Source organism: Sinohyriopsis cumingii, chromosome 8 (genome assembly GCF_028554795.1).
Source record: "Sinohyriopsis cumingii isolate HCF-2022 chromosome 8, ASM2855479v2, whole genome shotgun sequence".
NCBI classification, from domain to species: Eukaryota; Metazoa; Mollusca; class Bivalvia; order Unionida; family Unionidae; genus Sinohyriopsis; species Sinohyriopsis cumingii.
The window spans coordinates 14,249,333-14,393,511 of NC_142968.1; the positions used below are offsets into that span (position 1 = coordinate 14,249,333).

The 144,179-nt window shown below is 39.2% G+C and overlaps 3 protein-coding genes and 1 long non-coding RNA gene across 4 annotated transcripts; 2 read left to right on the forward strand and 2 right to left on the reverse strand.

Moving 5' to 3' along the window:
* Positions 1-23,507: 23,507 nt before the first annotated feature.
* Positions 23,508-31,803, reverse strand: LOC149793012 (uncharacterized). The gene is made up of 2 exons (XR_016422690.1): positions 31,651-31,803; positions 23,508-23,779 (listed from the first exon to the last, which is right to left on the reverse strand). It is a non-coding gene; the product is annotated as an uncharacterized LOC149793012 (long non-coding RNA).
* A 55-nt stretch (positions 31,804-31,858) lies between these two features.
* Positions 31,859-35,189, forward strand: LOC149793013 (uncharacterized). Its single transcript, XM_089966888.1, has one exon. The coding sequence runs from the start codon at positions 32,328-32,330 to the stop codon at positions 33,498-33,500; it is 1,173 nt and encodes a 390-aa protein (XP_089823014.1). The 5' UTR covers positions 31,859-32,327; the 3' UTR covers positions 33,501-35,189.
* A 13,450-nt stretch (positions 35,190-48,639) lies between these two features.
* On the reverse strand, positions 48,640-101,169 carry LOC149793014 (uncharacterized). Its single transcript, XM_089968938.1, has 4 exons — positions 100,210-101,169; positions 60,181-60,554; positions 55,365-55,606; positions 48,640-52,869 (listed from the first exon to the last, which is right to left on the reverse strand). Exons 1-4 carry the CDS (start codon positions 101,082-101,084, stop codon positions 51,991-51,993), a joined length of 2,370 nt encoding a protein of 789 aa, XP_089825064.1. The 5' UTR covers positions 101,085-101,169; the 3' UTR covers positions 48,640-51,990.
* A 29,987-nt stretch (positions 101,170-131,156) lies between these two features.
* LOC149793015 (uncharacterized) lies at positions 131,157-132,693 on the forward strand. The gene has a single exon (XM_089966890.1). The coding sequence runs from the start codon at positions 131,259-131,261 to the stop codon at positions 132,171-132,173; it is 915 nt and encodes a 304-aa protein (XP_089823016.1). The 5' UTR covers positions 131,157-131,258; the 3' UTR covers positions 132,174-132,693.
* Positions 132,694-144,179: the final 11,486 nt, after the last annotated feature.

The window sequence follows — 144,179 nt, forward strand, 5'->3', positions numbered from 1 at the left end:
ATATGTTTTGCTCGAGTGTTGCCTTGAATAGTCACATGACAGTAGTTACTGGAGGTGAACATTCAGGTGTTAAGTTTGTGATAAATGTTCAGTCATGGTGATAATTTGAAAGTGCACTTGAGGATACACACTGGAAAAAAACATTCAAATGCAAAGTTTGTGATACAGTCTTTAGCACAAGATATATATACTGGAGAAAAACCATTTTAATCGTGAACTTGCTGATAAAATATTTAGTCTTGGTGTTTATTTAAAGAAGCATATAATACATACTGGACAAAAACCATTCAGATAATTGGAGTTATCAATATAAGTGCTATGTATATTTAATTTGCATTGTTTGTTAGTTTATTTTAAGTATTTTTTTAAAATTGTATTATATGCTATTGTAAAATAACAATGTATATTGGACTTAACCTTGTCCAAAATCAAGTTTATTTTCTACTAGAGCTGAATTATTGATTTTTTAAAATTCTGTAAAGAGCTAATATATAGCTAAAATATTCTCTTTGTATATGGGTTTAATATTATGGTTATTATTAATAAAAGTAAACATGTTTATTTGGGTCTTGGTCTAGGTTATTAGGATTCCCCTGGTGTACCTGACATATTCCAGGTTCTATATTATAATTTTAGTAAAGATTCACTGATTATAACTTACATTTTGTTTTTGTAAACATTTTGACTGTTCCAGACAGAAATTTTCCATTAGGTTTTTAATTAGAAACTGCTAATTTTGATCTGAGGTCAAGTAGAGGACTATATAAATCTTGTCATTGGAAAAATTATTCATTTGTTCTTAAAGATCTAGCAGAATTAGTTGTATTATTGTTGGTGTCAAGTAGTTCATTTGGGCTGGAATTTATTTCTTCAAATTGTTCACTTCAGGTTATTTTTCTCTGGAAATACTGAGTGCTAAAAAAATTCTTGGACAGAGACAGTCACTGGGATTTATAGTGAATTCCAACTTGGAATTATATTACTGTAATTCAACAATAGACTATTGGTACAGAACCACGATACAGGCCACCACTGGCACATCAACACCTTCAGCATTGGATTTAATTTGGATTTCAACTAAAGTTTATTCATAACTTTTATTATTTGGACTTCTGTCTGTAATTCTATGATTTTTTGGGATTTAATTTGCAATACTGTAATTTTTTAAAATTTAGACTCACTTTATTTTCTAGGGAAATTCTGTTAAATTTTACAAACTTGTTGCTTTTCACTCTTATCTGTTACTTATTTTAAGAGCCTCAACTCGTAATGTAAGCAAAATATAAATATACATGCTGCAAGAGAGCCTCAACTCGTAATGTAAGCAACACATAAATAAACATGCTGCAGAAAAGCCTCAACTCGTAATGTAAGCAACACATAAATAAACATGCTGCAGAAAAGCCTCAACTTGTAATGTAAGCAGCACAAATACACATGCTGCAAGAGAGCCTGAACTCGTAATGTAAGCAACACAAAAATATACATGCTGCAGGAGAAAACATTTAAATGCTGTTGCTAGTAATTCTAAAACTACATATTTGTCATGTTTGCAATGTTGAATATAAATAATGATTTAAAGTTTAATTTGATATAATGTGCAGTTGTACTAAATTTGATTTCTTTATGATGCGAAGTAAGGAAAAGAACTGACAAGAATTTTTAAAAAATACAATCAAAGAAAGTTGATGAATCAACTTTGACAGGAAGCATATAGTCTTGTCACAGACAACAAATACAGGAACTGCATGCAGCTTTAGGCAATGTTTGTCATTAAAATAATTTATTTTGTTGATTTATTTATTATTATTATGAAATACAGCTTTTCCTTCCTACACTTGAAATGTGTTGACTATATTGCAGGCTGAACTAGATAATGCCACTGAAGCACGGAACACGCATGGCATCTGAAATAATCTGAGTACAGGATTATCTTGCCATAATTCCATATTGTATTATACATTGCCCCACCTGTATGAATTCAAAAATTAAATATGACAGGTAAACAATTTAGATTTTTTTAGAAATTTGCAGAAATATAAAGCCAAAAGTTTGTCTAAGTAAATCACTTTTGCTTGTTACCTTATTTAATAACGATCTATGTACGGCTTGTAAAGTTATATTAAATATCCATGTGACCGTACTAACTTAGAAATCGAATTAAATACATCAGTTAACCAGATTCTCTGAGGATAAAATGTTGGTCACGGTGACCTGATATTAAAGTTATAATTAATGACACAATTATAAATTCACTAGGCAAATAACACTAATGTAAACAATGCAGGAGAAACTAAGTTTCACAGCAGTTTTAGCTGTTCTAAAACTTGTCCTAATAGTTTTAACATGCATCCCATCACATGTTATGTAATTACATATTATGGCTCAATAGCTTGATTGATGGTGACACGTGTGTTTGTGTGTGTGTATGATTTGGATTTTTAACATAGCTTTAACAATTTTTCAGTCATATAGCTACGATGTCTGCATTGTCCGCAGACATGTAGCATGATGTCCCACCCAGTCACATTATCCTGACACCAGGCCGACCAGTCATAACACTAACCTCTTAAATTTAATGCTGAGCGCCAAGTGAGGCAGCTGTTTGTACCATTTTTATTAGTATTTGGTATGACTCGACCGGGGATCGAACCCACAACCTCCCTCATCCGAGTCAGACGCTCTCACCGGAGCGGTCGACACTGTCTTAAAATGGGCCATCATATTTTAGTTTCAAACAAAATAGTTGGTGGGGGTTGCATACATATAGGTTGGGCTACCCATGTTCCATAAATACGTTTTCAAATTTTGAATTTTTTCTTGCAGTCGAGCAGCAGAGAGACTGAGCCCACCAACTATTTCGTCAAACAGAACCTTCTATCGAAAACACTCCTGATAGAAGTATTGTCTTCACAAAATAAACCCTTCTAGTCAGAAAACACTGATAAATAGGCTTTCTCCGCTGACCAGAAGGGTTATCTCATGAAAAATATCTACCTATATAACTACTTCTCGATACAAGGGTCTACTAGACGAAACATTCGGTGTTGTTTCAGTCTCTCTGCTGCTCAAAATTCTAGTATTTTTAATGCTTGCATTTCTAACTAAAAATTGTATCTAATCCTATTCAATACCATGTCCGAGGATCATGTAAATTTATCGTTACAAATCCGTGTGGTTTTGCCTGAGCACGACTAAAGAAATTTCTGAATTTATTTATGTCCATGTCACCGCTGCACCAAGTCTGATGTATATTTCGTAACGTGTGTACGTCAACGCCATTAAATACCGCAAGAATGTTACAGTTATCTCTGATCACTTTCGGAATTTGTGTATATCGTTGAGTTACATAAATCACATCAACGTTTTTGTGTCATCCACGTGAAAATATCCTGGCAGGGTTTGATTGTTTGTCCAACATGATATCGTCGTACACAACTAAATTATTAATACTCCCATCAATATCATCGATACTCGGTGCTTCATCAATATCAGTTATAAAATCAACAACATCTTCTTCACTTATCGATTTTGCACTTTCGTTGTAATCCTTCAGTACGCTATAACACCGTTGAACATCCACAGATGGAGCTATCAAATATAATTTATCCCACTTCATCCACTTCATTATTAAATTAAGTAACAACTGCGTCTTATCAGACCCAGATGGGCCTATAATAATCATTTGGACAGAATTTGGTAGCACTGAGTTATGTTTGATTGGCTCTCATCGTTTTGGAGCAGAAAAGTCAGTAATCTCCATTAGATATATCATAAAAATAGTATGGATTTATATTGTGTGAAATGCCGAGCACGTACCCCAACTGCGGATATGACAACAATTACAACAAAAAATAATCGACAAGCGCTTACAGGCAAGTGTGAACGATGTGGCACAAAAAAGTTTAAATTTATTTTAAAAAAACAGGTGGCACAAAAAAGTTTAAATTTATTTTTAAAAAAAAGGTGGTGATATTGCAGTCAAGTTAGCCAAGTTACCAGGAACACCGTGGGCTAAATACCCAGGAGAAAAACATCTTCCAGGATATAATTACTGTGGTCCTGGAACCCGACTTGATATCAGACTTGATGCTCAGGATCAGCCAAATCCAGGTGAGTATCCGATAAACGCTATTGATAAGGCGTGTCATTCGCATGATGTAGCTTACCGAAGTAAGGATTTGCAACAGCGCCATCTCGCGGACGTGAAATTAATTCATGCGTTAAATGCCATCACTGATAAATCTTTCAAAGAAAGTTAGCTAGTTGGCTAATAAAATCTGCGATGAAAGGTAAATTAGCGCTAGGTACTGGTATATAATGGAGTCGATTTATTATTCCCCAAGAGGATATTGGAGAGGTAGTGCAGCAATTAGTAAACTCGCTGAAGCAGCAAAAGTTACAAAAGTTACTGCTAAAAATTGGTTATCCCGGCAGGCAATATGGCAAATTTATCTGCCGCATCCTAAACAAATTCACTTTGCACATTTTGATGTTAGTGTGCCAAATGAGGTTCATCAGGCTGATATATTATTTCTGCCACATGATACTATCTGAAGACGTACATACAAGTACGCGTTAACTGTAGTTGATGTTGCAAGTAAATACAAAGATGCGGAACTGTTAACGACTAAAACAGCATCTGAGGTTGCTTCTGCGTTTAAACGAATTTATCAACGTGGTCTACGTTGGCCAAATCTATTACAAGTTGATCCTGGCAAAGAATTTGAGGGTGCAGTATCATCACTGATGAAGCAACATAACGTTACCATCAGACGAGGGCATACTGAAATTCATCGCGATCAGGCAATTGTTGAGCAATTCAATCGAACACTTGCTGAGCGGTTATTTGGATATCAATACGCGAAGGAATTTATTCAAGATATGACATCTCGTGAATGGGTTGCAAGATTACCAAGCGTGATAGCTGCGCTAAATAATGAGATTACACGAACAACCAACATTAAACCTGCCATCGCGATCACAAAAAACATATACCCGTTTGACGTGATTCTTCAGCGCAGCCAATACTGGGTAATGTTACAGTTAGATATTTATATGAACCAGGTGAACTTGAAGGTGGTAAAAAAAAGAGCAACTGATCCTATTTGGAGTGTTACCACACACAAGATAACCACCGTGACAAGATCCACTGGTAGACCAGCAATCTACAGGTTGGATTCAACTGCTCCTCAACGTGGATTCACACGTGAGCAACTACAGGTAATTCCCGAGGACACACAATTACCACCGCAATCACTTAACTAGCACCTCTATGTCGATTGCACTCAAGACAGGTCAACATGATATTATCACGTGTATGACCGCGATTGTTATCTTTTCTGTCTACGGTAAATTGTCTTGGATTATTACTCGAATACTGCCATAGCATTATACAATTACAGCTCGCGCAGTGATTATTCTGCTGTTGTTTTAACTCAATAATAAATTCAACATCAAAATCAAAGTCGCGATTATTTTTTTTGTCACTCTGTTTGCAACCAGAGAGTTTTCTTTTTATTACATCACCATTGGTGATGCTGTTGTTTTCATTATTAATTTTATCAGCTATTGAATCTTCCAAGACAATTCTTCTTCGCAGTTGAGATATTCTTCTGACTCTGGACACCGCTAGGTAGACTAAGTTTGACCATTCGATTCGATCATCAACAATCCAGACAGTTGTATCACTGATAGTTAGTCCTTGAGATGAATGAATTGTCATTGCGTATCCTAGCGTCCACAGGGTTTTATTCATTTTTAGTGCATCTTTGACAGCATTAATATCAACTAACACAATATCATTCAGTACTAAATTCTGTTTCCTTGACTCTGACGCAGTCAGGCGCCCTGGTATATGAACATCTATATTCTGTAACCGCGTATCAGCTGGTCTATAACATAACGGCACTGGCAGCATTGGAAACTTTTCTGTTGTAATTGAAATAGCTGTTGTTGAAGTGTGTCTCTGACTATCTTTCTATTTGCCACTATCAAATCGTCTGGTTTCCACGAGCTCCAAAAGTCGCTCATCGAAGTTTCAGGAATCATCTCGCGCATAATTTCACATTGAATTTTATTCGGTTGTAATCTGATTAATGTTTTAAATTCTTTCAATCTTGCATCAAGTACTCTATGATCATCAGACACTTCTTCGTAATAACCAACAAAATCTTTTAACCAATCATGTGGAGATGCGCCGACAAACGGAGGTGGTTGACCGTGATCGCCGCACATAATCACTGCAGTATTTTTTGTTAGCAGCCAATCAAGAAATGTTTTTAATGTTTCAAAGGGCACCGTACATATCTCATCCCAAATTATTTTCTCGGGAATATATTTTGTTCCCATTCGATCTGACGTCCACACACCGCCGCTGTATTTGAAAAAGCTGTGATAAGTACAAGAATTGACTCCTCGTTGTTTCATCTCCCTGGCAAGCCTGTGTGTAGGTGTTAGCACAATCATATCCAATTTTCCAAATAATTCAATTGCTCGAGTTGTCTTATCAGACCCACCCAGCCCTTTTAAATAAACGGTTTTGTGTCTAGTGATTGGATCATACACAGATGGTGCGTTCGACATTTCTGACATTTCTGATTTACAATAATCATCCTTAATTGCAACATCAGCGGATTCACAATATTCGTGTAACATCTCCGCTTTTATTCTCCACGAACTCCATGATTCATAGTAAAAGTCTTCGACTTTCTTTGTAAAACGAGCCAGTAATTCTGAATATTTTTTACTGATATAAAATGAATCCGTTGCAACTCTAACTGCGGTGTCAGGAAATCGATTTATCATTGATAGCAAATTTATAGAAACATAACCCAGCATTGAAGATCTTAGATGTGTGTATTGAGACGATTCTCCGTCGATATAACTTACAATTGTGCCCAACTTTTTCCCGTCGGACAAGAACACATCCTCCCGATTACAAAATATATTTCTCGCAACAGCGTCAGCAATTATAAAATCCAATTCAGCATCATCAATAATCAGTCGCGAGTGATGTAGTTTGTGATCATATGCAGCACCTTGAGTAAATTTATCAATTATTCTTCGTCCGAGATCTTTTGCTATTATTTCACTATTGCTATGTTTGATCTTGAGAACTTTAGGAGCTTCTTTAATAATGACATCCATCGGGGTATTTGGACTCTCTCGTGCATACTCGCTAATAACTTCATCTACACTGACACGCTCCGGTGTTGGCAACCAAACTGAGGTCTGCGGTCGATATGATATGATTGCTTCACTGACAGTCAACGATACCAGTATTCGGCTGTCAAGCATATATCGCACTAACACTATTGGTGCCCAGCGCTTTTCACTGAAGTGTCTGCCAAACCAAACATAACAGCACGGATGAAGTCCCACGGCGAATTCAAACGAAGTCACACGAGCAAATCCTGTCAGGTCAAAGTCGGGTAAAGGACCGTTTATAGCAACTCGTGTCATCGAGTTCGTGGGATGTCCAAATCGCTGAAAATATTCGTTACACTCGCCCATCCCGAGAAAGCTTCCTGGGTAGCAAGCAATCATATCCACAGAAATCATATCCCAGTAGTCATACCGGGTATTCCATAACCCGCCATGCCCATACTCGACACAACTTAATTGTATATCCGAAAGAAACTGACTTCGGGTTGGTCTCCACGAATTTCTTTCTCTTGCGGCGTGAGCGGCAACACTTGGAACTGTAAAACAATTAACCAATAACTGCTCAATGTTTTCTTTCACATATTTCTCTGCGAGTTTTTTCATTTGTTGTTGCAACGACTCCGTCCGGTATAATTCACCGTTGGGTTTTACAAATTGATCATATTCGCCATCTTCGGAACTCTTAAATAACCACACTGACACAGGGTCGGTTTTACTCAGCGTGTAAATAACATCAAATATGTTTTCCGAGTAAAGTTTTACAACACGATCTCGTGGAAATATTGTAACTGCATCAGTCCAGGCATGATAGTTATGATCAATAATTTCAATCGGTGATCCTGACTTTTTATAATGCTTCGAATTATATAATATTTCCCTGGTTAGTGTTTTTACTGCTATTGAAAATTTTAATTTACTTGATAGCACAGCAACATCATTTATTGATGCCCCAGTATCCTTGACTTGCTCAGCCCATGCTGTTATTTTTTCACGTCGCAGATCGGTTAAACCGTTTCCTCGTTTTGCGTTTTTAAAATGTTCCATTACTCTCTCGGCTACACAATTTAACGCCGACATTGACTTTGTCAATGTTGACGAAGTCATTTTCATCGGGGCGAGTTTATCAATTTTTGGTTTTTTTACCAGATAGATTCCATAAACGACTGCGGTCACAGGATACGCTCGAGCGTAATATGGTTTATCAATCCCGTGTCTTCGATGTGGCATTGGGGTCAAGAGTAAAACAGAGTTATGTGCGGGATGCGGAGGTAAGCGATACCGTGAACTCAAGCGATACTACAATAAAAAAAATAATGGAGATGCGCTGAAATCCGAGAGTGATTATATAACTAAGTTCTCAGACAAATTATAAATTAAACAAATATATTATTGTATAAATGAGCCAAGAATTTGTCCCACATCCAACCATTAAGAATTATGAAGCATCTCGCGAGGGAATAGTGAGACATCGTAAATTGAAAAAACCAGTTGGTGTTGTTAATAATACTGGTTACTGTTGGGAAAAAGAGGTATCTTAATCATAGGTTCGCGTTCGAGTGTTTCTTTGGGATAATCAAAGACGGTCTTGTAATTGATCACATTGATGGACAAAGACTTAATAATAATTTATCTAATTTAAGAGTTGTGACACAACGCCAAAATTGTAGGGCTGGGAATGCTGGGGGGAAGAGAGAGAGTCTAGGGCAGTTGTATCCATAAATTTAAATACAAAAGAACAAAAAACATTTCATTCGATATATGCAGCTGGCAAGTATTTCGGTATTTGTACACCCTCAGTACAAAAAGTCGCAGAAAATATAAATATAACCAAATCTACTCTGTCAAAAACATATAATAAGCAGAAAATTGTTTTTCATTATTGTTAGGTAATTTACTATAATCCGAGGATTTTCCAAATGGAGATAACTCTACAGCGACTGCGTAAAAGTCAATGATACAATTATTTCCCCTTGTCAGGAAGTGTTGCGCAACACTCCTTGACAGGTAAATTTATCCAGTGTGGTATTTTTTTTTTTTACATCCTGACACCAGGCTGTATACACACTGTGTCACAGTCTCGCGTTTGTCAGTATTTTCATAAATCAGAGCTTAAAATTCAGTGTTTAAAATTCAATTCAGAATTTCTTAACTGTCTGTTACCACTACAGATGTATATTATTTTACAGGTAACAGCAGACGATTTTCTGCACAAGGAAGTAAATAACTTCCCTTCATTGTATCACCCTTCATTTTATCAAGGTGACAGCGTCAAGAATGACAAAGTCCTTGATGAAATCAAGGGACAAACACATATTTATCTTTTTTCTTTTAAAGACAATATCACTATTTTATTACACTTGTTCGGGTTTATGGTTCATCTGTATTTTCCACACGATCATGTTTAAGAAAAAGCGTTTTAAACAAATCACGCTGAGCTATTTCTGAACTTCCAGGTATCAGTCGGTTTATATACAATATCGTCCGAATAGTATACGGGGTTTCGAAACCCAACGAAGTTGCACAACTTTCTCCGTTATTGCCCCGTCAGGGGTGGTCTTTTACCACCCAACGGGATTGATTTTGGGGAAGGGGGTGCAACTTTGTTGGACATAGAATATAACCCCGCATCTATATGTTTGTACCGTCCTAGGATAAGTTAGAATTAAGTTATATGTTTGTACCGTCCTAGGATAAGTTATATATGCAATTGTAAATATTGTAAATACAACTGCTGTAAATATGCTTCTACTGTAAATATTGTAAATACTATGTGTTTGTGCCGTCTTAAGATAAGTTAGAATTAAGTTATATGTTTGTACCGTCCCTAGGATAAGTTAGAATTAAGTACTAGGATAAGTTATATGTTATGTGTTGTCCCTATATGAACCTTGCTAGCATATCAAATGGTAAGCTAGGGGTTCACAAATGGGGAATGTCTCGTCGTTCGCAAACACACCCTCTGGGCTTTCTAGACTGTTATTTGACAGGTTAGGAGCTCATTGGGGGTCGTGTTTCCGCTCCTGAGTTTGGTAGCCTATCATATGATAAGCTAGAATCTCAAGGAGATGTGATGTTTTTTTATTTTAAATATATAAAAATATATATAAATATGAATCACGAAAATATCAATAATGTGATTGATGCTATTAAAAAATTAGAAAAACAAGAATTTAATTTATCACTAAATCCTGAAACAATTCTGTCTGATTTTGAATCATTATATGAATCTAAATGCGCAGGGCGTTATAGTCTTCCTGTTCAATATCGTTTCATAAAGATGATTCAAAATAATTTGTATAAATCACTGGCCAGCGTAGAAGAAGCACAAATAAATGAATTTGTTCCATTGTCTCGTGCAATTGAAAAGATCAGGCTGGCATTGGCAGCCGAGTATGAAACTAAAAAGATAATAAATAATCGGGTTAGAAAATTAAAGCATTGTATGTCCCTTGATAAAATTAAGGACAAAGTCAGTGACGAGGAAGTAAATACCTCACCTTGATTTCGTCATTGACGAAGTCAAATACCTTGATAAAATCAAGGAAGTGAAATCGAAAGTAAAAAAAATATTACTTTTTTTTACCGTCCGATTTACTAGTAAATACCCCAGAATAAAGCGTTTTTACTGCAATATCTTATTAAGATGATCCCGTGAAATACACGAGTGAACATAATTCATGATTTGGTCTGGAAAACACATGATCATTGTGATATGATTCTCTTGTAGTTGTTTCAACTGTGATTCTGTCAGTAAAAAATTATCATTACCGTATTTATCAATAACTATTTTAACTTCACCTATCAACGACGTTCCGCTGAATACTTTTTTGTTATATTCTTCAAGTACTTGTTTGTCGTGTATGAAACATTTCACGTGCTGATACATGCTATATTTTTTTTATCATTTAATATAATTTATTGTGACAGTGACGTTGTCACTGACGGTGATGGCACTGTTATTGTTGCCGACATCACTGTCGGTGTCGTCACTGTCAGTGGAAATGTCAGAGACATTTTCATCACTGTCACTAACAATAAAATCACTGTCAGTGCAAATGTCAGAGACATTTTCATCACTGTCACTAACAATAAAATCACTGTCAGTGCAAATGTCAGAGACATTTTCATCACTGTCACTAACAATAAAATCACTGTCAGAGAGATCACTGTCGGTGCAAATGTCAGAGACATTTTCATCATCATCATTATATTTTTTCGGAAATGCTTTGCATTTCTGGGAAGTCTTTGGAAAATGCCTTGCATTTTCATTGAAAATCGAAGATTTTTTGGACATTATTATAATATGATATTATTAATTGAAAATCGTTTCACGATTTGAAAGTCCTCGGAGTGTAAAACACTCTAGGATTTTACCAGCAAATTAATACTAACAGTTTCATTTCTCAGGTCCAAAAGTCTACCCTGTTGGTCAGTGACTTTAAAATTCATCCTTGTCAGCGTTGGGTTTAAACACTGTAGAAATACTGGATTAATTGGCTCTTGTACAATCAAAAACCCAGGTGGTTCTTTAGGAGTAAATGAGTTTAGTATAAACCCTTGCTGGGTTCGATTTGATACTGTTGTGTCTATGTTGTAACTGCCATCAATTGCGTCACACACAAGATTGACCGCGACCACTTCAGTGATATTTACGATTCCCGGAGAAATATGTCTGCCATCACTGGCTGTGGAATTGTCATGTCTGAGGGTAGTTGGCGGTGGCAGTATTTTTTTGTGCTGGTCAAGTATGTCATCGAAGTATTCATCGACGATATCAGTAACAAATTTTCTCAAGATGACCGGGGAAACGTATCCTGGAAATTTATAATCCGGCAACGTGGCTTCGGTCAGTGAATATGCAGCTAGAAATCTTCGTTTATCGGTCTGGCCGACGGTATCAGTGTAATCAATTATTGCCTAAACGAATCGCTGGTTAATATATTCAATATCTGCGGCAAGTTGATTTAATATCTCAGTTTGTTTAATAATTTCGCTGCGTGAACTTATATCAAAAAGATGTTCTTGGAAGCGTTGCCGTAGATGCGCTAGTTGTGTTTTATGTAATTGATTAATTTCTTCAAAATATTTAATCATAATGCTTAGTGTCATAGAAGTAAAAGGATGAGAACCTACTGCTCCAGAATTCCACGAAATGTTGTTCTTGTTGATGAAGATAAAACTCACATTCACCGGTGCACCTTTTATAATATCCAGATGATATTTGTATGACGGTGTAATTCCGTGATATGACTGCGCGTCAGTGATATAATCAGACTTTTTAGGCTCAGGTGGTACCGGTGGTGTCGGTGGTGGATTTTCAGGCCATCCTAATACTGTTCTGATTGAACTGTTATAAATGCTTACGGCGTAACCCGGTGATGCGACTTCGATGATCGTTGACAACGTTGGCTCGTGAGCAATTATTGATATTTTTGCTTCTTTTCCGGTGATACGCTTCATTTGACGCTGTATTTCTTTGTTGATTTCTTCTATCTGATAAGATCCTGTTAGTAAATGAATGACGTCCCAATCTGGAGTACCGTCGGGTTTAGTCTTATACGAAAATACAAATGAATTATCTGGCAACTGTTCGTGAATGATGTCGACCTGATGTTGGGCCAACTGTGATATACTCGTAATTGTACCAGTGTGATTTCTTTTGCTGGAATTGCAGTTGGAAAATTAATATTAAACTCTGGTTACGTCGAAGATATTGTTATCATTGATGTTTTTACCGGAGCTGTATTTGTGGCTATCTCTTGAAGTATCTCCGTCATTATTTATCTTCATCGTTTTCAAATCAAAGTTCTTTGTGTTTTCGTAATCGTTGTATGCACTGGACATCAACGTGAATTCGGAATCGGATATAACTGTATCGTCAAGGCTGGATGATATCAACGACGACAATTTCGAGTAGGTGCTTGTGGCCGCGCTGTTTAACTTTTCATATTCGTGCAATTTTGTTAGCGCACACGAGGATATTTTTTTCGCAATTATATTAGCAACTCCTGCAATTGTCGTTGATGTTGAAACTGTAATTGTAATCACAACTGCAGTTGTAATTGCAGTTGTCACTGGTGTCAGCGCAGACAAATAGGACACCCGTGGATGCAACTACCGCGGATACCGAATACACTATTGTGTCTAATGCAGTTACACGCCGTTTGTATTTTTTTTATCTTTGTTGCGCATTTGTCAATAGTGTTTTTTTAACTCTGACTGCCATTCGCGTACTTGATCATATCTATATTGCTGCGCACTTAATGACTCTGTCATTAGAGTTGTCGTTGATGACATTTTATTATTTTACGCGGTAACCAATTGAGGCGTTTCAGCTACAAATTCCAAACACCACCAGTAAGATGTTGCGGTTAATTTCTTGTCTGCGGCTTCCAGTATAAATGTTTCTTCGGTTTCCTTGTTTAATATGATAGTCACAACCCCGGAATACTTATCGGTGGAATGTCTCCAGGGATATGTTGTGAAGATCTCAAATTTAGCGGCACTGAACACAGACAGTCTATACACGCCAGTGGCTGTTGCTGCATATTTGATAGTATTATTTTGTCGGGACCATGTTGCGAATCCCGATGATACCGTGTATACGATGTTGGTGATATGCCCAGAAGTAACTCCAGTGGCGACTTTAATCAAACTGGTTTTGTTAACGATCTCAGGAATTCCCGATACGATATCTTGCTGTGTTTGTTTGATCGTATCAATGCTATTTTGTATCAACGCGATTTGATCTGAAAAACTTCTATCTGTTCTGACTACACCTAACCGGGTATTAATCTTGTTGATATCGTTGGCGTTATTAGTAAGATTTGGTATGATTTCAGAAAGTTTCATATCGATGACTGGAGGAATCCCAAAGAACTTATCCACGGTCTCATCAGTTTTTGCGAAGTTTCTTCGAAGTCTTGTAAACGCACCCACGTGAACATCATACTCTGCCCGCAACGTGGTTAGTTTACTGTCAACGGCGCTAGTGCTTGTGTGGACACTCGTGTCTACATATTGTTTGTTTGCGGCATCTTCCGGGGATGTTGGATCTCTTAAAACGGTTATTTTGTTGCCGTTCATGCTGAGTTCACCTGTCATTGTATCACCGGTCTTCGCTACACGTTCCCCTGCGACTTTTCGTGCATCATCTCGAAGCGCCGTGATTGATATCGACGAATCTCTGATTCTGCCGCTGTAAGTGAATACAACGATGTTGTCCGTGGTAGCTCCAATAACCCTGCGAATTATGTCATTCCACTTAATGTTACTGGTTTTTAGCTTGCCATGTCGATCTTGAAAAATTACAATCTCATCTGGGTCTATCCCAGTCAGATTTAAAAGATTATCAATTTCATCTTTGGTCGCATACTTCGATAAATCGATATCTTTTTTTTCTTCCTTTGTTCTGCTTGATCTTCCGTAAATATCAACCATTATTAGTTATTAAGTTGTTTAAATTTGGAAATCACATCTGTGATTTCAACGTGTATTCATGCACGACTTTGTGAGGAGAAATCTTTGATTTCGAGATTGCATCAAGAACATTTAATACTTCACGGCCACATATCGGAGGATCGGTCAGTGTTTGTGTTGGTAACGTTGAATACCAAACTTTCCCTGTCAGGGGGATGTTTTTTTGTATATCGAAGAAACTCAATTGGCGGTGCTAGCCCGTACGAATCAAAATAGATAATTCCACGTGGATCGATCGCGTAAGCAACCCAGTGAGTTCCTGGACCATCACTGTTATCAAGATTAATAATTCCGGTTTCTGGATTATTCGGTCGTGCTGGTAATTGATCTCGCATAAAGACGCCTCTGAAGTTCTTTATATTTAATTGTTTAACAGCATCAAGCAAATCAAAATTAAAAGCTGGAAGCTTCAACATCGGTGTGAAAACACTTTGTGTTTTTAGAACCGTTTTGGGTACCATGAGGGTGGAGTTCCTGGAAGTCTTAACCCGCGTCCCTTTTTTTGTATCCATTTCCTGTTGCTTTCTTTAGTGCCATTCCAGCAGCGGTTCCAACAGCTCCTAACGCGGCTGCTTTTGCGACTGCGGGAGCAGCAGCAGCTATCAGTGCTGGTATGGCTGCGAGAAGAGGAAATATACCGCCGGTTTTAACCATATCTTGGACAGCTGCAGGAGAGAAATCAAGTTGAGTTCCAGTCGTTGCTTGCTTTGCTTTATTGAAATGTTTTAGTTGGGTTTTAGTTAATGACAGTTTGTTTGGACCGCCCATTAGCTGATCGTGTTTTAGTGTTATTTTTGAGTGACATTAACATGACTGTATGACATTTTATTTAATACGAGATTGATCTAATTGTTTACATACTGCTGCTAGCAATGTTACATATTTTCCACTGGGGCATCAAGGATTCTCATTCGTCCACCAGCACCTTCAAGTAGCATTGTTTTATCAGAGAGTATGACCGCGATTCCTGTGTACGGGTTACCTGAGTTTACGTTAGCTCTGAGGTGTAAATCAACAACAGATTGTTTAGCTAAATCAAGATGCTCCAGCGAAAAGTAATAAATCGGATACATACTCATAAAATCCAACTGTGATATTTGCAAACTAGTATCAATATTTTGATCACGTCCCATAAATGTCATCAAACGGTGATATACACGTGCTACATTATTAGTGCCAAAATTCAATATTATATCCTCGGATGGTTCTTGATGTCCGTTTATTCGCAAGGATACTGCAGTGATACCAAGTTGATCAAATATCATATGAGAACGTTCTTGATTGTTTAATCGTAAATTAAGTTGAAACGCAACAAAGACATGTCTTGGTGCCGCAACACCTTGCTGTGATGATATATGCCACGACAGTATTGATTTACCACCTTGATCCATGAAAGAAATTAACCGCTGTTCTTCAGCGAGTGACGGAGTCATCACCGGCATCCACAGAGCAAGTCTTTTTATATTTACTTTACCGTCAGCAACGCCAGCTGCTCGCCAGATAGCATCATTGTCATCACCTTTTCTCACAAGTACAACTGTGTGTTTGGCTCCAAAAATGGCCTTTCTGACATTTCTACAAAATCCAAAGATGTGAGACAGTGGAATCGCACATGAAAATTCTCTATTATTACATTTCAACATTGATTTTCGTATTCCAAACCCTAAGTTGTAGTCTGGGCTGGGTCTTAATATCGAAAATGCATCACCTGGTTTAGGCGGCATTCCAGCGGGTTGTGGATCAACCGCAGTATTTCGTGCTGTTTGTACCTCCAAATACGGTCTTCCATCAGGAAAGTTAGAATTGTCTTTGGCGAACATCATTGTTGGGCCAGCTGATCTAGTGTAATCATCTGAATATCTTGCCAGCCCAATAATTGTCGTAGCAACATCAACATTATCTTGAATTGTCTCAATTTCTTTGCCGTCTATGAGATATCTGGCGCTGGAAAATTGTTCCATGATGCCATTATTTACAAAGCCAACTTGGACTTCAGCTGCATATGGTGTATTAGCGATAACATTTGTTACGATTTCACCTGTAACTTCAATAAATGCTTCCGCGGGCAAGAAATATCTACTTGTATCCTGCACTTGTAATTCAATTCTGCCCCACTGATTTGGTTCTCGTGCTTCATAAGAATAGTACTGATAATCGCTCACAGACTCATCCTTGAGTATTGGTGCATCCATATCGAAAGCTGGATCAGACACGCGTTTAAACATTTTATAGTAAATCATAGTCATCTAAAACGAAAACCACTTCCTGATATCATACTTGTATTTATTGGTTGATCCATTATCTCTGCTAGTTTTTTATTTGCAGCTCGATTTATTACTTTACTGACATCTGCAGGTATCTCTGCGGTGGCTGGTAATTTGACTGGTCTGCGTAATCGCGCTAATCTTTCCTTGATTGCAGTAAATGCCTTGCTGGCAATATTACCGATAGCACCAGGAACTTTATCTTTAATAACATCAATAGCTTTCATTGATAGTTGTTTTGCAATCGGCGCTGCCTTGGGTGCTAGTCTTCTGAATAAACCTTGAATAACATCACCTAGTCCATCTCCGTAAATTGCTCTATAAACAGGTAGTCGTGAATTTATTACCCTGACCACGACGGATCCACGGTGAGCGTTATGTATTATGATCATTATTATTTTTTTTTATCTAACTTGATGATTTCAGTCAATGATTTCATCGATAAGTTCTCCATACGCGTGAACATCTATGATACCACCCTGAAATAATCGCTGACAGATATCAGCTGCTTCATTAATTATTTCTGGTGAGTTATTTCCAGCCCGTCTGCCTCCGACGAGAACTTCTAATCGTGATACATCATTGAGAACAACTATCAGGACAAGTAATGTGACCACCAAGACTACTGCCATTAGTACCGGGAGGTCCCCCTTTTTCAAATTCCTTAGCTAACTCCCGCCGTCGTTTTTCTGATGGTGGCCGAGGTGTAGTAAGTTGATATGAAGACGGTAGAGGTGTATCAAGCTGATGTAAAGGCTGCAGGGATGGAATACGTTGAAGTGAAGGCGGTAGCTGTCTTTCTACTGATGGCGGAGGCGACTGAGTGGATAGTTGTTGTTCTGCTTGTTTCACTTTCTCATTATAAAGTCTCCCTACTTCTTTAAAAAAAAAACTCTGAATTCTAAATCATCATCTCTGGCTTGCTTTTTATTTTTATATATACCATATATCCATTTGATAAGACTATCATCGTTTATTTTTTCAAAGCCAGGCTTTAAGATACTGGATTTATGAAATATACTAATGTTTTTTTCAGGTATTTCCTCACTTTTAGTATTTCTAATATCTTCGACAAACCCTTTTTTAAATTTTTTAATCATTGCAACATTTTCTTTTATTGGTTTAGGTTTAAGTTTTTCTTTTACTCCATGTACTTCAGTACGAATTTCACTGACCCCTTTAAGGTATTTCTTCACCAACAGGAGGATGAGCTGCAGCTATATCAGTTGGAAGTTTTTGTAAAATCTTTTTTGTTTGTTTAGTTCTCCTTGCAATTTTTTCAGTTTGCTCAGCGGTTTGTTTTAGCGTTGGAAGAATACCTTTTTTTCTTTCCTCTTCCGTAATATCTCCCAATAAAGCTCTTTCAGTGACCGCCGCAGCCTTTTCAGTAGCTGTTGTAACGGGTTTAAATAACTGTTCTGTACCCGTAGCAAATTCAACCTGTGCTTGCTGTCGTTGTTGAAGTTTTTCTCTAAAACGATCGCGGACAGGAAGAAATTTTTTAATTTCTTCTAATCGCTCTCGCGCTAATCTAACACTATATGCTTCTCCGATATTTGCCATTATTATTGATTTTATAATTTTTTAATTCACAGAAATCCTAGGATTTTCCAGAAATGCAAGCATTAAAAATACTAGAATTTTGAGCAGCAGAGAGACTGAAACAACACAGAATGTTTCATCTAGTAGACCCTTGTATCGAGAAGTAGTTATATAGGTAGATATTTTTCATGAGATAACCCTTCTGGTCAGCGAAGAAAGCCTATTTATCAGTGTTTTCTGACTAGAAGGGTTTATTTTGTGAAGACAATACTTCTATCAGGAGTGTTTTCGATAGAAGGTTCTGTTTGACGAAATAGTTGGTGGGCTCAGTCTCTCTGCTGCTAGTCGCGTAAGGTTTACTTAGATATAATAAAGTTACGAACTTTGTTCAGTAAGATATCTGTCAAGTTTATGATAACAAGATTAGGTATTGAGTTAAAGTTTGGACCGGAAAGTAAGTTACATTTCTTTCGACTTTAAATTAATGTAAATGTTGATGCATGTGCATTAGCTCCGTAAATAATGGAAAAGAAATTTACCATATAGCGGCACGTGCAGGTTTTGGAACGACTGGGTTCAAGATCTGCCTGCGATCTGTGTATTATCTTCACTACAAGGAAGTAATGAAGTACATGATGATTATTTCAGCCTTATAAATCAGCTACCAAACCTTTAATAGTACGTTGGTGGTTTAGGGTCTGATTGTACCTATTTATAAAGCATTGCCAATATTGCAGACACATATGTCCACAACACATCAGTGAACATACTGGCCCTCTTTTTTATACTACACTTATCTGTGTTTTTCACAGCTCTCAAGTTACAGTAGCTTAATGTATGACATATATCAAATTTGATGTTTGACAACTTCTACATCCACGTCGAATCATATAAACCATGCATCTGTCACTATTTCGAATTTCATGCACCCGGTTTTATTGGCGGATAATTGGCTGTTCAATCGATATTGAGTGATCAATAACCTGCAACTTTTGTCCATTCGAAATCATATTTTGCCTCTTTTGATCATGTTATTCAACAGTCCGTGCATCTGCTATGACTGTCACGTGATGAATATATCATCAGGTGATATCATGGTTCAAACAAGGCTCCAAATTACAAAACGTATCCCGCCTCTAATGCGGGAGGTCACACGTTCGAACCCTGGACGAGTCATACCAAAGACTTGTAAAAATGGTACAAACAGCTGCCTCGCTAGGCTCTCAGCATTAAGAGGTTAGTGTTGGGACTGGTCGGCCTGGTGTCAGTCAGGATAATGTGACAGGGTGGGACATGATGCTGCTTGTCTGTGGCATGATGCCCCATTGCTAGACATCACTATAAAATGTCACACTGCTGACATTGTAGCGATATGACTGAAAAAGTGTTAAAGCTACGTTAAAAATCTGAATCACACACACACACACACTGGATCACACGAGCAATTGTGATATTACGCACAAATTTAAGACGTATGTAATAAACAAACCGGATAAGCAGTGTCACCATATTCAGTCCATACGGTACTGACAAGATCATTTCATGAGGTCTTAAGATGGCGGATTAGAAAATCCTTTATGCACATGCAATGCATATTGAATCATGACTTCAACGTGACGAGTCCCTACTGTGCAACTTATAATTATGCGTACTATTTTTCTCATATATGGGGCCAGGATATTTTCAATAGTAGAGTGTAGGACACGTAACCGAAGAGTCTCAAATTCGAGCCTGGATTGACTGCTGCACAACCTTTAAACAAAAGATTTTAATGGGGCCAGCCTGGATCGGCTTTTGTTGAGTGTTCTTACCAAGACACTTCACTATTGTCTATATTCTATAATTAGATCTAAAATGAGTTAAATGAGTCAACATTTGGTAGAATTGTTTCTAATATGTTAAATCTAGAGCAGTTAAAATCAATGTTTTGATAGGGACACACTGCAGAAACAGGGAAACAAGATAGGCTCGCTTCTTGCCGCAGTATATATATACCTTCGTTGACGCCGTGTTGGCCACAAAACTGTCCCTGGTCTTCGGTTAATAATATGTTCCAAAGTTACTAAAATATTTCATTCAGTTCTACAATACTATTTAAAAGATACTAAATTACTAAATACTAGTAAGAGACATAGAACAGGGAACAATGTTGGGAACTATAATAAGCTGGTGTAAACCACTTTATTGCCACACTATCAATTGGTTATTAAAACTATTGCACCAGAACGTTAATTTTCATACTACCTAAAGGTATAGTAAATATGGCAAAGCCAAATTACTAAAATCAAAATTTAATATATCTACATTCAGAATTGTAAGTTTAAGTGGCACTGGTTTCATTTTTCTGTAATTTTCATCTATTCGAATTTGTGTAGAAAGATAAGCATGTGTTAAGCGAAAAAATAATAACGATTTGTGATAAATGTTAATGCGATGGCGCGAGATGTCTCCGTTTGCGTTGACAAGGATCAAATGAAGGCTAGTACGAGCTGTATTTATTTTAAATTATTTAGAACGCTAATTTTTGTAGTTTCTTAATATCTATGAAAGTTTAAAATATTCTGATATTAAATGAATAATCCAATTTAAATTATTCATCTAGAGTTGTCATAATTTACATCTTCCGCCTCATGCAGATTTTCTGTAATCGTCTCAACACGCTTATTAAACTAAGAAACCCAATTACAAGTGGGAAGAAGTACGTACAAATCTGCAGTAAATTTATACTCGTAAAAGTTTAAAACCCTAATTGCTATAGAGGAGTTTGGTTTTAATGTTTTCAACATACACGTTCATTGCAACGTTTGTCAAAATATATTTCATAAGTATTACTGCTCATCGCATAAATTGTGGATACTGAAATTATCGTTCAAGTTTCTCATAGTTCTCTCCTTTCTGCCTCTTATAACGGTACCTCAGTTGATAGAGTGTAGGACTCGTAACCCATGGCCTGCAGGTTCGATACACGCCAGAGTCAGCCCAGTCCTGTAACTTGGGAGTATCCTTCTTCCGACTGACTTGTTATGATTTAATGTTAACGTATTCATGTGCCGTAAAAGACGCATGACACATGGACGTACACAACAGACACAAATTCGTGTCTCTCTGCCAAAGGTCGTGGTCTATGCCATTTCGATGTCATCATTATTAAGAGCACTATTTCAAAGCTCATTTATACAACTGGATCACGAAGCCCTCATGGATAAGGACACGAAACCATGCAAACTGCATGGTCCATAAATAAGGCTATCTTCTACAAAAATCATGCAGCTTACAAGCATCCAGTATCTCAAGCACATTTACAGGGACTTATACGTGAATTAGTATCATGCTTCAAATATACTTGTGGAAAGGGAGTGGGTGGTTGGTTCAAATAGTTATGGGAGGAGTGGTTGTGTCTTGTATTAGGGCCACATATCCGCTACGAAAGGGACTTGTAAATGCATAAGTTACTAATACCACGCACCCTTATTTCCCTGGGATTTATACTTTGACAATGTTCCAGTTCAGAAGGGCTTTGACTTTTGAAACATGGACTTTGTATTGAAAGCATTTTACCAATTATGAGCTTTAGCTTTGTTAACGGTGACCTTCGTAAACCCAAACTTACTCCAAGGGCACAGAGCTTCGGTCTGAACACGAGTAAATGGTCTTCTAAGCGCTGCATCAGTAAAGCGAATCTGCGCCGTCTTTCCCGCACATCGTGGAACTTGGAAATGACCAAATATACACGACCAAGGCAATAAGATCGTCCTCGCGCGCGCGCATGTGTGTGTGTATGAGAGAGAGAGAGAGAGAGAGAGAGAGAGAGAGAGAGAGAACAAGTACTATATGTTTGGCACTGTTTGTTTGAAATATAAAAGACATTTTCTACAGTAAGTCTGTTTTGAAAGAAATGCAGCACAGTTTATACTGTCAGAATATACAACATTTGCAGGATGGCGTTCAGACATAAGGGTGAATATAACTATCTCCAGAATGATTGCTTTATTTTGTGCACAAAGCCAGACACAACTATAAAAGAGAGTATGTATTGGACTCTTTAAAGCTCCTGTGCCACCGTTTTTCATAGATTTTGTCATTCTTCCAACCTATGTTTGGAAGGAAGGAAATGATTTGCTAAATGGCTATCAGACATAAAGCGTTCTTTAAAATAATCGAGATGTTAGGTTTAAACGACGTTGACCTATTCCGTTTAGAATTAGAGGTGCCGCCCCTTACTTCAGTCACCGTAGTCGCTCTTAATTGTGTTCTTTTTTGAGAGCATACAAAAGTAAAAACATGATGCATTCGACAAATTCCGTTAGTGACTAATCTAACAATAACAGCTGAAAAAGTCACAATATAGCGTTAAGAAATTTGACAGGGGTCTATTGACAAAACTATCCTCTACCACTTTAGTCGGGTTCCGTGTTTCCTGTGCTCCCTGCGCTGCACTGTACTTGCTCTACGGATATTATGAACTTCTGGGAGAGTGACGGGTGTAATGTGAAGTCATTTACAATTACAACATATACAATGAAGATAGGGTTGGTATTCCTCTACGTTACTTTCATATTATATGGCTGACATGTCTTTGGATATTGTACTTGTGGAAATCGTACATGATTTAAGCACACAGCTAACTAAAATGACTGCCGCCTTGTTTTCAGACAATCAGCATGAATCAATCAAAAGTACACTATTTTAAGCAGTTATTAAAATATGGAAAACGATTTTTTCCAGACGTGACAATACCATCTTCTAAAAGTGCAATGAATGAATTGCCAAATACATAAGATGTAAAAAACAAAATAATAATAATAATAATAATAATAATAAAGACAAATTATATGCTTTCTTTTTCATTTACATCTGTAACGTCGCCCCCTTAGTAAGAGGGGTGGTTAACTGGATTTGGCTGGTGTTATCTAGAGGATGACCTCCCTCGATATTATAGTCCGGCAGGAGTGAAAGAAGAATGAAATTATAACAGAGAACTGAGCGAGAATACTGGGAAGAAATAAAGTAATACGATCCCTCTTTTGACAAAAAAATTAATAACGGCAGTTCCAGTTCAAGTTAGATTATATCAACATCATTTATCAGGTGTATCCAATTTGGATTTATCCCATCAACATAACGAGAGGTGAAATGAGCGCAATGTCCACGATTTATGTGCATCACCTTCCTTCTCTTTGACCGTATATCAACGTCTCCTAGTTCATCCTTCCTAAGTTCTATGTTATGTCCCTTCATGGACTTCCTGGTCCTTTTTTTCTGACCTCGTCCTTCTTTTCCTCGGTCTTCTGTCTCCACACTGTCTCGTCTCTCTCAGAAAGCTGTTCCTTAAAGAACAAAATTACCCCATAATTCTGTATACCCCACTCTTTAGAGGTACGTAAAATTCACATGCGTTATTCAGAGCATGTTGCTATCCACAAACTGCGTAAATTCTGACAGTACGGTAGGACATTGACCTCGCTTCCAGAGGCAAGTCTTAAAATATCACGTGAGCATCTACTGACTACTGTCGTATTCTTTTCCATGCTACTTCATGTTCGATTACTACTGCATGAAATTCACAAATTGTAACTCGAAGCAATCCTTAACCTACAAGATTATTCAAACATTACAAAATCAGATATAATTATCAAAGTATCATTAACTGACGATATCTGTATCGTCCTAACAAACAAAAGAAGTTATTTCATCTAACCCTATGAAATCGTACACATACGAACATTTAGATTGCATGCAATCAATTCTACCAATGAACTAATAACTGTAAAATTAAACGGTAAATTGCATAAAAATTCTAGCATCAACAGTTTCCATGAAATTGAATAAAATAAATTGCATAATAACTCTTGCATCAACACTTTCCATGAAATTGAATAAAATAAATTGTATAACAACTCTAGCATCAACACATTTCCATGAATTGAATAAACGATACATAATATGGAAACCTAGACATAGCAAACACATTTGGGTAAAACAAACAATCAAATAATAGAACATTACCTGGAACTAAAACTGCGTACCTTATTGCTGTTCTCTTTCAGAACTTGTGCTTACTAGCACTAAACCTTTCTTTTTACAAGACGACCACCTGGTCCCTTTCTTGTTTCACGAGGAAAGCACTAATCTCTTTATGCTTTCCACGGAGTCGAGACTCTTTTCTCTTCCAGGAGATTTTCAGACTAAAGAATTTCGACTAAGGTCGTCACTTTAAAGTCTGATTGCTCTGAAGTGTACGCCCAAATTTATTGTGCCCAATCGTAGGCAGCGGTCCCTAATTTTTCCCAAAGAAATAATTCCTTTCATCAAGTTTAGACAACTCAGAATCTGTGAACGACCGTGCGTGACAATTTCCCTTTGAAAAAATGATAAGGGGACATATGTTCCTAACAAGCGGTTAGGGTTGGTAGCTCAAATATTTACTTTCTAATGACCGTGCTCAGATACCCTGGTTAATTTCACTGAGTTGGAATTCTGCCCCTTTGAAGTTTACACTGACATGGGGGAAGGTGAACGAAGAAAGGTCGAAGTGACCCTTCACAAAGACTTTTCTGGCTTAAATGTGATGAAAATTTAATGCTCAATGCCTTCAACTCTAACGTTCACTGCAATTCAAAATTCGATTCTTCACAACATCTATTTCTGAAGTATATGAAGTGAAAATAACCAGGCGGAGCTAGCGGGATTCGGGAGATGCACATCTAAAGTAAGGCGAAGCTATATACTCTACAATTCATATTACACTCATCGATTGTACACCAATATAAAGTGAATCAGACGTTCTTCGAACAGTACCTGAGATATGTAAGGTATTTTTTAATAGCCAGCGTGTGTGTGTGTGTGTATATATATATATATATATATATATATATACACACACAGGGGCGTATTAACCATTAAGCAGACTAAGCATGTGCTTAGGGCACCTGGGCCAAAGGGGGCACCACAAAGTTGAGAAAAGGGTGAAAAGAAAAAAATGAATGAAGATTTGTAAAAAAAAATTGATAAAACTAGTGCAAATTGATCATAATGTTCTGTTTCATGATCATGGTGCACCCTAGGGTTATTTTCCCAGGTGTACCACAAGGAGCACTGCTGGCGCAGTGCACTCTGACCTCTGTCGGTCAGTAAGATCATTAACACTGTCACATGTTTCCTGTTGTGGAATATTCTCAACTGACCTCTGTGCCTCAGACATAATGTGTGCGATATCCTTGGAAATCTAAGACCACTGCATTGGTAAGTTGTCATACAACTTCAATGATCCTTTATTTAATTAGTATAAATAGTTGTCTCTTATCTGTCGATCTTTTTTGAGACTTTTTATGGAGCCAAATTCAGTTGTCATGAAGCGTGTTCAGTTGAGTGGTGCGCAAAAGAGAACACGTGCAAAAGAGAATGAGCAAAAGAATCTGTCTGTTGTAGCCAAGACAGTAAAGCTGACAGATTTCTTCTTACAAACTGCAGAGAAAGATGATCCAGATCAAAACCAGTGTCAGTCTTCAGAGACAGCAAGTGAATCAAATCAAATCTATCTCCTTCATCAGAAACAGGCAGTGTTGGTGCAAGGCCAGATTTTCATGATGACGTTGCACATGATGAAGTGCCACAACCTGGACCTAGTTCTACGACAAGATGTGTAAATGCGTTTGAACTGTCCAAGAAGTTTAGAGAACTGACCAAGGATGAAATGAACAAAGCTAAGGACCCAGGGTTGTGGGATGAATTTTATGGTGATGATGTGACTTATTGGGTTGCTTGTGGACCCAGGGAATGTCAGCACCACAATGGACCATTTCACAAATCGTGTCGTAATTTCATCATTTGGAAGCCAAAGAGATACTGTTCACAGAAAATCTTTTCTGGAATAAAAGTCAATGGTGAACACTACAAGAGAGAATGGCTGTTGTACTCTCCTTCAAAAGGATCAGTTTACTGTTTTGTTTGTAAACTATTTGCGCCCAAAGGCTCAACGCATTTTGCTAGAAATGAAGGATTCAGTGATTGGCGAAACACTGCTGTAATTAACAACCATGAAAAAAGTACAACTCACCGAGATGCCATGTTGACATATTCAACTCGGAAACAAGGCTTAGGCTTGACACAACCACTGGAAAAACAAATTGAAGAGGAGTACAATTACTGGGAGAATGTGCTTCGGCGTGTTGTAGCAGTCATTTGCACACTGGTTGAACGAGGATTGGCATTCCGAGGAAAAGTAGAAATATTTGGGTCTCTCAATAATGGGAATTATTTAGGGCTATTTGAATTGATAAGTCAGTTTGACCCATTCTTGGCTGCTCACATATCACGGTATGGCAATGCTGGAAAAGGCAACCCTTCGTACCTGTCCAAAACGATATGTGAGGAACTTATTGAGTTAATGGCAAAGAAAGTGCACTCCGTCATCATTGACGAAATTAATGTTTCTGGGTACTTCAGTCTGTCTGTGAACTCAACACCTGATCTTTCGCATCTTGACCAACTGAGCATAGTGCTCAGATACTTGCAAGATGGACAGCCAGTTAAACGATTTATCACATTTTTGGAATTACAAAACCACACTGGTGAAGCTATGGCACAGCAGGTGTTGAAGTACTTATGTGATGATTGTAAATTGGATTTTGCTAAATGCAGACAGCAGTCATAAGACAATGCTGCCAACATGTCTGGACGTTACAATGGCATGCAGCAAAAACTTTTGCATGCAAATCAATTTGCCATTTATGTACCCTGTGCAGCTCATTCACTAAATTTAGTTGGACGAAGTGCTGTGGATTGCTGTCAAGTTGCAGTAGATTTCTTTTCCACTGTACAACTGCTCTACACATTCTTTTCAGCCTCAACTGCTCGGTGGAGAATTCTCAAAGATTGCATTGGAAATGAAAAAGTGTTGAAATCACTTTCAGACACCAGATGGGAAGCACATGCTGTGGCAACTGCAGCAATTATCAACTCTTTCTTCAAGATTCTAGAAGCTTGGGAAGATTTATCAGATGACCAGTTGCAAAAAGGTGACACTAGAAGGAAGGCAAAGAATATTGCAAACAAGATGCAAGAAGTGGAATTTGTCTTCATACTGAATTTTTGGAATGAAACTTTGGAAAAGTTTCATAGGACAAGTCAACTTCTTCAAAGTGAAAATGTGATATTGCAAACATGTGCAGATTTGTATTCATCATTGGCAGACCAGTTGCACACATCAAGAGATGAGTTTGAGAGATTTGAATCACTTGCAAAGGACATGCTCCCTGGTGTAGAATACAAAGCAACTCAAACGCGTAAGCGTTTAAGACAGAGAATGCCCAACGATGGAAATGCACCAGAGGTCATTCTCAGTGCCAGAGACAAATTCCGTATCTCCACTTTTTATGTAATTGTTGAAAAGTTAGAAACGGAAATGAGGAGGAGACGAAAGGTGTACACTGAAATAGCAGACAGATTCTCTTGTTTGACAGATGTTCCTAACGCCACCCAACAAGGTGCTAATTCCAAATTATCAGAAAGTGAAAGGTACTCAAAGACTTGTCAGACGCTCATTGATGCTTATCCAGATGACATGAACAACACTTTGTCTACAGAGCTTCAGCAGTTCCATTCATATGTTCTTCATAAGTTTAAAACACCCAAGAAAACATCTTTCACTCACATGGAACTTTACAACACAATTACAGAAGACAAACTAGAGAGTGCCTTTCCAACTGTTGAAATTGCCTTAAGAATATTTTTAACATTAATGGTCACCAACTGCACAACAGAGAGGTCTTTCTCACAACTTAAACGTGTAAAAAAACCCAAATAGATCAGTTATGCTTCAAGAAAGACTCAACTCACTGTGTATATTAACAATTGAAGCAGACATTCTGAGAAGTATTAATTTCGAGGATGTTATCAGTGATTTTGCGAAAATGAAATGTAGAAAAATGCCTTTCAGGTCATTGCAATTGGAACTTTGATACATTTAACTTTTGAAATATTAAAATAAATGTTGTATTGCATTTTTGTAGAACTTTATGTAGCCTAAGTATATTATGCTATCATATGAATAAATTTTTGTACTGCTGCAACCTGCATTGTATATCTGGTCAGACAGGTCAACAACTAAAATGGACTGGATCAGCGTGGAAAGGAGGGGGGCACCAAGATTTGTCAGTGCTTAGGGCACCAGTGAGCCTTACACCGCCCCTGTGTGTGTGTGTGTGTGTGTATATATATATATATATATATATATATATATATATATATATATATATATATATAAGCCTTTGAAAAAGTAAAACATTAAAGAGTGTCACCTATATGGACCCAGAACACAATTAATTTTACTATATATTCTCAACATTCGTTTCTCAGTACTGAACTTTCCACTGTGCGACAATCAATACAAATCATATTTTAATCTAAAATACCTTCAAAGAATGATTTCACGTTGAAGCTCTTGTTATTAGTTTTCCGACTTATCTTTGAGAGGCTGGACTGTAAACAAACCAGCAACAATGGAATACATATTTCACTTCCGGATCATCACCAAGCCATTATTCACTGTACACTGTCGCCGAAACACACAGACGGTACCTGGACGTTTCGCCCCATGGACGTTTCGGCCCAAGACATTTCGCCCCACTTCAATGGACATTTTGCCCCACTTCAATGGACATTTCGCCCCACATGGTATATGGACGTTTCGCCCCATGGACGTTTCGGCCCACATTAATGGAAATATCGGACATTTATAGAAATTCATCAGCATTACACCACGTTCTTCATTTTACTTTAAAATGATCAAAAGTATAATTAAGTGTCCCTTGTGATCTGAATTCTTTGGCATTATTCTAAATAGTTAAAAAGACGGCCTGCTCCAGTCGGAAGAAGTACAATTAAATAAAGTATGGACCCTCACTCGAGTACAGCCTGTCTCAGTATATCAATCATACAAAACAATATGGTTTATTTGTCGTTTAAATATAATACACCGTTTATTCGCTCAAATTCCAAATTAAATTTAAAATAAAAATCCCAAATTAAATTTAAAATAATAAAACAATGGCAAATTATCATTGGATGGATTGTATCCAATAAGAAAATATAATAATAAAACATGGATAATTTGATTTAGTGGCTGTCCCGTCCTCTAGCCAAGGTCAACTTGAAATTATGGGGAGGGATTTCGAGTAAGGTGACAAAAACCGGACTAGGATGAACAACCCCTATAGATTACACTAGGGAAATACATAAATACCCCAACAAAATTTTGAAAATATTTGCTCAAAAATCTTGTATAAAGTAAACAAACGACATACCTTTGAGGAAAACATACACATATAAAACAACTTTAATTTTTTTATAAGTAGGGATGCATCTGTCTGGTGCCATAAAGAAAAAGAAAATGTTTTGGCGTTCACTATTGCTCCCATCAAGTGTTAATAGGACTTAATTACAGCCAGGTAACTTCTTTGATCTTCATGTTTAAATAATCTACTAAATGTGGTATCAAGGTAATTAATCCAGAAATATCGCTTTATTATATACAGTAAAAGATCGTCTTCCAAGCTTCTGCTATATTAACTTAGCATTTTTAATAAATTATACGCTGCCAATAATGAAAGAAATTTCTTCATCCATCCATCCATCTATACAATAATCTGTCCTTACATACATACATACATACATACAGACATACATATCATGCTTGCGTTCTCGTCTATGATGTGTCTCATAATCCTATGATATGTATAATATGTATCTTAGCAACCTGATATACTCTTTGTTGAAGAGGTAACTAAGTCATTTAGACAGTCAGTCATAGATAAATGTATGCACGCACGCATACGCGCAAACAAGTATATATATATGCATAAATACATGCGTCACATGAAGAAAAAAAAACTACATATAGAATTACACTGTTATAAGTTTTTCATTTCATTTTCGTTGCTATCTCGAACTTAATGTTAAGCACATAACACTATAGACGTATTAACTTTTCGAAATATTATCATCATCAAGCAACTGTTAAAAGATCAGTGCCATGCTCCGCCAAAATGATTGCAGATTTGCATAATTGCAGGTATTGAGATATTTCGTTTTGTCAATACGGTAGCTGACACAATATTACTATTGTATTTTTGTCAATTTTCTGTTCTATTTTATGATCTTGTATTACCATGAATTTGTTTAATCTGATGTAATCTCTTTTTAAGAGGAAATAAAGTCAGTCAGTCAATCAGTCAGTCATACATACATACATACATACACAACATACATACACACATACATACATACATACATACACAAGATACATGAATACATACATACAAACACAACATACATTAATACATTGATCCATACATATACATACATGTATACGGTTTGGTTTTCGTTTAGGCCAAGGCATTAGGGAAAGAGAATTTGTTTGAAACTGGTTAATGAGGTTATAGACGTGCATGCAGAACCATTACAACCTGAGGCATCCAGGGTAGCTTAGACGAACCTAGTTAGAATGGTCAACCGGACCAGGTCCGCAACCAGACCAGAAGATCCCACAGATCTTACGTTTACTGTAAATGAATGGTTATTGCTGTATACAATCTGTGGTTGCATTGTATATATATATATATATATATATATATATATATATATATATATATATATATATCCCCCTTTTAAGCTGTGTCTAATTTACGCTCGCTGATTGGGTAAACGAACAGCATGATTGATAAGTGGCGATATGCCAGTTTCCTACAAACGGTAAAAGTGGTTTTCATCAGTTTGTGTAACAGCGAAAATAAAAGTACTGCCGTATAGAAAATGATCACTGTAAACGATAGATTAATTTTCTGATCAGTCTTATTACATAAATGAAGAAAAAAAAGGAAAATACTGTCTGATATAACAGCACGCTGAATGTAATTGAAATGGATGAGAGTGATGGGATTATGGGGCATGAAATTAAATCTTAATGGTAGGCCCCTAAAGTAAACGAAGACAATGGTGTAATGCTTGTGAATTTCTATAAATGTCCGATATTTCCATTGATGTGGGGCGAAATGTCCTGGGCCGAAACGTCCATGGGGCGAAACGTCCATATACCATGTGGGGCGAAATGTCCTGGGTCGAAACGTCCATGGGGCGAAACGTCCATAATCCACACAGACAACCACACCATGAGCTCATATTCTAAAGAAAAAATAATTACCGTTAAATCCATATCAAGAATGTCTTAACCTAACTCATGTATCACCACCAAAAGGAGACAGAAAGAAAATAAAAAAGCTCTAAAAATAGATTGGGACTGAACTGGAGCTAATAATTATGAGCTGATTCAATATGTAGTCAGTCGAAGGCCGCCGCCATATTATCTCGTGATCAACGGTGTGTAATGGGAAAAATAACATACAGGTGGGGAACCAGACTAAACCACCATTTGCAATTTTGTTTACATTTACACACTTCGATTGTAAGAGACATTTTTACAAACAGGAATAGAGAGAGAGAGTCAAAATTATAGGAACTTCACAATTGTAACCATACAGCAAAAGCAAAACGGTTTTAATATGTATCGATTATAACACGAAGTACGGCAGTATTACAGCGTTTCAGACAATATATTCGTTAGGCCACAGGGAAACATACATAATTTGTTGTTTATTTTTCTCTTGGTTTAAATAATTTCTTTTATTTTGACAAAACATACAATACAATTTGTTGATTAAATTGGCTTGATATACCTACAAATTCATTTGTCCATAGGGACTAACTATTCAAATTCGTCGACCTCGGACAGGTTGGCTGGTGGCACAGTGGTAGACCTAGCCTAACTTAACCATACGATCCAGGGGAGTAAAACCATTAAAGCGATATATTTGTGATAAAATGTTCTGCCATGATGATAATTTAAAGCCCAACTTGATTCCTAAAGGAGAAAAAACATTCAAATGTGATTTTTGTGATAAATTGTTTAGTCATAAGGGTGATTTAAAAAAGCATACGAGGATACACACTGGAGAAAAACCATTCAAATGTGAAGTTTGCGATAAAATGTTTAGTCAGAATGGTGTTCTACGGAAGCACATGAGGATACATACTGGGGAAAAACCATTCAGATGTGAAGTTTGTGAAAAAATGTTTAGTCAGAAGAGCAACTTGAAGACCCACATGAGAATGCATACTGGAGAAAAAACATTCAAATGTGTAGTTTGCAATAAATTGTTTCGACGGAGTGCTCATTTAGATAACCACATGAGAATGCATACTGGAGAACAACCATTCAAATGTGTAGAGTGTGATAAAATGTTCAGTCAGCGTGATAATTTGAAAACGCACATGAGGGTGCACACTGGAGAAAAACCATTCAAATGCGAATTTTGTGATAAAATGTTCAATCACAGTGGTGATTTGAAAAAACATACAAGGATACATACTGGAGAAAAACCGTTCAAATGCGAAGTTTGTGATAAAACATTTCGACAGACTGGTCTTCTTAGGAATCACATGAGGATACATACTGGAGAAAAACCATTCAAATGTGAAGTTTGTAATAAACTGTTCAGTGAGAGAAGTAATTTAAAAACGCACATGAAAATGCATACTGGAGAAAAAGCATTCAAATGTGACATTTGTGATAAACTGTTTAGCTGGAAAAGCTCTTTAAATAACCATGTGAACAATCATACAGGACAACAACCATTTAAATGTGCATTATGTGATAAAATGTTTAGGTGCAGTCGTTATCTTGTGAAGCACATGACAGGACATAATGGAGAAAAAGCATTCAAATGTGAAATTTGTGATAAAATGTTTAGTTGGAAAGGTTCTTTAAATGACCATATGAAAGTTCATACAGGACAAAAACCATTCAAATGTGCATTTTGTAATAAAATGTTTAGGTGCAGTGGCCATCTCTTGAAGCACATGACTAGACATACTGGAGAAAAACCATTCAAATGTGAAGTTTGTGATAAATTGTTTAGCTGGAAGAGCTCTTTAAATAAGCACATGAAAGATCATTCTGAACAAGGACCTTTCAAATATGCAGTTTCTGATTAAATATTTAGGTGCATTGGTGATCCTGACAAACACGTGATGGGACATAATGGAAAAAGAAAACATTCAAATGTAAAGTTTGTGATAAAAATGTTCAGGTCTCACTGGACATTTTATCTGGTGAATTTTCATCCGACAATGACCTACTGCAGAAAAATGAGAATAATTTTACACTGAAGATACAAAGAAAAACAAACTAATGAATTTTGTTGAAAGCATACATGTGAGATTTTAACTGTGGCAATCAGGTTAATTCCTAATGCAACTGGTGGCTTTTATACTGAACCAACACTGCCAACAACCCTTCTTTTTTACATTCATTTTTGAGAGGAAAGAGCTATTTCCTGTGACAAGGCAGCTAAAAAAATTAGTATGTGCCTTATGCATGAATCAAGTTCAACTATCCATTGAGACCTTACGAATTTATATGCCAGTCAGATTAGGGGAAATGCTTCTCAGTTTCAAAACTTTGGGCAATTCTGAATAAAACGCAACCTCAACATGTGTAAAATTCACAATTGTCTGTTTCCTATAATGTATGGCATTTGTCGATGATCGAGAGCCATGATAAAGAGCAAAAGCTATGAGACACCTTCATACTTTCATTTTACTTTCCATGCTTAAACATACATTTTCCTTATAACAAGTCAATGTCATCATTTTTCATAGCTAATATAACGTGTAGTGTTAGTGCCTGGTGATATCTGTGATATCTCGCAACAAAAATAGTACTATTTATGAAATCTCAAAATGTAAGGAATAAAAGATGCAAAAAAAAAGCCAAGCTGATTCTCCTGTAAAATAACTGCAACATGTGTATGCTAAGTACTTAACAAAATATGAACGATGCACAGCATATATAAACTGACCAGAACTCTCTCACTGATTTCATGAAGAATGTCAAATCTATACTAAAACAGAGAAATCTTAGATAGACTGTAAGGGAGGTAATTCATCAGGTAACATAAAATGTATGGACCAATCTTTGCAAACTGAACCATATCAGTTGGGAAATTTAAACTGAAATTCTATACCCAGATTCATCCCATCTATTGATAAAACAATATTTATGGATAATGTATTTTAAGAACATTAAGAAGGTCACCTTTGCATCACATTTTTCCACTGGCCATCACATATTACCGGTATTGCTGAACCTGTTGCTATTTAGAGAAGTTTGTTTTGCTAGTGATTTTAACCTGCATAGAATCAAATCTAAAGCAAACAGAAAATCATGCAAATTAAAACATGGGAGGAGAAATAACACAATGTAAAAAGGGACATCCATTTCACATAATTCGCCAAAAATGAGATATCCATTTCACATAACTCCCCAAAAACTCCAGTGAAGCTGATCCAGATACATTTGTTCTTGTTAAAGCTCCACAACACTTGGTGCAGTTGACTCCCAAGGAAATCTTTTTCATTTCGGCAGGTGTGCTCCCATACACCTTGAGGCCTACAAGAAAATAAAACCCTGAATTTCTTATATGTAGGTCATTGTAACTTAAATTTCTGGAAATAAGATGAAATCTATGCATTGAAACATTACATCATGAGTAGATATGTATGTAAAAGCATTAAATTAAGGCACTCAACATTAAATTAGGAAAATATACTAAGTATGTACTGAAAATATTGAGGAACTTAATAAGTATGTGAAATACTTTAATTAAATCACCTTGCATGAAACTTATAAGGCTTTTGTTGTTCATTAGCAGAATGTATCAGGAGCAATACCTGGTAACTCTTAACAGTGTTGAGTTAACTCCCTTTTTCTACTATGATTAAGTGCTATCAAATCTATAGGAAGTGTATGTTTGGAATATCTAACTTTGACAGATTCAAGGAAATGATTTATGACACAGTGAATCACATTTGACAAGACTGAAAAATGACACCGGTTCTTAAGGTCTCACTGGACAATTTATCTGGTGAATTTTCATCCAACAATGACCTACTGCAGAAAAATGAGAATAATTTTACACTGAAGATACAAAGAAAAACAAATGATTTTTGTAGAAAGCATACATGTGAGATTTTAACTGTGGCAATCAGGTTAATTCCTAATGAAACTGGTGGCTTTTATACTGAACCAACACTGCCAATAACCCCTCTTTTTTACATTAATTTTTGAGAGGAAAGAGCTATTTTGAATATTTTCTTGTGACAAGGCAGCTGAAAGAATCAGTATGTGCCTTATGCATGAATCAAGTTCACTGGTACTATAACAAATTAGCATACTTTTCATCACCCTCAACCATCTAGATTTTGTAGATATTAACCTCTGTAGCAGACACATGTAAATATGTAAGCCAAGTCGGCTGCTCATTTGCAGCCCAAGTTACACATTCGATCTCCAATGCTCGCCTGACTGTGACAGGCAGTCACCAACAAGCCAACCCATTTCCAAGCCTAACTCAAAGTAAATCTCAACCACATTACACATTTAGCTTCTGTGTGAATTTATAAATCCTAGGCTTGTGATAATTAGGCTCATGCCTTCTACCTTAAAAATTAGGGGGGTGTCAAAATACGAAACTATCCAATGACACCTCAGGACAAGTAGTAACTTGAAGAACCAAATGAGAATACATACTGGAGAGAAGCCATTTAGATGTGAATATTGTGATAAAATGTTCAGTCAAGGGGATGCATAGAAACACCAAAATACTGGAAAAGAAATTGAAAACACCATAACACACTGCAATTATATTGTATATACCATAGTGTATTGTTGGTTGTGTATTCATGGTTCATAACTGATAATTAACATTAGTTATATAATAAAGTAGCAGGTACTTTTGTTACTGCCAGCAGTTAGATTCTTGAGAATGTATCTTTATCATGAACAGTGTCAAAAAACACCCTACATGCTAAAAATTTAAACTGCAGGGGGGTAATGTAAAATATAAGATTTATATCGATACATTTCATACATCTATATTCCACTAATCTTTTGGGCATCATATTAATTATAAAAAAGAAAGTGGAAATATAATGAAAGTTATAGATTTCGTTGATAGATTTTTGAAAATGATGACAAAAGTGTGTCTTTCACATGTTAAAAGAAATTACTGTTGATTAATTTGCATAATATTATCATTGTTTAATACTTTGTTTGATCAGTACATCCTTAATTAATTTAGCTGTCTTCTGTAAATTAAGAGCTGAAAATCATCCTTTAAAAATCAGCCTGCATTCATTTTCACAATCCTTCACTGAAGTGAAGATTAGATGATTGGTAGCCATTGACTGTGATTGAATTACCATTCTTTTTTTATTTGAATTACTACATGCATGATATAATAACTTTTAAAAACGTTTTATGAATCACCAGTTCCACATAATTTTGGCAAAATATGTTCCTTGGAACCATTATTCCATTTTTTTTTTTAATTAACTCCAACAAGTTGAATCTAAACATATAGGAGAGAACAAACTGAATGGTTTCTTTTAGATCAAAAAATGCGCGCATCACAAATAGCAATTTTTTTATAGTGTTTTAGCATTTGTTTCATATGTATGATATTAAGTATTGTTTTGAAGAAAGACAGAAGGAAAGGATACATATATGCATACAGGGGCCCCGAGTGGCCGAGTGGTCTAAAGCGCTCTTCGTTACGGATCACTGCCATATCACCTCTGTCTGCGGCGGTTCGAGTCTAAGATTCAGCCAATGTGGGCATGTAAGAAAGCTTGCCAGTAGCTTCTCGTGGGTCGGTGGTTCTTTCCGGGGTTTTCCGGGTTCTTCCTCCACCATTAATACTGGCCGCCATGTATAGCCTATCGTGTGCTGAAAAATGGCGTTAAACCCCACAACAACAACAACAACAACAACATATATGCATACATACATACATACATACATGCATACATTCATACATACATAGAATTTAAAAACAAAGAACAAAAATCTTTTGAATTATGGTACTGTGTTTATAAACTGGTATATACCAATGTACAGATTTCATGCACATATTCATGCTAAATGTTTACAATACTGTAAATTGTATTTATTTCAGTTAGATTGTATATACCATAGTGTGTCATTGTTATGTATGTACATGTATAATGCAGAACTTTCCCAGTTTAATATTATTATAATTTGATTTACAATGAATGAAGGAAATGAAATTTAAATCAAACAATTGTGGTTGTGTAAAATATTGGTACATGTACACATTAATTATATTACAGGAATTTTAGGTGTATGAGGGTTAATTTTTAATTAATATTTAATTAAGCCATTCCTAATTGATCTTGTAAGTCTTAATTCATAATTCAATGAGAATGATAATTTATAATAATGTATGTGTTATGACTCTATGGTCTTAAATTTAAAGTCATTGTGGAGTACAGTGTATAAGTTGATCAGCAGAATTTGTACATTTTCCATCTTTCAATCCTGAGTATAAGATAGGACCATATCATTAACTTGGCTTCATCTTTTTCACTTTGTTTAACAGAGCATTGCAAATTTTATCCTTTATTTTGGGGGGGGGGGCATATATCTTCCATCACATTTTTCTTCTTGCACCTTGTGATAAAAATAAAATATGCCCCGATACGAGATTTCAGCTGTTCATGCTATTTTGTACATCACAGCCCCAGTTTAGCTGAAGCTTTTGTAAAAGAGAGAAAACAATAAAATTTTAAAAAGTAAATGCAATCTATTAAAATATTTACCATCTTCCTTCAGTTTCAGAGTTTAAATATTCACAGTATTTATATCCATATAGACTTAGGTTATATCCCAAGAATTACCATTTAGCATGCTGTCCTATTTTCTTTGCAAATACAACATCTCTATTCACAACAAAAAATATTATTTTTGTCTGCAAGTGCATGTAGTAGTTGCTATCCCATGCATATAGTTATGTCGGCAAGTACAAAAGTTGTTTCTGGCTGAGAAAATTAAATGAGTAAGCACTAATACCCTATGGGTAGCCTCTTTTCCTTACTGGTAGCCTCACTAATTTGATCTGGGGGTATGGAATCTTGATATCAAACAGTATTTTAGCTTGGATGACCTGACCACAGCTGTAGCATTTTTAATTAGCATGTAAATACCATTACAAAGTCATGTGGTTTTTGGGACAATGGACATGATGACTACAACTAAAAGAAACTGTTTACCCAGTGGTATCAGTTGATAATGGAATATAGTATTGCACTTGTACAAGAGTAAAAGCACAATTATCAAGGTTGATCAGGTCAGGTGTTTGGGGGTGGGGTGGTGTCCACAATTTCAAAAGGGCTCTGACTTTCCTTGAACGGGTACTAAAGCAAAAATATATGTGTCTATTTACTTAAAGTGTGCATAATACCCAATAAATATGTGCAAAAATAAAATGATCGTCAAATTTCAGGTCACAGGTGAATGTACGTTGGCTGTTAATTTTTGTTTCCTAGTGGGGGGAGGGTACGGACCCCGCTCCTGCTCCCCATCCTGCCGTAATCATCAGCATTACAGATTACAATTGTACTGAAATCTCTCATATTGGGGCATATTTTATTTGATCACGAGGTGAAAGATGAAAAATGCGATCAAATATGTGTCTTAGTCATGGTTATTCATTTTCTAACTTTGTCTATTCTAATTTACATATATCTAAACAAATTGAAATAATGAAAAGTACTTGTACTTGCTGCTTTAGTGCAATTACATCTGATGTATGTTAATTTGATACTAATGATTATATAAATATTTAAAAGTACTTCTCAATTTGGGGTCCTATATTTTATCGTACACAATCTTTACCCTGAATGAAATAATTTATAGACATTATTTTTCATACTTTTGGAAAAAAATTCCTTCGCATACAAAAAATTAGATGATTAACGATCAAGTGTTTTAATGAAAATCCATATACAAATTGATTGAAATTATAAGAAAATGTCCAGATTTTCTGGTCAATATGTATCGGTTTATAGGTCTGCAAATACACTAAGTAACAGACAGAAGCAAATCAGCAAGTTATGTAAAATTCAAAAATTAATTTATTTCCTCGAATACAAAGTGAAAATTTAAAAGAAACATACCGTGTTGTAAATGAGATCCCAAATAATCCTAAGGTTAAATCGCAAGTCCACCACAAGTGTACAATATTCCAAATAAAGTTCAGGTCTTGAATATGCATATGTATCAATAGTCTTGAATAGGATGATTTACCAACAGTCTTGATGTATCATAATGATAAATTCAGAATGTTTTTGAATGAGTCCTCAGTAATTCCAAAGCATTGTTGTAGTCCAAAAGTCATTGAGCACTTTGCTGTTCCACTGAATAATTTAAATTAATGATTTGTCTCAAATTATAATTGAACACAACACAACTAGATGACAGGTATATAGATAGGAAGGAAAATTTTGTTGATAAGACCCCATTTTATATACAGCCACACTTGATCCCTTGTTACAAAAATCGTTTGTAACCCAACCCCCCCATTAATGGAAAAGTACACCTAACTGTAAACAAGTTCGCTTCCAGAACCATCTGAGGTTATAATCAATGCTAGGTTTTGAACTCAAATCCAAGTAAGTTTCTATTTATAACTTAGAGTCAAGACAAAAATCAGATGCACTCCAAAACTCTATCCTCAGTTATGGAGAAGGGTCAAGGATGCAATTCCAACTGAATGTACATAATTTATCGTATAAGAGACACACGGTTGATCTTGATTTATTTCAGTTGGTAACCATTCATTCGAATTTCAGATTTTGAAACATTTTTTTTTTTAACAGACAATGCCATATACTGGATTATTGTGAAACTAGAAAGACTTAGATATAATAATAATATCTTTAGATTTACTGTGAAATATTCAATGATATTTTAAGATATGCCTTGAGTTTTGGATTTTTAAACAGTGATTCTTTGTTGGTGCTAGTACGTCAGCAAATTATAACTTTCATCCAGAATACCTTTGGAGAGTATCTGGATTACCTGGAACTGATGGAACGTTTTATGACATTCTCCCTTATACTGTAAGATATTTTTAAATTTTTTTTAAACTTTGTATTTTAGGGAAATAAGTTTATATTTTTTTATTTATAGAATACTTGTTGCTTTTGCTCCTTCTTGTTACATAGTCCCCTGGGACATAATACTACATAACATTATACTAATGACAGATATCAAGGACACGATACCTGCATAACACATCATATATATCAACGTACAATCCCTGTCCATATATTTACACAGTTAAATATAAAACAATTTTGTTTTCCTTTACTAGTAATCAGACCATAAATCATCATATTGTAATATTTTTTATTCTTTATTGAACAACATAGGCATGGTTTCTCAATAATTTCTAACGCCCTGTTAGCCGACAGGTACTGATAAAATGGTAGAAGATGAACCGGCACCATCTTGGTTCTGTATCCAGCATGCTATTCACTGAGTCACCACAGCTCCCTATATTGAAGGTAGTTCCAACTATTTATATTTAGGGGACATCCATAAAATACATACTCAAAAAATCATCCAGTTTCGAATCTCCTCCCCGATTGCACGCGTAGTCATTTGTAACTCACCCCCACCCCTTCATACGTATGCTTGTGCCCCCCCCCCCCTTTCCAACAATAGTTCGGACATTCAGACTTTGAAAGAGATCGTTACCGTACCTCTGTGGACAACTTTGCATTTTATCCAGTAAATTGACTCGATAGCACAGCAACTTAATTCAGGGGATTTTTTTCATTCATTTTCCATGAATCTCGATACCCAAGCACAGTTTGATCAGTTTAATTCAGCCAAAAAGAGAACACCCGAGTGACGTTAAAGTTATCCAAGTAAGAGGTGACATAGCTGCAATCAACAGTTGGAATATTTCCATAACTTACAGATATCCCAGAATTGTTGGTTGCTTTAGCTACCGCATCTGGAATCGTTCTGATAAACGTAGTCGGTAACAAAATATGGGATTTTCCATCTTGGAGATAAAGGACAGAAATATTCTTCGACTGCTTAGGACGTCTCGCAGAATAACATCATGCAGAGGTCTTCTGCTACCCTGAAGGACTCTCAAAAGGCCTTGCAGTTGAAGTTTCTCTTATCGATTGGTAAATTGATTAGCTCAGTGAAGTGTGTCCCATGTGTCTTTATGCAGGATGAACTTGCATCGATAATGCCGCGCACGAGGGAAACCGGCATCATCAACCTGGTTTCATCAACAGGTCTTGAAAATCATTAGTCACATATGTGGTAACTCATCACATTCGTTTGTATTTTGAGCTGTACAGGCTTGCATTACCACTTGAAATCGTTTTTTTTTTATTTAACCCTGGCGGCAGACAGCCGCTGTTTTACACAACGCTGTCATTATAAACTCGGATGGAAGGCCCGATGTGTGTATATCTTGTTGCTTGCACCTAAGCGTTCAGTAAACTCACAAGGCTGTATATATATGTGTGTGTGTGTGTGTGTGTGTGTGTGTGTGTGAGCAAAGGAACAAAATTGTAATTGATGATGGTATCACCTACAACACTATTCATTATCCCGTCGGTAAATTCCACATCTTCATGCAAAATCCATCCCTTAAATGTAATAAAAAATCTGAAACACAAACATAAAAGACCCGGCTGCATTAATATAGAATGCTTCAAACTGAATTTCATCTCTAGCATCCAATTATAGTGAAATCGTTTACATAAAATATTTTAGTGCATCAATATTGGCTTCTTTTCGTATTTTTGTTCGTTCAACAAGCTGATTTTATATTTATGCTGTCAACTGGCCACCCACGAAAAAAGCCCCGAACATAATAAATAAATACCTTCCAGAGTAGTGCAAAGTTAAATTTTGAGGGTTAGGTTTGTCAAAAGCGTTTACATCAGTAAAAAATCTTAAACACAAACATAAAAGACCCGGCTGCATTAATATAGAATGCTTCAAACTGAATTTCATCTCTAGCATCCAATTATAGTGAAATCGTATACATAAAAGATTTTACTGCATCAATATTATTACTCGTTCAACAAGCTGTTTTTGAGTTATGCTTTCAATTGGCTCCACCCACAAAAAAGCACAGAACATGATAAATAAATACCATCCAGACTAGCGCAACGTTAAATTCTGTGGGTTAGGTTTGTCAAACACATTTACACCAGTAAAATTTTTTTTGACCGTTTTTTATGCCTTCACTTATTTTCTATCCATCACAAGTCAAATGTAAACACAGTTACTTTGAATAGTATTAAGGGTATGACTGTTATCAACAGCACCGTCAATACACTTTTGGATAGAGACCATTAACATGCCGTAGTATCTGATTCACCAGTTTCCATCGCCTTCCGCCAGATTTTTCATGATGGCGTTTTTCGGTTTCAATCCAATATCTTTGATGTCAACGTTAAACGTTTTCAGTTTCAGTTTTACCGTGTAAAATTACAAGCCCGATCGGGTGGACGGCAGCAATAAATGAGCCGGTAAAATAAGTAAGAACAGTGCTGGTAGCAAACCTGATCAGACCCCCGACGCTGCTTTGGGTTGCTACGACATCACATCTGTAAATATCAGGCATTTTTATACTATTAAGTGTAGTTTCTAAGTGAAAACAAATTCAACAAGCCCTTGTGAGTTTACTGAACACTTAGGTGTAAGCAAAAAGATATACACATATTGGGCCTTCCATTAGAGTTTGTAATGACCGCGTTGTGTAAAACAGTGTCTGTCTGCCGCCAGGGTTAAATAATAAACGAATTCAAATGGTAGTGCAAGCCTGCACAGCTCAAAATACAAACAAATCTGTGACCAACGATTTCCAGGACTTGATGAAACCAGATTGATGACGCCGGTTTCCCTCGTGCGCGGCATTATTGATGCAATTTCATCCTGCATAAAGACACATGGGACACACTTCACTGAAGTTGTCATCGTGAGTTAATTAATTTACCAATCAACAGGAGAAACTTCAACTATAAAGCCTTTTGAGAGTCCTTCAGGGTAGCAGAAGACCTCTGCATGATATTATTCTGCAATTCGTCCTAGGCAATCGACGGCAATTTCTGTCCTTTATTTATTTCTAAGATGGAAAATCCCATATTTTGTTACCGACTACCTTTATCAGAACCATTCGTTCTTATCAGCATACGTTCGTCCCACCACGATGGCTAAACACATCTTGTCTTGAAGGTTGTTAATTCGGACGAGACTCATTTTGGTGCTATGAAGGTCTTCCACCAATAACACCTTTTTGCGTCCGGTCCCTTTGGTAAGAGAAACGTGGGTCGTGTACAGTATTTTCCATCGGTGATGTGAAACTTGTCGTTGGATTGTTGCACGTCTTGAATCTTGTCTGTGACTTTGGAAGGTGTCAGTTCTGCTGGGCTGCTAAACTCGATCCAAACAGCGACTTCAAACTGTCGTGATAAATGGAAAGTCTCAAGCAATCGTCTTCTTTGGCTTCACATTGTTGTTTCAGTGTGGTTAACAAAGAATTCCATACATCAGTGATGAACTCTTCTGTTTTCTCCAGTGGTACGTCGGACTTGAAATTTTTAAATTTCACCGTGTATGTGTAGGTTGTGGTTCTAAATTTTCTAGAGGAGCGTTTTTCCGTCTCTCAAATGTGGTAGTACTTTTCAGGGGTTATCAGTGGTGGACTTTGGTTTGATGAAGACTCTCTAGGTCTGGATTCTGGTTCACTCATGTCATCTTCAAAATCACTGGCATGAATTTGAGCCAAGACTTAAGCTACTGTGCGAGGCGATACCATCACGTTTCTGCCTCTTACTTTCTTTTCCTTTCTCCACGAAATGATGCGGTCGTTTCATCTTAAGTGCAAAACGTCAAATGCCATGGTCCCCTTTATATAGATTTAAGTTCAGTGTCTTGCCTATATAAAGGGCAAATGTCTTCCCTCCAAGTATTCTTTTTACTCTCAATCCGACCAGAAAGATGGAAGAGTCAACAAAGATCGAGCTTTGGGAGGTGTCATACGAAGGTTTTCTTCAGAGAAGCCGACGGTCTCCTCCGTCATCCTTTCGAGATAAAAGTCAAGATAATTACTATATCTGCCAGAAGAAAGGGCATTTGTCTTCAGAATGTCCACAACGTCAAAGGAAGACGTGTCAGAAGAGACAAAAGTCAAGATACCTGTTATCATTGTAAAGAGAAAGGACGTTGGTCTTCAGACGTCCCTAAGAAACAACGGGAACAGGAGGGAGAGAGAGAGAGAGAGAGATGTTCTGAATAGGAAGAAGAAGAGGTACTCTCCAAAAGGAAGAACCCAGACACGTCCTGAAAGAGAAGAAAAGAAGAAGAAAGTGAAGAAGAGGAAGAGAAACATGTGACAGTGAAGAAATTCAAAAAAGGAGAGAGTGAAAAGACAAAAAGAAGAAACGAACTTTTTAAAGTGATGTTAGATAATAAATTTTAAGAGAACAGAACAAAAGAAAAAAACGTAAGTGCCACTTAGTTTTGATTTTTAGAACAAGGACCTACACTCACGCACTCAAACGCGTCCATCATGGGGCAAACAATGGAGGTAAAGGAAGAAGTGGAGAAGAAAGATGAGAAGAAAAGAAGAATGTAGTGGAAAAAAAGAGGCTGGTTGAGGAGAACAAAAGACAAAGAAGAAACACAAAGGCACTTTTCAAGGCCACTCCATTGCCTCGAAAAGATTTATTCTCTTGCCTAATCGATGTTTTGGTGTGATAGATTCATATTCATTAATCTATATTTTTGTTTTTGTTTATTTGTCTATGTCTATCAAGTTATATGTCCTGCCCCGCCAGGCTATGTGTTTTTTGTATAAACGGTACGTGTTCCGCCCGCATGTTTTTTTTTTGTATGAACGGTACACATACGTTTGCATGTGTTTGTGTGGGTTTTTTTCCCTAAAAGAAGCCCTCGTCCTTGCTCAATGTGTTTGTTTTTTCTCTTAAAATAACCCTTGTCCCTGCTCAATGTGTTTGTTTTTTCTCCTAACAAAAGCCTTATCCTTTAACAAAAAGTGTTTGCATGAGTTTGTGTGCATTCGCGTACGTTTATATGAGTGTGTTTGGATGTTTGTTTACTTCAGTTAGCAAAAAACTGATCCCTTAACAAAAAAGTGCTTGCATGTGTGTGTTTGTATGTGTATGTGTGCGTTCGCGTACGTTTGTATGTATGTTTGTTTTCTTCCCTTAGCAAGTAAACTTATCCGTTAACAAAAAAGTGTTTGCATGTGTGTGTCTTTGTATGTGTTTGTGTGCATTTGCGTACGTCTGTATGTCTTTGTGCTTGTGTGTATGGATGTGTTTGTATGTGCTTGTGTGCATTTGCTTGTGTGTATGTATGATTGTTTTCTTTCCATAGGAAAAAACCTATCCTTTATCAAAAAGAGTTTGTATATGTGTGTTTGTTTGCATGCGTTCACGTACATTAGTATGTATGTATGTATGTATGTTTTTTTCTTCCATTAACAAAAATCTCATCCCTTAAAAAAATGTTTGTATGTGTGTGTTTGTATGTATATTTTTGTGTGCATTCAGATACATTTGTATGTGTGTGTGCCTGTTTTCTTCCTTTAGCGAACAAAAAAGTGTTTGCATGTGTGTGTATTTTGTTTGTGTATGCATGTACATTTTGTATGCATTTGTTTTTCCCTTAACAAACCTGCTCAATGTATTTGTTTTATGTGAATATGGAGTAGTGTGACTAAAACCACTAACTCTTTTGCTGAGGTGATTGTAGGTAATGGTGTGTTTTGTAGATAAAAATTTCCTTCTCCATGATGTATTGATAATAAACAGTGGATTTTGTAAGTATGAGTGTGTTGTTTTGTATAAAAATTTATTTTAGATTAGCACTCTCATCACTATGGATTGTTTGGTAGATGATTCTTTGTATATAAAGTTATATGTCCCGCTCCGCCAGGCATTATAGATTTTGTTCCATTGTCACTGTTCTGCCCAATTGAGGATTGCCACTTGCAACTTTGTTGCCAATGTCCAGTACCGTGATGGCACCCTACCTGTTCCATTCCTATTGTTCCTATACAGACCCAATATTTTTTTGCGCTACACAGGACCAACCTTTTGTTAGTATAAATCTTGTAAACATTCCTAGGGGTCTTGTCCATACCATTCCTGTTCATTTTCTCTTTGTCTGTAGACAGTCCCAATCCATTGTCGCTATACATTCCCTAAGTTCAATTTATGATGTCCGTAGAGTATCCCACCCATGTCAAATTCCCCTTGTCCATCTATAATCCCACACATTTGTTTTGTAATGGTAATTCCCATTGTTTGTATAAATCTTGTCTGTGAATCGTTCCAGGGTGCTTTGTAATGATAATTCCCACTATCTGTGAATTGCTGAGAAAAGCTATAACATTTGACGGGGCGGGACATGTAACTTTATATAACTCTTGGTGAAGTGGGATATAAAACTTTATATAACACCTGGCAGTCATTACTGCCAATGTCCAGTACCGTGACATCATCATTCCTATTGTCCCTATACAAATCCAAACTATGATAAATTCCCTTTGTCCCTGGAATGGATATAACATTCCCCATGTTAAATTCCCATTGTTCCCAGAGTGGATATAAAACTCCCCATCTCAAATTCCCATTGTCGCAAGACAGTCCCAATCCACTGTCACTATACATCCATATGTTCAGTTCCCCTTGACGTTAAACAGACCCAGTATGTTTTGTTGCTAGGGTGGCGCTCTACAGTTTCGCATTTTGCATAGGGTTAGAATTTTAAAGAAAAAGAATTTGCCAGGCTTTCCTCACTGGTTATACTGGCTATTTAGAAAAGACCTTGCATATCTTGGGTATAATTCAAAGAACCTTTAATTCCCTTTATTTTGGTGTATGATTGATGGGTGTAATATGGGTTATAGAGTATAACTTTCAAAAAAGTGCTAGCTCCGCTTGGTCATTTTCACTTCCTGAACTTAGAGGTAAATTGTATAAAAAAGAAACTGATACATGTTTTTTTACACATTTTATATATTTAGTAATTCATTCACTGCACATTCAGAAGCTGGTATTTTCTAGTCTGGCGAAATTCATTTTCCCTATTTTAATAGCTGCTATGTATAGTGTACTTTAGACTAATTCAGGCTGATATTTTTTTAGCACAAGAGAGCAGTCATTTTAGTTAGCAGTGTACTTAGGTTATGTACATTTTCCAAAAGTACAATATCCAAAGAAATATCATCCACATTACATTAATGTGACATAGAGGTATGCCAACATTCTCTCCACTGTGCACGTTTTAAATGTAAACAAATTCACCTTACATACGTCACTCTCTCAAAAGTACATAATAACTGGTGAGCGCCCCCTAGACAGATCCAATATATTTTGTCGCTAGACCGGCCCAATATTTCCCCATGTTAAATTCCCCTTGTCATCAGAGTTGCCCTGGATTTTTTTCTATGGACATACCCACTGTTGATAGAGTGCCCCACTTTACTACTCCAAACTTTTGAGTTCCATTTGGCTCCATGTACAGTGCATGTATATATATATATATATATATATATATATGTCTCAGCAAAGGAACAAAATCGTAATTGATGCTAGTTGTGTTCAATTGTAATAAGATAAATCATTAATTTCAATTATTCAATGGAACAGCAAAGTGCTCAATGACTTTTGGACTAAAACATGCTCTGGGATTACTGAGGACTCATTCAAAAACTTTCTGAATTTATCCTTATTATACATCGAGGCTGTTGGTAAATCAACCTATTCAAAACTATTGATACATCTGCATATTCAAGACCCGAAATTCATTCGGAAAATATTGTATACTTGTGGTGGACTTGCAATTTAACCTTAGGATTGTTTAGGATATGATTTACAATACGGTAAGTTTCTTTAAAATTTTCACTTTGTATTTGAGGAAATAAATTAATTTTTGAATTTTACAAAACTTGCTGGTTTTGCTTCTGTCTGTTACTTATTGTATTTGCAGTTCTATAAGTCGATACTTACTGACCAGAAAATCTTGACATTTTCTTATACTTTCAATCAATTGGTATACGGATTTTCATTAAAATAGCTTTATTTTATATCATTTAATTTTTTTGTATGTGAAAGAAAAATTCTCCAAAAGTATGAAAAATAATATCTAAAAATTACTTCATTAGGAGGAAAGATCGTGTATGAAAAAATATAGGACCCCAAACTGAGAAGGTTTTTTTAATATTTATATAATCGTCAGTATTAAATTAACATTCATCACATGTAATTGCACTAAAGCAGCATGTACAAGTACTTTTTGTTATTTAAATTTGTTTAGATATATGTACACTAGAATAGACAAGTTAGAAAATGAATAACCATGATTGAATACATGTATTTGATTATGTATTTTTCATCTTTCTCCTCGTGATCAAATAAAATATGCCCTGATATGAGAGAGATTTCAGGACAATTGTAATCTGTAACGCTGATGATTAGGGTAGCATGGGGAGCAGGAGCCGGGTCCGGACACCTCTTCCCGCTAGGAAAAAATGTACAAGCCAATATACATTCACTTGTCACTTGATATTTGACCATCATTTTATTTTTGCGCATATGTATTGGGTATTATGCATACTTTAAGTAAATAGACAGATATACTTTTGCTTTGGTGTCCATTCTAGGAAAGTCAGAGCCCTTTTGACATTTTGGACACCACCCCACCCCCAAACACCTGACCTGATCAACCTTGATGATTGTGCTTTTATTCATGTACAAGTGCAATACTATATTCCATTATCAACTGATACCAATGGGTAAACAATTTCTTTTAGTTTTAGTCACCATATCCATTGTCCCAAGAACTACATGACTTTGTAAGTTTTTTTACATGCTGATTAAATATGCAACAGCCATCGGAGCTAAAATACTGTTTGATACCAAGATTCGGCACACCAGATCAAATTAGTGAGGCTACCAGTAAGGAAAAGAGGCTAGCCATAGAGTATTATGAATAAGGTACCATGGAATAAAAGAAAATGCCAAGTACTTACTAAGTTACTCGTGTAAGTTTCTCAGCCAGTAACATCTTTTGTACTTGCCAACATAACTGTAAGCAACTGAAAGCAACAACTACTCTCTCCTCAAAATAAAGGATAAAATTTGCAATGCTCCTGTTCAACAAAGTGAAAAAGATGACGCCAAGTTACTGATATGGTCCTAGCTTATACTCAGGAATGAAAGATGGAAAATGTACAAATTTTGCTGATTTCAGCTCATACTCCACAATGACTTTAAGTTTAAGACCACAGAGTCGTAACACATACATTATTATAAATTATCATTCTCATTGATATTATAATTATGAATTATAACTTAGAAGATCAATTAGGAATGGCTTAATTAAATATAGTCATTAAACCTAATACACTTAAAACTACTGTAATATAATTTATGTGTACATGTACCAATATTTGGTTTAAATTTCATTTCCTTCATTCACTGTAAATCAAATTATAATAATATTAAACTGGGAAAGTTTTGCATTATACATGTACATACATAACAATGATACACTACGGTATATACAATCTAACTGAAATAAATACAATTTACAGTATTGTAAACATTTAGCATGAATATGTGCATGAAATCTGTACATTGGTATATACCAGTTTATAAACACATTACCATAATTCAACAGATTTTTGGTCTTTGTTTTTAAAGTATGTATGTATGTATGTGTATGTATGTATGTATGTATGTGTGTGTGTGTATGTATGTACATATATATCTGTGTGTGTATGTATGTATGTATGTGTGTGTATGTATGTATGTATGTATCCTTTCTTTCTGTCTTTCTTGCTAACAGTACTTAATATCCTACAGATGAAAAAAATGCTTAAACACTAAAAAAAATTGCTGTTTGTGCTGTGCCCATTTCTTGATCTTAAAAAACATTCAGTTTGTAACTTTGTTCTCTGCTAAATGTTTATATTCAACTTGTTAGAGTTAATTCAGCACAAAAATGGAATAATGGTTCCAAGGAACATATCTTGTCAAAATTATGTGAAACTGGTGATTCATAAAACATTTTTTTAAACGTTATTATATCACGCATGTAGTAATTCAAATAAAAAAGAATGGTAATTCAATCATAGTCAATGGCTACTAATCATCTAATCTCCACTTCAGTGAAGGAATGTGAAAATGAATTCAGGCTGACTTTTAAAGGTTGATTTTCAGCTCTTAATTTACAGAAGATAGCTAAACTAATTAAGGATGTACTGATCAAACAAAGTATTAAACAATGATAATATTATGCAAATTAATCAAACAGTAATTTCTTTTAACATGTGAAAGACACATTTTTGTCATCATTTTCAAAAATCTATCAAAGAAATCTATAACTTTCATTATATTTACACTTTCTTCATTATAATTAATATGATACCCAAAGGATCAGTGGAATATAGATGTATGAATTGTATTGACATACATCTTATATTTTACATTACCCACCTACAGTTTAGATTTTTAGAATGTTGGGTGTTTTTTGACACTGTTCATGATAAAGATACATTCTGAAGATTCTAACTGTTGGCAGTAACAAAAGTACCCATTACTTTATTATGTAACTAATGTTAAATTATCAGTTATGAACCATGCATACACAACCAACAATACGCTACGGTATATACAATATAATTGCAGTGTGTTATGGTGTCTTCAATTTCTTTTCCAGTATTTTGGTGTTTCTATGCATCCCCTTGACTGAACATTTTATCACAAATATTCACATCTAAATGGTTTCTATCCAGTATGTATTCTCTTTTGGTTCTTCAAGTTACTAGGCCTGCCCATACCAAAAACTTTAATCACAACCTTCACATCTGAATGGTTTTTTTTTCTCTTCCATTATGCCCCATCACATGCTTCTCAGGATCACCACTGCACCCGAATATTTTATCAAAAACTGTATATGAGTGGGGTTTTTTTTCTCTCTTCATTACGCCCCATCACGTGTTTGTCAGAATCACCAGTGCACCTAAATATTTAATCAGAAACTGCATATTTGAATGTTTCTTGTTCAGAATGATCTTTCATGTGCTTATTTAAAGAGCTCTTCCAGCTAAACAATTTATCACAAACTTCACATTTGAATGTTTTTTTTTCCCCAGTATGTCTAGTCATGTGCTTCAAGAGATGGCCACTGCACCTAAACATATTATTACAAAATGCACATTTGAATGGTTTTTGTCCTGTATGAACTTTCATATGGTCATTTAAATAACTTTTCCAACTAAACATTTTATCACAAATTTCACACTTGAATGGCTTTTCGCCATTATATCCTGTCATGTACTTTACCAGATTGTACCCTAACATTTTATTACAAAATACACATCTGAATGGTTTTTGTCCCCTATGAACTTTCATATGGTCATTTAAAATGCCTTTCCAACTAAACATTTTATCACTAATTTAACATTTGAATGGTTTTTCTTCGTTATGTCCCGTCATGTACTTCACAAGATAACGACTGCACCTAAACATTTTTTCACATAATGCACATTTAATATGGTTGTTGGCCTGTATGATTTTTCATATGGTTATTTAAAGAGCTTCTCCAAGTAAACATTTTATCACAAATTTCACATTTGAATGTTTTTTCTCCCGTATGCATTCTCATGTGGGTATATAAATATCCACTCTGCCGAAACATTTTATTGCAAACTACACATTTGAATGGTTTTTCTCCAGTATGTATCCTCACGTGATTGTTAAGACTACCACTCTGACCAAACGTTTTTGCACAAAATCCGCATTTGAACGGTTTTTCTCCACTGTGTATCCTCGTATGTTGTGTAAAAGCACCACTGTGATTGAACATTTTATCACAAAAATTGCATTTGAATGGTTTTTCTCCATTGTGCACCCTCATATGATTTTTCAATTCAGCACGCTGACTGAACATTTTATCACACTCTACGCATTTGAATGGTTGTTCTCCAGTATGCATTCTCATGTGTTTATTTAATTCAGTTCTCTGACGAAACATTTTATCACACTCTACGCATTGGAATGGTTGTTCTCCGGTGTGCATTCTCATGTGGATATCTAAATGAGCATTCTGGCGAAACATTTTATTGCAAACTACACATCTGAATGGTTTTTCCCCAGTATGTATCCTCGTATGCCTCCTTAAATCAGCCTTACGACTACACAATTTATCACAAACTTCACACTTGAAAAGTTTTTCTCCTGTATGTATCCTCGTATGCCTTTTCAAATCACCCTTATGACTAAACAATTTATCACAAAAATCACATTTGAATGTTGTTTCTCCTGTAGGAATCATTCTGGCCCTTAAATTATCATCCTGGCAGAACATTTTGTCACAAATATATCGCCTTAATGGTTTTACTGCCCTGGATCGTGTGATTAAGTTAGGCTAGGTCTACCATTGTGCCACCAGCCAACCTGTCCGAGGTCAACGAATTTGAATGAATATAAAGTCCATATGGGCAGCTGAATTTGTAGGTATATCAAGCCAATTTAATCAACAAATTGTATTGTATGTTTTGTCATGATAAAACATATTATTTAAACCACGCGAAAAATAAACAATAAATTATGTATGTTTCCCTGTGGCCTAAAGAATCTATTTGTCCGAAACGATGTAATACTGCCGTACTTCATGTTATTATCGATACATATTAAAACCGTTTTGTTTTTGCTGTATCATGTATGGTTACAAATTGTGAAGTTTCTATAATTTTGGCAATCCTTATTCCTATTGATAAAAATGTCTCTTACAATCGAAGTGCGTAAATGTTAACAAAATTGCAAATGGTGGTTTAGTCTGGTTCCCCAGCTTGATATGTTTTTCCCGTTACACCGTCGATCACGAGATAATATGGCGGCGGCCATCGCCTGACTACATATGGACATAGAACACACATAATTTTACTATATATTTCTCCACATTCGTTTCTCAGCACTGAACTTTCTACTGTGTGACACCAATACAAATCATATATTAATATAAAATACATTCAAAGACGACTTCACTATGAAGTTCTTGTCAAAGGTTCACCGTCATTTTTTGAGAGGCTGGACTGTAAACAAAGCAACATGCAATGGAACACAGATTTTACTTCCGGATCATCAACCAAGCCTTATTACTCACTGTGCACTGTCGCCGAAATACACACAAACAACCTCACCACAAGCTAATATTCTCAAGAATAAACGATTACCTTTAAATCCCTGCTAAAAATGCATAAATATAACTTTTCTATCACCACCAAAATGAGAAGAATTTTTTTTCTTCTAAAAACAGAATAGAACTACATTCAGGGGTACTGAACTGGAAGTACTAATTGTGACCAGATTCCTGACAGGGTTAGACAATTTCACCATAATGGACAAAACTTTCATCAGTGATAAAATCAATGTCTCTTAAATACTGCTGCAAAGTTTTAAAGAATTGGATCCATGAATATGACAGTTACAGGCTTTTAGTTGACACCACTGTAACGGAAGCACAAGCCAATTCCAAACGACCGAATGTCAAAAATGCACAAAACATATAAAGTTTAACTGTGATTTCGCTAATCAAGATAAACACTTCAATAAACTGTAATTAGTTTTTAGTCCTAACACCAATCTGGAATGTACTAGAAATTAAACTTGACTGTTAAACGTTCATAGAAAATTCAATTTAAAAAATGATACATATTTTTACATGAAAATTTAAATTTAACTTAAATTTTAATGAAAATTTAAATCCTGGAGCTGACAAATTTTGTTTTATGTCAAAGTCTCTCCATTCCTTTATCATGAAGATCAATGGTTTTCCTTATCAGGTGTGAAGCAATTAAACCATGGTCTGTTAATAAAAGGTAACACCTGCAATCTGGTTCCATCTAAATACGCTAGCTATGGGTACTAACCACGGACATGATATCATTTCCACCAACGAAGGGGGGAGACCCTCATATGTTAGGTTTCCAATAGTATTGAAGAGTTGGTGTAGTTCTCTGAAACCAAGCTAGCATGTCTTTTCCTAGTTTTCTAAGTGTGTGTGTGTGTGTGTGTGAGAGAGAGAGAGAGAGAGAGAGTACTTGTATTTTGCATGCAGTTATTGTAACTGAAACCGTGAAAGCGTACAACAAGAAGAAGAAAAACTTTCTTTAAACCTGGAAATATTAGTAGTTAATTGGGACGATACACGGACAGTGGGAATTATAATTACAAAACACCCTGGGACGATATACGGACAAGGAATATAATGACAAAAGGTTGGTTCTGAATACGGACAAGGGAAAGTGGGGTTGTTGTATAGGGACAATAGGAATGGAACAGGTAAGGTGACGTCACGATACTGAAGATTGGTAACAATGTAGCAAGGGGCTGACCTCATTCGGACCAAACAGCGGGGTAAAAAACCTAGAACGCTTGGCGGGACATAACCATATATAACACACAACATACAGATATTGATGGATGAACATCAATTTATCACACAAAAAATTATACAACCGACTAAAAAAAAGTTAAGCAAGAAAGCAAATTCTTTCGAGGCATATGAGTGGCCCTGAAAAGGGCATTTGGGTTCTTATTCTTTCATTTTCTCCACTTGTTCCACCATCTTCTCACTTTATTATTCCCTTCTTTTCCTTTTCTAGCATCCAGTCAGGATGTCTCATGGATCTAAACTTTTTCTGAACCTTGATCCAGTTTTGATTCAGTCTTTCAAAGTCCGCTTTTTCCTTTCTGTTTTCTTTGTCCCTTATCTCCTTTGTCCAGTTATCTTTTATCTTCTTCACCTCATCTTTTAGTAACTTTCTCATCATTTCTTCAGCTTTCTTTTATTGGTCTAAGTCCCACTTCACAAAAGACCACTCTGTCAGTTTTTTCTTTTTGTTCTAAAAAGCACCTGACCTTCATCACATCATCAAGTGACTCTTTCAATGTTCCAACTCTAACATACTGAGAATGAATAAAGTCTCTTAATTTCTCCACTTCCTCCTCTATTATGACTTTCACCAGATCTCTCCCTACTTTCAGACTGGTCACAAAGTCTCGACTATCTGGATACTTCCATTTATCTGCAAGCCTCTCCACCAAATAGTCTCCATCCACCATCCAGTGATTCCATGTGAGATGTTGGTCATTGTACATGCCTACAGATTTTGCGACTTTCTCAAATTTGATTAGTTCCCCTTGGACATATAGGTTTGGTGGTTATATATTGTAACGTTTATTGGGGGAAAATATCATTCCCGTTGTTTTTCCTTTTCATAATTTGAACCCCTATTTATCGGCCCATTTGCCGATGTTAGTTAAATTGGCTTGTAGTTCAGTTATTAGTTGTTGGCTGCGTGGGTTGCCTGCTTTCCATATGCCACTGTCGTCAGCAAATTGTAGTAGGTGAATTTTACTGAGGTCAACAAAGCGTTCTAGATCGTTTATCATGATGTTGAATAGGGTCTGGCTTAGGACACTTCCTTGTGGGGTGCCATTCTCTAGCACATATTCTTCTGAATATTGTGCCCCTATTCTGGTTGTGATGTGTCTGTCTTTTAAGAAATTTTTGATCCATTTGTGCATGTTGCCGTTGATTCCATAGTGGTTCGATTTGGCAATGAGACCATCAGTCCAAACTAGACTGAAGGCTTTCTCAAGATCTAAGAAAATAGCTATGAGGTGTCTGTCGCATTTTCTTTTAGCATTAAAGCTAGTTTGATACGAGACTCGAGCCTTATTAGTTGATCTAGGGTGGATCTTTTATTGCGGAAGCCACTTTGGTTTTGTGAGAAGATTGCTGCTTTCAGGGTGATGCTTGAGTCTCTTGTTTATCATTGTTTCCATCACCTTGCACACAGTATTGGTGAGGGAGATTTGTCTGTAGGAGGATATGTATGTGGGGTCCTTGCCAACTTTTGGGATTGGGATAACTATAGCCTGTTTCCATTTTTGGAGAATTTGTCCTGTCTGCCGTGATTGATTAATCATATCTAATATGATTTCTTCCATATTGGTTGGTGTGTTCTTATATATTTCATATCGTAGATTGTCTTTTCCTGGGGAGGTGGATTTTTTTTATTTCTAAGTGCTGATCTCCATTCGTCCAAGCTGAACAGGTCATTTAGGGAAGAAATCCGTGGGTCTAGGTCAGCAAAGAGGCATTGATATTTATACTATATTGTTGCTCTATGTTCTTGAAATTTGGCTATATGGTTATCATTTTTGCTCATTCCAGCGAAATATTTTGCCAGATGCTCTGCTTTTTTTCAAGGTGATGTTTGAGTCTGTTGTTTATCATCGTCTCCATCACCTTGCATGTGGTATCGGCAAGGGAGATCAGTCTGTATGAGGACATTTATGTAAGGTCCTTGCCAACTTTAGGGATCGGGATAACTATAGCCTGTTTCCATTTGTGGGAAATTTTTCCGGTCTGCCATGATTGATTAACCAAATCTACTATTTCTTCCATATTGGGTGGTATTTTCTTATATATTTCATATCCTAGGTTCGTTTATGGAAGAAATCCTTTGGTCTAGGTCAGTAAATAGGTATGGATATTTAAACTGTATTGCTTTTCTATGTACTAGGAATTTGGCTGTATGGTTGCCATTTCTGCTCGTTCCAGCGAAGTGTTTTGCTAGTTGTTCTGCTTTTTCTTTATCAGTTATTGCACCCTTGATATTTGGAATAATGGTACTATTTGCGCATCGCATTGTTTCTGGTTAATTCCAAACATGTTTTGAGTTGCATTGGTTAATTTCAAGGGTGGAGCAAAAATTTTGCCAAGATTTTTCCTTTACTCTTTTAATGATATTCTTTGCTTGTTTTACTTTAGTTTTGTAGTTTGTATAATCAGTTGATTGACCTGTTTGGCGAAATTTATTGAGGGCTTTCTTTTTTTCCTTGATTATATTTTTGCAATCGTCGTTCCACCATGGGATTGGTTGTTTAGCATTAGCAGTGTTTTTGGTTCCAGTAGTGGGGATACTTTGAATGGCGGCTGCATTGATCACTTCAAGGATCTTTTGTTGTGTTTGTTAATGTCGTCGTCCGTAGGTTGGCCTTAGTTACTCATGCGAGCAAGGAATTGAATGAATGCCATTTGGCTTCGTCCAGTCTCCACTTGTAGACTTTGGAGGAAGTGGCAACATGATTGGTGAAATTAATCTCTATCTACTTACCAGTTAGATATGGATGCTAATCTAGGTGTGCAAATTGTTAGGTCAATTGCAGATAATGATCAATCCTCTAATGAAATTCTGGTTTTAGTACCATCATTAAATATGACTAGATTCTGGTTGGTGATCCATTCTTCGATTAATTTGCCTCCCTTGTTATGATGCTTTCCTCACCATCTTTTTCTATGTGCGTCGAATTCACCGCTTATCATGTATTCATTTGTTGTGCTGATGAGTTGGGCATAGTTGAGGGGGGAGACGGCACGAGGCTTGTCCAGGTCATAAATGTAAAAAATGTCAAATAAAAACTGCCCACTATAGATGAGTATTGATTGGTACTCAAGGGGTGTGGGATTTTTTGGTTCGTTTGTGGCTACAGGGTGTTGTTGGAGTGATGTGTTTGGGAGTGAATCAGTGACAAAGATGGCTAGACCACCCCCTCTTAGCACGTTATCTCTCATAGTGACGTTGCTGGCTGAATAACTTGGGATTTGAGTATATTATTTCGTTGTTTTTTATGGATAAGTGTTTCTTGAATGACTATCAAATCAGGTTTAAGTTTAGATTGTTGAAGTTTGATCACTAATTCCGGTTTATTAATATTTAATCCCCTGCTATTCCATTGCCAGCTTAATATATTCTTTTTCCTAGTTGTATCCATTTCTGTAGTTATAATTAATTATGTTAGTAAATTATAGGGTCAAATTAATGGGATACGAGGTATATGATAATTTTGAGATATTAGTGATCCCCACCATGGGGTCCTTTAAGTAGTGGATAATTGTGTCTTGTGAGAATTCTTGCATTGCTTGGTAGTGGTGGGTCTGCTATTTTAGTTTTTGCTTGGTTTCGAACCTGCCAAACGAAGGTCGATATGTCTGATTTGGTTGGTTTAGTAGTAGTATTATTAACTTTGATTACTTGTCGTTTAGGATCCACCTGTTTGTTATTGGTGCTAGAGGGCAAGAGGGTGGTTCCTGTTGTCAGCTGATTTTTGGATTATAGCGGGCTCGGGTAATGGCGGGTTTGGGGTTATATTTGGGGTTTGGCAGAGTTATAGCAGGTATTTGTGGTTTTTGGTTCCTTTTCCTTCACGGGGCGTTTCGATAGGAAAGTTGATTTGGCAATTGCATAGGGCAGCTTTTGTTCTTTCATTACTGTTATGATTTCCTCTTCTCTTCTGGTATAATGACAGTCTTTGAAAATAGGATGGTGGGGGCCGTTGCAGTTGGCACATTTTTGTCCTGATTATGTTCATTTGCTGCTGTGGTTTATTCCGCAGGTGTCGTGTCTTTTTTTATTTTTGCAGCTGCTGGCTTTGTGTCCACATGACTTGCAATGACTGCAGAAGTGAGGTTTGATACTGAATTCTAGAAGTGGGTGTGAGTGGCCACCAAAGTAGACGAGAAGTGGTGGAATTGAATAGAAATCTAGTAGGATGATGTTGGTCGGTTGTCCTTGGCTCGACTTAAACCTTGAAGCTCTTGATATATGAGCTCCCTGGTTTATTAGTTCTAAGGCTATGTCGTTGTTACTTAGGTGGTTAATTTTTTGATGTAGTTTAATGACCTTTTAGTATGTTGTGGTTGATTTGGGTCCAATTATCAGTGTTTGTTGAATATTGGTTTTTTGGACAGCATCTTTTGTTTCTTCTTGTTTTCTTATTCCTTTCTGGTCCTGCTGTATTATGCTTGGGGTGTTTTTGGAGAGCGCTTATGCCTTGTTACGTTCACTTTGGTTGGGCCTATTTGCTGAATCTCCATATATTTGGCCACTTGCCTTGAGGTGCTGCATCTGACTTTGATATAATTTGATCTTGGTAGGATGATTTCGAAGGCTCCAGCATAAGTTTTAGTTAGAAAATGGATGCTAAACTAATAGTGCTTATATTGAGTTGTTTGGAGCTGTTGCTGGCAATGAATAGGGTAAGATCTATACTATGGTATTGATTTTTTGCCTGTTTATCTCCTATTGTTGTTTGATTATTCATTCTTGTTTGTTGTTTTGTCCCTTCCTTGGTGTTACCTACTGTTTATTGTGAGATTGCCGTTATTTACTTTGTTGTTTTCGTAGGGGTCTTGATTGTTTTGGTTGTTGTTTTATTAATAATTGCCTTAGTTGTATTTTTGGTCTTGGATATTCCGTTCATCGGAGTTTTATCCTTTTTTTGATTCAATATCTCCTTTGGTGACCTAACTCTTCTCTTCTCCGATGATAACATTTGAATAAATTCTTCTTCTGTCGTCGTATATGTTTGGGTCTGCAAGGTCTGATGTCTTTATTTCCTTCGATGGGACTGGTGTTTGGCTGGAGTGTAAGACATTTTTTTGCCTTTTGGTGGTTCGGGTTCTGTGATTTCTTTGGATTGGTCAGTCCCTTTTTATTTTTGCCTTGTGGTAATAGTGGGGTTTGAGACAATATACCCGGTTCGGTGTCTTACTTTTGTTGTTGGTGGTAGTGAGTTTTTGGAGCATCTGTCATTAGGTTATCCTGTTGACATTTGTGGTTAGTTGAATGGCGTTGGGATGGTGAAGGTGGTAATGGAGACAAACAGTTTGGTGGATAAATGATTGGAGATGGGATGGTAGATGATGGTAACTGTGGAAATTCTGTCAGTTGTGGGCTAATAGCTGAGTAAGGGGTAAGTGTGGGAGGTTCAACTGCGCGAGAGGGGTGTTCTGGGGTCAGGTGTATTACAGGGAAGTCCAACAACAAGTCCGACATCCCCGACAGGTCAGGGAGCGCCGCGCCCTCTCCTGTTTTGTTTGGCGATCCTGTCAAGGTTGCGATGATGTTGTATTCAAATCCAATCTTAATTGGATTTTTCTTGTTTGGTGACAGGCTTAGCACTTCCAAGCCGGTCGGGGCAGGCAGAGTTGTCGGTAATGTTGCTTTTGTAAGTGCCGCCCGATAGGTCAATATCGGGCTACATGAAATAGGCGAGGTCATTTAGGACAACTTGGTCCTTCCGCCCAATTCCATTTGTCTGTTTTTGGTGTTAAGAGGTTGTCACCCGGTATATGTGAGATAACATCCAACGGTCGCTGAATAACTAAACAAGAAGTGGGGCTAGATGTCAAATGCCCAAGAATGGTATGGAAATTGAGGAGACTGTCCGATCTAACATTTGAAATGGACCCGTTACTGGTGCCATTGCTTTCCATATTTTCTCCAATCTTGCCATATGAGTATGGACGTGCTGAGTTGTTTCCAACTGAGCTGTTCAGTTTGCTAATTTTGTTTAACAGATTGTTGGGTTTCCTAATTGCATATCTGTTGGTATTCATTCTAACTTGAGATCTAGTAACTCTAGACATTTTGAGGAGGTCGAACTTATGGTATTTAGGTATATCTTGGGTCAGAATTATCTATGTGTACACTACTATTACTACTTAATTGAAAAAGAATGTAAATATTGTAAATAATGTGAATTGTTAGATAGGATGAGAAATGAGAAAATAGACAGAGTGGAACATCTTATACAGCACAAATAGATGTATACCCGAAGGTTTAATACCAATAATTAATTGCCTTTAGAATCCCTGACTTAATTTGAAGATAAACGACGGTGTGAGCGTATTATTGGATTCTGCTAGGCGGGCAGCTAGACCTCATCTGCTGGTCGAAACGGCGGGGAGAGCTGCCGGGCATCTTCTGCAGGTCGAAACAGTTTGGCGGGCAGGATAGCGAGCTGCTGGTCCACTTCTGCAGGTTGAAACAACTTGGCCGGCAGCTAGGCCTCGTCTGCAGGTCGAAACTGCTGAGCGGTATGCAAATCCTCTGGATATTATTGTTGTTGTTGTGGTTGAAGGTTGTGGTAAAGATTTGTTGGTTGTGGTCATGCAGCATCGAAGCCAAAAACAAACTTGTATGTTTTGGATCTGCCACTTCTTAAGAGAGGCAAAATCCAGGTGTTCACTGTTCGGCGTCTGACTATCGAATGGAATGAAGGTCAGACTGGAGATAACCCCGCTTTATATGGTTCAAGCGCGGACGCGATGAAAAATATTTCTACGGTTTTTTTTGCTGGTCGGAACGCTATTATTTTTGATTTGAGAATGAGGAATAGAGAGAAGTCAAAGAGCATGTATCATGATAAAATTGAAAACAAATGACAGACACATTTTTTTCAAAACACAACATTTTTATTCAAACAACTAACAATCAACAATTAAATATAAAACATTTTTTTTCAAGCAAATAAACAAACAAACATTTCCTGATAACAAACTATTTTTGACGAGGTTGACGATGTTGTGAAGTGAAGCTAGACTTCCACTGATGGAAGTCATTGGGCCATTGATTTACACTACATTTCCTAGCTAAAGACAAAAGGTAACCATAATGGTGGCAAAACCACCGATCTACATTGTCATCGTTTCTAGAAGAGAGAGGATCAAAATAAGTCACTAAATGTTCCAAAGAATATCCAAGACTGCGTTGATGAAGAAAATACACACAATATTGTCGACTCACCATGGAATATGTGCCTTGTAATTTCACATTATTGAATCGTGTCGTCTGGGAATTTCTTCTCAAAAAGTCAATGATGTCCTCTTCCAAAGGTGGCAATCCATACGAATCAAAATACTCCACGCAATCATCACATGGAAAGAAGACGGCCACCCAGTGGGTTCCTGGGAGATGACTGTCGTCCGTGTTGATGACATAAGCTTGATGGTCTTGATGTTTGCGATGAGGCAGTTCTTCTTTACCATACACGACAAGATTCCAGGCAGCAGTGCACGAACTGTGGTTAATAAGGTAATAAAGTTCCCAGGTATCGAATTTTGTGTTGATTTGGTTTTCTTGTTTTTTCCACCTAATGATAAGTCATCAATTCAATCCGAACTTTTTGCTTGAAAATCTCTGACAAGTAACCGTTTCTTCGCTTCGTCTTCGCACTCTGAGCCAAGACAGCTTCTGTGTGATGGATCTCTAGAGCCATCAATGGAGGAGAGGAATGATCACTCAAGTCTTTATACCACTGATGCAACACTGCTTCTTCCTAGATGAGACTCCAAGTTTCATTCAGATACACGTCCAGTTTTTCTTCTTGACTCAGCATCAGGCAATTATCGTGTTGAATTTGACTGGGATGATCGTTTTGACATCCATAGCAATATTTCTTGATCAATTCAATATTTTTTCTGCAACATGCATGGCAAACCAGGAGAATAGATTTTGTTCTTGTTCTGGGGATCTAGATTTCAAGACTATGCCCTTCTCGTTTGTGTCTTTGTGTTCTTCTTCCACTGTATCCTCCCATTCCATTTCCATAGATTCTCCAGTATGCAAGAGGGATTACAGGCTTCCATTGCTTCTAATAGTCAAGAATGACGTCTCTCAAACTGTTGATTTCTATGGCATTATCGAATTCGGCATACAGGAGGACGTTCACCGTCCCATGTAGTTCTTTAGCAAACTCAAGGGTGGAAATGTCCCTCGTCGCTGCATTCGTCTGGAGTGAAATCAAAAGCCTACAAAACGTAGCTTCCTGCATAATCGTCGTATCTAATGCCATGACGTGTTGGTTCCTAACTGTCCGGTGGCTTCGTACAGGGATACGTTCGACCTCAAGTAATTCATCTTGACACTAAAGTCCGGTTTTAAGGGTCTGGTACACAAGGTCATGCCATCGCGACTGACTTCCATCTTTGACACGTCGTAACGTTTAAACTCGAAAGGGTTTTGATTGTGGGCTCCGTTGAAGGCTGCATTGCTCACGATACCAATGATTAATCGCTTGGGTAACTCACCTTGGAACAGATGATCTTCGATCTTGAATCGGAGTCCAGTGGTAATGGTGAAGAGTTTCACTCCACGCGTCGTATCGGATTCTTGGCGGTCATTCTGCTTAAAGTGTGACTGGTGTCGTTTCACACTTTAGCTAACATTTCCACGAGTCGCACGTAAAGTCTGACTTCCTTGATGTAGGTTTTGTAATCGGCATCACCAGCCATCAAATGGAAAGCGGTACTGTTATGAATGAGTCTCATTCGAACATCCACGCCATTCAGAAAATAATTCTCTTGAAACCACATGTCCAAATGCAAGCAGTCCATCAGTTCTAAACTTCAGCTTGCAGAAAGGTTCCTGAAGTGCGTTGAATCCCTTATTGGTGCAATCGTTTTTCCCACCTCATCGAACTTGCCCGCTGTGTCAGGTTTCCATACCACGCAAGCATCCAGATGGGTGTTTTTCGCTTCTTTTCCGTACGTCAAGTGATTTTGCAGGTATGCTTGATAAGGGTAAGTATCCATGCTGCTGCTGACCAGTTTGTTATTCAGGTACAAATCCACTTTGCTGAACAAGGAATGCATGAAAGAAATTGTTGACGGGAGCTACTGGCTCATCACCATCTAAATCGCTACCATCCGTTTCGTTCACGTTGACTTTCAGGCACAAGTAACTGCTGTTCAGATCAATGTAATATTCGGACTGTCATTTGATTTCAAACTTGATGGGAGCTGAGGCCGTCAAAGAGGAGTTGGGATGAAATTCGACCCATTGGGATTCTTGCATCGTCATCTTAGTTGGCGGCATGGCAAACAGATCCAGTTCCGACTTGGAACAGGTGCAAGACTCTCGTTGCATCATTTTCTTTCTTTCTCTGTGATTCTTTTAATAATAATCAAAAACGCCTAAGTCTCGGACAGTTCATCGTTCAAGGCGTGCAATCCTCGTGTCACGACCGATTTCAAAACGGGGGCCACCAAACGAAAGGCCGATTTCAATATATCTCCTAAAAAATGTCCTGGCTGCCGAGCGACTCCTCTGTACACTGGATACATGACTTAGAACTCGTTAGAGAATCGTTTTCGTAAATGGAGCTTCACGGTGACTTTCCATTTGAAGAATGGAATATTTTGTCCCAGATCTACTTTTATAGCAATGTTGACAGTGTCGAAATTCTACTTACTGACGGACAGATAGTGAAGATGTACAAATTCGCGGTGAACATGATAGGTGTTTCTACCTTCCTCGTCAGTGACCGTGGTAGAATTCACTTTGAAAGGAATGACATGCAGTAATGACACGGAGGTGTGTCCCACGGCATTGAACTCCACCACATCGGAGTAAACAAAGATCAAATTGAGTCCTTCATTCAGTTCTACAGGTGAACCAAAAGCCCTGTAAAAATCCATATTACTGTTGATCTTCGGGCTCATATTCTGTGCTACCAGCTGTGGATGTCCACACAAAATTTTAAACAAACTGACATCAAACCTGATGTACAACGTTTCGGTATCCGGAAACCTCATCAGTCGGCGACGAGCCATTTTATGGTACTCAATCTTTACACTTGTTTTTGCTCTGTTCGGGCTTTGCAAAACGCTGCTTTGAACCTGTCAGCAATTGTGTCCACCAAATGTTCAACGCTAAAATAATAGCATGACGAGATTTTTACAGTATAGATGCTTAATAACGGATTGCTTGCTGACTTTTTGTATCCTGAAAACCCGATTTTATTCATCTCTTCGTGCAAGTTGGACGTTCAGGTTTTCGACCTGGAAAGTATTTTGAGTTTCAGTGATGCTTTTGATTTGTGTAGGGTAAATCATTTCCACCAAAGCCACTTCCCAATGGGCTTCGTGATCCAAATGGATGGCCTCAGGTAATTTGGTCGTGTAACAACATAAAGTATTGTTGGGAAACACCTTCATGGAACTGTGACTGGGTAGCGTTAAGCAAAATTGGTTGTTGTTCATAATTCCAGAGTTCTGCTATCCGAGGGTTACTGGAAGCCAGAGCAGTTCTAAAAGAGGATTTCTGTGGTGGTTGTTAATGTTGGAGTGGTGACGGACGCTGGAGGCAAGGTTTCCGTTGTTCCCGTTTGAGGAGTATTTCAGGGAAGGATTGGGGAAAAGGTAACCGATGCAACTACTGGGTAAAATAGTTCGCACTTGTTTGTCTCCTTGTTGCAAAATTAAATTTGCGATGGCCGCACCGATGACACAATACACCCCAAAGATTTGGCAGATAAAGACGATTTGTGTTTCGACACATGTTCTCCACACCACATCCACGAGGGTTGCTTGTGTAGATCTTGCAGAGAAGAACTACGTGAAGGAGTGGCAACTGCAGTGGTAGCGGTAGCTTAGGATTTGTGGAAGGGCATGATGGACAATTCTTTTCTTAGTCGATGACTTGCGAAGCGTCGATCTAAGTATCAAAACTGGGAGGATACACTTTCCAACGCACTTTGACTTCTTTGACACGGCGTTTACAAACTTTACGGGGTTCTTATTTCGAGAATGCTTTCGATGTCGTACACCTTCGTCTTCTTTTATGGTCACGCGTTGTAGCTGGGACAATTAAACGTTCCTGTCTTCCAACTTATTGACGACAGGATGACGGCCACTCACTCGTCCAGTGACACGAAACAATTTGGTGGTCCAGTTGGGTTGGGTAAGTAACTTTTTTCGAATGTGCCTTTGGCTTTGCCAGTGCGTACCCAATCTCAAACTGCCAACACCCCACTTTTCTTGGGGACAGCCACCGCCGGAGACGTACCAAACAGGCGCTCAAAAACGGTCACTTCGTTGTCGAGAGTCACTTCTTTGGGGGGGGGGGGACCTCCGATGCTTCTGTGGTAAGATTGGTTCTGAAATTCGGGGCCTTTGTCGGATTTCCATCGAAAAGGGTGACGACCGCTTTGCTTGAACACCAGTTTGAGGCCTCGCACTAACTCATTGCTCGGTTTGGAAGTCAATGGCCACAACCCAGACAGATTTGTGAATAACGTCGATGATACAAAGCAAATATTTGTAGACATTATTGTAGGTCGCTAAATATGAGACATCGGCTAAATCAGCTTGCCATTGATGACCGATGCCCTCGGGTGCGACGTTAGGAAAATTTTCTTTGAATGGGTTTGTCTTAAGTGTACGTGGCTTGTTCTTGTAACCATCGTGGTACTTGAGGTAAATGGAAACTTTTCAGACGGGTTTTAACAGAACGATACAATTTCTGAACTTTTCCCTTTCCCGCAGCATGGGATGGATCGTAATAAATGCTTGCTAACACCTTCTCCATTTTTTGTTATTAGGTCACCCACTCTTCACTGATGGTACACTTTCTTTTTGTTTGTTACTTTTCTTAGTTTGTAAGTTGGCAAGTAATAGTTGTCGACGAGGAGGAGGATGTCTGAACAGGGGTAATCGGTTCTTGTTTCACTTCTGTCTTCACCTTCCTTTTCTCTTCTATGGAAGAAGGGGTGGCCATCATCTTTTTAATCCATCCAATTCTCGATGTAGGTGGTGTTGTTAACTTGCGTACTTTCTCTGGTGGTGTTGTTAACTTGCGTACTTTTTCTGGTGTAGTTTGAAACTCTTCTTCTTCTCCTCCTTTTTCTGCCTTGGTCATTGGGGGTAGTGGTGGCGGTGGACGTTTCAGGGTCTTAAAATATTTTGTAGACGGCTGAGCTGTTTCGCCCACAGTATTCTGATGAAAGAGTTGCAGTCGTTGCAATAGTTGACAGTACTTTTGGTATTTCTCTGTTTCAGATAAATCGTTGCGATCCCACAACGACTGCAATTCGTGTTGTAACTGGGAGATCTCGGTCAAATGAGGATTAGAAGGCAAATACGGGTGTCGTTATTCTTGCCGTTGTTCTTGCCAACGATGATATTCCATCCATCGTTTATAATAAAACCGCTACCTCCAGGTTTCAAAATGATTTGCTTTTTGGTTTTAGTGTTGATATCGAGAACAGCCAGTTGCGTCAAGGCTATTTGGTTTCTGTTTTTAAAAAAAAGCGTTTCGGTTCATGAGGTACGTGTATGATGCCTTGCAGTAGTTGATGTGCTGTCACTGTAAACCATCGTAAGTACTGCAACAAATTTTAGAAGAAAAGTTAGTGTGTTACCGAAATCCTTTACACAACGCAAACTTAGTTCAAGAGGGAACTTGTGTCATGTACAAGTTAGTGATTATACCATTTAGATTCCCCACTGGAGTACGATCATCTCTGTGCACAAACATCACTTATTGCCTCCGATAAAAAGAGGTATAAAAACGGGCTACCATGCCACAACCTTTATCAGTAGTGATACAACAGATTCCATGGAAGGAAATCAATGAGAGCATTCAAACTGTGGAAGATTATTAACACTTATTACGAGAACTGTGTCCCATGAATTGGGGTCGATGTGTGGCGTGAGTAGTAAGGTGGGACGGTCTAGGGACTAGGGGAGTTCCATGTTTAAAAGGTAATATCCACTCTGGGGACTACGTAAATTTAACATGGGAAGCAATATCCACTCTGGGGACTATATAAATTTAACATGGGAAGAAAAGGTATCCACTCTGGGGACAAGGGAATTTAACATGGGAGAAAGGAAATATCCATTCTAGGGACAAAGGCATTTGAACAATGGGAGAAAAAAATATCTATTCTAGGGACAAAGGCAATTGAAACAAGAGATTTTTTTTAAAAAAATTAAAAACATAAAATAAAAAATAAAGAGGGTTGGCAATGGAAAGTCAATCTCTTTTCGAGACCTATGAGTGGCCCTGAAAAGGGCCTTTGGGTTTCTTCGTCTTCTTCTAACTCGTCCACTTCTTTATCCATCCCCTTATTTTTTCCATCATTCCTTTCTTCTTCTTCTTCTTTTCATTTTCCAGTATCCAGTCCGGGTGACCCATGGCTCGGAACTTCTGTTGGATTTTTATCCAGTTAGCGTTCAGTTTCTCTAGTTCTTCCTTTTTCTTTCTATTTTCTTCTTCTTTTCTATCTTTTGCCCACCTGTCCTTTATTTTCTCCACTTCTTCATCTATCACCTTTCTCATCTTTTCTTCCCCTTTTTTCAATCTTTCAACACTCCTTTTGACAAAAGGCCACTCTGACATTTTTTCTATCTCTTCCAAAAGCCTTCTTACTTCTTTTACCTTCTCCAGGGCCTCTTTTAATGTCCCCACTCTGACATAAGGGGGATTTATTAGCCCTCTCAGTCTCTTCACTTCTTCTTCAATTAATCCTTCTATCATCTCCCTGGCTAATTTTAGTTCGTTCACGTAGTGCACACTGGTTCTTAACCTCCAATCTCTTTCAATCCTTTCAACTCCATATTCACCATCCACCATCCAGAAATAAACATGCCTTAAATCATTAAACAGTTGGGACACTTTCATCTTCTTTTTTTATTCCTTAGAATGGTGCGAACGACGAACTTTGTGGGTTCTTATAGTGAAAGCGCGGACGTGATGGAAAACATCCCCTAATACAAAATTGATATTACCTAGATTATCACTTAAAACGCGCGGACGTGAAGGAAAACATCCCCTACTTTTCTCATTTCATATAATATACTATCCACATAACTGAAGCAGCAATTAACAAACCCCAAATCTACTATCCACACACGCAAAGCATTATAATTAAACCCAATAATCTACTAACCACACAAACTTACTTGAGCTCTTACAAACACACACACATAAAAAACACACACTCACACAAATAAAAAGAGTCAGTGTTTATATTCACACTACTCTACACACACACACACACACACACACACACACACACATTGGCAAATTGATTACTATTTCTTTTCTAAAGGTTTGGGTAGCCCTGAAAAGGGCTGTTTGTTTTTGAACTCCAGGACACCTGGTTAATGCTGGCACCTTCCTGGCCTGGCACCACACACACATCTTCTACTCCAATCTTTCCAGTTGACTCGTTTGACTGGGAGCGCAGAGGGAGGATGATCAGCTTCATCACCCCAATCCTCTGTCTCTGGTATCTTGTAAGCCATCCTCTCTCTTATTTTCTTTTCCTTCTCTTCCTTTTGTGTTCTCTCCTCCTCTTCTTTCTTTATCCTTGCCTCTTCTACTATGGCCTCCGCGGCCAGTTCATTTACTATGCGCCTGGCATATTCCAGGTGCATCTGGAGTTCTAGTAGTTTCACAGTTCTGGTATTCATTGTCTTGTCAACGAATGAAAAGGGTAGCTAGACTGCCCAGTGATTTTCAATTTATAGTAAAAGCGCGGACGTGAAGGAAAACATCCCCTAAAACAAAATTTATATTACCTAGATCATGACCAAACAATGCGCGGACCTAAAAGAAACACTCACTCACTTTTTTCCTATCCATTACTAATTTAAAAATTTTCATTAATCACTTCAATATACTATTCACATACGCAAAGCTATCCAATCAAACCCCAAATCTACTCTCCACGCACGTGAAAAAAAACATGATCTTAATCTACTATCCACACAAACGTACGTGAGCACTTACAAACACATACCCTCACACTATAAAAAGAGTTAGTGTTTATATTCACACTACTCTACCTACACACATTGGCAAATCGATTGTTATATCTTTTCTAGAGTATTGGGTAGCCCTGAAAAGGGCTGTTTTTTTTGTTTGCTATGGCAATCTTTTAGTTTCTAAGAATGCGACGTCCTCTGAGGATAGACTTTCTGACGATATGTCTGCTTCTTCGGAAAGAGAAGAAGAACTCTTTGGTGTCGATACGACAATCGACAAAGCCTCTCTCAGGTTCAGGTTCCTGCTGCTGCTGCTGTTGTTGCTGCTGCTGCTGTCTCTGAAGTCTGTACTTCTCTGTCCATTCTTCTTTCTCCCTGTTCACTTCTTCTCTGAAGAGCTCTTCTATCAGGTCTTCAGTGACTTTTAACATTCTCACATTCTCTATCTCTTCAGCTTTCGGTATCAGACTGTGTCTGACCCAAATTCACGTAGGCTTCGTTTAGCTTAGTTAGTTTGGAGCACATCTTCGTAGGAGGATGAGTCGACAATGGATGGTTTGACTGGAAACTGCCCCAGTTCCTAAAGTCAAAGCGCGGACGTGAAGGAAAACATCCCTCTACGGTTTTCGAGCCGGAACGATCAATGAGTGCCATGAGAGGGATAGAGAGAAGTCAAAAAGCATGAATCAACATTCTTATAGCCAAACAAAAGACAAAGGCATTTTTTTTTTTAAAACACAACATTTTTTATTCAAAATCACTTAACACTAACAAACAACTCTAACATTTTTTAACAATAATCCAACAATATAACATCAAACATTTTTTTCAAATCTCAAACATTTTTTTTGAATTAACACTCTACTTTAAACAGGGCTGACAACGTTGTGAATGAAATTGTGATTTCCACTGTTGGAAGTCATTAGGCCATTGATGGACACTATGTTTCCTAGCTTGAGACAAAAGATAAGCATAATGGTCACAAAACCATCGATCTACTTTCACATCGTTTCTAGAAGAAGAACGAGGATCAAAATGAGTCACTAAATGTTCTAAGGAATAGCCCAGGCTGCGATGATGCAGAAAATACACACAGTACTGTCCACACACCAAGGAATCTGCGCCTTGTAATTTCACATTATTGAATCGGGTGGTCTGAGCATTTCTTCTCATAAAGTCAATGATGTCGTCTTCCAAAGGGGGCAATCCGTACGAATCGAAATATTCCACACATCCTTCTTGAGGAAAGTAGACGGCTACCCAGTGGGTTCCTGGGAGATGACTGTCGTCCGTGTTGATCACGCAAGCTAGATGGTCTTGAGGTTTGCGATGAGGGAGTTCATCTTTAGCACAGACGACAGGATTCCAAGAAGCCGTATACGAACTGTGGTTCAAAAGATAATAAAGTTCCCAGGTACCCATGTTTCTTTTCTTCTTCACAGATAATGATAAGTCATCAATTCGATCCTGACCTTTTGCTTGAAAATGTCTGACAAGTAAAAGGCGTTTGGCTCCGACTTCTTATTCTGGTCAAAGAGAGATTCGATGCGACGACGCTCCAGAGACGTTAATGGAGGAGAACAATGTTTATCCAAGTCTTTATACCACTCGTTCAACACGAATTCTATCTCGATGACACCCCAAGCCTTGTCCAGATATTCGTCCAATTTTTCTTCTTGGCTCAACATGAGACATTTGTCGTGTTGAATTTGACTGGGATGATCGTTGTGACATCCATAGCACTCTTCCTTGATCAATTCTTTCATTACATCTGTCAGGAATGTAGCAAAACAGGAAACTAAATGGGCTTCTTGTTCTGGCCATCTTGACTTCATCATGATAACTTCTTCGTCTTTGTCTTGGGATTCTTCTTCCACAGTTTCCTCACATTCCATCTTCAAAGTTTCTCCACTAGGTAAAGAGGGATAACAGTCTTCCATAGCTTCTAATAATCTAGAATGACTTCTCTCAAACTGTTGATTTCTATGGTATTGTCAAATTCCGCATACAGGATGACGTTGACTGTGTTCTCTGAGGGTAGTGCACTCGCAAACTGAATTTCCACACGAATCTGGCCGGATTTTATAGGGTGGAAATGTCCCTCGTCGCTGCCTTGGTCTGGAGTGAAATCAAAAGCCCATAAAGCATAGCCTTCTGCAAAATCCTCGTACGTAATACCGTGACTGGTGTTGGTTCCTAACTGTCCGGTAGCTTCGTACAGTGACAAGTACGATCTCAAATAATTCCTGTCACTGAACTTAGGCTCAAAAGGTCGGGTACACAAGGTCCTGCCGTCGCGACTGACTTCGATCTTGGACACATTGTAATGTTCAAACTCAAAAGGATTTTCATGGTAGACTCCGTTGAAGGCTGAATTCTTGACGATGCCAACAATCAAACGCTTGGGTAACTGTGCTTGGAACAGATGATCTTCGATCATGGATCGCTGTCCAGCAGGAATGGTGAAGGTTTTCACTTCCACGCGACGTATCGGACACTTGGCGGTCGTGCTGCTCAACGTTTGACTGACGTCGTTTCCCACTTTATGTAACACTTGCACACGACGCACGTAGAGTCTGGCTTCTTGGATGATGGTTTTGTAAGTGGCATCAGCAGCAGCCATCAAATGGAAAGCGACACTGCTGCGATTCAGTCTCAAGCGGATATCCACCCCGTTCAACAAATACTTTTCTTGTAACCACATGTCTAGATGCAAGCGATCCATCAATTCTAAACTACGACTTAGATGAATTTTCGTTCGTAGTTCTACAAATCCCGTTGTATTTGAAGCATCCCCGGCAAGTGTAAGGCCGTTGAACTTAGTCGCTTTGTCAGGTTTCCATACCACGCAAGCATCCAGATGAGTGCTCTTGGCTTCTTTTCCGTACGTCAAGAGATTTTCCAGGTACGCTCGATAAGGGTAAGTATCCATGCTGCTGCTGACCAGTTTGTTATTCAAGTACAAGTCCACTTCGCTAAACAAGGAATGCATTAAATTGTTGACGGGAGCTTATGCATCATCATTGTCTAGGTTAGTGTTGGGTGGTTCGATCACTTTCACTTTCAAGTATAGGTAACTGCTATTCAGGTCGATGTAATCTTCGGGCTGTCCTTTGATTTCAAACTCGATGGGAGCGGAATCGGTCAATGAGGAGACGGGATGAAATTCCACCCACTGAGATTCTTGCATCGTCATCATGGTGGGGGGCATGGCAAACAGATCCAGTTCCGACTTGGAACAAGCGCAAGATTCTCGGTGCATCATTTTGTTCTGTGTCTCAATAATCGAAAACGTCTAAGTCTCGAACGGTTCTTCTTTTCTTTGCCTTTCTAGCTTTAGATGTGTGAAGTCTGGTGAAAGGGTGTTTTCTTCGTCGTCTCTTTCTGCCTTGTCCTTGCTGAATGCCTGACTCGGTAGCGTGCAGGGCATTTATAGGTGTTTCTCGGCGGCCCAAAAGGTCTTTGCCCGTTTGCAGCAAGACATTTTTGCCTGCCCTCACGAAGGCTTCTTTAGGATTTTGTTTGTCGATGATGACATTTTGGAGAAATTCTTTGCCTTGTGTCAGTGCCGCATCTTTCAAGGCGTGGAATCCGCGTGTCACCATCGGTTTCAACACCGGGGCCACCGAACAAAAAACCGATTTTAACATATCTCCTAAACCGTGTCCTCGCTGTCGAGCAACCCCTCGGTTCACTGGATACATGACTTACGAATTGTGAGAGAACCGTTTTCGAAAATGGAGTTTCACCGTGACTTTTCCTTTGGTGAATGCAATATTTTCTCCCAGATCTCCTTTTATAGCAATGTTGACCGTGTCCAAATACGACTTGCTGACAAGCAAATAGTGAGGATGTACAAATTCGCGGTGAACGTCATAAGTGTTTCCACCTTCCTCGTCAACGTTCGTGGCAGAATCCACTTTGAAAGGAATGACACGCAATAACGGCACGGAAGTATGTCCCACCACGTTGTACTCCACCACATCGGAGTACACAAACATCACATTCAGTCCTTGGTTCAGTTCTACAGGGAATCAAAAAAACTTGTAAAATTCCATATTGCTGTTGATCTTCGGTTTAAAATTTGGAGCCATTTTTGTGTCTGCACCTAAAATTTCAAACGAGTCACGATTAAAACTGATGGACAACGTTTGGGTATCCTGAAATTTCATCAGTAAGCGACGAGCCACTTTATGGTACTCCAGGGTGACACTTTTTTTGATTCTGTTCAGGGCTTTGCCAAAGGCTAAGTCGAACCTGGAAGCAATGGTGTCCACCAAATGTTGGCCACTAAAATAAAACCCTGCCGGAATTTTTAAGGTGTAGATATTGAAGGGTGAATTGTTGGATGGTCTTGTGTCCTCTGAAAACCCCATTTCATTCATGGTTTCTTGCAATTGTTGGTTCAGGATTTCGACATCAAAAGTGTTTTGCTTTTCAGTGATGTTTTGGATTTGTGTAGGGTGAATCATTTCCACTAAAGCCACTTCCCAATGGGCTTCGTGATCTAATGGGATGGCCTGAGGTAATTTGGCCGTGTCACAGCACAACATGTTGTTGGGAAACACCTCTATGGAACTGTCACTGGGTAAGGTTAAGTAAAATTGGTTTTGGCGACTCATAATTCCAGAGTTCTGTGGCTGTCCGAGGGGTTACTGGACGTCAGAGTTGTGTCTCCGCCCAAAATGGAGTTCTGATTGTGGTTGTAATTGGAGTGGTGACTGGCACTGGCACTGGGCACAAGGTTCCCGTTCGAGGAGAATTTCAGGGAGGGATTGGGAAGCAGGTAACCGATGCAACTGCTCAATAAAATGGTCCACAATTGTTTGTCTCCTTGTTGCAAACTTAAATTGGCGATGGCTGCCCCGATGACACAATACACCACGAAGATTTGGCAGAAAAAGACGATTTGCGTTTTAGGCACACGTTCTCCGCACCACACCCACAAAGGTTGTTTTTGTAAATCTTGCAGAGAAGAACTGGGTGAAGGAGTGGTCGACGTAGCTGCGTCTGTGTGAAAGGGCATGATGGTCACTTCTTTTTATAGTCGATGGCTTGCGAAGCGTCGATCCAAGAATCAAAACTGGGTGGATATCCTTTCCAACGTACTTTGACTTCTTTGACACGTCGTTTGCCCACTTTACGGGTTCTGCGTTCGAGAATGCTTTCGATGTCGTACACGTCGTCTTCTTTTTTGGTGACACGTTGTAACTCGGGTAAGTAAAACGTTCCTTTGAGCACTTCTCCGTTCATGTCTTCCAATTTATAGACGGCAGGATAACGGCCATGCACTCGTCCAGTGACACGAAACAATTCGGTAGTCCAGTTAGGTAAGTAACCTTTGTCGAAAGTGCGTTTGGTTTTGCCAATGCGCACCCAATCTCCTACGGTCAACACTCCACTTTTCTTGGGGGCAGCCCTCGTCCGGGACGTACCAAACAGTTGCTCAAACACCAGCACTTCGTTCTCGGGAGTCACCTCTTGCGGGGCACGTCCGATGCTTCGATGGTAAGATTGGTTGTACGCTTGCAGCAAGTACGGTAAGATATCGATGTACTTCAGAGTGTGATGATGCGTAAAATATTTCCACACGCGTTCTTTCAAAGTGCTTTGAAAACGTTCCACGATGCTGGCTTTGGTTTCGGGATTCTAGGTGGTGAAAAAGTGAATGTCACGTTTCTTTAATTCTTTCTGGAAAGCTTGGTTCAGAAATTCGGTGCCTTTGTCCGTTTGCCATCGAAGAGGGTGACGACCGCTTTGTTTCAACACTTGTTGCAGGGCTTGCACTAACTCGCTGCTCGATTTGGAAGTCAGTGGCACGACCCAGGCAAATTTGGAAAAGACGTCGATGACACAAAACAAATATTGGTAGCCACGATTGTAGCTGGCCAAATGAGAGACATCGGCTAAATCGGCTTGCCATTGATGATCGATGCCTTCCACTCGGGTGCGACTTCTGGAAAACTTGCGTCGAATGGGTTTGTGTAAAGTGTAGGTAGCTTGTTCTTGTAACCATCGTTGCACTTGAGGTAAACGGAGACTTTTCAGTCGCATTTTGGCAGCACGATACAATTTTTGAACTCCTGCGCAACCTGCAGGATGGGAGGGATCGTAGTAAATGCTGGCTAAGACTTTTTCCATTTTTTGTGTTTGTTTGTGTGTTAATAAGTCACCCACTCTTCGGTGATGCTACTTTGGGTGGGTCGAAAGGGTGGTTTAGAAACGGATTTACGTGTCCGATGGGCTACGGGAGTAGAAGTCCAAGGTAGTGGTGGTGGAAATGACAATCGAATGGCTTTGGTCTTTTTTTCTTTTTTCACTTCTGGTTTCCCTTCTTTCTTTTTCACTTCTGTCGAAGGAGGAGTGGACATCATCTTTTTAACCCAAGCTTTCATTTCTTCTCTTTGGGGTGTGGGGGACGGGGTCAACAAGGATGCTGCAATCTTACTCGAAATGGGAGCTGCTGACGGTGTTTGAAACACTTCTCGCATCTCTTCTTCCTCAGGTCTTCGTGGGGTAGCATCTCTGGTGACCCCTGGGGATGGTAGTGGTGGTGGTGGTGGTGGTGGTAGTAATGATGGTGCTGGACTTTTCATCAAGGTCTTAAAATCTTTCAGAGTGGGTAGAGCTGTTTCGTCTAAAGCTTTCTGGTGAAAGAGTTGCAGTCGTTGCAAGAGTTGACCGTACTTTTGCGATTTTTCTGTTTCGGACAAATCTTGGCGATCCATCAAGGACTGCAATTGGTGTTGTAACTGGGACATCTCGCTCAAATGGGGATTGGGAGGTAAATTCGGGGTGCGTTGTTCTTGCCAACGATGGTATTCCATCCATCGTTTGTAAGGCACTAAAGCTAGTTTTCGTCCTTCCATGGGGTTGTCAGGGGTCGATTCTGAGATCTTGGGACTTCCGAGGGCCTTTTTATCTTGCTCCCACCAGTCCTCCCAACATGGTTCCCAAGACTCCTTTCAGTAAGGGACCTAACAAGAGGGGCAAAATGCCTCCACGTTGGACCAACATCTTCTTCTTTTGACGAATTGGAATTTTCTTTTGAACCATTTGTCGAAGAACGTGACGATGTTTGCCTAAGCATTGTTTCTGGTGTTTGGACAAAGGGATCGTTTTTTTCGTAGAGGTGGAGAAGCTTTGGACAGGACAGATAACATGTCCCCATGTTTGACTAAACGAGGAGGCAGTCCTTTCCTTTTCTTTCCTTGGGGTTGTTTAGAAGAGGGATGTTTTCTGGAGGGTGACATCTTGTGGAACACCAAAACACTGATACCCTACTTGGTCACACACTTTTTTATACTGGAACGCGTCGCCACTGATTGTCTTTACGTCGTATCAACTTCAGGACAGGCATGACACGTCGTGCAGGGGTACGCAACGGACTAAATCGAGCCGGTTCTTGCTTGGACAAATCCAGTAAACTTTGTAACATGCCCGATCTTTCTTGGACTTTGATTTTGGGAGAAGGTACTTTGTAAGCAGCAGCCACTGCCACTAAATTGGAGGGTTCTGCAACTAGGGAAGTTCTTGGGGTCATCATCGGAGAAGTTCTTGGTGTGATCAACGTCTCCAAGTACTCTTCAGTTCTTGGTGTCATCAACGGAGAAGTGGATGAACGTGAGGCTGCCGGAGACGCGGTCACTGCCATGGCAGATCGTGGTTTGCGAGTGTAACGTTGCGTCCTGGCCGAAGTGCCTCTCTTGCGACTAGTTTTCTTCTGTGGGCTTTTCTTTTTCTGGGGACTTTTTCTCTGTTTCTTTTTCTGGGGGCTTCTTTTCTTTTTCCGGGGTGGTGTCTGGTAAGAGGAGGGTCCCGCCACTGGAGAAGTTCTCCTTGGGGACCTGGTCTGTTTCTTTTTCTTCTTCTTGGGGCTTCGTTTGACTTTTTTTTCTTGGGGAGAAGTTTGGGGACATTAGGATCCCATCTTAAGAGAGAGCGAATGATGACCCCTCCTAGAGTACCGCTCCCTCCAGGTTTCAAAATGATTTGTTTTTTGGTTTGAGTGTCGATGCGGGGATCGGCCAGTTGGACCAAAGCGACTTTGTTTCGATCAAAAAAGCGTTTGGTTTGATGAGGAATCTGAATGATCCCTTGGAGTAATTGACGTGCCGTCACCGTGAACCATCGTAAGACTTCTTTGAGACTAGCTTCTAAGACACGAGCTCGTATTTCTGGATTTTTTTGTCAACTGATGCCATACAAGGCACGAATCAATTTGACGGGAAGATGTGACTGAAGGGACGTCATGTTCAAAATGTGTGTGAGACAGAGGAAAAGGGTCTGAGGTTTTTATAGATTTTTTGTGGAGTGAAATTAAGTCGAGGACGGAGACGTGTACAGGACAGGCCCTCCGTCTTGGCACCAGTGGTGAAACAAGTGGGTACGAAATCGCAAATCATCGGGGGTCGTAGGTTTCAAATCGACGAGTAAATAGGCGTGTGGAGTTTGAGTGGCATCGTCGTACGCCTGAGTCAGCCAAGGCGTTCCTAACTGTTTGGCTAAGACTTGCACTTGCGATTTATCTCGAGGGCTTTTAAACAAGACCACGTAATGCGCATTGAGACTGATGGTGCGATGGGCTTTACTTTGTTGAAACAAATTTTGGGTGATGTAAACGACACTGGCATTACGGTGATGCCCTTTGCGCGTGAACCACAGTTTAATTTCGTCTTCGTCTTCTCCTAACATGTCGTCAAAAATGCCCAAATGGGTTTGACTGGATTCAGAGACGATGCCGTCGTCCTCTTTAGGAATGCCTTCCACAAACACGATGGAATCGCCTTGACTTTCTCGCAAGAGGCTGTACGCCGATTGCCACTCTTTGTAACACCACACTATCCGCTGACGTGGCCGATCGATCAAATGATGTTTATGTTCGATCAAACGTTTGACGAATTCGGTTTTGCCTGAACCGCCAGGTCCAGCAATAAGCATGTTAAAGGATGGCGAAGATACAAAACCTCCCAACTGGCACGATCTAAGTGTTCGTCGATGACTTTGACAGTAGAGGAAGAGGGAGCAGAGACAGCAGAGGTAGCCATAGTGTTAGGAATGTCACTTGTGACACAAAAACAAACAAGACAAGAGTTTATATACTTTTTTTCAGGACAAGTTTATTGAATGTTTTAAACATGAATACGAAAGACAAAAAGACATAAAATCCAAAGGCTTAAGTACAAGGATAAAAGGCACATGATAACCATCAACGTGGAATAAACACAAGTGTCTGTACAACATGTTTTGGGTAATGTTCTGACCAGTTCTATAGAGGGTAAGGTCACACAAGTGTCCTCCCGAAAGGGTCTTTCAGGCCTGTCCACGACAGTCCTGTCCTGGGTGACGGGTTCTTCTGGCACCGTCACTAACAGAGGTTGAAAGGTAACTTTTTTCTTTGGACGTTGAAAGGAAGGATCACAACTCTCGAGCATAATGGGCCACTTCTTGGGTCCAAGCCTCAAAATCCCATTTTTTCCAGGCACGGACATCTGTCCAATGGGGGTGTCAGTCACAAGTTACACACACATCGTCATACACGTCTCGGGTAGCTAAAAGTTGACGAATCTTTTTTTCCCGTAGAGGTCGAGAAGTATCCAGATGAAAACGTAAGGCTTTGAGCAAAAGGAGTCTCTCGTGGACATTTAAAGGCACCACTTTCATGTTGAATGGGGTGGTAAATACTGTTCGTTAAGAGTCCACAAGGAATCGGCTGGTAAACGAAATCCCAGAAAACAAGTCACTAAGACACACACCACTTGTCGTCCCAAATTGAATGGATAAAGTTCTTGTAATAATCGATGGTAATGATCCACAGTTTGAATATGGTCATTGAGTTCCTTCCACGGAATCTGTTGGATTACATACGACATAAGTCGTGGCATGGCAGCCTGTTTTTATAGTCTCTTTGTTTCGGAAACAAGACACGTACTTTCTAGCCAGACATCTTCGTTCTCCAGTGGGGAACCTAAATGTTGCATACTGTAACCGAAACGTCAGAGTTTGTTTAGATGTTTCCTCTTCCGCTAAGTAGATTCCACGTAAAATATGTCGGGAATCCTTTACCTTCTCTTTCTCAATGTGTTGCACTAGGTGAATCTCGAAGTAACCAAAATGATCAACACGTGGATCATCGGGGGCCTGGAAGTATTGAACAAGGTCTGACCACTGAAACAATTTCTGACGAATCAAGTCTCTTACACCATTCAGGTACCAGTGGTTAAAGATCTGGTGACGTTTCGGATGCAATTGTTCTTTACGTTTGACTTGTATTTTGACCAGCTCTCGGTAAATCATTTCTCTCAACTCCACAGGCAAAGCACGAATGTTCTCTTGTAAAGTATCCATGAAGAGGTCAGTCCGTACAATTCACAATCTTCTCCTAGAGCAAAAGTAATCCACATAGTGAGTAATTTCTGGCCACTGCCATGCAGGGTAACGTCCAAGAATGTCACTGAACTCTTTTGATGTAAACGGTCTAGAGTAATACAATAGGACGAATGCACACTTGACCCAAAGAAATCTAACACACTGGTTGATTTTTTCACTTTCCTCTTGTGAATTTCTCGGCACAAAAGTTCTACAGTCACCCATTGAGATTTCACTCTGGCAGGTCCCTGCCAAACTTCCTTGTAAATCTTCTCTTGCAGTTCTTTAGGTAATAATTCAATATCGTTTTTGAAATGAAGTTCAAATACTGGTCTCGTTGATGTCCAACATTTGACTCCTAGCCAAACTGGTTACTTCTCCGTCAACGACATGGTAAGTTACTTTAATGTCTCGGTCCCACTAAGGGTAAGTAATGACAATTCGGTGACCATCGAGCATGTTCTACGTAGGACGAATCTTGCGGTTCCCAGTGGTGAAGTGACACACCGCAACTGAAGCACTTGACTTTATCTCCTTCGCCCAAGTAGAAAAATCCGGCTCTGGCTAATTCTTCGGGGGTCGGGCTTCCCAGATACTTAGGCCATTTTCCTTTGAACGATTGAAGACGATTTTCAAAGTCGCAGTATTCCGACAAACGCACAGGAAACGTATATTCGTCTTTCACAGGTTCGTTTCGATGAGGGTTGCGTAACATGGGCAGGAGTTTGCTCAGGGCTGGATGACATCCGTAGGGGGGTAGACGTGAAGGTGAACATCCACCTTTAAAACGAAACCCAGTAAAATGTCCAAGAGGACGAGTGGCATCGCTCTCGCATCCCTCAGGTTTGACACGCACAGCATCACTTTCCATGATAGGGGTAGTGAGAACAAAGTTCCCATGATGCTTTACGGCATCGCTAAGGTCACAACGTACAGCATCGTATCCATCGCAAGGCTCACAATCGCATTCCACTTCCGAAGCTCCACACTTGAATTGTGCCTGTCTAAATTTGTTTTGTGTTTCTCTGAAAGTATTCATCTTGTTCGCTCGGTCTTGGTAGTTCCAATGAACTATCGATCTTTACCATAGCCCCTTTTTATACTAGTCGCAATGCAGTCTCAAGCTTGTACATCGTTCTTTTTTATGTTTTTTATGTCTTGTTTTGGAAGGTACCGTCTCTCAGGTACCGTCATCATTGTACCGTAATGTCATGGGTGGAAAGGCCATAGAAAGGTAAGGACAGTGCGGAGACCATCGAGTATGGTCCAGAATAGCTGAAACTTTATAGATACATACATCCATTCGTAGCTTCAGGCCACAAGCGAAACACTGTACTTCATATCCCAATCCTGACTCAGGTCCCAAGTAGACAAATCCTGTTCTAGCTAAAATATGCGAAGAAGGTAATCCTTTCCTATCTGTAGGCCATGCTTGAAACGTGTCCAATCGACGAGTACAATCACAATAGTCAGGCAAGAAAACCGGAAAATGGTAGGGTTTGAACTTGGAGTTCTCATCGGGTTTCTCACTCGATTCTTCCTGTGGTGATGTCATCCTTCTGGTGGGTGGCTATCCGCTTACAGCCAAAGTTTTATACCAACATGTCCATACTGCAAAGTGAAATGATTGGGAAGTCGCACTCGCTTCTGGTACACGATTTGATAGGCTGTTTCCAAGGGTCGACTGACGATGTGATGAGTGGGTAAACGTACAATCTTGTTCGGTTGATAGGTGGTCACTTTAAAGTGTTCATCCTCTCCGGATTGCAAGGCTTCTTTCAATACCCCAAAGTTGACCACTTGACTGGTACGATAATTCAGAGTCAATCCTTTCACTTTACACTTCGTGTGCACTTCTCCTTGTGGGTCTCGGTATTCGTAGCCGTAATTTTTAGGACCGCCACTGACGAAACTTAGAATCTTGTCGTCGGGGTGCTCGTCTGTCCAGGCTCCTAAACGGTCTCCTTCGATGTCAGGGTGCTGTTGACTCGGGTGATGGATGTAAATGCAACTGTCCGTGTCAAAGTACAGGACGCGTTCCCCTAACAGTTCTAAAGCTTCGTACAATTTTAAGCGAGCATGGGCTGTCACGTAAGCCGCAATGATGACATTTCCAAAGGGGTCGTCTTGTACAAAGTCCAGATCTTCTTCGTAATTGACCAAGATCAAATCCTCGCGAACGAAGTCCACGTGTTTCATGATTTGGTTTTGTCGTGAATCATCTGGAAGTAGCGGGAAGGTTCGGTCAAATATTCCGTCTTGGATAAACACGGTCGTTGTGCCATTTTACCCCACAAGCAATTTAACATCACTTTGGCAAACGATCGCCTGCCTTCGTTTTTCTCGATGTGGTCTAAAGGAATACCTTCTTGTTCATAGTATTTCTCTTTGAATGTCTTTTCCTCTTCGGAAGTGTGACACCAGGAAGGATAGCCGCTGGCTTCTTGTTTCAGTTTTAAAAAGGCATCCACGTAGTCGGCGAAAATGCCTTTCTGACTTGGGTCACCCTTGTGGTATTGTTGTGTCTTTTGAAAGTGGCAAATTTCGTACACTTCTAACAGTTGGTATCCCATGTCCAGAGCTTTGAACAATTCCACGCTAACCCACGTCCCCGTCAAGGCACGTTCTTCCCGGGTGTGCTGACAAGGTTGGTCTTGGTTGCACGTTTCGGCACAAGTACGGTACAAAGGAAACATCAGTTTGCCTTGGCAATGGTGAGGTAGCACGGGATGGTACAAGTCCGTGGGAGGCAAAACTTTGCACTTGATCAGACCTTCGTATTGTCGAATGTTTTTCAGGTCGATGTGTTCCGTGAACAATTGCGGGTGCCCTACAGGAAAGCGACAATATTTGCACACGTAGGGATACAGCGAACACACGTCCAAGTATTTGATTTCTTCTCCTTTCTCTTCGTCGGCTTGGTACAGCAAACAGGTGGCATTGGTCCTTCCTCCGTACAAACTATCCCTCGGGTTGAGCGGGTCCACCCACTGGTAACTTTCTACGAGGCGTTTGAATTCGGGATCGGTTTTCAAACGGTGATCGTACTCGTGTTCCCACATTTCCACCACTTGGTATCCTTGCTGTTCTAACTTTAGGCGTCGCTGACAAGTGTCCTGGTACAAGTCTTCCATGGTTCGCTGTAAAAACTGATTTCTAGTGCCACGGTCAGGGTAACAGACGAGACATCCGTGAAATAAGCAACCGTTAAACTCGTACACGATCTTGGGTTTTTCTAAGTCCCAGCCATCGACCGAATGCGTTCCGATGGTCTTTTCGCCTCCTCCGTTGCGGGTATGCTGAATCCATTTGTCTTCCTTGTCGCACAAGTAATGTAACCAGCGTAGGGCTTTGACCGAGTATTGACGTTTGACATAGTGGCTCGTTTGAGTACTGATGACAGCCACGGTGTTTTCAGGCTTGAATTGTTGCCTGAACACTAAGGAACACGCTTTGGCAATGGTGCAAGCTTCTTTCAAAGGATCGACCCCTCCGTGTTCCATGAACAGTTCTCGAAATCTGCCACAGCAACGCCGTAAAATGTCCACGTCGGAACGACAATACTTTAGCATTTCTTCCTGAAAGTCGAAAGGGTCGGAGGCGTGAGCCTGGTACCAAGCGTAGAAAGCTTCTCGTTGTTCGGTACGCATGTTGTCGGGGTCGTAATAGTGAGCCTCAGGTAAATGGGGTAGAACGGCATGTTGATTGCCTTCCGTATTGAAAAAGTGTGGGAAGTACCCTTTAGCCATTTCTGTCATTCCAAACGTTTTAGGCATTCGACTCAAAGGCATGGCCAAGTAACTCATCGAATCTTTAAACTGCACTTGTCCCACTTGCATGAAAATGATTTTTACTCCGTTCAAAGTCAGTTTAGGACGTTCGGTGCCATGTTCCGTATAGTACCTCAAAAGAAACTGTCCATCGTATCCGAAGAAATTGTGAGCCATCACCGTGGCATGACGATGACAATCTCCGTAACGTTCGATGTCCTCTTGGCTCCACGTCTTGTCGATGGGGTCTAAAACCCATTGGGCAAAATCGGCCAACGTGTTCGGTCTTCGAAAGATTTTTTCACGCCCTTCGGGAATCTTGCTGCAGTGAGGGCAATGACTGAAGATAGGTTCTTGAATGCACTTCTCGCACGCTCGATGAGACACGCAAAAATTAGGAATGTGAATACAGGTCTCTTGCATGCATTCGAAATCAAAAAAGATGAAATTGCCTTTCTTCTTGTGACCGTCCTCTTTCTCTGGTGGGGGCTGGTATTTTTGCACGTAGCATTCGTGTTCCAAGTCCACGATGTGGTGACACATGTGACATTTTTTCTTTCCTGAACATACGTGTGTCTTGGCATTATTGGTACGTAGGCCTTGTCCACAGGTAGGGCACAATCTCAGCAGTTGACAAGCACATTTCTGCTGTGAACCTTGCGTCTTCAGATGTTGTTGGTAACAGGCAGGGCTGACAAACGTGCGCAGACAAGCAGGACAATGTACTCTTTCTTATCCTTCGCTCAGACAGGGTGGAGAGGCCAAACATCCTGAGCATTTCCATCCGCAATGTTTGTGTTACTCTCGATTATTATAACCATAGTCACATTTCTCACAGTAATATTTGTATCCCAGGAATCCGGTGATGGTGGTAATGGTATCGAAATGTTCATTGTGATGATAAAGGTGAATGTATTTTCCATCCTTAAAGTCTTGGCCTCGAAACAACAGAGGCCCGCGCACTTCTTGAGGGTGCACTTGCAAGGTGTAGAATGGAGCTAGGACATCTTGCAATTTTTGCATTTCAGGAATGCCACAGGGTGTGTCTTTGGACAGGCCAGCTTGTTGTAACAGGAGTTCTGCTTCACTTCGTTGTTTGGCTCGGTTCGATTTTCGAATGTTTTCCCAGGCTCTTTTCCATTCTACCGTGTCGTTCTTGTTGGCATAGGTACGTCCCACCACGATAGTCCTGGCTAAACACGTCTGGTCTTGAGGGTTGTGAATTCGGACGAGGCTCGTTTTGGTGATGCGAAGGTCGTTCACCAATAAAACCTTATGGCGTTGTCCGGTCCCTTGAGGAGGAGAGACGTGGGTCATGTCGAGTGTGGCTTTTCCATCGGTGATGTCAAACTGGTCATTAGATTGTTGTACGTGTTGAATCTTGTCCATGACTTTGGAAGCAGTCAATTCTGCAGGGGTGCTAAACTCGATCCAAACAGGGGATTTCAAACCGTCGTGTTGTATGGAAAGTCTCAAGCGATCGTCTTCTTTGGGTTGACATTGTCGCTTGAGTGCGGTGAGCAAAGAATTCCACACCCCAGTGATGAACCCTTCTGCTTTCTCTAACGGTACTTCAGCCTTGAAATCTTTAAACTTCACTGAGTATTTGTAAGCCGTGGTTCTAAATTTTCTAGAGGAGCGCTTTTCCGTCTCTCGAATGGAATAGTATTTTTCAGGGTTGACTAAGGGTGGTGAACTTTGTTTAGAAGGTTCGGATTCTGGTTCACTCATGTCCTCTTCAAAATCACTGGCATGAATTTGTACCAAGACTTTAGCCCTGGTACGAGGCGATAGATCACGTTTCTGCCTCTTACTTTCTTCTTCTTTCTTCTCAAATGAATTGGATCGTTTCATTTTGAGTGTAAAACGTCAAATGACTCAAGTTTAAATACCAAAGACTAATTTATAGTCATGGCAGACCAGCGCATATAAAAGGGTGTGTGTCTTGTCCTTTCACTATTCATTTCACTCTCAAACCGAGCACAACGATGGAAGAGACTAGCCAAATCGAACGTTTCATCAGAGCTTTGCGAGGGGTCATTAGAAAATTTTCTTCAGACCACCCCACGGACTACTCTCCTTCCTTTCGAGATAAAATTGAAGATACTTGCTATATCTGTCAGAAGAAAGGGCATTGGTCTTCAGAGTGTCCAGAGCGTCAAAAAAGAAAAACAGGGCCTAGAAAAGACAAAAGTCAAGATACCTGTTATCATTGTCAAGAAAAAGGACATTGGTCTCCAGACTGCCCAAAAAAGAAACAAGAGGAGTCAGAAGAAAAGAGGGATTCTTCAGAAGAAGAGAGGGATTCTTCAGAGGAAGAAAGCAGACAGGTGAAGAAAAAGAAACAGGAGAAGGAAAGAAGAAGGGAAGAAAGTGAGGAGGAAGAAGAGGAAAAGAGTGTGACGGTGAAGAAATTGAAAAGACAGAGAGAGTAAACAATGAGATAGAAGAAGTCTATGAACTTTTTAAAGTGTTCTGTTGTGAATTGTGAATTGGATTGTAACTATTGAGAAAAGAATACATTAATTATATAAGGTAAGTGTCTTTGAGTTTTGATTTTAAAATAAGAAGCTACACTCACGCACTCATATACACGTACTATAGGGGTAAAATGTTTTTTTTTTAATTATTGGCAATTGAAAGTGTATCTCTTTTCGAGAGACGTGGATGGCCCTGAAAAGGGCCTTTGGTTTTTGGTGTAGGGGTGAGTTTAAGCAATCAACTTTAACTGCCTTAAGCCTTTGCCACGGCCAAGGCCTACTTCTGGACTGCGTACTGTTGATGATGATGATGATTTGGTTGAAATCACTAATGGTGGTACGGTAGGCTTAGTCACAGGGTTGACGTGTTTAGCTCGGGAAGGTCGTATTCTCTTCGGTCGTAATAAAGAAGTCTGACACATTTGTTTCAGACTTCTTAACTCCGCTAAAATGTCCAACAGTACCGTGACCGTTTGACTTTCACCCTCTTGTTTCTTTGCTGCTACTTCTTCTTGTTGTTGTTTTTTCTTACCTCTTCTTCTTGCTGCTGTTGCTGTAGGAGAAAAGCTTGTTCCGCTTCCTTTTGTCGTTGTATAAATTTCTTCAATTCTTCTTTCTGTCTCTCTCTAAAATTCTCCACTTGCGGTAACGAAGAAGGAGACGAAGGTTCCGGAACAAATTCTTGCGATGTAAGAAAATCCACAAAATCCCAATTTACCTCTTCTGAAAGTAAGTCCGGGTTCCCTTGGGCGGTCTCCACTGCTGGTGCACCCCAATGGATCGTTTTCTGAGTTTCCGTCATGTTGAATCACTGTCGCATAGATTGACTGCACACAGGCGCTAGCGAATCTATATAGACCACGTGACGTCACAGACTGCTCTCTTCGGATTGGATGCGGGCTGACTGAATTTTGTAACGCGTGTTTAGATTGGTCAATGAACTCAATCCGTTTCAATCCTTCCTCTACCTATAAATAAGCGCAGTTCACTGCATTGATTCACCTGTTCTCGTCGCCTCAAGATGTGGACCACAGTTGAATCATCCACCCTTGTGTCTTCAATGATGTTTAGGACGGACATGCTAATGTATGTCCGATCCAAGTGGACCGTTGTCCACAGGACAAACACCAGTCTGTGGATACGTAGGATCTACGTAGAAAGACAAGGTTGCCTCAAGAGGACTCTGATTTATGGCCCTACACTAAGACGCAGCTTGAGGACAAGAAGATGCCGCAGATTCCCTTTATGTTAAGGGCATATTAACATAAATCCAAAGGCCCTTTTCAGGGCCACTCATAGGTCTCGAAAAGAGATTGATTTTCCATTGCCAACCCTCTTTATTTTTTATTTTATTTTTTTAATTTTTAAAAAAAAATCCCATGTTTCAATTGCCTTTGTCCCTAGAATGGATATTTTTTTCTCCCATTGTTCAAATGCCTTTGTCCCTAGAATGGATATTTCCTTTCTCCCTTGTTAAATTCCCTTGACCCCAGAGTGGATACCTTTTCTTCCCCATGTTAAATTTATATAGTCCCCAGAGTGGATATTGCTTCCCATGTTAAATTTACGTAGTCCCCAGAGTGGATATTACCTTTTTAACATGGAACTCCCCTAGTCCCTAGACCGTCCCACCTTACTACTGGCGTGTGTCTTAGTGACTCGTTTTCTGGAATTTTGTTTACCATCCGATTCCTTGTGGACTCTTTACGAACAGTACCTACCACCAAATAAAACATGAAAGTGGTCCCTTTAAATGAGCACGAGAGACTCATTATGTTAAAAGCCATGCGTTTTCATCTCGAAACTGCTCGACCTCTACGGCAAAAGCGAATCGTCAACTTTTAGGTACCGAAGACGTGTTCGTCGATGTGTGTGTAGCTTGTGACTTACACCCTCATTGGACAGATGTACGTGACTGGAAGAGTTGGGGTTTCAAGGCTTGGTCCAAAGAAGTGGCTAATTATACCCAAGAGTTGTGATCCTAAATGTAAACGTTCAGTTAAAAAAGTAACTTTTAAGCATGTGTTAGTAAGAGAGCCAGAAGAAGAACCCGACACCGAGGAAAACCACTCTCTTCAGGACAGGAGTGACATGGACATTCCCAAAAGACAATTCCAGGAGGACACCTGTGTGACTGTACCCAATGTAGAGACTGTAAGAACATTACACACTGTCGTCTCTAGGTCACCTTTCTTACCAAAAACATGTTGTCCTTAGACTTGTTTATATTCCACTTTGATCGTAGTGATGTGTATTTTATCTCTGTACTTAATCAAGTTGCTTTTATGTATTTTCGTCTTTCGTGTCGTTCACTTTAAAAATTTGAAATAAACGTGATCTTAAAAAGTATAAAAACGTTTATCTTGTTTGTCTTCGTGCCAAAAGTGACATTTCCTACTTTTTGGCTACCACTTCCTCCACTTTTAAAGTCATCAACGAACACTTTGATCATGCCATTTGGGAGGCATTGTATCTCCGCCATCCCCTTCACATGTTAATTGCTGGACCATGCGGTTCAGACAAAAACCGAATTTGTCAAACGTTTGATCGAACATAAACATCATCTGATCGATCGTCCACCTCAACGTATCGTGTAGTGGTATAAAGAGTGGCAACTGGCGTACAGACTCCTGCGAGAAAGTCAATGCGATTCCATCGTGTTTGTGGAAGGCATTCGTGAAGAAATTAAGCTGTGGTTTACGCGCAAAGAGATTCCAGTAATGCCAGTGTCATTTACATTACTCCAAATTTGTCTCAACAAAGTAAAGCCCATCGCGTCACCAATTTCATTTCATGGTATTGTTTAAAATCCCTGGAGATAAATCGCAAGTGCAAGTCTTAACCAAACAGTTAGGAACGCCTTGGACGATTAATGACTAATGCTTACCAGGATGCCACTCAAACCCCTCATACCTATTTACTCGTGGATTTAAATCCCACCCCACCCCCGATTATTTTCGGTTTCCTACCTATCTGTTACACCACTGGTGCCAAGATCGAGGGCCTGCGTGTACAAAGACCTGGAAAACTTTGGGTATGTCTCACACCTCGTCAGCATGAGGTCCTTCCAGTCTCATATACCCGTCAAATTGATTAGAGCCTTGTATGGCATTAATCGCGAAAAAAGGCCACAAATACTTGCTGGTTTTCTTCGAAGACATTTTCAGAGAAATCTTACGATGGTTTACGGTGATAGCACGTAAATTACTGCAAGGCATCATTCACATCCCTCGTCAAACAAAACGCTTTTTTGAGAGAAACAAAGTAGCCTTGACGCAACTGGCAGATCCCCGCATCGACACTCAAACCAAAAAGCAAACCATTTTGTAACATGGAGGTAGCGGTTCTCTAGGAGGTGTCATCTATCGTTCCCTCTGAAAATGGGATCCCAATGCTCCCATGGTTCTCCACAAGAAAAAGTCACTCCCAATAAAGCCAAACTATTCCAGAAGAAAAAGAGCAGTCGTTTCAAGAGCTAGTCACAGTCACAAAAAAAGAAAAGTCCCCAGAAAAAAATATCCCCCAGAGAAGCCCCTCCCCGAAAATAGCTTATTTCTGCAAGAGTACACGACCTACAGCGATGGTGACCGCGCCTCCAGCAGCCTCAGGTTCTTCCACTTCCCCGTCGCTGGTGATGCCTGCCAAACCCAATCTGACAGCTGTTCTTCCTTATTTGATGAAACAACAGAAACCCGCCTCTCAAAGAACTTCTCCTCCAGCGGTGACACCCTCCTCCTCTTTAGACGCAGTAGCAGCTGCCCTCAAAGTACCTGCCCCTAAAATCAAAGTCCAAGAGAGATCGAGAATGTTACAGAGTTTACCGGATTTGTTCAAGCAAGAACTGTCCCTCAAAGAAATGCACATCACCCTCTGTTTAAAAATGGAAAAAAGAAAAGGAATGCATCTTCGTACAGCCAAACATTTGGGCATGGTGCCTGTTCTGTCCAAAGCTCCATCAGCCATCCGAAAACAATTAATTCAAACAGTCTCCAAAGATGTCATCTATACCGTGAGCGAATGTTGTCTGAATGTCTTGAAAGGAACGATACCTTTGTCTAAACATCAGAAAGAATGCTTAGACACACATCGACACGTTCTTCGCCAAATGGTACAAAAGAAAATACACATCCGTCAAAAGATAAAGATGATTGTGCAACGCGGAATAATTTTTACCACCTATTGTCAAATAAATAGAGAGAGAGAGAGCCAAGCTGGGAAGACTGTTGTGATTTTTTAAATCCATGGATCCAAGAAAAAAAGGACCAAGAGGATAAAAGGGACGTCTGAAGTCAAAAGATCTCAGACAAGACTTTTGGAATCGAATGAAAGGACGAAAATTGACTTTAGTTCCTTAAAAACGATGAATGGAATACCATTGTTGGCAAGAATAACGAACCTCGCATTTGCCTCCAAATCCTCATTTGAGCGAGATGTCCCTGTTACAAGACGAACTGCAATCTTTGATGGATCGCAACAACTTGTCCGAAACAGAAAAATCGAAAAGGTACGATCAACTACTTACAACGGCTGCAACTCTTTCACCAGAAATCTGTAGACGAAACAGCTCAGCCAACCACGAAATATTTTAAGACCCTGGTGAAAAGTCCACCACTACTATCCCCAGTGACCAAGACAGAAAAAAAAGAGAAGAAGAAGAGTTTTATCGTCGACCAGAAAAAGTATGCAAGTTAACATCAGAGCAAGTACGCAAGTTAGCAACACAACCTACATCCAAAATTGGATGGATTAAAACGATGATGGCCAAACCTTCTACAGAAGATAAAAGGAAGATGAAGACTGAAGTGAAACAAGAACCGATTACCCCTGTTCAGACATCCTCCTCCTCCTCGACAGCAATCGCTCACCAAACACGCAAACATTACAATCCAGGAAAATACAGCACGTAAAAAGAGTAGCATCAGTGAAGAGCGGGTGATTTATTAACAAAAATGGAGAAGGCGTTAGTCGGCATTTACTACGATCCATCCCTGCGGAAAACGGAGCTCAGAAATTGTATAGTGCTGCCAAGCCCGTCTGAAAAGTGGCCGTTTACCTCACAAGGAACGATGGTTACAAGAACAAGCCAGTACACTTTACACAAACCTATTCGTCGAAAATTTTCCAGAAGTCGCACCCGAGTGGAGGGAATCGATCATCAATGGCAAGCTGATTTAGCCTATGTCTTTCATATGGCCACCTACAATAGTGGCTACAAATATTTGGTTAGTGTCATCGACGTCATTTACAAATTTGCCTGCTTCGTTCCATTGACTTCCAAATCGAGCAGTGAGTTAGTGCGAGCCTTACAACTAGTGTTAAAACAAAGAGATCGTCACCCTCTTCGATGGCAAACCAACAAAGGCACCAAATTTTTGAACCAAGCTTTCCAAAACGAATTAAAGAAATGTGACATTTATTTTTTCACCACCGAGAATCCCGAAATGAAGCCAGCAGTTTGGAACGTTTTCAACTCACCCTGAATGAACGCGTATGGAAATATTTTACGCATCAACACACTGTCAGTTACATCGACGTCTTCCCGCACTTGGTTCAAGATTACAACCAATCTTACCATCGAAGTATCGGACTTATCCCAGAAGAAGTGACTCCCGACAACGAAGTCACTGTTCTTGAGCGTCTGTTTATTGCTTCCCCGACGGTGACTGTCCCCAAGAACAGAGGAGTATTGTCAGCAGGAGATTGGGTGCGCATTGGCAATACAAAAACGCAGTTTCGAGAAAGGTTCATTACACAAGTGGACCACCGAATTGTTTCGTGTCACTAGACGAGTGTGTGGCCGTCACCTCGCCATCTACAAATTAGATTGGAAGACATGAACGGAGAAGTGTTAAAAGGGACGTTTTACGTACCCGAGTTACAACGTGTGAAGAAAAGATAAGTCGAAGTGTACGAGATCGAAAGCATTCTCGAACGAAGAACCCCCAAAAAGTGTCAAAACGACGTGTCAAAGAAACCAAAGTACGTTGGAAAGGATATCCACCCAGTTTTTATTCTTGCATCGAAGGTTGTCAAGTCATTGGCTATAAAGAAGAAGTGACCACTATGTCTGTCTTCGGAGCCTCAGCTGCCACTACAACTGCAATGACTCCTTCACCCAGTTCATCTCTGCAAGATCTACACAAGCAACCCTTGTAGGTGTGCTGCGAAGAACGTGTGCCTTAAACGCAAATCGTCTTTTTTCTGCCAAATCTTTGTGGTGTATTGTGTCATCGGTGCTGACATTGCCAATCTGAGTTTGTAACAAGGAGACAAACAATGGTGGACCATTTAACTGAGCAGTTTCATCAGTTACCTTCTTCCCAATCCTTCCCTAAAATACTTCTCGAACGGGAGTCTTGCATCCAACGCCAGTCATCACTGCAGCAGTCATGACCCCAACAAGAATTTGGGCAAAGACACTCCTCTGACTTCCAGTGACCCCTCGGACAGCAGAGCTCTGGAATTATGAACAGCAATAACCGATTTTACTTAACGTTACCCAGTGATAGTTCCATGGAGGTGTTTCCCAACAATACTTTGTGTTCTTACACAACCAAATTACATCAGGCCATCCAACTGGATCAGGAAACCCATCAGGAAGTGGCTTTGGTGGAAATGATTTACTCTACACAAAGACCGCCTCCGATTAGCTTACACAGCCATAGCAAGAGAGTCGAGCAATAAAAATGCTAAGAACAAGGTCCAGTACGATAAAGTCCGTGAGTCCCAACTTGAAGTAGGGGACCGTGTCCTAGTGCACAATGTTGGACTAAAGGAGAAACAACAATTAGCTGACATGTGGACCAAGGACATATATCGGGTGATAGCGATCCCCAGTTTAGATATGTCAGTGTACAAGGTGAGAAGTGTCACAGGTCCGAAATCTGTATGCACATTACATCATGATATGCTTTTGCCCGTCTTCCTTGTGATCCGGACCCATGAAATATGTTCAGAAAAAAACGAGTGTACAGAAAGTTACCCATTCAGAGTTGAGCTCTGAATCTCTGATTTCTGATTCAGACACTGAAAGGTAAGTTATACCACATAGACGACCTGGTTGGGCAGGAAAGGAAATTGTCCGACTCTGTGAACACCCACCCTTAAAAGTAGATCTCAATCTCTTATGAATACCCATATTTGCCTCTTGAAAGTGTAGCCTTTCAAAAGAATGGGTCTAGGCAATATTAAAGTAGATTAAATGAACCAAGAACTCATTTTCTACTGTCTATTGTGCCTCACATGAGAGCACTCAGCTCGGATACCCAAAGGTGTCTACTGAAGGTCAGTTTGAAACCTAACCGTATTAGACGGAGACATAGAGCGTCAGTCCGTGAGACTAGTCCTGAGCCTGCAAGCATCACAGGTGTCACAGGAAGACTCAGGCAAGCAACCAGAAAAGCTTTCTACCAGAGACTGAAAACCACCCGATCAGCTAGGCCAGTGGGACAAGTTACTGAGACCTCTCCATATTTTTCAGGCGTTCTCTTTGTTTTTATTTACTAGGTATGAGTGATACTGATTATCCCATTTACTGTCAATCTAACAGAAAATATAAATATCAGGAGACAATTGGACATCATTATGCAAGTAATTGATGCTTCAATTTCATTGGTTTTATGTATTTAATTTTTTGCAGGGCAGTTTAACCTATTAAGCTCTGTAGTTCCATTTATTTGTTACTTGTCCTCTATGTTATGAACTAATATTACTGTGGAATGATGGATAAATGTGGGGTTAGTGGTCTTTCGGGGAGAATTGGGTGGGTTCAAATCCTACTGGGGCTGACCTACTAGGTCAGTCATGTTAGTACCACTACCAAAGAAAAAGAATGGAAATATGTAGTAACAAAAAAAAAACATTCTTGTATGGTTTTGATTTTAAAATGAATGAGGATGAACTTTCATATTTTTTTTAAATGGTTGCTTTCAAATCTTGATATCATATGTGGATAACTGTAATGTACTAATGTTTTTATTTATTCCTGAAGACACAATGAATAATAAAAATTTGTTAAATGTCAGGAGACATTTACACTTAGGGAGGGAATACGTGACCTAGGTGTGTGTTCGTCGTGAGTGGACTTGTGAGTGATCAATCAATGCATGAGGCACATAAAGGGGATGATAACATCGAGTGCTTAAACCTAATAAAAGCCATAGGTGCTTGTCTTATCATCTCTGGATGAATGACATCTTATTCATCGTGTCTACACCTATGATGGTGAATACAATTCATGAGAATTGTAGTATCTGAATATTTAGGGTTTTCATGTCTGTTTTTTTCTTCTTCTGGTTTCCTTCTATTGCCTCACATTATCGATGCTAAATAAACCCCATGACACAAGGGTATTGTGTTAGCTTCTTTGTGTATAATGGCCCAGCTCACACATATTTAAAATAAAAAACATATTGTGAAATCTGGTTTGGCATAGATCTATCCCTGCATAGATTAACACAACCTACTTAGCACCCACACCCAGTTTCTCACCGTATCTGGATCTGCTTTAAGTGATATCAACAATGTTATTTAGGTCTGGAGATGCAAACATTGATGTGACCCATAATGTTTTCAACTTCTATTAGCCCTGGATGATGAATTTCTACCCCAGATCTTTTACGCTTGCTTTACACCCCCCACCCATCAAATTGATGCTTGTAAAATTTTTATCAAAATATATGCGATGGTTGTAGTCAGGCAGGTGGTCTGTCTGCTTAGTTACTACATTGTAAGCAAGGCCATGTTCCAATTTGTTGTTACCTTGGTTAACAATATAAACATCAAAGCATGACAGATACTCAGTCTGAACATCACACAGCATTCAAATTTTGATTTCCTTCTTTATTGATTTTGCAGGCATGTACTGGCAAAATGAGAGACATTTAGGGAACTTTATCACAGCTTTAATGGCAGATACCTCTCTGGACAGACTGTAATACTGAAGGAACTTTTGCAAACTTGATCTAGCATAATTATCAGTGTGATCTGAGATGTCTGCAACATTCAGGTGTGAACAGTAAGATGAAATAATTAAAAGCTGAAGCTGTATTAAGATCAAAAAACCTATGGCAGTTTCGGCCCTGATCCACGCACAAATTCATTTACCATCATGCCATTGAAATTGTGTGACCAACCATGACTTCCCTCGACCTCTACATCTACCAGCTAAAGTTCGTGTCAATATCACTGGAATTATCCGAATCTGATGAACAATCAATATACACATTATCTATATCAATATCGGAGCCAGTTTCTGCCTCAATGAACTCCTCAAAGTTGTAAATTTTATCATCCAAACTGACCCAGTTACTATTATTAACTTGAAGATTACAACATTATGTTATACCATGTGATCTAACATTATCAAAATTTCATATGATAGCTATAAGTTTTTAATAGGCGGGTATTCCCCAGAGGTGGCACTAGGAAAACCAGATTAAAATGCAGATGCTTACGGTAGGTGTCCAAAGGCGCTTCCATGCAGATGATGCTAAGGTGTCAAAATGCACCTGAATGAGAATCAGGTAGATTTATGAATTAGCACTTCCATGAGAATGCAGTAGAGGCATCAGATAGCACTTGTAAGAGGTAAAGGCTTAAAACACCTAAGTATATTACACATAAATGGAAAATGTGTAAATACATATTTTGGTTCTCTCAGTATAATTTCACTCTTGCCAGTACTCAAAGAAAACATTTTTTAAGACACAGGCCCTGTGTTGGTGATAAATAAAAAATCACAATCCCCTATTAAATTCCACAAGCCTTTACTACATTTAACGCCTCTGTCTAGTACAGGAAGTAATGCTTTATTAACACAAATTAAATGTGCAAAAACGAGCTTGTGCATATTATTGTCTATCAATCTATTTCATGGCTAAAATCATACCGAAAAAGATAGGTCAACCAATAATTATGATATTTATTTTTGTTTGCTTTGCTTCCTAAATCGCCTTCAAAAATGAATCACACTTGATCACTATTCCGATAACTGAAATAGTTATGCTTTCCATTTTATATATATGGCATAGAATGTGGCATCAAATAAACATTGCTGTTGTTCACAAACTTAACAATAATCTTTAATACAGATGGCTTAAGCATATTCACTCAAGGCAATGATATGAAATAATTTATGTTCACTTACATGCATCTAGCATCTCTCTGATCTATCTTGTTTTATTCCACTTCATGATCTTTTTTACCTATGCAAATTAGCACAATGCAATCTTCAAATGCACCACACTAACTATTGTGTGCTAAGTAAGTAAACCATGCAATGGCGGCTTATACCTGACCTCTCCATCTTTGAATTGCCTTGATTTAAAGTGCCAGATTTACACCAGCTTCAGTCATTACTGCTTACCACTTATACATGTTACATGCAACAGGCTTATATTTAACTGTTTATTTTTTGTTCTATTTTAGAAGATTACTGAAAATCACATTTTTTGAAACATCACTGTGTCAAAGGTTTTGTGAGTAAAAATCATGTGTTTACATGTAGTGTTATGGCTGGTCAACATCTTGAAAATAAATTTCCACATTTCATCAGCATGATCAAAGCTTTCTCAGGCAAATTAGATTTTTTGGACAAACCTGATGGGCTTCTCACTTAGAATTCAGGAGTGGCCTGATCTGAAACTAGAGAGGCACTGGGTGTAGAGCTATCAGATTTCTTTTAGCACTGCTTGCACATATTTTATTATATTTTAAGTTTGAAATGATTTATCTTTTATCATACCTGTCCAATCAAGCAAAATTAACTAAAACAGAGTGATGCCATTATTTGAATTGTCAGTGTATCCCCCAGGGGTGTAAAACTGAGGGTTAAAAAAAACTTGGTGTCAGAACTGGGGGTCAAATAAAAAATGTGGGGGTAAAAAATGTAGTGACAAATTTTCATCTGACTCATACTTTTTCAGCTTGAAATAGGATATTGCAACTTGCACAACACACACACTCTCTCTCTCTCAACATACAAATAAACCAACATGCACAATTAACAAACAAATGCATTGTCCATTCAAAGATTAATTGTATTAGTTTATTTTTCTTTTAAAGTCGTACTTTTAACAGTCTCCTTATAATCCTTTTGAAGCAATATTATAGACCAACACATTACATACAAGCCAATACAAAAACCCTAATAAATCTTTTTAACCAAATGGCAGTTAATTTACTGCCTGTCATAAAATGTGTACTATCATCAGTTTCATTGTACTTTGTCCTAGAACAAATTTATCCAAAAATCAAGGATGCTAATGATTCATCTTGTTTCTAATAAGTTACACTTGAACTTTAAATCTTTCTTTTATTGCAGCAAAGTTAAAAACCAACAAAATCTGCAATGACCCCCTGACTGTGTTATCCAACTAAATGCATTTGTCTTGGCAAGTTTACTGATTTCTTTGTTTTGAAAGAATGTCTTGGGTTATAATGTGTTCTCCAGATATCTTGTGGCGAACGATGGCAGATTTTTAAAAATTCTTAAACCCTGTCATGAAAGGATTATTAACTTGCAGTCTTTGCAATCACGCAATCAGAGGTCACACTGGTATTAATCCTAAGTGATGTGCCGTATTCCAGTCACAGGAATTATTTTCTCTATTTTTCATTAAAGTTAGATCCACATTTATTTTTTTTTGTGTTCTGCTTCTTTCAATTTCTTCGCTAACGATTCTTAGTGCATGACATTTTAATCTGGACATCTCTTTCTAGTGCAACAAGCATTGAGGTTAAACATCAAGATGGCATCTTGCTGAGCTCAATGGAAATCACATGAGAGCTTGCAAGATTAGGGGAAGCTACTCCATCATAACACTGCCTGTGCTAGTGTGGTTCCTTATGTTTTGTATGTTCCCTGCGTTGCACTCCGCTATACGAATAGAGGAGCGCAACACAGGGAGTAAACAAAGCGGGGAACCAGTTAATGCCTATGCTCAAAGTATGCACGATGCAACCCCTCGGCCAATGCATTGGATATTAACCCATTCCCTCATAGTGCATAGTTACAAAGTACAGCACGTTATAAATAGAACACCTGTTACTGTTTCAACTACATACGCATAGGCCTGCCTGTTAACTGCTAAGCAGTGTAGTGTATGTTACGTTTAACAGCAATTTTAACCATTTTACATTTTTGGTACACAACTGTTATGTGGGGAAAAATTTAAGAGTAAAGTCCAATTGTTATAGGTGTGTAATTATTTTTCACGAAAGAATTTTTTTCATGTGCTTTAAAATCTTGAGAGAACTCGTTCACCGTCAAGTCAGTGAGACCGCGTGACCAACCATAGCTGCCATTTCTCATGCTCGAAATTTACAAGGTTTTGTCTGAATTTGATAACTTATAAAAACTAATTGCTACCTACATCAATATCAGAGCCTTTACCTAAGTTATTGAATCTTTCATAGTTGTGATTCTAATCGTGAAAACTTCTCGTAAGTACTGAATGAAAGCCGTGACCTCCATTTTGGAGAGTGGAGATTACGAACCAGTTACTTTAAATAGCAGATATTGACGAGAGCATAACCAGTGACCACATGATCTGACGTAATTGTCATTCGCAGAAATGAATGTACTATTTAATAGGGTTCTTTCCCCGAAGGTGGCGCTATGAAAACTGGCTTAAAATGGCCGATATTTACAGCAGACGTCAAAAGGTGTTTCCATGCGAATGAAGTAGAGACGTCAAAAGGCGCTTCCAAGCAAATGGAGTAGAGGTGTCTAAAGGCGCTTGCATGAGGTAAAGGTTTAAATAAATCCTGATCGCATTATGCGAATCCTTTGTGTCAAAATGTGTGCATCAATTTTCTCCAGCGTGCGTCCCTGAAGTACAAATGTGCGTAAAGGGAAACACTGTGAATTGTCATAGAATTCGATAAATGTACATAATTCATGTCAAAATTGCTGAAATCAAAGTTTCTTTTAAAACAAATATTAATCATAATTTAAATTTGTACACCGATATATATATATATATATATATATATATATATATATATAGTGAAACATTAAGTATTTTAATATTTCTGAATTTGAACATGCTTTGGTGTTACTAGCAACAGCACATAAATGGTTGTATCTTTATGTTTCTTAAATTTATCACAACAACTAAACATTTAATCATAAACTTCACATTTGAATGGCTTTTCTCCAGTATGTATTATGTGCTTCTTGAAATAACCACCACGACTAAACATTTTAACACCCACTTCACAATTAAAATGGTCTTTGTCCAGTATGTATGGTCACATGCAAGTTCAACCCTCTGGCTATAAATACTGTATGACAGACTTAGCGACTAAAAGGTTTTCTCCAACATTCAAATGTGAAATTTGTGTGGCTCTCCTTGTGCATTTTCAAATTACCATCCTGATTTAACATTTACCACAAACTTAATATATATATATATATATATATATATATCAGAGGCGTAGCTATGATATTTTGCGCCGGGGGACGAACTATAAAATTGGCGCCCCAGCCCCCTCCCCGTTTAATCACATTTTTGAATACTACCCTTGTTTACTTATTATAATGTAATGTTGTAAGCCTCATTTTGGCGCCCCTGTACCTTGGCGCCCGGGGACATATGTACCCCCCTGCCCCCCCCCCCCAGCTACGCCTCTGATATATATATATATATATATATATATATATATATATATATATATATATATATATATATATATCCTGCATTATGTACTATCGTGTAGTTTATTCATGGCACCACTACATCAGAATGCTTTTTCTCCAGTGTGACCTCGTGTGGTGTTTCAAACTGCGACTCTGGCCAAACATTTCACTACAATATGCACATTTGAATGGCTTTTCTCCCGTATGAATTCTTGTATGGCTCTTCAAATTACTTTTCTGACTAAACATTTCATTACAATATTCACATTTGAATGGCTTTTCTCCCGTATGAATTCTGGTGTGCCTTTTCAAAGTACTACTGTGACTGAACATTTTTTCACAAACTTCACATCTGAATGGTTTTTCCCCAGTATGCACTCTCATGTGGGGTTTCAAATGACTACTCTGACTGAACATTTTATCACAAATTTCACACTTGAATGGCTTTTCTCCAGCGTGCATTTTCATGTGCTTTTTCAAAGTAGCGCTGTTACTAAACATTTTATCACAAACTTCACATTTGAATGGTTTTTCTCCAGTATGCATACTCATGTGGTTCCTCAAATGAATACTCTGACGAAACATTTTATTGCAAACTTTACAGTTCAGTGTTTTTTCTCCAGTATGTATTCTCATATGGGTCTTCAAATTAGAACCATGGCTGAACATTTTATTACAAACTTCACAAGATATCAAAATCTTTTCTCCTGTATGTATTTTCATGTGGCTCTTCAAATCACTACTCTGAATGAACATTTTATCACAAACTTCACATTTGAATGGCTTTTCTCCAGTATGTATCCTCACGTGCTTCCGCAAATAACCACTCTGACCAAACGTTTTAGCACAAACTTCGCAACTGAAAGGTTTTTCTCCAGTGTGTATCCTGGTGTGATTTTTCAAACCACTACTATTACTAAACATTTGATCACAAAATTCACAATTGAATGCTTTTTTTCCCGTATGCATCATTTTGTTTTTTAAATTAACATGCTGACTGAATATTTTATCAAAATGAAATCACTTGAATAAAATAAATCCCTTGTAGGTAACGAGTCAGAAAGGACCGGTACGGAAAAAGCCCGGGTGAAAAACTTCCGGGGTAGAAATGCCGGTAACGGTTAGAAAGGGCATGGACGGAAAAGGCTATAGCAAACAGCAGACATTTACACATTATACAGATTGCAGTGCCGGTATCAGAAAAGAATCAGCGATCGCATTGTACTTTTCACACTTCCTTTACCTGTTTATTTAATATGTTAGGAAACTATGATATTCACAGTTGAGACGCTAATACATGTCTCTGCAGTCTCGATTCTTCCTCATGCCTCAGCCTCAACAGAACCTGATTTGTCATACGATTTTAAGTTTTTGTAGCGATTACTGAGACACTCGAGACTGAACTACTCCAAGCTATTATCGGTAAATTAAGGTATATGGTACTTGTGCCTCTTTCTTCTCTTCACTCATAACGTATTATCCATCCTCTTTTATCCTTTTTTCCATTGCATATATCTTTTAGTGAACTTTCCTTATTTTCTGTTTTCTGAGATTTTCAATATCTTCTACAGGAATAATTTATGTATCTTTCAAATTACTGTGACTTTATCTAAGGATGAAGATTTTGAAAATACTGACCTTGGATTATGTACTTATAATGAAAGTTCTGCAATTTTGTTTACAAATATGCAATGAGTTTTTCACTACTCGTGTCTAAAACGAGTTGTTTATTTATTTTTATTGTTTTGTTGGGGAGGGGTTGTACAGAGAAAATGTATGCTGTTTGATGAATGTGCAGTATTCATAGATCTCACATTATGGTTTTTGGACCAACAGTAAAAAGAAGCTCGATTGCTTTCATGTAATTTTCTTACAAATGTTCAAATGCGCCACACATTTCTGTAACGGTTGTCGATATATTATCACAGTAAACTGAAATCACGAAATTTGGACCTATATATTTTATTAAAATTAAAATGTTTAAACTTTGCCTCAACGTACAGTTTCATAATTCAACTTTTCTTTAAGAATATCAGTAGTTAATGGGGGAGATAGGGGGTCTATGGGGTCATTATGTTAAAATACGGCCCCGGCCCTATGGGGGCCTATGGAACTTTAACATGGGCGGGTTACTATAAGGTCAGTGGGAATTTAACATAGTGACCATGAATTGCGTCTGTCTAGTGTCTAAAGGAATGGAACAGGTGGGATGACGTCACGGAACTGGAATTGGCAACAATGTTGCAAGTGGCTGTCATAAATCGGACAAACAGGGATAAAAAAAGCTGTAACGCTGGGCGGGGCAGGACATATAAATTGATGTAACGCTTGGCCAGGCGGGGTTTGATACACATAAATATAGACAAAGAAACAAATACACAAAAAGCCACAAGCACAAAACAAATGCACACAAAGATGGCAAAGAGAGTAAGTCTTTTCGAGGCAATGGAGTGGCCCTGAAAAGGTCCTTTGGGTTTCTTCTTTTTTTCTAATTTCTTCTTGTCCATCAGCACCTCATTTTTCGCATCACATTTTTCTTGTTGTTATTCTTCTTTTTCTCCTTCTTCTTATTCTCCTCCTCTTCCTCTTTCTTCTTTTTCTTCTTCTCATTCTTTTATCTCCTTCTTCTCCCTCTCTGTCTTCCTCTCTTCATTCTCTTCTTCCTTTTCTATCTTTCGTTCCAGGCTCTCATTTATATTCTATCTTCTTCATCTTCTTTCCCCTCCTCCATCTCCTTTATTAGTTCTCTCAACCTTTCCTTCATATTCTTTAAATTGTTTATTCCCATTTTGAGACGGTGGAGACTACATTCGCCATAGTCCAATCTTTTAAAAAATTCCTCCACCATTTCCAGATTATCAGAGCCTCTTGCAATCTCATCATTTTTTTCAAATGGTTTGTTTGTTTTCAATGTTGAATGGCGCGAATGACGAGCGCTGCACTTTATATTTCACAAGCATGGACGTGAAGAAAATCATTCCCTCTTACTAACTACACATATCACCTGCCCAACACATTTTTGGTGATGAGAGTGCTAACCTGAATTAAATTTGTACACAAACCAACACACTAATACCAAACCTTTTGTGTTTAAAGACAAGGGTTTTTGTTACGGGAAGAAGAGAAGAAGAAAAAAAAAACATACACACAAACGCACCAATGCACATACACATACATACACACAAACGTACACGCGCATAAAACACACAAACATGCACACAAACGTACGCGCGAACATCAACACAGACAAACCAAAAAATACAATCATACACAAATGTACACGCGCATACCAACAACACATACAAACACACACACATCAGTAAAGGAGTCAACATTTATGGTCACACTACTCCACATTCACACAAATTGGGAACTTTAATAGTCCCTTATCTGGAGATATGGTTAGCACCGAGAAGGGATGCTTTTTGGGAACTTATGATAAACCTACTTAATGTGTACACCTTCCAGGTCTGGCACCACAGACACAACGGCGGATACAGTCATTCTACCACTTTATTCTTGATATTGGGAGTGCAGAGGGAGGTTGATTGGTTTCATGATCCTAGTTCTCACTTTGTGGGATAGTGAAGACTTTCTTCTGTCTTCTTCTATTCCATACCCGGGGATGATGAGGTCTCCTTATTTCATGCCTACGCTCTCTCTCCAGTTGATTTTGCCAGTTTTTCTCTGGTGAACCACAGGTCTTGGTACTGGTACTGGTTGGGGTGGGGTGGGGTGCGTTGCCGTGGCTGTGGTTGTGATGCTAGAGGCTGTGGAGGCGTCCTCACCTTAGGCTTCACCTCACATAAATCCGTAAGTATGAGGTAGGCAGGATCGTTCTTTTGTTTTCCTTCTCCTCTTCTTTCTTTTCCCTCTCCTCCTCTGCTTCCAGCTCTTGGCATACTCCAGGTGCATCTGAAGTTCAAGCAATGTGGAGAGTCTACTCAAGTGTTCAATAGTCAACGATAGGTAGCCAGACTGACGAACGTTGCACTTTATCTAGTTCAAGCTTGGACTTGAAGGAAAATATCCCCCTCACACCAAAACTCACATTACCTATATTATAACCAAAAAACAACATGGAACGCGCGGACCTAAAACAAACACTCAAGTTTACTTTTTTTTAACTTACAAACACACTTCAGTATCACTCATACATAGATGCAAAAACTACACACTTATACACAATGTTACAAGCTAGGGAAACCAAGTAATTATAGACACATTTCTATTTTTTGACATAAGAGAGACAGAGAGAGAGAGAAACTAAGTGTTTATATACACTCTTCTATTTTTAACTTACAGACAAACACACCAAATTATATCATTGGTAATTTGATTAGTATCTCTTTTCTAGATGGTTGGGGTAGCCCTGAAAAGTGCCGGTTTGTTCGGGGTTGTAGCAATAATTTATCGTCTAAGATTCGTCCCCGTCTGGCTGCAGGCTTTCCGACAGGATAGGGTCTGCTGCTGAGGAAAGAGAAGGAGGAATTATTGGTGTCCACACGGAGTCCACAAAACCTCTGTCTTGCACCTGCTGTTGTTGTTGCTGCCGCTGATCATTCTGCTTCTGAAGTCTATATCTCTCCCTCCATTGTCCTTGCTTTTTCTCTTATATCAGGTCTTCCGCTACTTCCAGCATCCTGATATTCTATATCTCATCAGCCTTGAGTAACAGGTTTGGACTGACACGATGTAAATTCACGTTGGCTTCGTTCGGTTTAGTTAAACTAGATGGCATCTTCATAGGTAGATGAGTCAACAATGTATGGTCAGACTGGAGACTGCATCGTTTGTAAGGCACTAAAATCAGTTTTCGTCCTTTGCATCAAATTCCAAAGGTCACGTCTGAGATCTTTTGACAGTAACGGTCTCTTTTATCTAACTAAATCTTTCTATCTTTGACATATTCCTTGTGAAATAGCACCTCCTATGAGTTCCGTAATCACTAGTACCAATACTCCTTTGACAATGGGTACTAACAACAGGTGCACAAATTCTCCGCGTGTCACCAACATCTTTTTTTCTTTTGGACCATTTGGCAAAGAACGCGTGCATGCTTGGCTAAGCATTCTTTCTGTGACAAAGGTATCGTTCCTTTCAAGACATTCAGACAACATTCGCACACGGTATCGACGATGTTTTCGGAGACGGTTTGAATGAGTTTTTTAAGCATGGGTGGATAGGCTTTGGACAGAACGAACAACACGTCCCAATGTTTGACTAAACGAGGAGGAAGTCATTTCATTGACTTTGCTTTTGGGGGTAGAAGAGGGATGGTTTCTGGGACGTGACATCTTTGTCCCAAGGAACACACAAAAAATACACTGACGTCGATGACTTGGCACACGCCCTTTTATCTTATTTTTTGGAGTAGGTCGAATGGTTTGTAACCAGTTCTTTGGACAACCTCTTTTACTATCGCTTCGTCAAAAATGTGACGACGTTTTTTGCTATATCGCCTGTGGTTGCTCCTCTTTTTCTTTGAAAGCTGGTTGATTTTTCTGGGTTTGATGTCGATGCTTTGTTAAGCGTCTCTTCGGATGCCGGGTAAAACGACGAGACTGTCCTTTTATTTTTCCTTTTCGTATTTGTACAGAAGAACGACAATGGTAATAATGTGCACTTCTTTGAGGGTACATCTTTTGGCGTTCAGGAGTACAATCACACTGATACCCTTCGTTTACCCAAGGTTTTTAAATATACTGGAAGGCGTCGCCACTGATTGTCTTGCCGTCGTATCAACTTGATGATAGGCATTACGCGTCCTGGAGCGGTTCGCAACGGACTAAATCGGGACAATTCTTGTTTGGGTAATTCCAGTAAACACTGTAAAATGTCCGATTTCTATTGGACTTTAATTTTTGGTATCAGCTACCGCTGAGGCGAAAGAGTTGAAGTGTGTTGCAGCTGAAGGAAAAGTTCCTGGAGATATGTTTTCCAATTTTGCATCAAATGGGGAAGAACGGGTTTCAAATTGGGTTTGGCTTGCATCAATAGCAACGGAGAAGTGACAGTACCTGAGGATACTGGAGACGTGGTCCCCGTCGCTGCAGATCGTGGCTTTGGGATGTAAGTATGCGTCCTGACCGAAATGCATTTCTTGCGGAAAGAAGCAGCTTTCTTAGATCTTTTCAGGGGATCTTCTACTTCATTTTCTGGAGACTTTTCTTTTTCTGAGGCTGTAACCTGGACTTGACACCACTGCTCTTTTAATTCTGGGTCCGTTACGGTCGGGGAGTGGTTTTTTTGTTGTTGTCGGGGATGACGTTGGGACATTAGGATCACATTTTAAGAGGGTTTTTTCGCGACTGATGCCGTACAAGGCACGAATCAATTTGACTTGAAGATGAGACTTAGGGGACGTCATGTTGACGATGTGTGAGACAGACCAAAAGTAACCGAAGATTTTATAGATCTTTTCTTTTTTTGGTAAGTCCACTGCGATTTGTACACGATAGGCCCTCCGTCTTGGCACCATTGGTGAAACAGATCGGTACGAAACCGCAAATAATCGCAGTGGTGGGTTTAAAATCCACTAGTAAATAGGCGTGTGGGGTTTGAGTGTCATCGTTGTGCACAGGAGGCAGCCATGACGTTTCTAACTGTTTGGCTAACACTTTCACTTGCGATTTATCTCTAGGACTTTTAAACAAGACGACGCAATGAGCATTGAGACTGATGGTGTGATAGACTTTACTTTGTTGAAACAAATTTTGGGTGATGTAAATGACAATGGCATTACGGTGATGTCCTCTGCGCGTAAACCATAGTTTAATATTTTTTCTTTGTCTTCTCCTAACATGTTGTCGAAGGTGACCAAATGAGTCTGACTGGGGTTGGACACGATCCAGTCGTCTTTGCCAGGAATGCCTTCCACAAACACGATGGAATCGCCTTGACTTTCTCGCAGGAGACTGTACGCTGATTGCCACTCATTGTAACACCACACGATACGTTGAGATGGACGATCGATCAAATGATGTTTATGTTCTGTCAAACGTTTGACAACTTCGGTTTTGCCTGAACCGCTCGGTCCAGCAATTAACTAGTTAAAGGGATGGCGAAGATACAAGGCCTCCCAACTAGCACGATCTTATCATTTGACAAAAAAAGTTTGTATGTGTGTGTGTGCTTGTGTTTATATTCATTCGCGTAATTTTGTGTGTATGCGTGTATATATCTGTATCTTTCTTTCCTTAACAAAAAAAAGATACCTTAACAAAAAAGTGTTTCTATGTATATTGGTGTGTATGTATGTGTGTTTGTTTTCTTCCCTTAACAAAAAAAGTATCCCTTAGAAAGGTGTGTGTGTATGTTTTTTGTATGAACGCGTTCGTTTGTGTGTGTATGTGTATATGTGTGCGCGCTTACGTTTGTATGGCTGTTTTTTTTTTCTTAACAAACAGCTTATCCCTTAATAAGAAAAGTGTGTTTGTGTGTGTGTTTGTATGTGTGTTTGTGTGTGTGTGTGTGTGTGATTGTGTGTGTGTGTTTGTGTGCATGCGTGTTTTCTTCCCTTATTAAGAAACTTATCCCTAAAGAAAAAAGTGTATATGTGTGCATGTGTTTTTGTACGCACGCGTTCGTCTGTGTGTGTATCTTGTTCGTGTGTGTGTGTTTTGTTTATGTGCGCGAGTACGTTTGTACGTCTTTGTGTGTTTGCTTTTTCTTTTAAAAACTTTTCCCTGCTCAATGTGTTTGTTTTTGTGTGAATGTGAAGTAGTATGACTATAACCACTAGCGCTTTTGCTGAGGTGATTGTGTGTGTGTGCGTATGTGTATGTGTGTGTGCATGTGTGTGTGTGTGTGTGTATATGTGAGTGTGTGTGTGATTTTTAACGTAGCTTTTAACAATTTTTCAGTCATATCGCTACGATGTCTGCAGTGTGGCACTTTATAGTGATGTCTAGCACTGGGGCATTATGCCGCAGACATGTAGCATGATGTCCCACCCGGTCACATTATCCTCACACCAGGCCGACCAGTCCTAACACTAACCTCTTAATGCTGAGCGCCAAGCGAGACAGCCGTTAGTTCCATTTTTGTAAGTCTTTGGTATGACTCGGCCGGGGTTCGAACCCACGACCTTCCGCTTCCGAGGTGGACGCTCTAACCACAAAGCCACCGGAGCGGTCGCTGAGGTCATTGTAGGTAATGATGTTTTGTAGATTTAAAAAGTTTCCTTCTCCACAATGTATTGATAGTAAACAACGTGGATTTTATTAGTATGGGTGGGATTCTTTGTATAAAAATTGATTTTAGATTAGCAGTCTCATCACTATGGATTGTTTGGTAGATGATTGTTTGTCTATAAAGTAATATGTCCCGCTCCACCATTTGTTATAGGTCTTTTCCCGTTGTCACTGTTTTGCCCCATTGAGGTCAGCCACTTGTAACATTGTTGCCAATGCAAAGTCTATAGACCCTAGACAGACGCAATCCATTGTCAGTATGTTAAATTCCCACTGACCTTATAGTAACCCGCCCATGTTAAAGTCCCATACATCCCATAGGGCCGAGACCCTATTTTAACATTATGACCCCATAGCCCTCTCTCTCCACCATTAACTACTCATGTGTTTACGATTTGTATGTGATTGTTTTCTTTTCTTGAATGTCCGTTAAAATCGTCTGTTCTTATGAGACTTTGTGATGGCCACATATTTGATCATGAGTTGTAACTCTGTTTCAATATTCTTTTCTACCAAGCTTTTTCACGCCTTGTGATCTACACTAGGAAAACAAAGGCATGGAAATTATGAATAAATGTGTGCTGTTATTCTAGGAATGCATCCTAATTTGTACTGTTAACTTTGACAGTCATTGTGAGCAATTTTGTTGTGTTTCAAGGTTTCTTATTGAAAAGTGAATATCTATATATACATGTTTTGATAACTCAGAGCTTATTTACGGCTGATATTCTAGAACTGCATACTATATTGTACTGTACGATTTATTTGACAGCCATGATATGCAGTATTGTTGTGGTTTAAGGTAAATGTGTAGAATTTGATATTAGAATTTATTATGCATGTATTATCACTAATTGTTGTTCTTTGTTAATGGAGTTATAAATCAGAAATTGCGTTAGCGTTATTTTGTCTTTTGTTGCTAATGCTAGTTAGACATTTTACCTTTTCTTGTCTATCTATCCCACCGTAATAATATTTTTTAAAAATAAATAGCCCTTCATCTTTTCTAATTTTGACTTCACCTTCATTGCACCCACAGCGCAATAACGGTGCGTACAAGACACACAATAATGCCTAAATCATATCAGTAAAAATAAACTATACATACACATACATTAACGATATTGAAATGCGTTTACAAGAAACACCGAAATATTGAATGTATGTGGAACAGGAAAATAGTCGTTAGTCTTCGCAAAAAAAATTATTTATCCATCATTATGGAATCGTCGTTACTCAGTTATGAGTAGTGAATAGGGATACCATAGGGTCAAGGGATTTTAATGTTTAACTAGGAGGGTTGTACCCTGGCGTCTATGTAAATTTAACATGGAGCAAAGTGAGTTTGTACCCTGGCGTCAAGGGAAATTTAACATGGGAATAGATTGTGGGATTGTATAACGTCAAGGGAAATTGAACATGTTGGGACTGTATAGCGTCAAGAGAAGTTGAACATGGTGGGACTGTATAGCGTCAAGGGAAAGTTAACATTTAAAAAAGAAAAAAAGAAATTAGGCATGAAAGTTAATTTCTCTTCGAGGCACAGGATTGGCCCTGAAAATGGCCATTGGGTTTCTTCTTCTTCTATCTCGTCCACTTCTTCAGCCGTCCCCTTATCTTTCCCACTATTCCTTTCTTCTTCTTCTTCTCCTTCTTTTCCGTCTCTGGCATCCAGTCAGGATGACCCATCGCTCTTAATTTCTGTTGGATCTTGATCCAGTTGTTGTTCAGTTGCTCAAAGCTTTCTTTGGTCTTTAGGTTTTCTCTTTCTGTTCTCTCCTTTGTCCACTTTTCTTTCATGTTCTTTACCCCTTGGGTTAGCACTCGTCTCATCAGTTCCTCGGCTTTTATACGTTGGTCTAAATCCCACTTCACATAGGACCACTCACTCCACACCAGGATATCTTGTAGGATGCATCTCATTATTGTTACATTATCCAGAGCTTCCTTTAAGCTACCTACTCCCACATAGGGAGGGTCAATCAATCCTCTTATCTTTTTCACTTCTTCTTCTAACATACCCTCAAGCAGCTCCATAGCTAATTTCACACTTGTGACTTGTCTGGTCACAAAATCCTTTGTAACTGGATATTTCCATTCCTTCTATAGTCTCTCCACCACGTACATTCCATCTACTATCCAAAAATAACTATGTCTCAAGCTGTTAAACAATTATGTTACAGCCACCATCTTCCTTGTCGTTGTTCTGTAGAATGGCGCGAACGACGAATGATGTAAGTTCTTATATGTAAAGCACGGACGTGAAGGAAAACATCCCCTACTTTTGTCATCTCATATTATATACTATTCACACAAAAGTAATGAGCCATATAATCTAACCTCATTATATACTATCCACACACCGGAAGCAGCAAAATCAAACCCATAATATACTATCCACACACGTGGAGCAGCAAAACCAAACCCATAATATCCTATCCACACACGTGAAGCAGCAGAACCAAACGCAAATATACTATCCACACACGTCAATCAGCAAAAACATAACCCAAATCTACGATTCACACACGCGAAGCAGCAAAATAAAACCCATAATATACTATCCACACACGTGAAGCAGCAAAAACATAACCATAATCTACTATCCACACAAACGTACGATAGCAGTTACAAAATACAATAATCTACTATTCACCCAAACCTACTTGAGCGCTTACAATCACACACACACACACACACACACACACACACACACACACACACACACACACACACATACACAGTCACACCAGGAAAGGAGTGACTGTTTATAATCACACTACTCAACATTCACACATTGGCAAATTGAATAGTTTTTACTTTTCTAGAGTTTGGTTAGCCCTGAAAAGGGCTGTTTTTTAGAACTCCAGGGCACTGATCTAAATGCTGGCACCATCCAGGCCTGGCACCGCAGACACAACGTCTACTCCAATCCCGTTCCCAATTTAGAGCTGTGGTTGGGAGTGCAGAGGGAGGATGATTCGCTTCAACACCCTAATCCTCTGTCTCTGGAATATTGTAGGCCCTCCTTTCTCTTCTTCTATTCCGCACTATTGGATGCTGAATTTGCAGTGCCACTATTGGTTGTAGCATCCTTACTGGTATTGGTTGTGGTGCTGGTAGAGGCTGCGGTGCTGGTAGTGGTTGTGGTGCAGCCGTTGCCTGTGGAGGTTCCATCACCAAAGGCTTCACCTTACACACAGGCTTTACCATAAAGTGAGACAGGATTCCTTTTTCTTTTCCTCCTCTTCTTCATTCTTCTTCTTTTCTTCCTCTTCCTCTATTCTTGCTGCCTCTTCTATAGTTTCCATGGCCAGTTCGTCCAGGATGCGCCTGGCATACTCCAGGTGCATCTGGAGTTCAAGAAGTTTTGCAATTCTTGGGTTCATTCTTCGCTGTTGGCAGGTCAACGATGGGTAGCCAGACTGTCGACTATTTTTCAATTTATATGAAAAGCACGGACGTGAAGGAAAACACCTCCTCAGACCCAAAACTTAAATTACCAAGATGATGATCAAAAAACGAGCGGACCTAAAAGAAACAATCATTTTTTTACTACCCATCACTATTTTAAAAATTTTTCATTAACCCCTTAAAGAAAATCCTTATACACTCACTTTCTAACCAAGATAAAGAATTCATGTGCTTATACACACACTTCTAATTTTTTCTATCTTATCATAGGCAATGGAATGTTATTTCTTTTCTAGAGTATGGGGTACCCCTGGAAAGGGCTTTTTTGTGTGAACTTGAAGCTATGGCAATCTTTTAGGGTCTAAGATTGCGGCCTCCTCTGACGACAGGCTTTCTCACAGGATAAGGTCTGCTTCTTCGTAAAGAGAAGAAGAACTCTTTGGTGTCGATACGACAGTCGACAAAACGTCTGTCAGGTTCAGGTTGCTGCTGCTGCTGTTGTTGTTGCTGCTTGCTCTGTTCTCTCTGCTGTTTCTGAAGTCTGTCCTTCTCTGTCCATTCTTCTTTCGTCCTGTTAATTTCTTCTCTGAAGAGCTCTTCTATCAGGTCTTCAGTGACTTTTAACATTCTAACATTCTCTATCTCTTCAGGCTTCGGTATCAGACTTTGTCTGACACGATGCAAATATACGTAGGCTTCGTTCAACTTTGCTAGTCTTGAGCACATCTTCGGAGGAGGATGAGTCGATAATGGATGTTCAGACTGGAGACTGCCCCGTTTTTATTGTCAAAGCGTGGACGTGAAGGAAAATATCCTTACACGGTTTTCGAGTCGGAACGTTCAAATAGTGTCATGTGAGGGATAGAGAGAAGTCAAAGAGCATGAATCATGATACCTATTGCAAAACAAACCACAAAGTCATTTTTTTCTTCAAAAAACAACATTTTTATTCAAATCACTTAACACTAACAAATAACAATAAAATTTTAACATAAAACATTCAATATAACATTAACCATTCAATTTAACTAATAAACATTTTTTTCAAATCACTAACACTATTTTGGACAGGGCTGGCAACGTTGTGAATGAAATTGTAATTTCCACTGTTGGAAGTCATTAGGCCATTGATGGACACTACGTTTCCTAGCTAAAGAGAAAAGATAAGCATAATGGTCACAAAACCAACGATCTACTTTCTCATCGTTTCTAGAAGAATGACGATCAAAATAACTCGCTAAATGTTCTAAAGAATATCCCAAGCCGCGATGATGCAGAAAATGCACACAATATTGTCCACACACCAAGGAATCTGTTCCTTGTAATTTTACATTATTGAATCGTGTGGCCTGAGCATTTCTTCTCATAAAGTCAATGATACCGTCTTCCAAAGGAGGCAATCCATACGAATCAAAATACTCCACGCATCCTTCATGAGGAAAGTAGACGGCTACCCAGTGGGTTCCTGGGAGATGACTGTCGTCCGTGTTGATCACATAAGCTTGATGGTCTTGAGGTTTTCGATGAGGGAGTTCATCTTCAGCACATACGACAGGATTCCAAGAAGCAGTATACGAACTGTGGTTCAAAAGATAATAAAGCTCCCAGGTATCCATGTTTGTGTTGTTTTCTTTTTCTTCACAGGTGATAATAAGTGATCAATTCGATCCTGATATTCTCTTGGAAAATGTCTGTCAAGTAAAGGGGTACGAGCTCCGACTTCGGACCCTGGTTCACGAGAGTTTCGATTTGACGGATCTCGAGAGACGTTAATGGAGAAGAATATTCACGCAAGCCTTTATATCACTGATCAAACACGAATTCTATCTCGATGAGACTCCAAGCTTTTTCCAGATACTCGTCCAATGTTTCTTCTTGACTCAGCATCAGACATTTATCGTGTTGAATTTGACTGGGATGATCGTTTTGACATCCATAACAATCTTTCTTGATCAATTCCTTCATTTATCTCCCAGCACTGTAGCAAAACAGGAGACTAAATGGGCTTCTTGTTCTGGCCATCTAGACTTCATCATGACTTCTTCGTCTTTCTCTTCGTCTTTTTCGTCTCATTGCACAGTCTCCTCACATTCCATGTCCAAAGTTTCTCCATTAGGTAAAGAGGGATAACAGTTTTCCATGGCTTCTAATAATCTAGAATGACTTCTCTCAAACTGTTGATTTATATCGTATTATCAAATTCTGCATACAGGATGACGTTCAAAGTTACATCAGGGTCTCGGTTTGCAAGCTGAAGTTCCACACGAATCTGTCCAGATTTTATAGGGTGGAAATGTCCCTCGTCGCTGCTTTGGTCTGGAGCGAAATCAAAAGCCCACAAAGCATAACCTCCTGCATAATCGTCGTACGAAATACCGTGACTGGTGTTGGTTCCTAACTGTCCGATGGCTTCGTACAGGGACAAGTATGATCTCAAATAATTTTTCTGGCCAAAGTTAGGCTCAAAGGGTCGGGTACACAAGGTCTTGCCATCGCGACTGACTTCGATCTTGGACACGCCAAAGTGTCGAAAGTTGAAAGGATTTTTATCGACAGCTCCGTTGAAGACTGTATTCTCGACGATACCAAGGATTAAACGTTTGGGTAACTGTCCTTGGAACAGATTATCTTCGATCAAGGATAGCTGCCCCCTGGGAATGGTGAAGGTTTTCACTTCCACGCGACGTATTGGATACTTGGCGGTCGTTCTGCTCAACGTGTGACTGATGTCGTTTCCCACTTTAGGTAACACTTCCAAGCGCCGCACGTAAAGTCTGGCTTCTTGGATGACAGTTTTGTAATCGTTAAGATTAGACAACAGATGGAAAGTGGTACTGCTACGATTCAGTCTCATGTGGACATCTACTCCGTTCAGCAAATACTTCTCTTGCAACCATATGTCCAAATGCAAACGATCCATCAGCTCTAAACTACGACTTCCAGCAATTTTCTTTCTTCGTTCTATAAATCCCGATAAATTTTGACTATCCACATCAATCGTAGTGCTGTCGAACTTTTCACCTAATGCGTCAGGCTTCCATACCAGGCAAGCATCCAGATGGCTGTTCTTGGCCTCTTTTCCGTACGTCAAGAGATTTTCCAGGTACGCTCGGTAAGGGTAAGTATCCATGCTGCTGCTGATCAATTTGTTATTCAAATACAAGTCCACTCCACTGAACAAGGAATGCATGAAATGGTTGACGGGAGCTACTCTGGACGTATCAGTTAGGGGGTCACCGTCCGCTTCGGTTACTTTGACTTAAAAGTACAAGTAACTGCTATTCAGATCGATGTAATCTTCGGGCTGTCCTTTGATTTCAAACTCGATGGGAGCGGAATCCGTCAAAGAGGAAACCGGATGAAATTCCACCCATTGGGATTCTTGCATGGTCATCATGGTGGGTGGCATGGCAAACAGATCTAGTTCCGACTTGGAACAGGCACAAGACTCTCGGTGCATCATTTTTCTGTTTATCAATATTTTAATAATCAAAAACATCTAAGTCTCGAACGGTTCTTCTTTTCTTTGTCTTTCTAGCTTTAGAAGTGTGAAGCCTGGTGAAAGGGTGTTTTCTTCGTCGTCTCTTTCTGCCTTGTCCTTGCTGTGGCTTCAGTGAAGTAGGAATGCCTGACTCGCTAGAGCTCAGGGCATTTATAGGCGTTTCTCGCCGACCCAAAAGGTCTTTTCCCGCTTTCAGCAAGACATTTATGCCTGCCCTCAAGAAGGCTTCTTTAGGGTTTTGTTTGTCGATGATGACATTTTGTAGAAATTCTTTGCCTTGCGTCAATGCTGCATCTTTCAAGGCATGAAATCCGCGTGTCACCATCGGTTTCAACACGGGGGCCACCGAACGAAAGGCTGATTTCAACATATCTCCTAAACCATGTCCTCGCTGTCGAGCAACACCTCGGTACACATGACTTATGAGTCGTTACAGAACCGTTTTCGAAAATGGAGTTTCACCGTGACTTTTCTTTTGGTGAATGGTATATTTTGTCCCAGATCTCCTTTTATAGCAATGTTGAAAGTGTCCAAATAAGACTTGCTGACGGGCAAATAATGAGGATGTACAAATTCGCGGTGAACGTGATAAGTGTTTCCACCTTCCTCGTCAGCGTTCGTGGCAGAATCCACTTTGAAAGGAATGACACGCAGTAACGGTACGGAGGTGTGACCCACCACATTGTACTCCACCTCATCGGAGTACACAAAGATCAAATTCAGTCCTTGGTTCAATTCTACTGGGCACGAAAAAACTTGGCAAAACAATCGTTGTCGGAAATGAATGGTTATTCGCCTTTTTGTTCTACTTTCTTCCTCATCTCCATGTCCCCGCCCAACATGTTAAACAATTCAGGACAAAATGAAATCGACATTAGTTTACCCCCCTCAGGAAATTTCATCAGGAGGCGACGAGTACTTTATGGTACTCCAGGGTGCCACTTTTTCTGACACTCTCCAGAGCTTTAAGAAACACGACATTAAACCTGGAGGTAATGGTGCTCTCGAAATGTTGTCCGCTAAAATAAAAGCCTGAAGGAATGAACAAGTGATAGGTGGTCGACTTTTGACTTTTTTTGCTAGGTGTTTTCTTATCATATTGTACATTGGTATCCAAGTACTGTTGCATTTGCTCGTCATGAACTTCCACCTTAAAAAAAGTTTGATTGGGAAGGACATTGAGGACTTGGGTCGGGTGAATCATTTCTACCAAAGCCATTTCCCAATAGGCTTCGTGATCTAATTGGATGGCCTGAGGTAATTTGGCCGTGTAACAGCACAAAGTGTTATTGGGAAACACCTCTATGGAACTGTCACTTGGTAAGGTTAAGTAACATTGGTTATGGTGACTCATAACTCCAGAGTTCTGTGGCTGTCCGAGGGGTTACTGAAAGTCATAGGAGTGTCTCCGAGCAAAATGGGGTTAATGTTGTTGGAGTGGTGACTAGTACTGGCACTGGACACAAGGTTCCCGTTGTTCCCGTTCGAGGTGAATTTCAGGGAGGGATTGGGAAGCATGTAATCGATGCAACTGCTAAATAAGATGGTCCACAATTGTTTGTCTCTTTGTTGCAAACTCAAATTGACAATGGCTGCACCGATGACACAATACACCACAAAGATTTGACAGAAAAAGACGATTTGCGTTTTAGGCACACGTTCTCCACACCACACCCTCAAGGGTTGTTTCTGTAACTCTTGCAGAGAAGACCTGGGTGAAGGAGTGGTCGCAGTAGCTGAGTCTGTGTGAAAGGGCATGATGGTCACTTCTTTTTTTAGTCGATGACTTGCGAAGCGTCGATCCAAGAATCAAAACTGGGTGGATATCCTTTCCAAAGTCCTTTGACTTCTTTGACACGTCGTTTGCCCACTTTATGGGTTCTGAGTTCGAGAATGCTTTCGATGTCGTACACGTCGTCTTGTTTTTGGTGACACGTTGTAACTCGGGCAAATAAAACGTTCCTTTTAACACTTCTCCTTTCATGTCTTCCAATTTATAGACCGCAGGATGACGGCCATGCACTCCTCCAGTGACACGAAACAATTAGGTCGTCCAGTTAGGTGAGTAACCTTTGTCGAAAGTGAGTTTGGTTTTGCCAATGCGTACCCAAACTCTTACGGTCAACACTCCACTTTTCTTGGGGACAACCCTCGTTGGGGACGTACCAAACAGGCAATCAGAAACCAGTACTTCGTTGTCGGGAGTCACCTCTTGCGCGGCACGTCCAATGCTTCAATGGTAAGATTGGTTGTACGCTTGCACCAAGTGCGGTAAGATGTCGATATACTTCAGAGTGTGGTGATGCGTAAAATATTTCCACATGCGTTCTTTCAAAGTACGTTGAAAACGTTCCACGATGCTGGTCTTGGTTTCAGGATTCTCGGTGGTAAAAAAAAATGAATGTCACGTTTCTTTAATTCTTTTTGGAAAGCTTGGTTCAGAAATTCGGTACATTGTCCGTTTGCCATCGAAGAGGGTGACGTCCACTTTGTTTCAACACCCGTTGCAGGGCTCGCACTAACTCGTGGCTCGATTTGGAAGTCAATGGCACGACCCAGGCAAATTTGGAAAAGACATCGATGACACAAAAGAAATATTTGTAGCCACGATTGTAAGTGGCCAAATGAGAGACATCGGCTAAATCGGCTTACCATTGATGATCGATACCTTCCACATGGGTGCGACTTCTGGAAAACTTCCGTCGAATGGGTTTGTGTAAAGTGTAGGTAGCTTGTTCTTGTAACCATCGTTGCACTTGATGTAAACGGAGACTTTTCAGTCGAGTTCTGGCAGCACGATACAATTTTTGAACACCTCCGTAACCTGCAGGATGGGATGGATCGTAGTAAATGCTGGCTAACACCTTTTCCATTTTGTTTGTTTGTTAATAAGTCACCCACTCTTCGCTGATGTTACTTGAAATGGAGCGAAAGGATGGTTTGGAAACGGATTTACGTGTCCGATAGGCTACGGGAGTAGAATTCGAAGCTAGTCGTGGAGGTGGCAATGGAATTACTTTGGTCTTCTTTTCTTTTTTCACTTCTGGTTTCCCTTCTTTCTTTTTCGCTTCTGTCGATGGAGGAGTGGACATCATCTTTTTAACCCAAGCTTTCATTTCTTCTCGTTGAGGTGTGGGGGAAGGGGTAAACAAGGATGCTGCAATCTTACTAGAAATGGGAGCTGCTGACGGTGTTTGAAAAACTTCTCGTATCTCTTCTTCCTCAGGCTTTCGTGGGGTAGCGTCTTTGGTGACCCCTGGGGATGGTAGTACTGATGGTGGTAGTGGTGTTGGTAAGGGGAATGGACTTTTCATCAAGGTCTAAAATCTTTCAGAGTGGGTAGAGCTGTTTCGTCTAAGGCTTTTTGGTGAAAGAGTTGCAGTCGTTGCAAGAGTTGACTGTACTTTTGCGATTTTTCTGTTTCGGACAAATCTTGGCGATCCATCAAGGTTTGCAATTCGGCATTTTTTCGCATGGGTGGAGAAGCTTTGGACAGGACAGATAACATGTCCCCATGTTTGACTAAACGAGGAGGCAGTCCTTTCCTTTTCTTTCCTTGGGGTTTAGAAGAGGGATGTTTTTGGAGGGTGACATCTTTAAGTCTTCAGGAGCACCAAAACACTGATACCCTACTTTGTCACCGACCTTTTTTATACTAGAATGCTTCGCCACTGATTGGCTTTACGTCGTATCGACTTGAGGACAGGCATGACACGTCGTGCAGGGGTACGTAACAGACTAAATCGAGCCAGTTCTTGCTTGGACAAATCCAGCAAACTCTGTAACATGCCCGACCTCTCTTGGACTTTGATTTTGGGAGAAGGTGCTTTGTGAGCAGCTGCCACTGCCACTAAAGAGGAGGGTCCTGCCAGTGGAGAAGTTCTTGGTGTCATCAACGGAGAAGTTCTTGTTGTCATCAACGGAGAAGTTGTTGGTGTCATCAACGGAGAAGTGGATGAACCTGAGGCTACCGGAGACGCGGTCACAGCCGTTGGTGGTCGTAGTTCGCGAATGTAAGGTTGCGTCTTGGCTGAAGTGCCTCTCTTGCGACTAGTTTTCTGTGGGCTTTTCTTTTTCGGAGGACTTCTCTGTTTTTTTTTCTGTGGGCTTTTCTTTTTCCTGGGTGGTGACCTGACACCGTTGCTCTTTTTCTTCTTGGGACTTCGTTTGACTTTTTTCTTCGGAGAACTTTGGGAGCATTAGGATCCATCTTAAGAGAGAGCGAATGATGACACCTCCTAGAGTACCGCTCCCTCCAGGTTTCAAAATGATTTGTTTTTTGGTTTGAGTGTCGATGTGGGGATCGGCCAGTTAGGTCAAAGCTACTTTGTTTCGATCAAAAAATCGTTTGGTTTGATGAGGAATCTGAATGATCCCTTGCAGTAATTAACGTGCCGTCACCGTGAACCATCGTAAGACTTCTTTGAGACTGGCTTCTAAGACACGAGCACGTATTTGTGGATTTTTTTCGCGACTGATGACATACAAGGCACGAATCAATTTGACGGGAAGATGCGATTGAAGGCGCGTCATGTTGAGACTGTGTGAGACAGACGACAAGTGTCTAAGGTTTTTATAGATTTTTTGGGAGTTAAGTCGAGGACGGAGACGTGTACAGGACAGGCCTTCCGTCTTGGCACCAGTGGTGAAACAATTGGGTACGAAATCGCAAATAATCATGGGTAGTAGGTTTCAAATCGACGAGTAAATAGGCGTGTAGAGTTTGAGTGGCATCGTCGTACACCTGAGTGAGCCAAGGCGTTCGTAACTGTTTAGCTAAGACTTGCACATGCGATTTATCTCAAGGACATTTACACAAGACCACGTAATGAGCATTGAGACTGATGGTGCGATGGGCTTTGCTTTGTTGAAACAAATTTTGAGTAATGTAAATGACACTAGCATTACGATGATGCCCTTTGCGCGTGAACCACAGTTTAATTACTTCTTGGTCTTCTCCTAACATGTCGTCGAAAATGACCAAATGGGTTTGACGGGAGTCAGATACGACTCCGTCGTCTTCGTTAGGAATGACTTCCACAAACACGATGGAATCGTCTTGACTTTCTCGCAAGAGGCTGTACGTCGATTGCCACTCTTTGTAACACCACACGATTCGTTGAGATGAATGATCGATCAAATGATGTTTATGTTCGATCAAACGTTTGACAAATTCGGTTTTGCCTGAACCGCTAGGTCCAGCAGTGAGCATGTTAAAGGGATGGCGAAGATACAAAGGCTCCCAACTGGCACGATCTAAGTGTTCGTCGATGACTTTGAGAGTGGAGGAGAGGGAGCAGAGACAGCAGAAGCAGCCATAGTGTCAGGAATGTCACTTGTGACACGAAAACAGACAAGAGAAGAGTTTTTATACTTTTTTCAGGACACGTTTATTGATGTTTAAAAAATGAACACGAAAGACTAAAATACATAAAAGCCAAAGGCTTAAGTACAGTGATAAAATGCACATGAAAACTATTAACGTGGAATAGAAACAAGTTTCTATACAACATGTTTTGGGTAATGTTCTGACAAGTTCAACAGAGGGTAAGGTCACACAAGTGTCCTCCCGAAAGGGTCTTTCAGGAATGTTCATGACAGTCTTGTCCTGGGTGACGGGTTCTTTTTCTGGTTCAGTCACTAACACAGGTTGAAAAGTGACTTTTTTCTTTGGACGTTGAAAGGAAGGATCACAACTCTGGAGCATAATGGGCCATTTCTTGGGTCCAAGCCTCAAAACCCCCTTTTTTCCAGGCACGTACATCTGTCCAATAGGGATGTAAGTCACAAGCTACACACACATCGTCACACACGTCTTCGGTAGGTAAAAGTTGACGAATCTTTTTTTTCCGTAGAGGTCGAGAAGTATCCAGATGAAAACGCACGGCTTTGAGCAAAATGAGTCTCTCGTGAACATTTAAGGCCATTCGGGTGGTAAGTACTGTTCGTAAAGAGTCCACAAGGAATCGGCTGGTAAACGAAATCCCAAAAAAAGTCACTAAGACACACACCAGACGTCGACCCAAATTCAATGGAAACAGTTCTTGTACTAAGTGATGGTAATCATCCACGGTTTGAATATGGGCATTGAGTTCCTTCCATGGAATCTGTTCAATGACTTGTGATAAAAGCCCTGGCATGGCAGCCTGTTTTTATTCTCTTTTTTCGGATGCAATAAATGTACTTTCTGTCTAGAGATATTCGTTTTCCAGTAGGGACTCTAAATACTCCATGCGCTAACCTACAGTCCAGAGTTCGTTCAGAAGTTTCCTCTTTCGCTAAACAGATGTTGCATAAAAGATGTTTGTAATCCTTCAACTCGTCCTCCTCAATTCTTTGCAGTAGGTCTATCTCGAAGTAACGAAAAACATGAACATATCGATCGTTTGCGACCTCAAAGTGCTGAACAATGTCTGACCACTGGAACACATTCTCACGAATCAGTCCTCTTGTAGCATTTAGGTACCAGTGGTTCAAACACAGGTGACGTAACGGATGCAGTTGTTCTTTACGTTTCACTTGAATTTCGACCAGTTCTCGGTAAATGCGTTCTCTCAACTCCACAGGCAAACCACGAATTGTTCTCTTGTAAAGTATCCATGAATACGTCATACTAAATCCTCTTTTGTCTGATACAAGAAATGTACTGTTTGCACAGACATGGTTTTACTTCAGTGTCGAATCTAAATCGTTTAGTCAATAATTTGCACATCACAGTTCGTTCAGAAGTTTCCTCTTTCACTAAGTTGACATTGTGTAAAAGATGTTGGTAACCCGTTAACTCTTCCTCTGGAATTCGATGCAGTAAGCTTACATTGTAAGAAATAGAATCATCAATAACAAACCAATCCATTTTAAAACCATGGGGTAGTTGATGAAGGTCTGACCAATGAAACACTTTCTCATGAATCAGTCCTCTTATAGCATTCAGGTACCTGTGGTTCAAACACCGGTGACGTAACGGATGCAATTGTTCTTTACGTTTCACTTGTATTTTGACCAGTTCTCGGTAAATGCGTTCTCTCAACTCCACAGGCAAAGCACGAATGTTCTCTTGTAAAGTATCCATTCAGGGATTACTGATATTGTCCTACTAAAGGTAAATAGTGACAACTGGGTGACCATCGAGCATGTTCCAGGTAGGCCGAATCTTGTGGTTCCCAGTGGTGAAGTGACACACCGCAACTGAAGCACTTGACTTTATCCCCTTCGCCCAAGTAGAAAATTCCGGCTCTGGCTAATTCTTCGGGGGTTGGCCCTCCCAGATACTTAGGCCATTTTCTTTTGAACGATTGAAAACGATTTTCAAAGTTGCAGTATTCAGACAAACGCACAGGGAACGAATATTCGTCTTTCACAGTTTCGTTTGGATGAGGGGAGGGTGACATCGAGAGGAGTTTGCTCAGGGCTAGATGACATCCGTAGGATGGTAAACGTGAGGTTGACATCCACATTTAAAATGAAACCCAGTAAAGTGTCCAAGAGGACGAGTGGCATCGCTTTCGCATCCATCAGGTTTGACACGTACAGCATCACTTTCCATGTTGTGGTAGTAGTAGTAGTGAGAACAAAGTTCCCATGATGCTTTACGGCATCGCTAAGGTCACAGCGTACAGCATTGCTCACATCGCAAGGCTCACAATCGCATTCCACTTCAAAGGCCCCAAACTTGAATTGTGCCTGTCTGAACTTGTTTTGTGTTTTTCTGAAAGTATTCATCTTGTTCGCTTGGTCCTGGTAGTCACAATGAACTATCGATCTTGCCTATGGTTCCTTTTTATACTAGTCGCAATGAAGTCTCAAGCTTGTACATCGTTCCTTTTTTATGTCTTGTTTTGGAAGGTACCGTCTCTAAGGTGCCGTCATAATTGTACCGTAGTGTAATGGGTGGAAAGGCCATAGAAAGGTAAGGACAGTGCGGAGACCATCGAGTATGTTCCAGAATAGCTGAATCTTTATAGATACATAAATCCATTTGTAACTTCAGGCTACACCTGAAACACTGTACTTCGTATCCCAATCCAGTCTCAGGTCCCAAGTAGACAAATCCTGTTCTAGCTAAAACATTCGAAGTAGGTAATTCTTCCCTATCCGTGGACCATTTTTGAAACTTTTCCTATCGACGGGTACAATCACAATAGTCAGGCAAGAAGACCGGAAAATGGTGGAGTTTGAACTTGGAGTTCTCATTGAGTTTCTCACTCGCTTCTTGCTGTAGCGAAGTCATCCTTCTGATGAGTGGCTATCCTCTTACAACCAATGTTTTATACCAACATGTCCATAAGGCAAAGTAAAGCGATTGAGAAGTCGCACTCGCTTCTGGTACACAATTTGATAGACTTTTTCCAAGGGTCGACTGACGATTTGGTGAGTGGGTAAACGTACAATCTTGTTCGGTTCACGGGTGGTCATTTTAAAGTTTTCATCTTCTCCAGACTGCAAGGCTTCTTTCAATACGCCAAAGCTGACCACTCGACTGGTACGATAATTCAGAGTCAATCCTTTCACTTTACACTCCGTGTGCACTTCTCCTTGTTTGTCCCGGTATTCGTAGCCGTAATTTTTAGGACCACCACTCGCGAAACTTAAAATTTTGTCGTCGGGGTGCTCGTCTGTCCAAGCTCCTAAACGGTCTCCTTCGATGTCAGGGTGATGATGACCCATGCGCTCGATGTAGATGCAACTGTCCGTGTCAAAGTACAGGACACGTTCCCCTAACAGTTGTAAAGCTTCGTACAATTTTAAGCGAGCATGAGCTGTCACGTAAGCCGCAATGATGACATTTCCAAATTCGTCGGCTTCTACAAAGTCCAGATCTTCTTCGTAATTAACTAAGATCAAATCCTCGCGAACGACGTCCACGTGTTTCATGTATTTGGTTTTGTCGTGAATCATCTGGAAGTAGCGGGAAGGTTCGGTCAAATACTCCGTCTTGGGTAAACACGGTCGTTGTGCCATTTTACCCCACAAGTAATTTAACATCACTTTGGTAAACAATCTCCTGGCTTCGTTTTTCTCGATGTGATCTATAAAGTAATGCCTTCTGGTGCCCAGTATTTCTCTTTGAATGTCTTTTGGTCTTCGGGAGTGTGACACCAGGAAGGATAGCCACTGGCTTCTTGTTTCAGTTTCAAAAAAGCATCCACGTAGTCTGCGAAAATGCCTGAGTTTGGTCACCCTTGTGGTATTGTTGTGTCTTGGGAAAGTGACAAATTTCGTACACTTCTAACAGTTGGTATCCCATGTCCAGAGCTTTGAACAATTCCACGCTAACCCACGTCCCCGTCAAGGCACGTTCTTCCTGGGTGTGCTGACAAGGTTGATCTTGGTTGCACGTTTCGGCACAAGTACGGCACAAAGGAAACATCAGCCTGCCTTGACAATGGTGAGGTAACACGGGATGGTACAAGTCCGTGGGAGGCAAGACTTTGCACTTGTTCAAACCATCGTATTGTCGAATGTTTTTTAGGTCGACGTGTTTCGTCAGCAATTGCGGGTGCCCTGCAGGACAGCGACAATATTTGCACACGTAGGGATACAGCGAACACACGTCCAAGTATTTGATTTCTTCTCCTTTCTCTTCGTCGGCTGGTACAAGTCTTCCATGGTTCGATCTAAAAACTGATTTTTAGTGCCACGATCAGTGTAACAGACGGGATATCAGTGAAATAATCAACCGTTTAACTCGTACACGATCTTCGGGTTTTCTAAGTCCCAGCCATCGACCGAATACGTTCCGATGGTCTTTTCGCCCCATCCGTTGCGGGCATGCTGAATCCGTTTGTCTTCCTTCGCACAAGTAATGTAACCAGCGTAGGGCTTTGACCGAGTATTGACGTTTGACATAGTTGGTCGTTTGAGGACTGATGACAGCCACGGTGTTTTCAGGCATGAATTGTTGTCGGTAGAGTAAGGAACATGCTTTGGCAATGGTGCAAGCTTCTTTCAAAGGATCGACCCCTCCGTGTTCCATGAACAGTTCTCGAAATTTTCCACAGCAACTTCGTAAAATGTCCACGTCGGAACGACAATACTTTAACATTTCTTCCTGAAAGTCAAAAGGGTCCGAGGTGCCTGATACCAAGCGTAGAAAGCTTCTCGTTGTTCGGTACGCATGTTGTCGGGGTCGTAATAGTGAGCCTCAGGCAAATGGGGTAGAACTGCATGTTGATTGGCTTCGGTATTGAAAAAGTGAGGAAAGTACCCTTTAGCCATTTCTGTCATTCCGAACGTTTTAGGCATTCGACTCAAAGGCATGGCCAAGTATCTCATCGAATCTTTAAACTGTACTTGTCCCATTTGCATGAAAATGATTTTGGCTCCGTTCAAAGTGACTTTAGGACGCTCGCTACTATGTTCCGTATAGTATCTGAGAAGAAACTGTCCATCGTATCCGGAGAAATTGTGAGCCATCACCGTGGCATGACGATGACAATTTCAGTAAGGTTCGATGTCCTCTTGGTCTCATATCTTGTCGATGGGGTCTAAGACCCATCGGGCAAAATCGGCTAGCGTGTTCGGTCCCCGAAAGATTTTTTCACCTCCTCCAGGAATCTTGCTGCAGTGGGGGCAATAACTGAAGATAGGTTCTTGAATGCACTTCTCACACGCTCGATGAGCCACGCAGAAATTAGGAATGTGAATGCCGGTCTGTTGCATGCATTCGAAATCGAAAAAGATGAAATTGCCCTTCTTCTTCTTGTGACCATCATCTTTCTCTTGTTGGGGTTGGTATTTTTGCATGTAGCATTGGTGTTCCAAGTCCACGATTTGGTGACAAATGTGACATTTTCTCTTTCCTCGACATACGTGTGCCTTGGTAGTATTGGTACATATGCCTTGTCCACACGTAGGGCACAATCTCAGGAGTTGACAAGCACATTTCTGCTGTGAACCGTGTGTCTTCAGATGTTGTTGGTAACAGGCAGGGCTGACAAACGTGCGCAAACAAGTAGGACAATGCACTCTTTCTTGCCCTTTGTCCAGACTTGGTTGATAGGCCAAACATCCTGAGCATTTCGATCCGCAATGCTTGTGTTGTTCTCTATTGCTATAGCCATAGTCACATTTCTCACAGTAATAACCATATCCCAGGAATGCGGTGATACTGGTAATGGTATCGAAATGTTCATCGTGATGATAGAGATGAATGTAGAGATGATAGAGATGAATGTATTTTCCATCTTTAAAATCTTGACCTCTAAACAACAGAGGTCCGCGCACTTCTTGAGGGTGCACTTGCAAGGTGTAGCGTGGAGCTAGGACATCTTCCAATTTTTGCATTTCAGGAATGCCACAGGGTGTGTCTTTGGACAGACCGGCTTGTTGTAACAGGAGTTCTGCTTCATTTCGTTGTTTGGCTCGGTCCGATTGTTGAATAGTTTTCCAGGCTCTTTTCCATTCTGCCGTGTCGTTCTTGTTGGCATAGGTTCGTCCCACCACAATAGCCCTGGCTAAACACATCTGGTCTTGAGAATTGTGAATTTGAACGAGGCTACGTTTAATGCTGCGAAGGTCTTTCACAATAACACCTTTTTGCGGCTTGTCCCTTGAGGAGGAGAGACGTGGGTCATGGACAGTGTGGCTTTTCCATCGGTGATGTCAAACTTGTCATTGGATTGTTGCACGTGTTGAATCTTGTCCATGACTTTGGAAGGGGTCAATTCTGCAGGGCTGCTAAACTCGATCCAAACAGGGGATTTCAAGCCGTCGTGTTCTATGGAAGTCTCAAGCGATCGTATACTTTGGGTTGACATTGTCGCTTGAGTGTGGTGAGCAAAGAATCCCACATCTCGGTGATGAACCCTTCTGCTTATTCCAATGGTACGTCGGCCTTGAAACCTTTAAACTTCACCCTGTAAGTGTAAGCCGTGGTTCTAAATTTTCTAGAGGAGCGCTTTTCCGTGTCTAGAATGTGATAGTACTTTTCAGGGTTGACTAAGGGTGGTGAACTTTGACTAGGTGCAGACTCTCTGGGTTTGGATTCTGGTTCACTCATGTCCTCTTCAAAATCACTGGCATGAATTTGTGCCAAGACTTCAGCAATGGTACGAGGCGATAGATCACGTTTCTGCCTCTTACTTTCTTCTCCTTTCTTCACGAATGAATTGGATCGTTTCATCTTTACTGCAAAAAGTCAAATGACTAAAGTTTAAACGCCATGGGTCACTTTATATCCATGACAGACGTATATAAAGGGTGTGTGTTTTGTGCTTCCACTATTCATTTCACTCTCAAACTGAGCAGAACAATGGACGAGACTAGACAGATCGAACTTTTCATCAGAGCTTTGCGAGGGATCGTCAGAAAATTTTCTTTAGACCAGGCGACGGACTACTCACCCTCCTTTCGAGATAAAAGTCAAGATACTGCTATATCTGTAAGAATAAGGACATTGGTTATCAGAGTGTCCAGACCGTCAAAAAAACAGGGGTTAGAAGAGACAAAAGTCAAGATATATGTTATCATTGTCAAGAAAAAGAACACTGATCTCCAGATTGCCCTAAGAAACAACAGGAGCAAGAAGAAGAAGAGGGGAGTTATTGAGAGGAAGAAGAGGAAGAAAGCAGACAGGTGAAGAAACAGAAACAGGAGATAAAAAAGAAGAAGGGAAGAAAGTGAGGATGAAGAGGAGGAAAAAGATGTGAAATTAAAGAAATTTAAAAAACAGAGAGAGTGAAAAAAGACAAAGAAGAAGCCTATGAACTTTTTAAAGTGCTGTGTTGTGTTGTGAATTGAATTGTAAAATTTGTACCAGAATATACAGTCTATAAAAAGTAAGTGTCTCTTGATTTTGATTTTTAGAATAAGAATCTACACTCACGTACTCAATCATTCACACGTACTATATGGGTCAAAAAAAAGGGGTTTTTGAGTTTTAATTGATGTTGGCAATTGAAATTATATCTCTTTTCGAGAGAAATGGGTGGCCCTGAAAAGGGCCTTTGGGTATTTGTTGATTCAAACAATCAACTTTAACTGCCTTAAGCCTTTGCCACGGCCATGGCCTACTTCTGGACTGCGTACTGTCGATGATGATGAATTGGTAGAAATCGCTAAGGGTGGTATGGTAAGTGTTGTCACAGGGTTGGGTTGTTTAGCTCAGGAAGGTCTTTTTCTCTTCGGTCGTAATAAAGAAGTCTGATACATTTGTTTCAGACTTCTTAACTCCGCTAAAATGTCTAACAGTACAGTAACTGTTTGACTTTCACCCTCTTGTTTCTTTGCTGCTTCTTCTTGTTCTTTCTTTCTTACCTTTTCTTCTTGCTGTTGTAGGAGAAAAGCTCGTTCTGCTTTCTTTTGCTGTTGTATAAATTTCTCCAATTCTTCTTTCTGTCTCTGTTTAAAATTCTCCACGTGTGGTAAAGAAGGAGAAGGTGGCGAAGGTACTGGTTCCACAACAAATTCTTGCGAAAGAAAATCCACAAAATCCCAATTCCCCTCTTCTGGAAGTAAGTCCGGGTTCACTTGGGTAGTCTCGACGGTCGGTGCACTCCAATTCATTGTCTTCTGAGTTTGCGCCATGTTTATGCTAACTGTGTCGCATGGCTGCGCACAAACGCTAGTGCAATTTATTTATGGAATGTGACGTCACTGACTGCTCTCTTCCAATTGGACGAATGGTGACTGAATATTGTAACGCGTATTTGGATTGGTCAATGAACTTAATCCGTTTCGATCCTCCCTTTCCCTGTAAATAACCGCAGCTCGCTGCATTCCTTCATCTGTTCTCGTCACCAAGATGTGAACCGACGTGGAATCCTCTACTCTCGTCTCTTCAATGATGTTTAGAACGGACTTACCCATGTATGTCCGATCCTCGTGGACTATTATCAAGATGACGGATACATGTGTGTGGAAAAGAAGAATCTACGTAGAAAGACAAGGTTATTTAAAGAGGGTTTTGATTTACGGACCAGAAGTGAGACAGAGTTTAAGGAAAAGAAGGAAACCTAAGCGGTGCCCTCTATGTTAACAGTATGGTATGTTAACATAAAACCAAAGGCCCTTTTCAGGGCCAATCCTATGCCTCGAAAAGAAATTAACTTTCATGCCTAATTTCTTTTTTTCTTTTTTAAATGTTAAAATTCTCTTGACGCTATACAGTCCCACCATGTTCAATTTCCCTTGACGATATACAGTCCCACCATGTTCAATTTCCATTGACGCTATACAGTCCCACAATCTATTCTCATGTTAAATTCCCCTTGACGCCAGGGTACAAACTCACTTTGCTCCATGTTAAATTTACATAGACGCCAGGGTACAACCCTCCTAGTTAAACATTAAAATCCCTTGACGCTATTGTATCCCTATTCACTACTGTTATGGCATTACCATGACAAGGTGGCATGCACAAAGCACACGTGAGTTACACTAACTCGTAATCGGTATTATAACAAAGATATTATTGATTCGCTTTACTACAAATGTTTTCTTTCACAATTAGTATTTGCCTTATTTGAACTTTCTCACATTCAATAACTTGCGTTATTTTCTTCCTTGTTCTTTTTACAAAGAACAAGTTGTAGCGATTCGCAATTAACTACACGACCACTCACGTATGATTGTGACATACCGCACAATGATTCTTTTATATATATATATATATATATATATATATGCACATTACTTATAGATATTTCACAGTAAAACAAGGATTTGGTATTTACGTATTGTATTACTGTACTTTGACATATGATATAAGTAATTAGTAACTGATACATAAATGGGCCTTTGGAGGTCGGGCCTTTATGGACCGGACCTGTTAAACACTAGTCATTTTTGGTCTTGGGCCTTTTTGGTACCGGTCCATTTTGACCCTGATCCCCACTGTATCGAGCGCTTCTTCTGACACCTCTCTATGTCTCTAGATTACCCGAAATAAAGATATTTATCAGAATAAATACTGGTATAAAAACTTAGTACTGAATTAAATGTGTAATGCCCATATAAAACGACGAATTTTATCTATTTTCAAAAAGATTTTTGCTTAGTTTTGTATGAACTATAAAAGACGTACAGGCAATTTAAATTTAATGCATTTCTAAGCAAAATTGTTCTTTTATGTGCAACTCAATATATATATATATATATATATATATATATATATATATATATATATATATATATATATATATATATATATATAAGTTTCTTAAGTCTCTAACGCACGTTAAAGAACAGAAAGAGAAGTAATATTTGTTTAATTAATATTAATTGTTGACAAAAAAAAAACAATAATCTGAAGGAGAAAAAATAACATACAGAGTGACAAAACTACCTTAGATTACCCCCATGACTCGTTCTGACATAGGACCCTCTCTATCATAATATATAAGAGAGAAGGTACGGAACTTTCAAATACTTCGTTCCACCGATGACCCTCGCACGTTTCGGAGCCCGTAACTTCAGTTTGGTACAACGCAGAAAAGTCAATGATGGCTTGATGGATAGAAAAATATCTCAGGAGTAAAAAGAGCCATATATTATGAATGTGTGCCTTTAAAGACGGCACTAGCAGAAGGATAATCTAAGGTATTTTTGTCACTCTGTATGATTTTTTTCCTTTAGATTATTTTTTTTTTTCTCAACATCAAGCTCGCGTCGAGTACCTGTGGTCTAGCACTGGGGCATGTTTCATGATGTCCCAGCCAGTTACATTATCCTGACACAAGGCTGATCGGTCCTAGCATTAACCTCTTAATGCTGAACGTCAAGCGAGGCAGCTGTTAGTACCATTTTTGTAAGTATTTGGTATGACTCGGCCGGGAATAGAACCCACCAGAAAGAAAAGTAATCTTTACTGATATCGCGTCGAAAATTTCCCTCTCTTAGGGAACGCCGAATGCAGAAATGAAGTTTAGGTTACAACCAGAAGAAAATAAAACGGCTGTGTACCAGTCAAGGTCGCCCAACCCAAACTCCTGAATATTTATACCTACTCCGGCTACTTGTTCCCGTAAGTACACGATACTGGACTGAACAACCATTCAAGTGATTTCTTTGTGATAAAACGTTAATTTAAGGATCAAAATGATGCATAACGGAGAAAAAAGATTAAAATGTGATTTTTGTAATAAAATGTTTGGGAAGAATAGTAAGCTGAAGATACATGTGAGACTACATACTGGAGAAAAACCATTCAAATGTGAAGTGTGTGGTAAACTGTTTAATGAGAGTGGCGCTCTACGAAATCATATAACGTTACATACTGGAGAAAAACCATTCAAATGTGTAGTTTGTGACAAAATGTACAGTCAAAAAGGTACATTGAGAAAGCATATGTCGGTGCACACTGGAGAAAAATCATTCAGTTGTGAAATTTGTTATAAAACTTTCACTCATAGTAGCAATTTTAAGACACATTTGAGAATGCACACTGGGGAAAAACCATTCAAATGTGAAGTTTGTGGTAAAATGTTTCGTCAGAGCAGTGTTTTGAAGACCCACATAAGAATACATACTGGAGAAAAATCATTCAAATGTGAAGTCTGCAATAAATTGTTTCGTCGGAATGCTCATTTAGATAACCACATGACAATACATACTGGAGAAAAACCTTTCAAATGTGTAGTTTGTGGTAAAATCTTCAGTCAGAGTAGTCATATGAAGTCCCACATGAGAATACATAATGGAGAAAAGCCATTCAAATGTGGAGTTTGTGATAAAATTTTTAGTTGGAGTAACTCCTTTAAAAGGCACATGAAACATCACCTGGAACAAAAACCATTCTTATGTGCAGCTTGTGGTAAATTGTTTCATAGGAGTGCTGATCTTAGCACCCATATGAGGACACATACTGGAGAAAAGCCATTCAAATGTGAAGTTTGTGATAAAATGTTCAGCAGTTGCAGTAATTTGAAGACCCACATGAGGAGATATACTGGAAAATGCAAGAATTCAAATGTAAAGTCTGTGATAAAATGTTCAGTTCAAGTGGTGCCTTGAATAGCTTATGGTCCCTCCATACCTATGTCATTTTGTTCCCAGTAGAGAATGGTTGTCTCGTACTCAAGTTGATGGTCATGTCATACTCAGCGTGATGGTTGTTTTGTACCTAGCATGTGGCCAATTATAATTGTAATCGATTACAGTGTGATCTGTAATTGTCACCATAATTGTAGTCATTGATTTCATAGGTTCTATAATTGTAAGCGCAATGATAATTGTCCTTCGTAGGCAGTATAATCCCATAGTGTAATCATGATCACTGTAACATTGCCTTCTTAGTAAGAGGTGTGTTCAGTTGGATTTGGCTGGTGTTATCTAGCAGATGACCTGTCTCGATATTATAGCCCGACGGGAGTGAAAGAAGAATGGAATTTCAACAGAGAACTGAGCGAGAATACTGGTGAGAAATAAAGCAATACGAGGCCCCTTTGACAAGAAAATAACAAATTTAATTAGAACAAATTAATAATACCAATTCCAATTCAAGTTATTATGTCAATAAAATTTAACCAGTGTGTCTAATTTGGATTTATTTCATCATCATAACAACAGGTGAAAAGAGCACAATGCCCATGACCGATTTGCATCACCTTCCAGTCTGGACCGTATATCAATGTCTCCTAGTTCATCCTTCCTAAACTCTATGCTTTGTCCCTTTGTGGACTTCCTGGTCCTTTTATTCTGACCTTCTTTCTTTCCCCAGACTTTTGTCTTCAGACTGTCTCATCTTTCTCTCAGAAAGCTGTTCCTTAAAGGACAAAATTACCCCATACTTCTGTATATCCCACTCTTTAAAGGTACATAAAATTCACCCACATTATTCAGAGTCTGTTGCTATCCACATCCTGTGTAAATTCTGACTTAGTATGGTAGGACATTGACCTCACTTCCAGCGGCAGGTCTTAAATTACCAAGTGAGCATCTATCGAATATTACCATATTCTTTTACATGCTACTACATGTTCGATTATTATTGCATGAAATTCACAAATTGTAACTCACAGCAATCCTTAACCTACAAGATTATTCAAACATTACAAAATCAGATATAATTAGGTAATTATTGTTAACTCACGATGATCTGTATCATCCTAACAAACAAAGGAAGTTATTTCATATAACCCTATGAAATCTTGCACATATGAACATTTGGATCACATGCAATCAATTCTACCAATGAAATAATAACTGTACAATTAAAAGGTAAATTGCATAACAATTCTAGCATCAACACTTTCCATGAAATTGAATGAAAATAAATTATATAACAACTCTAGCATCAACACATTTCCATAAAATTGAATAAAATAAATTGCATAACAACTCTAGTATCAACACATTGCCATACAATTGAGTAAACGGTGCATAATATGGGACCCTAGTCATAGCAAACACATTTGCATAGAACAAACAATCGAATAATAGAATATTACTTGAAACTAAAATTGTGTACCTTATTGCTGTTCTCTTTCAGAACTTGTGCATCCTAGCACTAAAACATGTCTTTCTTTTTACAAGATGAGCACCTGGTCCCTTTCTTGTTTTACAAGGAAAGCACTAATCTCTTTATGCTTTCCACAGAGCCGACTACACTTCCTCCTTCTAGGAAATTTTCAGATTAAAGAATTTCGACTAAGGTCGTCACTTTAAAGTCTGATTGCTCTAAAGTGTACACCCTAATTTATTGTGTTAAAATAGTAGGCAGCGGTCCTTAATTTTTCCCAAAGAAATAATTACTTTCATCAGATTTAGACAGCTCAGAATCTGTGAATGACGGTGCATAACAATTTCCCTTTGAAAAAATGATAAGAGGACATAGGTTCCTACCAAGCGGTTAGGGTTGGTAGCTCAAATGTTTACTTTCTAAGGACCGTGTTAAGATACCCCGGTCAATGTCACTAAGTTAGAATGCTGCCCCTTTGAAGTTTATGTTGACATGGGGGAGATGAACGAAGGATGGTTGAAGTGACCCTTCACAAAGACTTTTCTGCATTAAATGCGATAAAATTTTAATGCTCATTTACTGCAATTCAAAATTCAACACTTCACATAGGCCCCTCTTTAAGAGTAAAATCAGGGATTTTGCTCTCCAAATTTTGAAGCTGTATTTCCAGTTATTATTTACATGTCCTGAACTGACCACTTCACCTCAGAATCAATTAGTATACTCATACTTTCTGATCCTACATTGACGCTTCCCTTAATGTAACACAATTGAACTTGATATTGCTGGAGAAATAATGGCCATTTCATTAAATGTCCATTTTTCAATTTAGCTTGGGCCAAATGAGCAAGTGGTTGGTGGTCAGTTTCCAGAATAAACTTTCGCCCATGCAGATAGCTTTGGAATTTAAAGAGCCTAAAGATAATCACTAGGCATTCCCTTTCGGTAGCCGAATAATTACGCTATGCTGGCGACAACTTCCTGCTATCATAAGCAACCGGAAATAAGTTCCCCTCATATTCCTGCAGTAAAACTGCACCAAGACCCCTGTCAGAAGCGTCAGTATGTAAGACAAAATCCTTTGTCACGTCCGGTAGTCTCACTACGGCGTCTGACTTCAACCTATCCTTCAACGTCTGAAATGCTTTCTCACAAGCGTCAGTCCAAACAACCTTCGTCTGAGCTTTCTTCCGTGTCAAGTCGGTCAACGGACTAGCAATAGCGCTGAAGTTTGCAACATACTTACGATAATAACCTGCAAGTCCTAAAAAAGATCACACCTCTGTCTTCGTAGTCGGATATGTGGCGTTCCGAAGCTGATCGACTTTAGTACTGTCTGGTGTTAATATATTTTTACTGAGTGTATGTCCTAGATAAGTCAGTCTCCGAAATCCTATATGACGTTTAAATGGTCAGGCAGTAAGCCCTGTCTGTCTAAGTCGTTCCAGAACTTTCCACAGTAAGACCAAGTGTTCTTCCCAAGTAGGTGTCGCCAATAACAAATCGTCCATGAAATTTGAAACTCCCGTCCCTCTTAAAGGTTCTAGCAGTTTTCTCATCATTTGGGTGAAAATGCTGGGTGCATTTTGGACACCGAACTGCATGACTACCCATTGGTATGTCCCATCTGGTGTAGCAAAGGCAAGTTTTGGATGGTCTTCCCTACGAACTGGAATTTGCTAATATCCCTTGGACAAGTCTATTTTAGAGAAGTATTTGGCGTTGGTTACTCCAGCAAATATGGACTCAGGATCCGGTAACATTTCAACCTGAAATTCTGATCCTGTTTAATTTCCGATAGTCGACACAAAAGCGGTGATCACTATCCTTCTGGACCAAAACAACCAGTGAACTATATGCAGAATCGGCTGGTTCACTGACCCCTAAGTCAAGCATAGTTCTAATTTTGTCACTCACATAAGGTAGTGGATAGGGTTTCAGTTTCACAGGTGTTTCATCCAGCAACCTCAAACTGAACTCTTCCAAATCCGTCATGCCTGGTCTTTCTGTCAAGATCCTTGAGTAGTCGTGGAGTATCTCCTCCACCTCCTCACGTTGTTAAGACGTTTACCTCAAGGACGATGTCGACGTAGGTTTCAACACTCGTCAAAGGACAACTAGGAAGTACTTCCAACACTCCTCTGTTGTCGTCGGGTTCTTCAATCACAACTGTAGCAACCACGAACTCGATGGTTATCTCCCTTTCATGATAGCGTTTAAGAATATTAATGTGGTACAACTTCTTTTTATCTTCTACCCGGACACGGTAGTTCTGTCCACCCTTCTTTTCCGTTACAACGAACGGTCCCCTTCGGGATTCTTGGAGTTTGTTGTGTTTCACTGGTAACAACAATGCCTTGTCACCCACTTCAAACTTCCGTTCTTTTGCCATATTGTAGTATTTGACTTGACGTCCCAGTGCGTCACTGAGATTTTTCTTGGCCAAGCTGCAAACTTCCTCCAGCTTGTTACGGAGATCAACAACATACTTATATGTTGTATGTACTTCCTCGGATGCCTTTTCATCCAACCACAACTGTTTCTATACAGCCGTGGGTCCTCTCACTGTCCTCCCATAAACTAGTTCGAAACGTGAAAATTCTAGACTAGCTTGGACTACTTTGCGGTACGCGAGAAGTATCGCGGGAAGGTATTGATCCCAGTCCTTGGGTCGACCTTAGCACAACTTCTTTAGAGCTTGCTTCAACGTTCCATTGAAACGCTCTACTAGACCATTGCACTGCGGGTGATACGGGGTAGTAGTCAGGTGCATAATGCAAAGTAACCGGTTCAATTCTTCCATCACCTGGCTAAAAAACTGCGTCCCTTGGTTGGCTAGTATCTCTTCAGGTACACCAACTCTGGACCAAAGTCCCGACAAAGCTCAGCCACTGTAACTGAATCAATGTTCTTCAAGGCAATGGCCTCCAGGTATCGGGTAGCATAATCGACAATCCATAACACATAACGATTACCACTTTCTGACGCAGGCTTTATCGGACCTATCAAGTCCATCGCCACCCTCGAGAAACGTTCATCAATCAGAGGGGTGGTTCCTAGTGGCACTGGGCGATGTGAGGTCTTAGGTGCCACCTACTGACACTTGTCACATGACAGACAAAACCTCCTTACATTCCCATTCACACCTAGTCAGTCGAATTCCCTCACTAAGCTATCTCTCGTCTTTGCTACGTCCATGTGACTACAATGTAGACTCTAATGTGCTAGCCTAAGCACTTGGATTGAGGTACAATCACTTGCTTATACTTCTCGGATCCCTTCCGGGCGTATCGATACAAGATACCCCGTTTCAGCACAAACTCTACCTCACCGTCTGGCAAGCTCCGCACAGACTCCTCCTTTGCATACCCGCGTATCCTGTTACGGATAGAATCTTCCTCTTGAAGTCTCCTTAATTCACCAGGTAGAAAATTGTCTATGGGTGAAGTCGAGTGGTTCAGCGGCTTCAACTCTGATCTTCGCTTCATAGATCTCGCTTCTATGGACCCCACGTGTACAGGTGTACACGTTATAGGATTAGGCTGTGGCAACACATACCTACATCCTAGAATTACGTCGTGCGACAATCCGGACAAGCACGCTGATTGAATTCATCCTTTCACATATGGCGAATCAAGGTCTATATAGACAGCTGGGAGAGAATTTTTAGTCCTATTAGCAAATTGGGCTTCCACTGTCTCACCTGTATAATCTGCAGATTTGACAAATTTGCTATCCACCAAGGCTATATAACTACATCCGGTGTCATACAACACGGTAGCCTTCCCTCCTTTTACCGTAGCTGTTGCTGTAGTAGACCATTCTACTGGTTTACACCTTCTACCAGTGCCTGATGTTATTGCATTTATTGTGGTACTATATTTCCTGCACTTTTTGAGAGTATGGCCAGGTTTGTTGCAGCCGTAGCATACCACTTAAGCTTTCTTAGTAGGGGTACCCTTATGCACCCCTTGGGTCTTCCTGGGGTCACGGAACTGATCACGGCTGGGATTATCAGCCCCTGGCTTCCCACCATTTTGACCATTCCGCTTATGATGTGTCAAACCGATAGCTCTTCTAAGGTCAGTGGTGCTGGGTCGATCCCTACCACCCCATGTGGTTGGACGGGAGTGCGCTCTCTCATATCGCTCCGCCATGACACTTATTTTCTAAGGTAGTGAAATCACGCTCCGCTAAGAATACGATTAGGTCTTTCCGATACGTACCGAGGACATGTTCTTTCAAGATATCTTCCCGTATACCTTCATAAGTGAGTGTGGTGCCTGTCATTTTAATCCATTTATCAAAAAGCACGCATACGCGAGTATGAAATTGCGTGTGTGTCTCCGTTGTTCGCTTAAACGACTCTCTGAAAAGTTTGCGAAAACTTTCAGCCAACAGCTGGTAGTGCCTTAACAGCCCTTTCTTGAGAGCATCGTAATCATCTACTTCAGTCGGTGCCATATTATGATAGACATCCTTGGCAGCTCCTTGCAAATATGCAGAGATAGTAATGGCCCACTGTCCTTTTGGTATATGATGGATTAAATCTAACTTTTTAAACTGAGTTAAAAAGTTATCGATGATCTCGCCTCTGTTGTTAAACATCGGCATTGCTATCTGGACGATGCGTCTATCTTCTGATCTTTTACTTGTGGGTCCTGAATGTTCATTCAGTTCTTCACCCCTCCTAGATTCCGCTTCGATCCTTAGTCTCTTCTTGGCTAACATGTTCTCTCTTCCTGGCTCTTTCTCTCTCCTCGGCTTGTCTGGTTCTTTCTCTCTTCTCGGCTTGTCTGTTCTTTTCTGCCGCCTGTTGTTCTCTGTATTCTCTGAGACTCCGCTCTACAAATTCCGCTAATTGGGTCATAACCTAATTCATCTCCACCAAGAGGTATACACTCTTTGACCAACTGCCTATCAGTTGCCATTCTAGTATACACGACTGTATCACCAACCAATTTACTTAAGTATCAACTATTACTGCCTTACAAGAAACAGCTTCCTTAAGAATACTTACCGTAATCTAATCCAATAAAGTCTTAACCTACGGACTTGCTTAAATTACTCTAATGCAACATAATAGCGTTTAGCAGTATCAGATTCTGAATTTCTCTCTAAATTTATCTTGCTCGCACCAACAATGTGCAATTGCTCCCTCGAGACTTCCTTAATTATCTCTTCTCGCAAGAGTAACTAAAGGCAATATTTCTGAATTACTTTAATTCAGACAACAACACACTATCAAAGCAGTTCAGGTACGGAATCTTAATTTCTTACAATGTCATAACATACATTAAAGAAATGTCAAACAATGGCATGCACTAACTACAGAATGCATAAATATTGACTCGATTAAGTCTCATAATTTCTTGCTTAACCAATAACCAAATTTAACACGCTATGGTACTCTAATTTCTATCTAGTATCATACTCAGCCCACTTTGTAACGTTGCCCTCTTAGTTAGAGGGGTGGTTAATTGGAATTGGCTGGCGTTATCTAGAGGATGACCTCCCTCGATATTATAGCCCGACGGGAGTGAAAGAAGAATGGAATTTCATCAGAACTGAGCGAGAATACTGGGGAGAAATAAAGCAATACGAGCCCCCTTTGACAAGAAAATAACAAATTAATAGTGCCAATTCCAATTCAAGTTTGATTATATCAATAGAATTTAACCAGTTTGTCTAATTTGGATTTATTTCATCATCATAACGACAGGTGAAAAGAGCGCAATGTCCATGACCTATTTGCATCACCTTCCGGTCTGGACCATATATCAACGTCTCCTAGTTTATCCTTCCTAAGCTGATGCTTTGTCCCTTCAAGGACTTTCTGGTCCTTTTATTCTGACCTCGTCCTTTCTTTCCCCGGACTTCTGTCTTCAGACTATCTCGTCTTTCTCTCAGAAAGCTGTTTCTTAAAGGACAAAATTACCCCATAATTCTGTATACTCCACTCTTTAGAGGTACGTAAAATTCACCTACGTTATTCAGAGTCTTTTGCTATCCACACAGTGTAAATTCTGACTTAGTACAGTAGGACATTGACCTCACTTCCAGCGGCAGGTCTTAAATTACCACGTGAGCGTTTATCGAATATTACCGTATTCTTCTACAAGCTACTACATGTTCGATTACTATTGCATGAAATTCACAAATTGTAACTCACAGCAACCCTTAACCTACAAGATTATTCAAACATTACACAATCAGATATAATTAGGTCATTATCATGATGATCTGTATTGTCCTAACAAACAAAGGAAGTTATTTCATATAACCTTATGAAATCCTACACATATGGACATTTGTATCGCATGCAGTCAATTGTACCAATGAACTAATAACTGTACAATTAAAAGGTAAATTGCATAACATTTCTAGCATCAACACTTTCCATGAAATTGAATGAAAATAAATTGCATAACAACTCTAGCAGAGTAGAACTTGTGTATCCTAGCACTAAAACTGTCTTTCTTTTTACAAGACGACCACCTGGTCCCTCCTTGTTTTATGAGGAAAGCACTAATCTCTTTATGCATTCCACGGAGCCGACTACACTTCCTCCTTCCAGGAAATTTTCAGACTAAAATTTTTTGACTAAGCTCCAAACATTGATAATCAATTGTATTGTCCATAAACTGATAATCAATTGTCCAACCACTGATAATCATTTGTCCTAACTCTGATAATCAATTGTCCAAACACTGATAATCAATTGTCTAAACACTGATAATCAATTGCCCAAACACTAATAATCAATTGTATTGTTCAACACTGATAATCATTTGTCCAAACATTGATAATCAATTGTATTGTCCAGACACTCATAATCAATTGTCCAAACACTGATAAAAATTTGTATTGTCCATAACTTATCATCAGTTGTCCAAACACTGATAATCAATTGTCTAAACACTGGTAATCAAATGTATTTTTCATAAACTGATAATCAATTGTCCAAACACATAATCAATTGTATTTTCCATAACCTGATAATCAAGTGTTCAAACTCTGATAATCAGTTGTCCCAATACTGATAATTGTCCAAACACTGATAATCAATTGTCCAAACACTGATAATCAGTTATATTGTCCAAACACTGATAATCAGTTGTATTGTCCATAAACTAATAATCAATTGTCCAAACACTGATCATCAATTGTATTGTCCATAAACTGAATAATAGCATATATGAAAAAGATAACAAAGGCTCACATTGCCAGTAAAAAGAAATCATTGGCCAAGTTCAATTAAGTGAGTAAGTCCTTTCTTTCTATAATTGTCATTTTTATAATTGCCATTTTTCTTGGTTTATTCAGCAATGATAATGACTGACATGGCTGAAACAATTACAAATGTTTAACCACTCAAAGCAACTGGAAATTCGGCGATCTTTTAATTATGGGCTGAAAGAAGATAAAACAGGGTTGATTAAGTTTGTCTTCTCTATGGACCAATACTGGTGCTATTTTCAAATTTTGTTGGCTGCTTTTAATGATGTTGACCCCTGGTACTCAAACTGTAGACTTAAGTATACTATCTGGACCACCAAACCATTTTTGCATTGACTGCCTCTCCCATTAACATACTTTTGCAAATGTTTTGCACAGTTTCACCAATCACAAGAAGCTAAAAACTTAGTGGTATAATTGAAATTATCTGTTTTGACCTTAATTTTAAATATTTATACAATTTCATGGCAAGTGAAAATTTATTGTCATTGTTTGGCATAATCTGTTGGGTTTTTTTATCCTCCTTAATACAATGCACATGATTACACAGAGAGAAAGAGCAGATAATTTAACTTGGCATTGCATATTACATAAATTTACTTCTGTATTGTAAAGCTGATTTATTTAGTTGTTTAAATAATTGAAGAAATTTACACAATGTTTGGATTCTGCCAGTAATACAATGTAACAGTTTGAAATATGTATGAACTTTCTATTTATATATTTGGCTGTTATCTTTTTTCTTCATGACCATGAACAAACATAGCATTTGATATGGAATGACCATATCAATGGGTATGAAACAACCATTGATGTATGTACAAAACGAATTATTTGAATTCAAAACAACTTGGGTACAGAACAACCACTTGATGCTAGATACCAGAGATAAACCATTCAAGTGTTAAGTTTGTGATGTTCATTCAGGACGGTAATTTGAAAATGCAGATGGAAGATAGGCCTACACACTGGAGAAACCATTCAAATCTGAGGCAGTCTTTAACTGAAGGGGTGAACTTAAAGTAGATAACAATGCATACTGGAGAAAATTTTTTGTGATTATAAAGTGGATGATAAAATATTTACTCATGGTAGTTATTTAAAGTAGTACAATACAAATACTGGGGAAAAACATTTAAATGTGAAGTTTGTGATTAATTGTTTAATTGGAGTGATTAATTTAAGGAAAAAAGATACATATGGTAGAAAAAAAAAACACTTGAGTGTTGTTGTTAGTAACAACCAAAACATGCTGAGACACGGAAGTATAAAATTAAATGTTTCGGTGTATATATGTGTACACACCAACATTATGACTAGTAGCTGTTGTAATAAATAAAAGTAAAATAAATTTTGATTTAAACAATTTTGATTAATTAATTATTTCCTTTTTATTTTGTCTAGGACAGTTCATGTAATCACATCACTCTGCCTTACTTACTTTTGCTTGATTGGACAGGTGTGATAAATGGCTAATCATACCAAACTTAAAATAACAGAAAATATATGCAAGAGTGAGCTTATGATTGGGAAAGCAGAATATGTATGTACAAGCTTTCTGTATAAATATATTGTATGTGTTTTAATGTAAATACAAATTTAAATGCAGTGGACAGAATCATTGGAAGGCACATTTGAAAATGTCTTAATTCATCTTTTGTTAAGTCGCATAACTCATTTGAATATATTGCAACCTTTATGCACTGTTTGATCCCATGTCTTATTCAAACTAAGAAAACAATGTCACACATATTAAAGAAATGGCGCCATTTTGCTCGTCTTAAATCACTTTTCGTTAAATGCTCATTTAAAGGAATAAAGTCAGACTTTGACTATGCACACATTTCATAACTGAGCAGTAAAATCTTGATAATATCACATGACATTTATGATATGAAGAAATGGTGCTTATATTTGATTATGCTTAGTTGCCGGTGGATATTTTGCAGTTTTGGTGTAATTTTTCATGTCATTCTTGTAATTGTCTGGTTTGTTCATGCTGCTATTGAATTGCACTTGTTTTGGTTGTGTTCTGTTGTTGCATGCTTTGGTGTTACTATTGCTGTTACATATTGCTTGAATTTCTTGGGTGACTAGTTTTGAAATTGGTTTCTGTGTGTCCTTCTTCAATAGTCTTGTTGGTACCTGTTGGGCGTTTTGCATTTTGTTTCCTTTCACCTATATTATTAACATTGATATATGCTTTAGTTTTGGGGTTTTTTTGTCCTGTTTGATATGGTTTTTAATGTACTATTGCATGTTCCTATTACCTGTTGCTTGCTGGTTTTGGTTGATATACCTTTACTTTCTCCCTTGTTATTTCTTTGGTGTCTTCTTCTCTTGGTTTGTTCTTGACATTCTCTTCTGGTTTGCCCTTTTCCTTCTGGTATTTGGTATTTCTCCGTTCTTATTGTTTTTGGTTTCTTCACATTCTTTTCCATTACCTTTCATGATTAAGGACTTTGCCTTGTGGTAGTGTATGTTAGTTGTTTCCACTAATCTTGTGATTTCTGCTTCCCTGATGAGGGCTGGACACCGCCATGATTTAAGTGATGCGTTCCTGGGCACTTTGGGCATTACTAGCCTTTATGTCGGCATCTTCCATGGTACATGTTGCAATGTGTTCGAAATTTACATTTTGTGGTGTAATGGCCTCATCCTTTTCATTGTATACAGAATCTCAGCTTGATCTTATCCTCTTCTAGCGGGAAGAACTGTCTGAAGCGTCCCAGTCAGACTAGGAGGCGTTGGATAATTGAGTCGAATTCTAGTAACACTGCTGTTGATTCTCGGCCTTCCCTATGTTTCACTCTTGTGGGCCTGCTGACATTTGTGCCATATTCCTTTATTTCTTTCATCAATTGTTTTTTTTTTTCTTCAGTTTCAGTATAGTCTTGTATGTCATCTTCATTGGTGGCAGTTTCAGTTGGGTTGATGAAGCCTTGTTGCTTGTTAATTGTGTGGGCGCTGAAGCTGGAGATTGTAGAGTCAGGGTTAGTGTAATTTTTTATTTGAACTGCGATAGGGCTTTGTGTCTACTGATTGAAACATATTCCGATTTTGTTCATTTCCAGGAATTTAGTTACCTGCTTGCTGTCATAGCACTATACGATAAATATAGTTTGCTTTTGGTCTTATGATTTGCCTTAGTAGATCTGTAGTTATGCTTCTGTCACCCACATTGTGTATTTGGGTTTCCTTGATTTTAAAAAATATGGCCAGCTCCTTTGGATGGTATCTTTGTTTCCTGATGCTTGAGGGATCTTTGGTGTTGGGTGAGTGTCCTTCATGGTTTGCCTAGTTTTTGTTGTCTTAGTATC

Excerpts from the sequence above, each read along its gene's own strand:
- LOC149793013 (XM_089966888.1), top strand. The coding sequence starts at position 32,328 with ATGTTCTGCCATGATGATAATTTAAAGCCCAACTTGATTCCTAAAGGA.
- LOC149793014 (XM_089968938.1), bottom strand. The coding sequence starts at position 101,084 with ATGATGCATACGGGAAAAAAAGCATTCAATTGTGAATTTTGTGATCAA. Across the intron at positions 55,607-60,180 it reads AATCATTTATCCACCAAACT|GCATGTACAATGACCAACAT; the intron begins GTTTGTCTCCAT and ends CAAAATCTGTAG. Across the intron at positions 52,870-55,364 it reads CACTTGATGATGTGATGAAG|CCTAACTTAATCACACGATC; the intron begins GTCAGGTGCTTT and ends TGGTAGACCTAG.
- LOC149793015 (XM_089966890.1), top strand. The coding sequence starts at position 131,259 with ATGATGCATAACGGAGAAAAAAGATTAAAATGTGATTTTTGTAATAAA.